The following is a 144,179-nucleotide window of genomic DNA, read 5'->3' as shown; positions in this document are numbered from 1 at the left end:
AATGCCATTCAAGTGTTGACAATAGTTTAAGTAAAAGCTGGAAGTTGTTCCAAAAAACGTATCTACTTTACTATATGTATTTCTTTTTTTACTGCTAGAAATATATATATATATATATATACACACACACACACACATACATAAACGTATCTACTTTACTATATGTATTTCTTTTTTTACTGCTAGAAATATATATATATATATATATATATATACACACACACACACATACATAAATAGAGAGATGAACAGATAAATAACTTCTATTGCCGTCAGAGATTCTTATTCCTACGAGGTTCATTTGACTAAAGTGTCTATAACATTGATGAAACTGTAAATCTGTTAATGACAGCATTGATTCAGTGGAATATCCAGATTTGTTTCCTCCTGTCATCAGGAAAGTTCTTGGAGAAAAAGACTTATGATACATTTGCTGATGGCACACTGTCTCTCTTGCCCAGGATTTGTGGTCTGTTTAATGCATGCCACAGATACAGGCTGACGTCCGCAAAGCATGCCAATTCGAAATTGTTTACGACTCTTTCCCAAATGTCCTCTGCATTCCACCAGCTAGCATCACTCACTTTAACAGTCCTGCTGCGTCAGTAGCCTCTGCATGTTAAGTGGACAGATCGCCACCTTCCACCATTGCTCCTTTCTGGAAGTCTCTTAAATAACTGCTGCCCAAGCTCCCCTAGTGATAAGAATGACCTGGAATGCTTGTTAAAATAGAAATTCCTGGGCTCTCCCCTAGAGCTTCTCATTTGACAGATATAGGAGGCAGGGGTTCCAGCATCCCTATCAAGTATTGAGGGTAAGTTTGATCATCAAAAACAGTCTAGGTCACGTTGCCCAAAAGAACTGACAGAAGGCAGATTCATATGAGGAAAATGACCTACAACATTTATTTAACATGCATAAGCACAGAAGCCACACACAAAATATGAGATTTGAAGAGGGGCCAGTGAGGCTTAAATACTCTCTTCATAGGGAAGATAGGTATGGACCTGGGAGGCCAACATCATTTCGTAAATGATTCTCTTTGGAAGCTGGATGGGAAAATGAGTGTGGGACTGCGCTGGAATAAAGGTTGTCTTATGCAGATCGAGTCCTCCAGGTAATCCCTCAGAGCTGCCCTCAGGAGAACAGATGAAAAGTCTTTCTGGCCATGGCGATTACTCCCAGTTGTTTCTCTGTGGCTGATCTTTCCTGGTTATTTGATGAGATTCCTAGGGAGAGGGTCTTAAGACAATTGCATTTCTTTTGGGAAGAAGCTGTCTTCTTAGACAAGGACTTTCTCTAAGTCTCTCCCAGTGGTTCAGGAAAGAGAATCGGAGAGACAGGGAGGCAGGGGAAGGTCAGAAAGAAAAAGTTTGATACTGAAGCTTGCTTTTGTGGCCTTTCCATTTTCAAAGCTCTCAGCATGTCGAAGTGCCATATTCCAGGGAATTGTCTTCAATGCCCTCAAATTAGACCCATCCAATCTGCTCTATGCATTTTGATTTCTACTGCAGTGCTGCTACTTACACAACTCCTCTTGTTGGAAGCCTTCTCCTTTTGGGTGTTTTTGTTGTTTATTTGTTTGTTTTCTTTTGAATCTTTACCTACCCAAATCCTCAGTACCAGAAAAAGAGTCTTCCATTCAGCCTTCTGATTCTTCTAGGCATCACCAAGTTCCTTCCTTTTGGAATATCTAATTCTCTATAATCTCCATTACACAATTTCACATTTCATTACTTATTATTTGTATCATTAAATATTATTTCAAATGTAAATTTCCGGTGGGTCTATAAACACTATGAATTCCATTTTGAGATTCCTTTAGCCAAATTCTGTTATAGTTAATATGCTTTTCAAGCGTCAATCTGATGTCCCTAACTAGATTGTAAATTAGTACATCAGTCAGCAAAGACCTGCTGGTTACTAACCATGATCTGGGGAAAACTCATTAGCAAGGTAGATTTATTTTTACTCTCATCATCCCCATAGTTTTCCAGTTTCTTCCAATTAGAAACTAAATGTATGTCCTCAAAGACAATTGCAAATGCTAAAATCTTATATTATTGTTGCTAAGACAATTGCATATGCTAAAATCTTATATTATTATTGCTAAGACAATTACATATGCTAAAATCATATATGATTATTGCTAAGACACCTTCAAAACAAGATAAAGGGCTTAATAGATACAAGATGCAAAATACACATCTAAAATTTGGCTATGTGCCTATGGTCAGTTTTAAAGAGGTAGTAAGCTGAGATAATAACAACAATATTTACTATCTGTCAGGCACTTTCTATGAGTCAGGTGATCTATAAGCCCTTCATATGTGTTACCAGAGGGGTCCTGACCCAGACCGCAAGAGAGGTTTTCTAGATCTTACACAAGGAGGAATCCAAGGCTAATCTATAAAGTGAAAGCAAGTTTATTAAGAAAGTAAAAGAATAATAGAATGGCTACCACTCCATAAGCAGAACAGCCCTGAGGGATGCTAGCTGGATATTTCTATGGTTATTTCTTGATTATATGCTAAACAAGGGATGGATTACTCATCAGTTTTCTGGGAAAGGGGTGGGCAGTTCCTGGAACTGCAGGTTCCTTCCCCTTTTAGACCATATAGGGCAATGTCCTGACATTGCCATGGTGTATATAAACTGACATGGAGCTGGTGGAAGTATCTTTTGGCATGCTACTATATTATAATTAGCATATAATGAGAAGTGAGGTTGACCAGAGGTGACTTTTGTTGCCATTTTTGTTTTGGCGGGATTTGGCCAGCTTCTTTGCCACCTGCTGTTTTATCAGCCAGGTCTTTCTGACCTGTATCTTGCGCACACCTTCTATCTCATCTTGTTACTAAGAATGCCTTTGCTTCTGGGAAATGCAGCCCAGTAGGTCTCAGCTTTATTTTACCCAGGCTCTATTCAAGATGGAGTCACTCTGGTTTGAATGCCTCTGACATATGTATTAGCTCATGTATGGCTCACAATAATTCACTTGTAATAATATATTATGATGCTAATACTACTATTATCCCTGTGTTTCAGATAAGGAGAAACTGAAGATAGGAGAGATAAGTAACTTGTCCAAGGCAGCTGATAGGTGGTGGAGTCAGATTCAAACCCAGGTTGTTCAACTACAGAACTTATGCTCTTCACTGCTATGACCCTGGCTTACATCCTAATTCTCAGGTTAACTGTGTAGTCTCTGGAGTACTGGGGACAGTATCTGGCCGTAGTAACTGTTAAAAACTGCTAGCAATCAATAGCAAATTGTGCAATTTGGCTTTATCTTTGTCCAAGTATTCATTACACAAGTAATACTTTAGTTTCTTACTATGATTTTGCCATATTTTTTAGATCGTAGTTTTCTTGTCTTATTGCATTGTAGTCAGAATTTATTTTTGATGAAATTTATGCTATTTAAATTTTTTAAATTTAAATATATGTATATATAATATTCTCAAATTTATTTTTTGAATCAATTTAAACTATTTTGCTTCATTAAATTAGTATGAACTTTTATTCTAAGATGTAACAGGTATATTTGGTTTGATTTCAATAATTTTCATTTATTGTTTTTGTTTCTCATGCTTCCCTTCCATTTCTTTGTTTTCTGTACCACTATATTTTTTGGAAATTTTAGACGTGTATGTGTTAATTTGGGAGACAGTCTGTCTGCTTGAAGTTCTGCTTATAGTTGTATAATGTCTTTCATAATGAATAGCATCTTTTAAACTCATAATTGTTAAATCTTGAAATGATAAAAATGAAATTATAATTGGTGAGTTTCCTCAATGAAGCATGAATTCAGTTTACTTTTGAAATGCTTTTTCAGTATTTTAAAATTAAATCATGTTTTTTTTAACTTTTCACATTTGTCTTAATAATTGTAAAAAGTAATTTATTTAGTACACTATTTGCATTTATGGTTTTAGATAGAGTTTTTACTTCCTACTTAGGGAGTCTTTACTTTTGAATTTTTAGTTGGCTAAATTGTGCCTTCAACCAGTTTTTCAGAAAGAATACATGGGTAACTTTGTTACTGAGCCCTTTTAGTATCTGTGAAAGTCATTCTATCATCTTTATTTGAGAATGACAAGTCGGCAGGATAGAGAATTCTACTGTGTTTTTGCTAACGTTTCTGAGGATGCTTTAGATATAAATGATAGCGATATAGGAGTCAAAAGAAATTATTTAGGCAGATAGCAAGAGGAAGCCTTTAGTAAGGTTTTCCTTTTAATAAAAAGCAGCTCCCAAGTCATTTTCTGACAAAGAGCATCCTGTAATATCAAGCTGCACACACAGACAAGAGTGCTGGAAGCTTGAATGGGTGAGGCACCTGTGCCAACAGGAAAACGCTACCTGGCGGGTAGGCATGTCCAGCATGGCGGTTCCATCTTCTGCTTTCCTTGTCAACCACGTGCACAGTAGGGAGCAGGCAACATGGCCCGCCCAAGTAAAGACTTCATTTGCCTAATGAAAGATTAGGGTGGGGTGGCTAGCCTCCTCCTGGGCTATGTAAATGTCACACCTGGTCCAACCAATCTTTTGGGCTTTATATAAATCAGACACCGCCTCCCCAAGCCTATCTATAAAACTGTGCACTCCAGTGTGAGCCAGAAGTTCCCCAGGGGCACCTGTCTCTCTCGAAAGAGAGAGCGCTGTTCTCTTTTCTCTCTTTTGCGTATTAAATGTCTGCTCTTAACCTCACTCCACCTGTGTCCATGTCCCTAGTTTCCTTGGCATGAGGAAATGAAACCTTGAATAATTACCCTAGACAATCGCGCCGCTTCAATAGTCCTAAAAGTTTATTAAAACCGGTTTGGAATTTTATTGGTTTCAGCTTTTTCTTTTTCTCTTTTTTTAAATCAAGGATAATTATAGAATTTACCGACACTGTATTTCACATTCTACTGTATTTTTAACTTGTTATAATTTCATATCTGATCTCCCCATGTAAATTTAACTCTCTCCATATAGAAATTTATTATTTTTAAAACTTTCAATCTTCAGTAACGGCCATTTAAAAAAACATTTCTGCTTCTTCTCCATTTCTACTTCAAATGCATTTTTTCAATAAACATTATGAAAGTAAATAATTCAAACTTAAAACTGTTGAAACTTTAAATTAGTTTTTGAGCCTTGAGATGAATGGGACTATCTGTCCTGAGCCACCTAACATGCAGCTGTAACTCCTACTTTTTCTTGCAAATGATAAGAAAGCCTTTATGGGATCAGAGATAAGACCTCCTCAGATCATCCTCCTCACAGAATGTTAAAGCAATACTTCTTGAAATGTAGCAAGCTGTAATCAAATTACCACAACGTAGGTACTGACTTTGGAAAACATTCCAACCCCTGTTACCTGCCTATATAGATGGAACTATAACTTACCACTTTGAAATGCTGACTCATTTTTTGGAGTCTGTGTTGCCCAAGCAGTTATCCTCAAGCTTTGCACTTGAATAAACTATATATATTAGTAATATTTTCAAAATCTAATCATTTAAGTCTGAATCTAATTATTTAAGGCTGACAATATAAATATTTAATACTTTCTGGATTTCTGAATATATACATACATATCTATGTACATATAATCATTACATTACCTTTCTGTGAGGAAAAGAGTTGTAACGGGTATATAATACTTTACTTAAGATAGTTTTCCTTGAAAACTTTGCACTCATTGTACCATTGCGTTAAGAGCATTTAGAGTTGTAAGTAGTTGATTTTTGATCATCTTTAGATAGCCTTTTCTTTCTGCCTGATTTTCTCAGGTGCCCTCTTTTTGTCATTTTTTATTACTCCTTTTAATCTGAGGGTTTGCTTTGTTTATTTTGCTTTGTTCTGCTCAAGAAAATTCGTGTGTGTGTGTGTGTGTGTGTGTGTGTGTGTGTGTGTGTTTGAGATGGAGTCTCACTCTGTCTCCAGACTGGAGTGCAGTGGCACGATCTTGGCTCACTGCAACCTCCGCCTCCTGGGTTCAATTGATTCCTGCCTCAGCCTCCCGAGTGGCTGGGATTAGAGATGTGCACCACCACACCCAGCTAATTCTTGTATTTTAAGTAGAGACAGGGTTTCACCATGTTGGCCAGGATGGTCTCGATCTCTTGAGCCCATGATCCGGCCACCTCGGCCTCCCAAAGTGCTGGGACTACGGGCGTGAGCCACCATGCCCGGCCTCTCTGTTTTAAATGGATTCTTGTTTTGCTTGCATTTGTTCTGGAGAACACCTCAAGAACACTAAAGATTTACGTATTCAATATTAGTTCTTTGTTCTCCACGTCTATCATCTTTCTCATGTTTTTAATTATTTTTCTTGTTTCTGTCATCCTGGAATAACTTCTCCAGTTTACTCTCCATTTTCTCATTCTATCTTTTTGAGGATAAATTTTGTTTTTCCTGCTTCTAAGAACTTTTGTTTATGTCATCTTTTTAGTATATTAATAGTATCAAGCTTCTTCTTTCTGTTTTGTTCTACAGTCTCCCTTTTCTTCTCAGTTTATCTAGTCATCTCATTCTTAGCTCTCATTTCAGTGAGCCGATATGTTATTTTACTTTATTGAGAGCCAAGCAAATGTACTCTAAAATGTACCAGTCAATATCTTCCTGAAAATGTCATTTTTCCCAGTGTGTATACAGTGTCATTAAATATATATATCCTTTTACTCATGCATGCCTGATGAGGCTTCTGCCTAGGAATTATATTTGATTTCTAGTAGATTGAGTCGGTTCTTCTTGATTTCCTTTGAACTTTACCTATATCCTTGATTGCAGTCTCATTGACACATCATCCTCATAATCAATAAATATGGAGAGAATAAAAAAATTCCGTAACGTAAGGAGAAACAACGTACACAAAACAAGTTTAAACTTACTTTTCTTATCTCCTTAAAGGAGATAATAACACTTAGGTCACATGAAATGTTGCAAGATTAAAGGCCTAAGATATTTGACATACTACCTGAGAAAGATTTAACAAACATAGCTTTTGTAATTACATCAGTGGAGAATCTAGTTATTATCCAGAATATTAAATTGGTATGGAAAAGCATCTGGTTATTGAAACTTTGGATATGTAAAAATAGCATTCATGAATAGAATCCCATTTCTTTTCATTTTATTTCATTTTTATTATACTTTAAGTTCTGGGGTACATGTGCAGAGTGGGTAGGTTTGTTACATAGGTATACATGTGCCATAGTGGTTTGCTGCAGCCATCACCCCATCATCTACATTAGATATTTCTCCTAATGCTATTCCTCCCCAATCCCCCCTCCACTACCTTCCCCTAGCCCACCACCCCCAAACAGGCCCTGTGTGTGATATTCCCCTCCCTGTGTCCATGTGTTCTCATTGTTCACCACCCACTTATCGGTGAGAACATGCAGTGTTTGGTTTTCTGTTCTTGTGTCAGTTTGCTGAGAGTGATAGTTTCCAGCTTTATCCATGCCCCTGCAAAGGACATGAATTCATCCTTTTTCGTGGCTGCATAGTATTGTGTATATGTGCCATTATTTTCTTTATCCAGTCTATCATTGATGAGCATTTGGGTTGGTTCCAAGTCTTTGCTATTGTGAACAATGCTGCAATAAATATACAGTGCATGTGTCTTTATAACAGGATGATTTCTATTCCTTTGGATATATACCCAGTGATGGGATTGCTAGGTCAAATGGTATTTCTATTCCTAGATCCTTGAGGAACTACCACACTGTCTTCCACAATGGTTGAAGTAATTTATACTCCCACCAACAGTGTAAAAGTGGGATAGAACCCCATTTCTTATTACCTCATTGCAAAATTATAAAGAGCCTAGGAGTCTTTCATGTTTATTCTTCACCTTGAGAAGCATGTGAACAATCTAACTACCAATATCTTCCTTCATGTAACTCCTTAACTCCCTTTAAACATTATACTTCTGGGCAGGAATTGTGTTGATTCAACCAAATGTTGGCAAGTCTAGCAAGTCTGTGGTTACAACCAGGCTAAGTTAAAACATCTAGGTTGTTTGAGGATACCAGGTGGCTGTCTCTATCTTTCTCTAAGTAGACTAGGCTCATCAGTTATTTTCATCATTTGCCTTGTCTGAACCCCAGTTATATCCATAGATTATTTTTCCATATCGAAATCATTTTACTTAAAAAGACTATATTTTATTGCTTTCTAAGTTTTCAACATTTCAAAAATGTTTTTAAAAGTCCTATTTCAAAAAACTGTACATATAGACACATCAGTATTTTTTCCTCTCACTTTCTCTCTTAATTAATATTTTAGAACTTCGTAGCTTTGATAGGCTTTCTGGATATAACTTCCTCTTCATATTTTTCTCACCATAAGAATTGGCTCGTACTCTTTTTTTTCAATGGGCACAGTGTATTGATTTACAAATATTTTTTCCCTTCAAATAAATATAGAAAATGTCCCTGCAAAGGGCATAAAGAGGTCTAAATTTTAGAGGCTATTTAAATGACCTTTTCAGTTTAGCAGCATCACAATTACTTCTTATTTCTTCCCTTCCTTGTTTGAAGAGTGGCACAAACAACGTAGTCTAAAGTGTATGTCAGGAAAGAGAAGAAAAAGGAAGATAGAGTAAAAGGCTAACCAAGCTGGGCTATTCTGACATTAATAGTTACTTCCACTTTGCAGGCTTGTACAAAGTGGTGTAGAATTCTGTCGTGCTTAGGGGAATTCAAGGTTCAAATAGGTATAGAATTATGTAGCGCTTAGGGGTATTCAGGGTCCAAATCCCGACCACCCACTATATCATTTAATCTCCTTGTGCCTTAGGTCCTCATCTTAAAATGAGACTGATTATCATTTTGCAGGGCTGTTAATGAAGATCAAAAGGTTGGCATGTGAAAAGAAACTAAAATGGCACTATGTAAATCTTAGTTTCTCTTTTATTTATGTTAGTTTAGATCTGATATATCCAAGTTTATTTCTCCAATGGCATATGATCAGAATTTCCTCTGTGTAAAAGTGCAAGGATTTTTTTAAGTGGTAACTTAATTAAGAGTTCTACCCTTAGTGATTGAGTATTAGATTATGACTCAACCAGGATTCAAATGTACATGAAGCTATAATTTATAGCGATTTCCTTCTGTCTGTGATCCTTCCTTATGTCAGCGTGGTGATGTAAATTTAAAAGGTTAGAGTTGATACAGAGAAAGCATCCAGCACACAGCTAATACCTATGACATTAAGTGGTAGTAGTGTGGGGTAAAATGCTTGTGTGATAGTGGATAATAATGAGTAACAGCACAAGGCAGGAATCAGGGAGACTTGGTCTTTCCAGTTATCCAGCCTTAGATAGAGATTCAGCAGTGCCCTTTTCTATTTTTCTAGGTGGGTGATTTTTTTTTTTTTTTTTTTTTGAGATGGAGTTTCACTCTTGTTGCACAGAGTGGAGTGCAATGGTCCAGTCTTGGCTCACTGTAAGCTCCACCTCCCGGATTCAAATGATTCTCCTGTCTCAGCCTCCCAAGTAGCTGGGATTACAGACACCTGCCACCACACCCGGCTAATTTTTGTATTTTTAGTAGAGATGGGGTTTGACCATGTTGACCAGGCTGATCTCAAATTCCTGACCTCAGGTGATCCACCCACCTCGGCCTCCCAAAGTGCTGAGATTACAGGCTTGAGCCACTATGCCCGGCCAGGTGGGTGACTTTGAAAAGGTTAATTTAAATCTCTAACCTTCAGTCTTATCTCCTGCAAATTGGGAATAATACTTGGAGAAGCTGTGGCAGAAAAAATATGAGAAACATTATGTGTAGTGTGACTAGCTGAATGTGTAACATGGTAAATGCTCAGTAAAGAAGATGGCCTTCCCTGGCAATAGGTTTTATATCACCTCTTTATCTCTATCCCCTGCATATATATGGGGTGTGCTGAACTCCTACTAACCTTAATAGGAGAGGCATCTGGTTCAAGAGGCCAAAGAAGAGACCTAGAGCCAGCAAATGAGACATGGTGTATTATTAGGGGTTTACGTACAGGATACAGTATCCAGTGGGTTGAACAAGATATCTACCTTACCTACAGTCTAGTGGTGGCAGGCTAGGCAGCAACACCACACCCCTTGCAAACAGCATGCAGTTTATATGACATATCCACTTAATAACCTCCCCTTAATTATTTCATCCTGGTAACCTTCATTCAACCCAAAACTCAGGGGCTCCATCCCTTCTATGGCCCATGGGTGCTCAGATGTTCCTCATAGACAAGGAACATCTTGTCCACGCCGGTTGGCCATGCCCAGTTTCCATAGCACGGAACACATATTCAGATGACCCACACGGGGTCAATCTAACGGTATGCCTAAATTACTATTATCAGGTGTGTTTGCCCTACAAGTTCATTAATTTTCTTCATAGGATTCCTCATTCAATATTTGAACTTTATATCTTTTTTCAGACCACATTTTTGCTGACAGCAAGAATTATTCCTCTTGTTCTTAACTCTATTCTTAGTATGTTGCACATGTAAGTCACATAATAAATGCTGGATCGTTATTATTACTATTGTTGTTACTGATTTGGATACCTGAGACTAAATAAGCCTTTTCAAGCTTTTTGTATGTTTTAATTTTTTTATTATTAAAATAATTTTCAACATTTCCACTAGGATTCTTTTTTCTGTTTAGATGGAGTCTCACTTTCTTGCCTGAGATGGAGTCTCACTCTGTTGCCCAAGCTGGAGTACAGTTGTGTCATCTTGGCTCACTGCAACCTTCCCTACTGGGTTCAAGTAATTCTTCTGCCTCAGGCTCCCAAGTAGCTGAGATTACATGTGCCTGCCACCACGCCTGGCTAATTTTTGCATTTTCTTTTTTTTTAGTAGAGACAGGGTTTCACCATGTTGGCCAGGCTGATCTCAAATTCCTGACCTCAAGTGATCTGCTCACCTCCATCTCCTCCAAGTGCCAGGATTACAAACATGAGTCACAGCGCCAGCATCCACTAGGATTCTTGTACTAGCAAAATATTTACATGCCCTTTTGCCTGTAGTTCAATAATTCATAATACATGTATTATGCCATATATAGGTCTTATTAATATAAAATAGGTCTTGACCTTTATATACATCTGTACTTGGGTAACAATGATCTGCATTTAATGACTGTGAATTGATGTAAAAGGGATTTGGGCAGGTGGAGTTAATTATGGTGATAGGTAGATTTTGGGACACATAGAAAAACCTAGCATTGTTTTCAAGATATTATTGGTCCAGTCATCATAGGTGTCAAGAAATCTAACTGAAAGGCTTCCTGAAAGTCTCCAGATCTCATTATATCTGCCAGGAGGGAACAAGGACTAGGGGTAGGAGAAAGGGAAGATGGGACAGTAATGGAAGAGATTCCAATTTCAAATTTGTTTCCTGAGAAACAAAATAAAACTGCTCATTGACAGTTTGGTCTTTTTGTCTCTTTTCTGTTATATCATGCACTAGATTTTTATGATATCACATTAAATTCAATGATTTGTGGCCATATTTTAAGTTTATAATGAAAGTCATAGCTAACAGGCTCTGCTTAGAGTGTGTTATGTAAATTATCTAACCCTGCCACAAAATTATGTTATTATTAACATCACGTCCATCTTAGAGATGAAGAAGCTTAGAGTAATGTGCCCAAGATGTCATAGGTACTAGATAATTGTATGGTGATTTGAACACAGGTGAGCCCACAGGTATAACCACTGCTACAGAGGTTCACAAGCTGTGACCCAGCAACCCTAGCTTAAACTTGCTAGGAATGCACATTTTCTGCCTCACCTTAGACTTACTGTTGGAAACAGATGCTTGGCATCGCATAGAAAAATCAGCACTGAGACAAAGGATCTCTCAGCTAGACAATATTACTTTCTGCAGAAAGGATGCTGTTCTCAGCTATCTTACCAGAGAAACACAATGAACAAAGGAAAGGCAGGCATACTTATTCCTTATGCATTGTGTCCTTACTGTGGTGTCCAATCTCTGTTGGTTGGAGCTAGACTTCACAATCTAAGTTAAACCTGATTGGCTAACAACTTAAAGCTTTCCTAAATAGGTAGAGGCAATGGAGAACAAAGGAAATGAGGAAGTTGCTTGCAAAAGGACTTAGAAAAGTAGTAACATTCCCAAATAAGGAAGGGGCATAGGCTGAGAGCTGGGACACACCTGTGAGCACATTCAGCACAAATATCTTGGTTTAAGTACAAGGACATAGAACACACTTATTCCCTTGTATCTAACAGCTACATAGGATAGGACTTAACAAAGAGTTACTAGCAAAAAGTAAGAAGTCTCTGAAGGAAGTTAGTCTTTAAAAATAAACTATCATTTCTAACATTTTTTATTCTTTAACAAGAAGGGAGACTTTGAAAAGAAACATTTCTATTTTCCACACTTACTAAGGTAGAAATTCTGTGGGCAGGGGCCAGAAATCTGTATTTTTTGTGACACGTAAGGGAGACTGATGATTGAAAACTACTTCTATGCTGTCTTCTCCTTTGGACAGATGTAATTAAAATGTATATTTGCTAATTCTTCACCAATAACTTGAATTACTTTACTATCTTCTCAATTCAGTGTCCTCATTTGAATTAAACTCAGCCCAGTATATGTAAATTACTGCATTAATATCTTTGTCGTGTTAAAAAAATAAAGCATTCAAGTATCAATTACAAACATACATAAAGAAAAGTAGTATATCCCCTCATTAAAGGCAATTAGCCCCTCTTAATAGAATTCATAGAATTCTATTTAAATTGCAGATCTCAGGCAAATATTTAATTGTGATACTGGAAAGTGGGAGATTAAATTTTCGTTTATGTATGAAAATAGGCAAAGATGCAATTACACAGATTCTAACCCTGGCTTACACAGTCTAGGCAAAAGGCCAGTTTATTTGTGTATTGATTTTTCTTCAGAGGCCATGGCATGTCAATCTGTCTGAAACTGAAAATATGTGAGTTAAAAAGAAACCATAATCTAGGTATTTACCAAGAGACATGAAAGCATATGTCTCCGCAAAGTCTTATACAGCAATGCCTGTAGCAACATACCTGCCCCAAACTGGGAACAACCCAGGTTCAGAACTGGTGAGTGAACAAACTGTGGATTATCCAGAAAATAGACTACAACTCAGCAATAAAAAGAAAGCAATTGATGCACACAACAACATAGATGAATCTCAAGTTAATTGTGCTGAAAAAGTCAGTCTGTAGAGATCACATAATGTATTATTTGTTTCGTATAAAATTCTAGATAAGGCAAAGCAATGTGTAGAGACAGAAAACAGATCATACTTTCTGGGAAGTAGGTTGGTGATGGAGCAGGTAGGTGTAGAAAGGGGGTACTGATACTTTGAGTATCTTGACCATGAATATGGGTCCATAAACTGTGAATAGTTATATATGTCAAAAGCTATTGCCCGTACATCTTATTTATTGTATATCAGTTCTACCTCAATAAAGCTTTTAAAAAACTAAATTTAAATAGTTACATGTGGATAATGGCTACAGCCTGGGTAGAAAAAGTATAATGACTCATCACCAGTTGTGGTGTCTTCAGCACCCACAAAGTTGACTCACCCCAATCCTGGTTTCTCTGTTATTTGTCCTTCTCACTTCCACCAACTCCTTCCCTCACTCCACTTCTGCTACCTACTGCTATAGTCATACCTAAGACCAGCACTTTACAAACCATAACCCAACAATACGTCTAAAATATAGTAGGTTGCAATCTGCATTGTTTAATGAAATAGAATAGACTGGAAATACCAGAGTATTTCTGGTATCCTCTTAGCATGTCACAGTAGTAAGAATCAGTAGTGTTTTGTGAAAATATAACATATAACATACATCTTACAAAAAATCTCCCCAACCTTCACCTCCAGTTTCCAGTCTTTTTCTCTGCTCTTTCTTGTTTGCCAAACTTTTCTCCGAGGTTACCCAGAATGCTCTTCCTCTCAAGTAGAGCATTTCCATCAGGAAACACATATGCTACACATATATCTTCTCCATCAAAAAAAAAGACGAATTTTTTCCTAGATCTTGCTATAACAATTTAATGGCACCATTATTGCCAAGCTCAGGAATAAACTGCATCTTGCTAAACTCTATTCCTCACATCTAATTCTACTTGGTTAATAGCACCATTGGACCCAGTTGACACAGCTGATCCTTCTGGAAACTAGTCTTCCCCCATCTCATTTCCTCTAACCCCACTGACTGGTTCTTCTGTTTCTTTTCTGGCTCCATTCTACGGTTTGAGTGTGTCCCTGCTAAAATTCAGGTACTGCCAATATGATTGTGTTCAAAGGTGAGGCCTTTAAGAGGTGATCAGGCCATGAGATCTCCTGCCTTGCAAATGGGGTTAAGGCCCTTATGAAAGAGAATTCCCACAGAATGTGGCCTTTGCTTTCGCTTCTCTCACTTTTTGCCATGTGAGGACACAGTGCTCCTCCCCTCTGGAGGCTGTAGCATTAAAGGTGGTGCTGCCTTGGAAACAGACCAGACCCTCCCCAGACCCACCTTGTTCTTGGACTTTCCAGGCTCCAGAACCTGAAAAAATAAAGTTGTCTTCATCATAAAATAACCAGTCTTGGGTATTTTCTTAGAGCAGCGTGAATGGACTAAGACACTCTTCTTTCTTTTCTTAATTTCATGTGGGAATATTCCAGGTCTCAGACCTTGGTCATCTTCACTCTTCTACTTACACTGTTTTATGCTCTCTTCTCAGGACAAAATTAAAGTCATTTCCACGGTGTTAAATGCAATCAGGGCTGGGTGCGGTGGCTCACGCCTGTAATCCCAGTACTTTGGGAGGCTGAGGTAGGTGGATCATTTGAGGCCAGGAGTTTGAGACCAGCCTGGTCAACATAGGCTTCTTCCTCTTTTAGCAGAGAAGCCCCATCTCTGCTAAAAATACCAAAATTAGCCGAGTGTGGTAGCACATGCTTGTATTCACAGCTATTTGGAAAGGCTGAGGCAGGTGAATCGCTTGAACTCGGGAGGCGGAGGTTGCAATGAGCTGAGATTATACTACTGTACTCCAGCCTAGGGGACAGAGGGAGACTCCATCTCAAAATAAAAATAAATAAATAAATAAATTCAATTAGTAAGCTGGTGGATCCCTCATTTAAATCTCTAATCTGAGTTCTTATTCTAAGTTCCAGATTTACATTTATTTGACATCTCCGCATAGATATCCAATAAGCATCTCAAACTTAGTATGACCAAATCTCTATTTTTTTACTCTTGCTCCTGAGCCATTCCACCCTGAGCCATTCATTAGCCATTCTGTACTATCTGTGTTTCTCTAAATATTTATCTAAATGGCACAATCATTCTCTGAGTTGCTCAGGCCAAAGACCTAGAAGCTGTCTTTGATATTTCCCTTTCTCTTATACCCCACATTGCATCTGTCAGCAGATTCATTTGCTGTACCACCAAAATATATGTCAAATATCCTCTCTTATCAGTGTCTTCATCAATAACACTGTAGTTTCTCTCCCAGAAAACGATAGGCTCTTCACTGATATTCTTGCTCTTTCTCTTGTGCCTTTATAGTTGATTCTGTATGCATCGCTAGAGTACTCTTTTCAATAAGTAAATCATATATTACTCCTATTCAAATTCCCTTATGTGGTCAGGCATGAGCCACATTTCCCAAAACATATGGACTAAGAATGGGGGTGTGTTGCCTACCCAAAGACTCGCTTCCCTTCTCTCACATGTAAAATGGGACAAGAGAGTTCCTTCTTCTTAGAACTGTTACGATGATGAAATGGGATGTTATATATAAGTTTCACTGCACAGTGCCTGGCACCATGGCAAGTAATCTGTTAGTGTTAGTTAGATACAAACAACAAACAGAAAACCTTTGGGATATGGGCAACGTTCCATTCACGTAAAAACTTATAATCCCAAACACTTCCATCACCAAACAAGAAAAAATCAAAATAAATAAAATATGATCTTTGTTCCTGCTCAGGATTCTAAAACAGCTCAACAAGATGCGTCTAAGAAAAAAAGAAAGCAAACAACAAAGTTACAAGTCAAAAAAATCAATGCATTGGAAAACAGGAAATGATATATTTGTTAGCTGCTTTGTGAACAAAATAAATAAGTATGTGTAACTCTGGCAACCTTGGTAATAAAGCTGAAAAGCAATTTATTAAGTGATAATTAAAATAATGACATAAATAGATATGATATTTTTAAAAATTAAAATTGGGTACATACACTATTTGATGAATATAAAAATTTTAGCATTATTTTTAATGTTTATTAAGTAACGATTATGTTAATAAATCATTGTTATTATAGAAAGAAAACAAGTTTAGCAAAATAAGAATGCCCTTTTCCCCATAGTCTTTCCCTTTTACTCTCCTTCTTAAAGATGACCACTGTCAAGGGTTGAGTGTTCTTTTTCCCCACTGAAACACTTTTTCCATGTCAGATGGGAAAAATCTACATCTGAGATTATGCTGTCTGTACTGCTCTGGAACTTGCTTTTTCATTTAAACAAATTTGTTGATGAAAAACCCAGTTAATGACATATGGGTTTAACTCATCCAATTTGACACCCTCAGAGTGTTTTCCAGGAAGGTTGCCTTTTAATTTATTTAACCACCCCTCTATCGATGGATATTTAGGATACCATCAATTTTGCTGTTACAAACAACATGGAAATTGAGCATCTTTGTATAAACATCTTTGAACACAAGTCCAAGTATTTATTTAGCATAAATTTCTGGAGGTATTTATCATTTCTATTTCTATAGAGGGTGGCAAATTGCCTTCCTGGAAGTCAACACAAATGTTCTTTTCCCATAACTCTTTTGGATTTTCTATTTTCTGCTTGTCTTTGAAAACATTTTCTATCACCCATGTTTTCACTCTGCCGGTATGTGGGGCCACCTAGTAACAAACTCATTTCATGCATTTCACCACTCCTCAGCAGCAATTTCTACAACTCATTGGTCAGCAGAATAAAAAATAAAGATGGTCTCTCTGTTTTTATCTCTCTAGGCTTGAGAATGTTAGTAAAAATGGTCAGGATTCTATCGAGTTTCCAGAAGGCATAGAAGCAGAATTAAGCCTTGTTTCCCAGCTCTGTTCTATTAAATTAGATTCCTCTCCTTTCTTTTTATTTTAATGCATGGATTTTAAAATGGAATCAAGGTAAATTCTTCCTTTTTTTTTTAAAGACAGGATTTTACTGTGTTGGCCAGGATAGCCTTGATCTCTTGACCTGCCCATCTCCACCTCCCAAAGTGCTGGGATTACAGGTGTGAGCCACTGGGCCCAGCTGTAAATTCTTTCTTCATGTACACTCTCATTCCTTTATTGGGAAAGAGATTTTCTGTGTAGAAATTTCAGTCTTAAGGTGGATGACTACCTCTTTCTAGGAGCACAATAATCTCTTGATCTTCTCTGATAATAATTTTACTTATTGTAAGTGTTTTGGCTTCTGTTTCCTCTGTTAGCTGTTTCATCTCCAGGTGTTTCTTCTTTTAATCCAATTAAGTGTTGACTTTTCCCATTGGTTCAAATTAGGTGGAACCAAATGCCATTACCGATGTCTAACCGTTTTGTAATCTACAAAAATGGCCACTTCACTTTTTCAGCCTAACATTTGGCAGGTCTTGTAAGAGTCCTTGTTTTCATGCCTCTCTTTCTCTGTGCAGTTTGGTCACTGTGATAAGGGTTGGAGCTCTGGCCAGCATTGCCTGTGTGGACCAGAATGTCTAAGGGTCTTTCCACTTCCAGGCCACACGATCACACACTGCAGGTGAGAGGGTAGGGGAGAAGGTGGCATCACCCTGAAGAATGGCCCCTCTGTGTTTTGAACCCACCCCTTGATTGCAGCATTGTAATTACATGGGATCGCTCTCATTTCTGTAATGGCTTTCTCCTGTATTATTTGGACAGACAGTTGGCTCCATATACCTTATCTATGCACCATCTTGCTTTCATGCATTCCACAACATTTCTAGTCTACTCGTTACTATTTTTCTTCCCCCCACACACATAAACTAACAGATCCACTTCGAGGGGGTGAGAACATGAAGGAGTGTGCTCGGTTCACAATCTTGTTCTGAAGTCTTATGAGTGCTTTTAAGGAATAAATTACTCATTCAAGAAATGGAAGAAAATCTTAATAAAATAGCCATGAAAAATAACCCAGACATGAATTGATTTTTGAATAATTTTTGTATTACCCTCAAGAAATATATAATCCACAAGTAATTTATATTCTTCTTGGAAAAACAGAAAAAATGTAAACACAACAACAAAATTAAGTTTTTATGGCATTTTAGAAATTTGGCTTAATCATTAAAATATACCTGGCAAAAATTGGATACAAAAAAAGCCCAGCCTTTTGAATGAATATAGATGCAAATGCCCCAAATACTATCCTAGCAAAGCACACAGAATAGCAAAACACATACAATAGCAAAATGATAATAATAATCGTACCACATTACCAAGTATGGGGATGTACTATGATACGATTATTATCACCACTTTAACATTAAACCAAATTGATGTAATATAATGTTACTAGATCACAGAAAACAAAAAAGTGAATATCCCAATAGTTATAAAAGGCATTAAATCTAACCACTATTTGTAAAATACATACTTTTAATATTACTCATAAACTTAGCTAATCCTTAATTGAATGAAGAATGTGTGGGAGAAAAAGAACAAATGTTATTCCTAAAGATCCAACTATGGAAACATCCTCATTATCAATATAAACATAAGAAGGATACTTGCTATTTTATTGTCATTTTATACTCTTCTTATACTTGTAACCAATGAAACATGATCTAAAAAGGAAATGAATGAGTTAGAGCTTTTGGAAAGAAGATTTAAAATTATCATCATCTATAGATTAGATAATTGTCTACAGGAAACCATTGAAACAAATAGAAGGGCCTGGTAAAGTTGGAAGTTATTGAATACATATGTGAAAAAATTAATAGTTTATTTATATAAAAGTGAAACATTATAAAAATATTATAGAGAAAAGATTTATTCACAAAACAATTGTATACCTAAATGACTTACAAATAACCATAATGAATGATGCAGAAATTTTATGAAGCTGTAGAAAAATTTTTCCTGTGTGATGAAATAGGGTAATTGAATGAGGCAAAAAAGATATACCATGTTCTTGGAAGGAATTACATTATGAATATGTGAATCCCTTTAAGCAATATATAAATGTAATAAAAGTTAATGTAATAAATGTATAAATGTAATAAAAGTTTAGTAAAAATGTAAGTATGAGGGGGTGATCTTATAAATCTAAAATTTCTAGGAAAATACATAAAGATAGCTGAGACATTTTGGAATGCCAGTGTCTCAGTTGGAGCTTAAACAACTAACATTTATTTTTCACAGATCCAGAAGCTGGAAGGTAACATGGTTGGGTTCTGATTAGAGCTGTCTTCCTTGTTTCTTGCTGTGTCTTCTGGTGGAGGCAAAAATCATCTTTCTTATGTTTCTTGTAATAAGGGCATTAATCTCATTCACGAGGGCTCTAACCTCAGGACCTCTCAAGGGCCCCATCTCCAAATACCAGCACATTAGAGATTAGAGCTTTAACATAGGAACTTGAGGGAGATACATTTAGTCCATAGATGGTAGTTTAGGGTTTGGAGTCATAAGATGATATTGTATAATACCATAATAATATATGGTTCTGATTATAATGACAGATTAATGGAACAAAATGAAATGTCTCAGGATTCAGGCATGTGTCAAATGAAACATAAGATAAATGCATCATTTCAAGTCAGCAAGGAAAGACTAGGTATCAGGAAAATTAGTTCATTATTTGCGGGGAAAAAAAAGTGAGGGGGAGTGATGAGATTGCTACCTTACAACAAACAGAGAAATGGATTAGGTAAAAAATTTTACTCAGAATTGCTTTCTCAGTAAGTCTCCCTAATCTTGCTTTTTTCCTTAGATTATTTAATTCATTAGCTTGAATTTATCTGCCTATTCACAAAGAGATCTAATCATATGCAAGCAAAATAGGGACTATGTAACCATGTCTAAAAAATGCATTTTGCCCTTTGTAAATTGGGTTTTGTGACTTTTTCTTTTTTGAGACAGGATCTTGCTTTGTCAACCAGCCTAGGGTGCAAGGCACAATTACAGTTCATTGGAATCCTAAAAAAAGAAAAATTGGTAGAGTCAGGGTCTCACTATGTTGCCCAAACTGTTTTCAAACTCCTGGGTCCACGTGATCTTCCTGGGTCCACGTGATCTTCCTGGGTCCACGTGATCTTCCTGTCTTGGCCTTCCAAAGTACTGGAATTACAAGCATGAGACACAGAACACTGTCCTAAATGAGTCTTTAAAAGTTGTATTCTTAGATAGTCTGGGATTTTATTCTAAGTTCTTTAAAAGACTGTGGCTTGTGTCAGAGGTCAAGCTGTAAAAAGCTTAAAGGTGAGTGTGAGCTTTTAGTGTTTAATTAGTAAAGTTAAGTATTATCTTCATAGCCCCAGGTAATATAATTCCAACAGTTAAAGCACCGGGTGTTAAAGAGATGAGGCTATAAAATGCTCCCTTTTTTGGATAGCAAATAAAAGATACCTTCAGAGTAGTAACACTGGCAAAATCAATCTCTCTCTCCAGGAATTATCAAAGTGGTCAAGTTTGCAAGAAAATCAACTATAGGTCTGTTCTAGGAAATGACAAACGTTGGAATGAGCAGAAGCTCTGGGAGAAGAAAACTTTGGGGAGTTTCAACATTTTGAGAATGTTTCTATTAGTCCTAAAAGTGTGACTGAGACAGAACAAGGAACTGCAGAAAAGTGTGTTTTAGTCTGAGATGAAATAAGAGTCCCTTACCCTCCCCGACGCTCTTGTTGCCCAGGCTGGAGTGCAATGGCACCATCTTGGCTCACCACAAACTCCTCCTCCTGGATTCAAGCGATTCTCCTGCCTCAGCCTCCTGAGTAGCTTGGATGACAGGCATGTGCCATCACACCTGGCTAGTTTCCTATTTTTAGTAGAGACCGGGGTTCTCCATGTTGGCTGGTCTCAAACTCCCAACCTCAGGTTATCCATCTGCCTCGGCCTCCTCGGCCTCCCAAAGTGCTGGGATTATAAGGCATGAGCCACTATGCCTGGCCCAATAAGAGTACCTTTTAAGGGTAAGTTGTGAAAGTGACCTAAGCATTGATATTTGCACTGGAGTCAGGCAGAGGTGCAACGAGTTGATCATGCCACTTACCAGCTGCGAAACTTCTGGCATGTTTGCTCATCCTCTTTGGACCTCAATTTCCCCAGCTGTCAAATGGGGCTAATACAACTTACACTCAAGGGGGCCCTGGGAAGACTAAGTGAGACAGTGGTTACAAGACCCTTGACACAGTGCCTGACACATAGTAAAACCTAGAAAATATTAGCTATTATTATTAATTATAGTGACTTTATAATTTATAATTAATTATTATTAATTATAGTCACTTTATAATTATAGTGACTAATTATTGCATTGTTAATTAACTATTATTTTTAATTGCATAGATGTGTATGATGTGGCTTGAATTGGGTCCTCCCAAAAGACACATTCAAGTCCCGGCCCTTAGTACCTGTGAATGTGACTTTATTTGGAAAGAGTCTTTGCAAATTCAGATTTAAATCAAGAAGAGGTCATATTGGATTAGGGTGGGCCTTAAAGCCAATCACCAGTATTCTTAATAGAAGAGGCAGATACAGATACAGATAGATACACAAAACGGGAAGATGGTCATATGCAAAAATTGAAGTAATGCATCTCCAAGCCAGAGACACCAAGGGATGCCAGCAGGCACTAGAAGCTAGGAAGCAAGGAACAGGCAAGGAAATTTCCTTCGCTGGACGTTTCAGAGGGAGCATGCCCTGTCAGCACCTTGATTTTGGGCTTTTAGTCTGCAGAGTTAAGAGAAAATCAATTTCTATTGTTTTAACCAACCTATTTTTTGGTAATTTGTCACAGCAGTTCTAGGAAGTGAATACAGTACTTAATCTTCCACTTTTAGTTGCTTAGCAATATGCCTGGAAAAGCTGTATTATTGTATAGAAAATGATAACCAAAAATGTGCATTTATTTGACTGTTGTTCTAGATGTGCTTTCATTTAAAAACAATAAATCGATGCTATCATTCTGTCCCAGAAGTTTCAGCCAACTTAAAAGAACTATTAGCCTAGGCAAGAGAGGAGATGGACATTGGTGATTTGGGGTTGACATCCTTTGGATTTTTGTCTCCAATGGCAAAAATGCCATGGAGGAGGCAGCAGTAAAGGGAAGCGTGTTGCAAATAGTACTGTAAGAGCCTGAGCCCATATCTGACCTGGAATGGAAACCTCACAGGACACAAGATGTTAACTTTCTCCTCTTGATAGCCATTGTCTGCGTCCTTTTCAGTTACCCAACTGTGCACCAAGCCTTTTTGCAATTTTGCAGATAATGCAATGTTTTCCATCATCTCTAAAATTTCATTCATTTTCTACCATCTCCAGGGGTTTTATGTGCTTTATGAACTAACTTGCTCAAGGTGAAATTCACTTAAGTGGAATATTAAATAACCTGAAGCACACCTGCAATGATTATTCTAATTCTAGGTACTATTCAGGCTCAGCTGTATTCATCATTTTTTTTCTACTTAAAAATAATCAGTTACTAGTAGGGGAAATGAGATGGGTCCTAAGAGAATAATCAATTCAAACTTCTTGTGGTAAATAAAAAACTATTCGTGTTAATGTGTGTCTGTATACTTGTGTATGATGTGTGCCAGTCTTTGCTAGGTATTCCAGAAAGCAATAAGGAGGAGATTATTTTGGCAATGAGGGTAGAAGATATCCCTGACTTGAAAGTATATCAATTCTTAAAAGCACCTTAAACATTTATTAACTTGAATAAATAAGAGCTGCTTAGACTATAGGAGATTGAACCATCCACACTTTATAAAACTGTACTTAATTCCGATTAAGTAAATATGTGTAAAAACTACCAGTAATTAATTTTTCACTTTGAGTGCTTAATCATATGACTCAAAAATCTGTATGTGTAGAAAATAATTAGAAGTAAAGGAAAGACAAAAAATCATTTGTTGAAAAAGGTGGTGTGGATGGATTTTTTTAAGGTATGCCTTGCAGGTTCCCATTAGCAAACTTATTTAGTAAACTCCTTCAGTGACTGCTGCAGACACAAAATATTGAGCAGGGCAATCAAGTATATAAAAATTAACTTCCTTGTGCTTTTTAAAAATTGAACTGAATTTCCATTTTCAGGACCCATTTTTCTTGGTCCATTCTGTGTAATCTCAGGGTCTCTCCCCCATCCCTACCTCACAGCTTATCAGTTCCTCTGATCTTGCTCCCAAGTCTCCTGTATGGTCTGAGAGAATGCCAAGACATTATAGGGAATCTGGCTTTGGCTGCCATTATCCATACATGGCCATCTGGCCCTTGGTCACCACTCTATAGCAATCACAGCTGTACGGCTCCAGAGACCCTGGCTTCTCCAGACCTGGCTACTTTTTAGTTGTTTCTATGCCTTTTCCATTTTGGAGCTTTCAGAAGTGCCTGGAGAGTTGCTGGAGGTGCTACATCACAGGCGTTCTCCTTTTCTGCCCTCATGCCTCTTTGGAGCTCTTTGAGACTCACCACTTCCCTGGGCCCTCCCTCAGGGCCCTCCCTAGACCCTCCCACAGGCCTCCTTTGCCTTCAGATTCCCTCAGGCTATCTTGGGACCTGTGTCATTCCTCCAGCTTCTGCTGGACTTGTGGCTTTATGGTTCTTACTTAGGAACCAGCAACATTTCACTCTCACTTTCCCCTAACTTACCTCCCTCTCCTGCAACACAAGGAATGCTTTTAAGTCTCCACTAGAGATGGGGAACCAAGAAACTAACTCAAATTCCTCTTACTTTTCAGGTCCAGTATATATGCCCATCTCCTCCTAAAGATCACCTAAAGCTTAGTTTTTAATCTACTGTGAAAAACATATGATGCCTTTAAAATAAAGGAGTACAAATATTATAACAAAACAAACAAAGTGTGGTCCTCTACTTTCAGAGAATATATTGAGAAGCGAACAAATGGAATAATTATGTCACCTCATTGAATCAACTTTTAGCAATATGTTACTTATTTCAACAAGTCTCATTTTCCAACTATGAGTTCATCTTTCTTCTGATGCTTTGTTTTATTGCACCCGATTTTGAAAACCTGGATGCTCTACTCAAACTTGTCTCTTGGCCTTTTTGCACACTAATTTATTTTTTAATGAGGTATATTTCAAAACCTGTACCCATTTCTTGTGTATATCACAGAATATGAAAGAATTGACTCAGGGTACAAGCAAAAAGCATGAGATGATATCTATGTAATTATAAACCTTTTCAATTATTTTTGGCCAAATCAATAAGTCATGAAAATTGCCATTTGTCAGGACCTTAGTTAAACCCCTATCCCTTGGGGAAAGTGGGTCCTCTGAGAAATAACAGAACAAAGAAAATTCCAGATATTTGGTGAAATATCCCCCCACCTGGTCTCAAAGTAAACCAGGTTCTCACTATAAGCAGCTGAGGCCCCAGTATGTTCACAAAACATTCATCCTCAGAGGTTCCTGATAATAGCAATCCCTATAAAGCTTAGGATTGTGTTTGCTGATGTGTATTCCTCGGAACAATGAATGTTACCAGATAGGGCATGAACAAAGAGAGCCCATGGTCCTAATAGCCTGGAAAGCATTGAATTTAGCAGAATTTAAGTAGTATCTTCTCTGCAACCTCATCGCAGAGACTATAATATGCTAATGTTTATCAGGAACGTTCAAGAGGTGATATGGTCTCCCGAATTTATTTCATCACAGCATAGTATTTTCATGGAACATTTTCAGGGTGAAGATTATACCTGGGGAAATGCTAGCCTCTTTCAATACAGGAAATGACAAGAAAAAAACCTGAGCATCCACTCAGAGAAAGTCCTGCTAGGAAAACCCTGGTGCTGAGTACAATGCCCAACCTTCAGCGAAGATCAGCCTTTGTTTCATTTCCCTTCCGCAACATCCCTCTGGTCTAAACTACAAAGAGCTTTGCTCACTAACATTTATAAGAGCTATTCTTACCATTGGTAGTAATTTTCATTTGTTTTGTTTCTCAATCTGGGACACCCACGTTGCTCATATTCATCTGCAGAAATCTTACTCCTACGTGGCTCTATTTAAATTTCACTTATTTGGAAATTCTTGGTGATCTCTCCTTTTATTTTAACACACTCTCAATAATAACTCACAGTTGAGCAATTGACAGATTTTTAATTATCATCTCACCTGAGACTGAGAAAGCAATTTTTCCCCCAACATGAGATTAGGAAGAATTGTATGTGATTTAGACTGCAATGGAAATAGTCACTGTGACCTCACTTCAGGCCTTCTTTGTCCTGCGGTGAGAGTCGACTTGTGACCAAAGCTGTACTTGCAATTCTAAAAGTAACTTGACCCAGCCTCTGTCCCTGCTTGCTCTCTTGTCTGTTGCCTACTCAGGGCTACCTCTCCTGGCTCATGCCCAAGTCAGTTTAGAGCAGGGCATAGGCATGCCTGACTGCAAAGACAGGCAGCAAAGCCAGCCAGTGAATAAACATAAGGCCAAGTGTGAAGGAGCCATTCAATGGCAATACTTGCAGTGGCTTTTGATTTTTGCTTTTCTTTCACCTGCTTTACCTACTCCATCCCAGAGTTTTCTGCTTCCTTCTTTGTAAACTATTTTAGATGTTTCTATTTGTACCCTCTGCTGACAGCATAGGGCTGATATGATTTCATGACTGGCACCTAACGATAGCTTCTCTACTGGGTTATCTACTTCAGGATTTTCGAAGCCATTCAGAACACAGCCTTCAAAGCAGTTTTCTAAATTGCTGACTTCATTATTCCTGGGATTGAGAACGAGGAATCAAGCACTGGAATTTGAGGGCACAGATCCTGAGGTCCTGTTTTTATTTTTATTTTCTGTTTGCTTACTTCTTTATTTTTATGTGCCTTGACTCTAAATAAATCCAATATTTTGGGACCAGGTAGCTTTCTAACCCAAGCAAGTCTGAATCAGCCTTTTTTTCTCCTAATATTGATGTGATTAAAATAAGTTCAGAGAAGCAAATGGTTTTCATTCATGAACAATAAAGCTTTTGAAAATGATATTGGAAGGATTTGCACATAAAATCCAAAGTAACAGGTATATTTGTTATATAAGAATAATCAATTAGACTTCAAAAGTGAACACTCCTGTTTTATAGTCAATAATCTAGCAAATGTGTTAAACCCTTATTAGAGTAAATAAAAATGGCTGTTTAAAATGTCAGAAATAGTTAAATCCATCTGAGCAGGCTCTCTGGAGTCAGGCTAGCTGGCCTCAGTTCAGGCCTGGCTGGTGTTTTGGAGACAGGAGAACAGGTGCCGTCATATAGGTGAGAGCAGGTGAGTCCTGGTAGATTTCAGCTGGTGGGCATAGAGCAGCACAGGCTGGGGTAATTAAAAATATCACTGGTGAAAATTTCTGGCCAGGCAGGCAAGGAAGCGTGTAGGGTAGAATAGAAAACCGAATTTGGGCTGGGCATGGTGGCTCATGCCTGTGATCCCAGCACTTTGGGAAGCCAAGGTGAGTGGATTGCTTGAGTCCAGGAGTTTGACAGCAGCCTGGGCAACATGGTTAAGCACCATCTCTGCAAAAGTACAAAAATTTGCCAGGCCTGGTGGCACATACCTGCAGTCCCAGCTACTCAGGAGGCTGAGGCAGGAGGTTTGCTTCAGCCCAGAAGACAGAGCCTGCAGTGAGATGAGATGGCACCACTGCACTGCAGTCAGGGCAACAGACTGAGAACCTGTCTCAAGAAAAAAAAATGAGAAAACCACATCTGATGAAATCGAGAGAGACCTGATACTCAAGCATCCCAGTGAATCTTGAAAACAACAACAACAGTGGATGTAACTACAAGCTCCAGGGTAGAGATGAACCCAGCACCTCAGTTGATGTTTCCTGGAATCTCTCTCTCCCTTGCTTGCCTCTGCATTCCTGTGTTGACTGCATGAGAGAGGAAAACATGGTAACCAGCAGCTCAGGCTTATACCCTGCCAGACCAGCAGCCCGGGGAGAAGAGCACATCTTTTTTTGTTTGTTTTTTGAGATAGAGTCTCACTGTCACCCAGGCTGAAATGCAGTGACCTGATCTTGGCTCACTGCAACCTCTGCCTCCCCAGTTTAAGCAATTCTTCTGCCTCAACCTCCTTTGTAGCTGGGGCTGTAGTGGCTAGATCTTGGCTCACTGCAACCTCCGCCTCCCGGGTTTAAGTGACTCTTTTGCCTCAGCCTCCCGAGTAGCTGGGACTACAGGTGCGCACCACCAAGCCCGGCTAATTTTTTGTATTTTTAGTAGAGCTGGGGTTTCACCATACTGGCCAGACTGGTCTCAAACTTCTGACCTTGTGATCTGCTTGACTCGGCCTCCCAAAGTGCTGGGATTACAGGCGTGAGCCACTGCACCCGGCCCAGCATATCTTTTTCGGTAGATGCAGCCAAGTCCCAGAGTTGAACCTCTGAACCCGGCTTGATTTACTTGCATTTTTAAAACCAAATGCTCTGGAAAGGAAGGTGGGCTACTTAGACACCTAAAACCAAGGGCTGAGGCTGGCTTTATTGGGATTTTGTGATATGAGTTCAGGGAAGAGTGTTTGTCCTGAGGAAAATCTGGATGCTATTACTAGAAGATGGGGAGAGAAAAATTAGAGCTGTTCACTGCCATGGCTTCCCAACTCTCATCTGCCTCTCAACACACATAGCAGAAAGCACTCTTCCCCGGGCCTAGCACACGTCTGGGGCAAATTTTGTCGGGAGAGCGCTAGAATCTACGCGAGTCCACTTGACTCGCAGTGCAAATTAGATCAAGGTACTCTTCGTCAAAAACATTTTATTTGCATTATAAATTACAAATCTGCAATGACTACCATGTGGATGACATCCTGGAATGTGATTAAGATAATTTCAGAGAAGCAAATGGTTTCCATTCATGAATAATAAAAAATAAAATAAAATATATAAAAATGGGAGGCTGAGGTGGGTGAATCACGAGGTGAAGAGATCGAGACCATCCTGGTCAACATGGTGAAACCCCGTCTCTACTAAAAATACGAAAAAATTAGCTGGGCACGGTGGCACGTGCCTGTAATCCCAGCTACTCAGGAGGCTGAGGCAAGAGAGTTGTCTGAACCCAGGAGGTGGAGGTTGCAGTGAGCTGAGACTGCGCCATTGCACTCCAGCCTGGGTAACAAGAGCGAAACTGCGTCTCAATATATATATATATATAAAATATATACCTTAACGTGGGTATAATAGGTACATCCTAACTATGGCCCTCCACTTGGTTTTTCTTTGTTTGTTACATTCCTTTTGAGGTGAACAAGGGCAATTTTGCAAGGCTCTTTAGTAATTTATTGACTTCATTCTTTCTTTTCTCTTTTTTTTCTTGGGCTTCAAAGTGGTTTCTGGCAGTAAAATCCTGATATAATTCTTGAGAGAGAGAAATGACGGAGGCGAAAATACTCGGTGACAATGCTATGAAAAAGAGAACATTATGGCCAGGTGCGCTGGCTCATGCCTGTAATCCCAGCACTTCGGGAGACTGAAGTGGGTGGATCATGAGGTCAGGAGATCGAGACTATCCTGGCTAACACAGTGAAACCCTGTCTCTACTAAAAATATGAAAAATTAGCTGGGCGTGGTGGCACGCACCTGTAGTCCCAGCTACTTGGGAAGCTGAGGGAAGAGAATTGCTTGAACTGGAGAGCAGAGGTTGCAGTGAGCCAAGATCGTGCCACTGTACTCCAGCCTGGGCGACAGGGCAAGACTCCACCTCAAAAAACAAGAACATGACTTCTTATTTGGTAACTTCATTCTCAGGAATTGGGCGTAACCCACAGGAAACATACGGAGTGGGTAGGTAAGAAAATAGAGGCTACAATGTAGAAGCCTAAGAGAAGTCCGAGTACAATAACAGGTGTATTATTATTGATATGTGAGACAAGCCCCAGAGGCTGCAAAAATCAAATGTCTGCTTCTAGGAAGCTTTCTTAAGTTAATGGATAGAAGCACTTTCTTTTCTTTCTCCCTATCAGTGCACACACATTGACTGAATTTTTTTTAAAACCACTGCATACACCCTATAGAATAGATTTAACTAACCTCCATTGATGGGTATCTAAGCCATCTATTTTTTTTAACATATTAAAAGGAAAGACACTTTCTTAACACTAAAGTAGGGATAAATGAAGATTTGGTTGTAGTTAATCATTCAACAAATATTGATTGACTGCCTCCTGAATGGTGCTTATCCCTTGTGACTCAGTGTCCCCTCCTGCCTCCCCAGTTCCTCAAAACCCAGTTTGAAATCTACCACCTCCACCAAATCTCCCTCTAATTTCTAGCTAATAATTGATTGTCATGTTTGCTCTCTTCTAATAGAAATTGGTCACTCAACTGGAATCCTGCTGTCCTTACTTGACACTATCTATGTAGGAGAGCTTTCTAGAAATGCAAAGTTGCCTTGTCAGTCTCCACAGATATCCCGCAAGTATAGCCTGTCAAGAAAATTGTACAGATCCTCAGGATCTGCTCTTGACTGCTGCTCTAGCCTTGTTTTCCTGCACATGTGTCACCACTAAACTTGCTGCCACTCTCAAGGGCCTCTTCTATGGACTTTTTCCCTCTAGGTCTTGGTAGCCCTTCCTTTCCCTCATTCTTTCAGGCATAAGAATAGTGACAGCGCCAGTGCTACTAGCTGAGGGTTGCTGACTTTTCTAGTCCTTTATAAACAGATCTTTTGTAAATAAACCATCCATGCATTATCCTAATTTGAATGTGCTGTCTGATTCCTGTTGAGACCCTGACAGATTCACCCCTCCCACCAAAACAGCATCCCCATTTGTGCTGTTTACTAGGGTGGTCAGTAGCCTACCCGCTAATGGGGGTACTGAGCATTTGAAATGTCGCTGCTCCCAATTGAGACTTGTGGGAAGTGTAAGTTGGATTCCAAAGAACTTGGTATGAAAAGAATGAACCTATATGACTTAAATCACTTTTATATTGACTATATGTTACAGTCACAGTTTTGGATGCATGAGATATATTATGAAGAGATAACTTTGTCTGCTTCTATTTTTCTTTTTGAGATGGAGTCTTGCTCTATTACCTGGGCTGGAGTGCAGTAGCGAGATCTCAGCTTACTGCAATCTCCACCTCCCAGGTTCAAGCAATTCTCCTGCCTCAGCTTCTTGAGTAGCTGGGATTACAGGCATGAGCCACTACGCCCAGCTAATTTTTGTATATTTAGTAGAGATGGGGTTTCACCATGTTAGTCAGACTGGTCTCAAACTCCTGACCTTGTGATCCGCCCACCTTGGCCTCTCAAAGTGCTGGGATTACAGGCATGAGCCACCACACCCAGCCCCCTTTTTAAGGTACTAAAATTTACTAGAAATTAGCCTGGGCAACATGGCAAAATGACGTCTCTACAAAAAAAAAACAACAATAATAAAAATAGCTAGGTGTGGTGGCACACCCCTGTGGTCCTAGCTACTCAGAAGGCTAAGGTGGGAAGATCACTTGAGCCCCAGGGTGCAGAGGTTCAGTGAGCCAAAATTGTGCCACTGCACTCCAGCCTAGATGACAGTGAGACCCCATTTCAAAAAAAAAAATACTAGAAATTAACAATGTCTCATACAGCTTGCATTTGTGGCTCACAGTTTGCTTCTAATGGGCAGAGCTGTCCTATATATCATGCGAGTGATGGTGAGAACCGTGTCTCCTACATTGAGCAAATCTTTAATACTCACATAAAGGAAACACCTGTGCTCAGAAAGTGAAAGACCAAACACATACTGTGATGTCATGTTGGAGGTAGAAGGGAACTTGGAGCCCAGCATTTTCCAGTTGAGGAAACTGGAGCATGTTTATAAGTATTCACAGGATTGCATGCCTTCACAACATCTTTAAAATGGTCTTTATTTTGTTGTCTTTCTTCTGCAAATCTGACTGAAATACTTGGGGAACAGTTTTAAAGTATAGGAAAGTTTAAGTTAACATTAGATCTCAACTGGTTTGTCAATATCTAATTTTAGAACACAAAAGGACATTAAAGTTTTGCAGGGCTTGTTCATCCTCGTAAACACCCAGTGCTTTATGGCATCAGAATCGCAAAAGCTCTTCACTGGTTATAGAATCAGTTGGGATTGGTAGTTCATAAACATAAAACCATATCCAGCAGTGAGTACTTATTTAGCAAGCCCAGAGTTAGAACCACTAGGTCCCTCTTGGAAGCTGAAAAAGTGAAACTGACTTCCACTTCCACGGTCAAATAGAGCACCCGAAGGCTGCAAAGTTCCTGCATGGAGACGCAGAAATGCCTGGTGAGTTTCCTGCACCGTGGACCTTGAGCCTATGGTGGGCCTTGTTGGCACCTTCGGTGGTCCCAGAAAGCTGCCTTCACAGGTTGCAGGGGCTGGTAGGAAGCTGCCACGCTGTCGTCCATATAGTGAGGCATCTCGTGGAGGCGAGGAAGCCAAGAAATAAGGAACAAATAGGATTGCAAAAAAAAAAAAAAAAACGACCTCATGCAGGTTCCACGGGCCACCTCCCTCCATTAGACAGCAAGACGGTTAGTATCCCTTCCTGACCTGCTCTCCGGGGAGCGCACAAAGAGGATATAGGGTCAGGGGAGGCAAGGGAAGTAGGAAACCGCAGTTTATGAAAGGATATTTAACCCTTTTGCCAGCGTGCGCGCGCGCACACACGCACACATCCACACACACACAAGTACAAGCATTAAGAAAATAGACTTTACATTAAAAATTGGGCATAGGGACTTGAAATCGGAGCTGAATTTTTTTTAATTTTAATTTTGCCATCGATTTATGCACTAACTTTTTCCCTGAGAGGTTGTTCCTTTCTAGGCCCTGGAGGCCTGGATAATCTCATACAAATCCAAGGGAAAACAATCGAAAGAAGAAAAGCAAGCAAACAAACAAACCAAAAAAGTGATGGGAGAAAAAGCTCTGCTCAAAGGCCGGCAGCAGACAGTTGAGTAGATAGAAGTGGAAACTGCTGCAGAGAATTCGGTTTGCTCCAGACAAACGGGGGCGTGGCGTGCAGCGCAGTACTGGGAACTGCTGCAAACAAAACTTCCAAGGGGACGGGGAATAGGTTCCAGGCGACGGAAAGGGGTGGGATGGGGAAGCATAGGGCAACAGTGCCGAGGGAGGAGCAGAGCGCGGGGAACCTGGAGAGGGTCAGGGCTGCGGAGGGCTGAGCCGCGGTGGAGAGCTCTGGAGGCCCTCCCCAAGCCAGTGGCTTCTGGAGTGGAAGTCAGGCCCCAGGGATCCGGCCGGCCTTAGCTGTCACTCAGGCAACCCCGGAGCCGCCGCAGCCCGGGGCTCCACTGGAAAGGGGCACCTTGGGGAAGGGGCGTCGCCCCTGTCGTCCCCGCCCGCTCCAGTGCCATTGGGCGGCCGTTGCGGAGCCCGCGCCACCTTTTCTCCATCCCACTCCGCCCGTCTGGCCCCTCCGGGCCGCGGGTCCGCACCCCGCCGCTCTCGTCCGGGGGCTGGTCCGGCCCGGGCCGTTGACGTCACCGGCAAGTTTGCTGCCCTCGGCGTCCCACGTGTGGCGGCGGCGGCGGCGGCGTCCCGGGAGGGAGTCGGTGAGCTCCTGCGAGCACAGTGGCGAGGACCGCTGACAGGTCCCGCGCAGCCCAGCCCAGCCACGCGGCTCACAGGTGGGGTCCGAGAGCAGTTTGGAGCAGCCCGGCGCGCAGGGAGAGGGGCGGACGGCTTGGTACGGGCCTCTGGCTCCCTCTCGGGCAGAGGGACTCGGGGGGAACCTCGCTCCGTGGCCGAGAGAACCGCAGCTCGGGCGGAGAGAACGCGCCCAGGCGGGCAAGGGGGCCAGAGGAAGCCGGGGCTGGAGGGCACTGTCGCTCGCCGCTGTCTGGGGCGCACGGAGCACACAGGCCCCGCTGCCGCGCGTCCCCTACACGGGACCGAGCAAAGGATGCAGCATCACTGAGCGGAGATCCGCACCGAGAGGCCGCTCGGGACCGGTCTGAGACGCACGCCTTCGCCACCGCCGTCAAGACCCCGATTCTGGCGACTCTTGGGGGAACCCCGGCGCAGAGCGCTTCCCCAAGCTCAGGACTTGGGCGCGTCTAAGACGATGGTTTCCTAAGCACCGCACCGCGCTCCCCTTCCCGTCCCCTCTGTGGAGACAGGGATCCTGCTCGGGGCCCCCGGGGCTCCGTTTCCCCGCGGAGCCCCGGCCGCCGCCTCCGGGGGCAGTTAGCACGGCCGCAGGGGCGCACGACGATGTGGCCTCCGTCCAGCGCACGGGCCGGCTGGGGGGATGCTCTGGCACCTGGCGGGGCCCCGGCCTAGCATGGCCCGCGCTTTGCCCGACGTCGCCTCCGGCTAGGATGGCCCCTCCTGGCCCGGCCGGCGCCCTCCCCACCTCTGCAGAGCCGCTGTCCCGCAGCATCTTCCGGAAGTTCTTGCTGATGCTCTGCTCCCTGCTCACGTCCCTGTACGTCTTCTACTGCCTGGCCGAGCGCTGCCAGACCCTGTCCGGCCCAGTCGTAGGGCTGTCCGGCGGCGGCGAGGAGGCGGGGGCCCCGGGTCGCGGCGTTCTGGCCGGAGGCCCGCGAGAGCTGGCGGTGTGGCAGGCGGCGGCACAGAGAAAGCGCCTCCTGCAACTGCAGCAGTGGCGGAGGCGCCGGCCTCCCGCGTCGCGCGGCGACGGCGAGGAGGCGGCCTGGGAAGAGGAGTCCCCTGGCCTGGCCGGGGGTCCCGGCGGCTCCGGGGCGGGAAGCAGCGTGGCGGAGGCCCCGCCGGGGACCCTGGCGCTGCTCCTGGACGAAGGCAGCAAGCAGCTGCCGCAGGCCATCATTATCGGCGTGAAGAAGGGCGGCACACGGGCGCTGCTGGAGTTCCTGCGCGTGCACCCCGACGTGCGCGCCGTGGGCGCCGAGCCCCACTTCTTCGACCGCAGCTACGACAAGGGCCTCGCCTGGTACCGGTGAGCGGGGCGGGCCCAGGCGGGGGCTGAAGGATCGCGGGGGTACTGGGCTGGGAAAGTCGTGGGAGAGCCCTCAGTGACCCCCCAGTTCGCCCTCCTTCTCACTTCCTGCAGAAGGCGAAGGGTCATCAGTAGTTGTCCTTAAATTGAGGGGGTCTTTCGTCTCTCTCCGCCTTCTCCTTCCTGAGAAGTGGATGTTGAGGGAGGGAGTGGGAGGGAAATTCTGGCCTTCATGATTTTCATCCTTGGGAATCTCTTGCCAAGTCTGGTCTCTTTCTCTTGTTCTGCGAAAAGTATCCGTGTAGTTAGCTAAAGGTGAAAAAGGAAAGGAAAAAAAAGTCTCTCCTAAATTAGAAACCTATTCAGCAGTTAATAGATTTCCTCTCTCTTTCCAAGGAAGCCCGTTTTCATTCTTTACCTTTTGGGCAGTTCTCTGTGGTTAACGCAGCCTTTAGCATCAGGTATTTATTTACCTTGACCTTTTGCCAGATAGTTGTCCTAGGTGGGAAGTAATATTGAGACTTAGTAAAAGTGTCAAGAACCAGAGAATCTGGGTAGTTCAGAAAATATATGTCTGTCTGAGCAAGGAAAAGCAACCAGGCACTGTATTTTAAAGGATGCTTGGCAATAACTTTTGTTTGAGGGCAAGGAATGAATTTTGGAAAGTGCTTTTGATATTGGTAGGGAAAAGTAACTTTTGTCTCTGGACTGACAGAAACTTTTCTAAAGATCTTCAGACGATTCTCTTTACAAGTAAGGAAGCCAATTAAAAGAAGAAGAAGACAAAAGAGAGAAAAATACATTGGCGCAACTTTGCCACTTTGCCAATACAGTTCAGGAAATAAGTCTTGCTTAGATCTTAATCTTAAATTCTCCAGTCTCTTCCAATTCAGACCACCTTTAATAATAAAATCGGCCAAATTCTAATAAATCTAGTGTCGCCTGGATTTTGTTTGCCATAATATATTGGCTCTTTTTTCTTTCTTCAAAGTACCAGTAAAAATTTTGTTGCTAGAACTTTCCATTTTATAAAGTTTATCTTGTTCATAAAATATGTGTTTTCTTTGTTATTTTAACTGAAACAATGTTGCAAAAATTACAACACCATTTAGGTAGATTTCAAAAAGCCCATTAAATTAACCATTAATCCACAACACGGAAATGGACATGATTTGACAAGTTTATTTACTTGAGGGGCCAATTGCACTTTCAGATTGATTTCAAGAGCCGAATTTACAGTAAATCCACTCATAGAGAAACAATTTGGCCCTAAAAATTGAATTTAAACATTAAACACTTTTAAAACAGTAACTTTCCATTCTGTTGGAAAGAAAAAAACAAACAACCTCCCCTTAATATAGATTATGTATCACTTAAAATCATCAGCCACTTAAAATATCCCCTTGTGTTTCTCTCATTTATGTTGTATCCTCTGGGAAGTTCTTATAAAAATGACCTGTTGAATCTGGAAACAACAGGTCCTTCTTTTTAGCACAAAGGCAGCTCTGTGTTTTCCATCAAGGACACAAGAAAGAAGTGATTAAAGACCCCTAAAACTCTTATCTATAGCAGTTTGCATTGAATTCGGCCTCGAACCATGCTATAAGTGAACACATTTCAAACTGACTGTCTGAAACATCTAACACTACATTGGGCTCTGAGGTGCCATTAAATATGGTGAAATATTTAGCACTAAAACCCTTTATTTTCCTTTTGCCATATAAACTTTATTTCCACAAAGTAGGATTGTTTCTTCTCATTCCAGAAATGAGTATTTGAGGGCCCAGTCTATATGCAGACCTGGATCTTATTTTCTGTGGTCCTTTCTGAGCTCCTGTAAGAGGGGAGGATTTCAAGGTAACGAGAAACACAAGTATTTAAAAACTTTTTTTGAAGAAAGAAAGAAAAAAGTCATAAACTTTTCGGCCAATCTCTCCTTTGGAAATTAGATGCATGCTGTAAAGTAAATCTCGCCCTGGATTGTTTACTCCAGCAGAAGAGTTCTATAAAGCAGTTTATGGTGGTTACAGAAATAGCTGCACAGTAGACTTCATGGTTTGGTGAATTTAATTTTCTAAGTGTTGGAGCAATGTCTTTGTTTTACCATTTGCAGTGGTTTTTTTTTATTGGATGCATAAATTTACGTTTAACTCAATTACATAGGAAACTTATTTTTTAAAAAATCCAACCTATGGAGCCTGGATTATGTGATGATTTAATGAAATTTCCCCACAGTTCTCTTTCATCTCGGCTCTGAACTTGGAGTTTGATGTTTGCGAGCAAGACTGAAGGCTCAACTATTTAAAAAAAAAATTCTCCCACCCAGAATGCCACTTAACTATTAAGTGCATTTTAGCTACTTCTATTCAGCTAATAGTTTAGAGCAGGGGATTCAGTTAGACCTTCATGAGTCAGCCCACACTTTACAATACAGGATTTGTACCACACACTTATGACCACATTAATACACAAACACACGGACAGAAATAAATTCCAGATAATTGCACCCAGAAGTGAATTATGGAAGATTAGAACCTATTTAATTATTTTTAGGTGTACATTGGCATGGGGGAATCCTAAAATGTCTAGCCTTTTTCTGCCCAGCGAAATCGCTAAGCTAGCCATGATAGCTTGTGGTGGCAGTGCCCCCTACTGTCCTCACAAAGGGACAAATCTGCTGCTATTAGCAAGTTCAAAGGAAAATGAGTTTGTGAGTTAGAAATGCCTGTTACTGAACTTGTTCAGTAAATTACTGTCACTGGGAAGAAAATAAAATACTTTATAAACTTTCTTCCAAGAGTGAAGTCATAAATCCTCCCTTTATTTGAACACATTTGTAGTAAAGGCAAAGAAAACGAATTTGTTATTCAAAATCTCTAGAAAGAAAATTATTCTTACTAATTTAAAATGTCCTAATAGACCTCCTCTAAAATAAATAAAACAAAGCCAAATTTTTATATGCTGGGAAACTCGACCCTGATGGAGTTTTTTTAAAAAAAACATTCCTCGTGACTTAATTTAGCAGACATGTTATCAGTACAACAGATATCTGTGGCTTGCATGACACTGGAAAGCAGTCCTTTGCAATGAATAGTGTTTATTTCTCGTGTATGTATTGTGGCTTCATAAAGAAAAGGAAAAAGTTTCCTTAGCTTCAAAACACTGATCTTTACTGGAAGTCAGGACTGAATGCCTCTGCTGTAGTTCAAGAGCAGATGAGCTTAGAATTTAATAAGGCTCTCTTCTGCTTGTTTCTATCTGCACCAACTAAAAGATATATCTTTTTTCTTGTAAGCTAAAAATATCTATTAATAGAGTATTTAAATAATGTGTCTATATGTGTGTACACATACACATACATCTGTATGTATGTGAATGTTTGGATTCGATAACATTTCAGTCTATTATTTTGGTACAAGATAGGAAGTATTTATTATCCAGTCTCTTACACTAGCATGTTTATTTCTTATATTTCAATTTCTTTTCTTTAGTGAGTCTGGACAATTTCAGCAGAGAAGGATATCACTAGAATCATTATATTCTAGCGCCTACAGGAAGATCAAATATTGTCCAACTTGGAGTTTAGGAGTTCGTGCTCCCCTGACTTCATCAGAATTTGAAATTTTCTGGCCTCTGATGATCCTGGCCCTGTTTTTAAAGTCCGTTAGAGAGGCATACTGAACAGAGGCCCTTTCGGTTCCTATGAGGAGAAATTGGCATTTTGTAGCAGCTGGGAGCAGCTGCAAAGTACCTCCATGTGCAGTTTCTCCTCCTCCTGTACTGTGCAAGCCCTTTCTGTGTGAAGAGTTTGAAATGAAATCTGAGCCAAGGAAGCTGCAGTCTGACCACCCATGCAAGGACATATGGACTGAAGGCCAAGGGCCCTCTATCCTTAGGGCAAAGGAAAGAACATTGGGGAAGAGATGAGGGCTAGGAGGAGAGTGAGATGTTGCTTCGGACTCTGAGTCTACAGTACTTGTCTATAGAAGCTCTCAGTACCTGGGCATTCCCCACCCAGTCACAGGTTGAGGATCCAAAATGCTGTCATCCAGTTTGCTGAATGTCTGAACTCTGGGCTCATCCCCAATAGATGGAACCAGAAATGCTCTATTAATAGATATTTTCAGCCTAGTTCCTGTATGTGTGTGTGTGTATGTGTGTGTCTGTGTTGCTCTCACACATGAATGTGCATGTGGGAGCAGACACCCAGAAGACAAGGACGATGAAAGGATTTATGAGAGGAAAGTTATTAACTAGTTGGGAAACTTCTGAGCAATATTGGACATCCTAAGGAGGGAACAGTTTGGGGGCACATTGAGATCATAGTCCAGGCATTAAACAACAACAAGAACACTTGGTAGAGCCTGGACTGGAATGACTTGTGTGAGTGAATATTCCTTTAGAGGGATGAGATTCATAATATGCTCCCATACTTTATGTGAAATGCACAGACTTCTATGAAAATCCACCATGACATTATAATCTCCTGCCCTCTCTTTAAAAAGAAAACATCCTGGCCAAAATACTTGTCTCTTGTAAATAAGTCTGTGGATTGGCCAGGAAAGAATAAGTGCCAAATCTGTATTTTGGCAGGGTCATGGGAATGAAATAAACCTGTGCAATTAATGACAACAGGGGCTAACCTCACGTAGACCAGACACTCACTTCATCAGAAGAGTTGCAAAGCAAACAAAACTTCCCGATATGAACAACAACAACAAAAAGGGCCTCATATCTCTCCAGGACACAGTTGAACAATTGCAAATTGCAATTACCATCAGTCAAATTGCTGGGCCCAGTCGGGAACTTGATATTCTTAGTTCTTTTCCTTAGGGGGAAATCTTCCTCTACCAAGTTGATAGTAACTTGGCTGAAAAAGAGCATCGTTTCTTGGTATAGATTTCCTAATGATATTAAATCCCAAGCTTTTAGAAAATTTGTTTCTGTTTAAGTGATGAGTTGCAATTGTGAACATAAGGTTTCTTATTAAATATGTGCCTCTAATATGTAATCAGAGGAAATTGCACTCCCTCGTCTTTGCATTTTATAAGGATGTCTTAAAAATGCTTGTCAGCACTTTAAAACCTTTGCTAATTTAATACAGTTTAAAAATCTCTGTGGGGGGTATTTATATAGTGAATAAATAAGCTGTCATGAAGCCAAAACTTAGAAATTGAATTTATGAGAAGAAAGTTATTAAGTCGTTGGGGAACGTCTGAGCAATATTGGGCATCCTGAATAGGGAACAATTTGGGAACACTGTTGAAATCATAGTCCAGGCAATGCTGAGTTCAATGAATGGAAGCATTTCCCCAATTTCTTGCCTTCAGTGATTCAATGCTTGAATTTTGGCATGACTCTTCATGCCCCTAAAAACATACATTTATCCTAAGATTGCCTGACTGTGTTACAGAAATTCAGAACTGGCCTGTTTCAGAAGTTGTCTGATGACAATAAATGTGAAACTAAACTGGGGAAGTGTTTATTAACAATGAAGTTTAGTCTTGCCCTTAGGAATTCGAGAGACATTCTTGCAAAGGCTTCAAGACGAAGTATGCACCGGCTGTCAATAGCCCTCTTTGAATGTGATGTGTAGCGCCACCTAGTGGGAGGAGGAGTCAGCAAGAAACCCCTAAAGGGAGAACTTTGAAAACCTCATCACGATAAGAGCATATTTGCAGTCTCAATTTAAAAAAGAAACTTCAGCAACAACAAATACTTGTGTTTAGGTAGCCCTTATAGCAAGATGATGAGCTGCACTTAGCCTTTTTTCAGGCAAGAATAATTCACTCCTTTTAGGCAGGGAGTTTATTCTTTGGAGAGAAATAAGAGATTTGGCTTCACAATAAAATGAAAACCAAGATATAAATGATTAGGGGATTTATATTAAAAATGCCTATGACTGAAAGGAATACCATATGTCCCAGATTACTCTTGTTAGTGTGTTTTGCCTCTGTTTCTGAAAGCCAGCTTCAAATGAAAATACTTCCAGATGATTTTATTTCAACAGCAGTAATGCAGTCCTGTTCCTTCCCCTGTGTGGTACAGGCTCTTGAGGAGGGTCCTCTGATTCTAAACGGAAGCCTGTTTAACCCTTAAGGCCTCTGAGATGCCCTATTGAGAATCCTGCCCACCACATACGGGACAGCTTCACAGGAAAGCGCTTTGAGAGTATCTACAGGATAGGTGTTTCTGAGCCTGCCGTCCAGGGCCTGGAAGAGCAGGTTGGGGAGCAGGGTGGTGGACAGGTTAAAGGAAGGCAGGATGAAAGGGACGAATAGGAACATTCGAGTGGAGAAATGGACAGACACCACCTAAACCAAGTGACCAGGGTTAGCATTCCCTTGTGTTGAGATCATGTTCCCTGATATAATGCAATTAGGATGGCACTTCACCTGTGTGGTAATCCTTCCCCAAATTCATAACCCCCGTATAGCCATGAGGAAAACATTAGATGAACCCCGATTGAGGGACATTTTACAAAATACTTGACCGGTACTCTTCAAAAAGTGTCAGGATCATGCAAAATGATGGAAGATGTCTAAGCTATCCCAGATGGCAAGAGATAAAGGTGAGTCATTGCCAACCAGTAAACAGGAGGACGCCCTTAAATGGATCCTGGGTCTGAACTAAGGCATCTGTGGGAGAACTGGGGAATTGTGAGTGATACATGCATTTTAGTTAATAACATTATACCAACGTCAGTTTCTTGGTTTTGACATTGTACTGTACCAGGGTTATGATACACTCTAAGATGATCATCTGGGGGAGTCCGGATGAAAGAAGTATGTGAATTCTCTGTACTATTTTTCACAATTTTTGTATCTAAAATAATTCTAAAATCAAAGGTGAAAACAGCCAAAGAAGGCAGAAGCTTAACAGGCATTGGAGGATGAAGGCTCAGACTGAAATAGTGTCTGTGCCGATTCCCTTGTATTCCGTGTTTCTTCTTTCCTTTCCTTTAGAAGGCCCCCAGTATGGGCCCGCCAGCTTCCCCTCCCTGCCCGCACCTGTTACTTCCAGACATGCTGATTTTTCCCTCAGCTGATTTCATAATCATATTGGCTCACGGCTCCCATCCTGCTCTCTTGTTCCCAACCCAAGCACAGAGACAGTTTCATTTTCCTTTCTTTCTGTCCTCCATGGCTGGTAAATGTAAAGTGAAGAAGATGTGAAAGGTTCCCCAAAGCTTTTTATCATAGAGAAGAAAATCTCTGCTGTAAATGACAGGTCTCTGAGGGCACAAAGAACTAAAATAAGGGTCAGAGGAAAATCAGACTTGGGCGTATGGCTTTTTTTTTTTTTTTTTTTTGGCTACAAACATAGAAGGAACAGGTGTCAGTAGTGGAAAGCTGGTTACAGGGTAAAGAGATAGGGCCAGAGCTGTGGACGCACCTAATGGCAAAGATGAAAACCCAGTCCAGAATTTCCAGGCTAGCTTAAGAATTTTATCTGCCTACTTCACTTGTTTTCACCTTTGCTGTGGATACCATGGGGTATAAAAGTTTCTATAGGAGCAAAATAGACCTAGAGCAATTAATGCATTCAAGGAAGAGGCAGGAAGAGAGAAAGTCCAACCTCCACAACTCTGGAGGACCAGTATCCTTTCAGCTTCTAATTATGGGGGTTTATTCCACTGGAACTGCTCAGCCAGACCGCTGGCATTATCAGACTCAAAGTTCCTATCTAGGTGGTGCGCTGTCGTTTCTGCTTCTGTTTTTAAACACACAGTTGTTTACCTGGGCTTCTGGTTGAATAGGGTAATGAAAATCTCCCTCAAAACATTTCCTCTGATATTTTTAACAACTGTAAGAATAGTTTTATCCACTTTACATCTTTACTTAAGCAAAACAAAATAACACCCACTCCATCTAGAGATTCCAAGAAACTAACAGTATTTTCTTTCAGTCGTTCATTCACTTATCTTTATTGGATCCGTTTTATCAACCGCTTTAGTGCAAAAGATAGACTGCAAATGCTCATGGAGTTAAAAATAATTTCTGTGATTTAATACCATTGTCTACTTGTTAGGCATTTTTCCATTTTAGTGGGTATGCACTTTTCATGCCTTTTAACCTTTTTTAAAATAGCAAAATAATTGGACCCTGCACTGTATCTTTGATGAAATCTATCATTTGAGAGGTGAGGTGATATTAACTACAGTTGTTGAGGCCACACTGTGTGCTGGATGATGCAGAATGTTCTGCCGCTCATAATCTGATGTTATTTAAGCAGATCCTATCATTTTCTATATTTTATAGATAAGAAAACAGGCTGAGAAAGGTGAAGTAACTTGTCCAAGGTCACAGAACTAAGTACATCTTAGAATTGCTGCCAAACCCAGGTTCACCCACCTCCAGCATGCCAGTCCTTCATCACCGGGGTGAATGGTCTCTGTGATGTTCTCTGGAAGAATTGCCCACAGGTAGTTCCTGCTTGCATAGCAAGCCATCAGTGTCCCAAAGATGCAGGGGATTGAAAGGCTGCCCCATGTGGGAGAGTGACTTGGACATTCTGATCGTAGACCTTTAGTTGGAAAATTGGACAACACATTAGGACTAGGTGTGGTGGCTCATGCCTGGAATCCCAGCACTTTGGGAGACTGAGGCAGGTAGATCACTTGAGGACAGGAGTTCGAGACCAGCCTGGCCAACATGGAGAAATCCCTTCTCTACTAAATTAACTGAATATGGGGGTGGGCACCCTGTAATCCCAGCTACTCGGGAAGCAGAGGCACAAGAATCGCTTAAGCCCGGGAGGCAGAGGCTGCAGTAAGCCAAGGTTGCTCCACTGCACTCCAGCGTGGGCAACAGAGTGAGACTCTGTCTCCAAAAAAAAAAAAAAAGTAAAGAAAAAGAAAATTAGGCAACACATTAAAATGTGGTTATTAAAGTGAATTTCTTGGTCAATTGGCCTATATAATGGAATGACTAAAAACCACATTCAGTTTTGTCAACTTTTCTCCCTTTTTCTCTAAAGAAGTCTCATCATGGAACTTACCTTGTTCAGCATATTGGAAATCTGTTATTCAATGGATTTTTTCCCTTTTATTACAAAGTAACAATAACCACTGAAAACACTCTCAAAACTGCTATGTGAGGAAGCCAATATGTTGTCAGAAACATAATTGCAGCTGGGTGTGGTGGCTCACACCTGTAATCCCAGAACTTTTGGAGGCTGAGGTGGATATATCACTTGTGGTCAAGAGTTTGAGACCAGCCTGAGCAACATGGTGAAACCCTGTCTCTACCCAAAATACAAAAGATCAGCCGGGTGTGGTGGCCATGGCTGAAATCCCAGGTACTCAGGAGGCTGAAGTGAGAGGATGGCTGGAGCTTGGGATGTGGAGGTAGCAGTGAGCTGAGATAGTGCCACTGCACTTCAGCCTGGGTGACAGAGTAAAACTCTGTCTCAAAAAAAAAAAAAAAAAAAAAAGGAAAGAGAGAGAGAGAGAGAGAAAGAAAGAAAGAAAAGAAATGTAATCAGAAGGTTGCTTGCTGCTCCTGGAGTTGGGGCAAGGAGAGCTGAGGCCTGTGTGACCTGGCTACTGTCATCCAGCCACCCTGGGGTCCCTTTTGCACTGTAGGGATCTCCCACTCCGGTGCCCTCCTGGAAACTGGCTAAGCCACTGCCGGTCTGTCTTTTTCACTATTCCATATTTTCACCTTCGGATTGATGCTTTTTAAAAATTCTTCAGATATGTTAATAACCCCAATGAGAGCACAGTCTGTTTGGTACCCCAAGTACTATTCTATCTTCATTATTATTGCTATTAATAACGTTTGTCTAATGGATTTACTGTCAGCTGGTCATTATTAGCTTCCAGCCTTTACTGGAGTGGTCAGGCCATTAGTCAGATAAGACGTGACTGTTGATTTGAACTTCCTTTAGTTCCAATAAGCTAGAATCATAAATAGAGAGGATGTTGGCGGTATCTGAAAGACAAAAGATTGTCTTCTGAATAGGAGGAAACAGAAGTGCCTTGCTCAAGGTTAAGCTGAAAGACAAGAGCTCAATACTTCCAATTCCAAGGGCATAATTCCTCAGTGCTGTTGGGAAACAGTTGCATACCTCCAAATATACACGTTTAGTTTTGGCAGATTTGCAGCAATGATAAAAATAGTTTTTGGCTAGAAACAGTAGTCACATTATTTTTTTTTCCTCCCAGAGCGATTAAATTAAAGCATTGAATTGAATTGAATCAGTGGTTAATTCATCTTTAAATTTCTGTTTTTCATCTCAGATATTTTCCATAATATTTTGATTCTTATAGGTATGGGAACCCAGCGAGTGCGATTGGTCTTTGGATCCTTGAAAGTAATTTGTGTTTTATGGCCATTGTCTGCTTGTGAAAGATTAGCAGGAGAAATCTGAGTATAGACAGGAAAAAGTTTGCTTTTTCTCTCTTGAGTGTTCAAAGTAGGAAGTAATCCATCAAATTATGGGAATAAAATTTCTTTCCCCTTTTTCAGAGTCCTTACTTGGATTGGATCTCTCCTTTCACGAGGAAATATCAAAGTAGCCAGGCTGGTTTGAACGACAAAGTCAAAAATGATGTGTTTGTTACGGTCATAAATTTCTGCGGATTCTCATTAAGTTCAGGTATTCAACAAAAGGGAACTGTATTAAGCTGCAGCTAAAGTTACATTCTTGGAGCTGACTGCTTATCATATCACCTTTCTAAACGGAAGTCATGTTTGCCCTAACTCCATGTTTTGCAAAGACGCTGCAGTGATGCAATGATTTCATTTCACAAACAAAGCTTTTCACAAAGTAAACAAAAACTTGCATCTGTGTATGTTGTGTGTGTGTGTGTTTAATTTTCCGGTGAACGCTAATTGTTCTTGGGGCTTCTTTTGTTGAATGCTGTGTGTTTACTTTTTTGTTTGTTTTAAGAAAGAAAGGCCACTTTTTTCTTTGTGACGAGTCCTTACTCTTACTGCTTGGGTAGGAGGCTTTTGGATTATAACATTATTTGTTCCAAAAGGCTTTTCCCAAAGCTGGAGGTTCTACAAGAATGCCCTGCTAGGATTTAATGATGGAAAGAGAACAGATTGGATCTGTTTTATATTTATATGGGGAGAGGTCATAGGGAGCTAAAGCTTGTGATGAAAATTCTTGGGATTTTTAGGTGCATTTGCCCTATTGGAGAAGGCTGGTAAATTGGAGAGCAAGCCTTAGAGAAACTACTCAGCTTCCACTGATTGTTACGAAGTAGAAAGGAGGACTCTTAGTGCCATGTCCTCTGACTTTTCAAAGAAAGTTGGAATATTGACTTTTAAAAAATATGTTGGAAAAGAATTTACATATTGAAAACCAAAAGCCAGGCCGGGCATGGTGGCTGACGCCTATAATCCCAGCACTTTGGGAGGCCGAGGCAGGTGGATCACGAGGTCAGGAGATCGAGACCATCCTGGTCAACATGGTGAAACCCCGTCTCTACTAAAAATACAAAAAAAAAAAAACAAAAATAGCTGGGCATGGTGGCACGTGCCTGTAGTCCCAGCTACTCAGGAGGCTGAGGCAGGAGAATTACTTGAACCCAGGTGGTGAAGGTTGCAGTGAGCTGAGATCGCGCCATTGCACACTCCAGCCTGGGTAACAAGAGCAAAACTCCATCTCAAAAAAAAAAAAAGAAAAGAAAAAGAAAACCAAAAGCCACACTAAAACCAAACAAACATCTGTGTGGATGAAGCAAATCAATCTCCACTGAAGCGAATGGCTGCTAGTTTACAGCCTGTGATGTGTGGTGAAGGTCAGAGTTAGACAATCCACAGCTGGAGTAGACCCATGAGTTTTTCAGACTGAATCACAAGACATTAACATCTGATAGAATCAATCATGCTTTCAAAATGGAACTACATATAAAATGGACTATATGAAGATAATATAAGAGAGTGAATCCCATGTAGGAAGAAAGACAAACATTGTCTTGACAAACTTGGTTCCATTTGTTGTTACTTACATAGCTATGTGTGTGCTGAAAGGGTTGGGTGTAAAATGCATTTGTTGTAGCGGATCCCAATAGAAAAGAAAAGCTTGAAAACACTGACTAGTGTGCATGAAAGTCATGTTTGAAAAGACTAAAATGAATGTGCTTCAAGGCCCCTTGAGAAACAAAGTGTGAACACTCTATGCTCTGGATTCTAAACTTCAGTCTTTTTAACGTTTTATGCCCAAGGCTTGGAACTGTACCACAAATAGAATCACTATGAGTTTAATGAAAAAAAATTGATAACCCCTTAGGCCAGGTGTCAGCAATATTTATTTATTTATTTATTCTGGAAAGGGCCAGATATTAAATACTTCAGGTTTAGTGGGTGATATGGTCTTTATCACAACCACTCAACTCTGCTTTTGTGGCATGGAAGCAGCCACAGACAATATGTAAATGATTATGTGTGGCTGTGTTCCACTAAAACTTTATTGACCCAGACTATAAAACCACTGGCTATAGTTTACAGACTTCTGGGCTAAGCCAGAGGCTTCAAATATCTCATATGTGCTTCCTTTATTTATGTGTTACTCTCAGCTGAGCACCCACAGCTAATCATGGCAACGTTAGGAAGGCAGAATGTAGGTGATGAACTTCCAGTTCAAGACCCAATGCAGAAATCACAGAACTCCCTGTGGCTGGGGGGGGGGGGGGGGATTGGGATTAGGTCACGCACCCTGGAACTGCATGCTCATGACATGTATTTTTGAAATACACCAAGTTGTTTGGGAGGATGTCATTTTCTAGAATATGATTATATGTTCAACTACAAATATTCTATTTTGAAATAGACATAAACACCAATCAAAGTAGTGGTAGGTCTTTTATTTTTCAAGGTTAATAATCTGTTTTGCTGCTTTCTTGACTTTGTACTTGAGTGTGTTTAGTTTATAAATCATCCTCGATCTCTTTTTTCCCTTTAGATGCCTGGGCACCATATGAATCACTAATTAGGGTTAGTAGAGGTACAGTGAGGTCACTTAAATTGTCGCCTGACTTCTGCACTAAAACTTCGTTTCATTCACCACTCTATCTGTGCAGGTGAGGAGTGAGACATCAAGTTGGGAACAAAAGTTGGGAAAGATTTTCAAAGATTATTATTATTTTTGAGTGGTAGTCTCGCTTTGTCACCAGACTGGAGTGCAGTGGTGCGATCTTGGCTCACTGCAACCTCCGCCTCCCGGGTTCAAGCAATTCTCCTGCCTCAGCCTCCCAAGTAGCTGGGACTACAGGCGTGTGCCACCATGCCCAGATAATTTTTGTATTTTTTGCAGAGACAGGGTTTCACCATATTGGCCAGGATGGTCTCGATCCTCTAACCTTGTGATCTGCCTGCCTCGGCCTCCCAAATGGTTGGGATTACAGGCGTGAGCCACTGCGCCTGGCCTCAAAGATTATTAAGTGGTATGTTTAAGGAGTTTGGACTTTACTTAAAGCCAGCACTGTTCAGTGGAAATGTAATGAGAACCTTATATGTAATTTCAACTTTCTAGTAGCCACCTTAAAAAGGTAAAAATAAAGAGGTGAAATTAATTTTAATACTGTTTAAACTTAAGCCAGTATGTCTAAAGTATTATCATTTCAAACATGAAATCAAAATAAAACATCATTAATATGAAATCTTGCAGTTTTTTATACTAAGTCTTCAAAATCCAGTATGCATTTCACACTTGCAGCACATCTCAATTTGGGTTAACTACATTTCAAGAGCTTAGTAGCCCCATGAGGCCATTGGGTATCCTAACTGGCTACTCAAGGTACTGGAGGCAGAGTCAAGGGATGGGCACTGAAGGCTTGCAGTTGAGGACTGATTTCACAAACCTCCTCTGGTTCTGCTTTGGAATCTAGTTCTTCATGGCATATGGAAGTACACTAGGGTAGGGGGCTGTTGGGGAATCTAGAGGACAGACGATGGAGACTTGAACAAGAGCAGTGCATTGTGCATGGGAAGTGAGGGAAAGATTTGGTAGATGTTTCAGAAGTGGGAATTGTAACACTGTTGAATACTAGCGATGGGAAAAGGAGGAGGCAAGGGAGAATATTTCAATATTTATTAGTAACTGTAACTGTGAGAAGGAACACAGAGGAAGGAAGAACAAGCATCAAGGGGACCAAACAACATTGATTTATGTATATAAAGTGAAAAGTGCTCTGGGTTAAGCTGGAGTGCAGGAATAAGGTCAGATTTGGGAGCCATGATCACTAAGGTTGTATCAGTGGGCAGCACAGCTAATGTGAACGTTTATGGAGGAGGATGACTTGGTCTTCCTAGTCCGGCTTGTATTTGTTTATATTCTAGACCCAAAGAGAGAATTTCTGTAGCCTGTGTCATGCATGCAGAAGTGTTTAGTGTAAACTGATGTCCACAGTTTACTTTGAAATTATTTTAAAAAATGAATTCTGCCAGGCACAGTGGCTCATGCCTGTAATCCCAGCACTTTGGGAGGCTGAGGACGGTGTATCACCTGAGGTCAGGAGTTTGAGACCACCCTCAACATGGTGAAAAATCTGTCTCCACTAAAAATACAGAAATTAGCTCCATGTGGTGGTACATGCCTATAGTTCCACCTACTTGGGAGGCTGAGGGAAGAGAATTGCTTGAACCTGGAAGCAGAGGTTGCAGTGAACCAAGATTGCGCCACTGCACTCCAGCCTGGGTGGCAGAGCAAGACTCCATCTCAAAAAAAAAAAATAATGCACAGAAAAAGGAGTATTTAGATTGTAATTGGTGGCTAAATGGGTGTTTGTGGTATAATTCTTACAAATTTTTGCTATATTTTTATGTTTCCACAATAAATGGTGGGAATGTGGGAGGGTGGTATCAGGGTCAGTGGTATCAAATATTACAGAAAGATTGAATTCAGGTTTGAGTGTTTGCCTTTTGAGTTAAGAAGTCATTGGTGACCTTGAGGCCAGGTGGGCTTTTGTGGTGTGACAGAAGCCACATGGCGTGGGGTGATGAGTACATGGAACTGTGTCAGAAGAGACAGGAGTGTGATGAACTTCGCCAGCGTGTCTGTGTAATCTTTGCCACCTTCCCTATCTTTCCTGGACTTGAGTCACCCAGTGGGGTCCTCATACTTGCTTCATGATAGTTATGACGAGTCATCCAAGTGCATAAAACTTTTTGAGATGAAAAGAGGATTTAGAATGTGCTTACTATATTTTTTCCTGGTGACTGCACTTACATACCCTGGTTTCTGTGCTTATGTGGTTATTTATGTATAGTGACTTGATAATTAGTTTTTTTATCAGAGAGTTTTAACCAAATCCATCCGTCCATCCTTCCTTCCTCCCTCCTTTCTTTCCTCCCTCCTTTCCCCCTGCCTTCCTTCCCTCCCTCCTTCCCTCCTTTCTTTCTTCCTCCCTCTCTCTCCCTCCCTCCCTCCCTCCCTCCTTCCCTCCTTCCCTCCTTCCCTCCTTCCCTCCTTCCCTCCTTCCCTCCTTCCCTCCTTCCTTCCTTCCTTCCTTCCTTCCTTCCTTCCTTCCTTCCTTCCTTTCTTCCTCTCTCTCTGTCTTCCTTTTTTTTTGCTTTTGGAAATTGCAGGTTGTGCTCTTTGAGTGAATGCTTATGGTTTCCAGCATTAATTATTAAGCACAGGTAGCCACGTGAAATGCCTGTTTAATTTTTGTGAACTTCTTGGTAAAAGCATAGTGCTTCTTCTTCAAGGCAGCACTTGTGCCAATCTATTCTAAACTCCATTGCAACCATGAAAATAAAGACAAACTTGTTTTACGAATCTCCATTTTTTGAATACTTACTTGAGAGTTTCATCAGAGAATGAAGAAATTTAAATACCTTATGGTTTTTCCTCACCAACATCAAAGGCTTTTAAAAAAGTTTTAACCATTGGCTGTTCTTTCATCAGTGACATATTTTTTTTTTTTTTGCTTTGTCCTAACAAAGCAAGTTAGTTTGCCCTAGGACTGTCGTCTTATTTATTTATTTTTTGTCTCTGATAAAATAGACTTTTTTTGTTATTGCATTTTAGGTTTTGGGATACATGTGAAGAACATGCAAGATAGTTGCATAGGTACACACGTGGCAGTGTGATTTGCTGCCTTCCTCCCCTTCACCCACATCTGGCATTTCTCCCCATGCTATCCTTCCCCAACTCCCCCCCCCCACCGCTGTCCCTCCCCTATTCCCCCCAAAAGACCCCAGTGTGTAGTGCTCCCCTCCCTGTGTCCATGTGTTCTCATTGTTCATCACCCGCCTATGAGTGAGAATATGAAAGGCTACAGTAATCAAAACAGCATGGTACTGGTACCAAAACAGAGATATAGACCAATGGATCAGTGGCATATTTTTATGTCTTCACAATGAATACCAGATAGCAGATAAAATCCAGATACTCTTTGCCTTGCATTCAATACTTTCCTTTCTCTTCTCTGGAAATCATGGTAATGGTGAGGACCCATCAAAGAAGAGGCACAACAATTTCCCCACCACAGTGAGAAAAGCCAATTTATTGCTTTATTGTCTGACTCACAAATGTATTGCTCATGGCAAAACCAAAGAAACCAAACACCATTGTAGTGTTCAATTTCTCATTTAGTTGACAGTGAATATTTCTATCCGACTGATAGAGGTTTGTAGAAAAAAGAATTAGAGACATTTTCAAGCTAGATTGTTTAAAATAAGGCCGGACCCGGTGGCTCAAGCCTGTAATCCCAGCACTTTGGGAGGCTGAGGCGGGCAGATCACGGGGTCAAGAGATCAAGACCAGATTGGCCAACATGGTGAAACCCCGTCTCTACTAAAAATACACACAAAAAATTAGCTGGGCATGGTGGCATGCGCCTGTGGTCCCAGCTACCCGGGAGGCTGAGGCAGGAGAATTCTGTGAACCCGGGAGGCAGAGGTTGCAGTGAGCTGAGATCATGCCACTGCACTCCAGCCTGGTGCCTGGTGACAGAGTGAGAGTCTGGCTCAAAAAATAAATAAATAAGTAAGTGGAGTTACTATACGTAAAGTTCAGCAACTATGTTCATGCTATCTCTTTAAATTTAATTTTGGGATATTACAAATAATTAATGTATTTCACCATGAGTTTCTTTTCCGGTTCTATCAAAAATCTAAGGGTAGGCCTTCAGCAGCATGGTGATGTGTTAAGGGGGATTTTTCTGGAGGAGATGAAGAAGGGAAATTGAGAGAGTATGTGGAGGCCAGGAACACTGAAGAATTTAAAAGCTGGTGACTTAAGTTTAAACAAATAAGTGCCTGAAATCTTCACTTTTCTAATATCCTGATTAAAATAAAGGCAGACTCCTTGTGACTTTCTGCATAGGTGCAACAAAACTTTAGAATGTTTCATTTCATTGCCTGACCAGAAATTCCACACAACTGCAGCAGAGGAGAAAGTATGAGAACGTGATTTTTCGGATTTTCATAGTGGGCAAGCCAGATATTTTCAAGGAATAACTCTGAAGACTTGCGTGAGTCCTAATATTCACAGATGCGGGAATGTTTGTACCCTCCCGACATCTCCCGTGTTTCATGCCTTTCTATGGCTGTGGGTTTCCAGTGAATTTCCTCATACCTATGATTTATCACCTTTTCAGTTACTGCTATAATATTGTTCACAAAGAAGCATTTTCTTCTCCTATCTGGAGAATGAACAGCTGTAACATCTTCACAGACATTTAGACAATGTGCCTCTACAAAATTAACAAATGACTGAGTCACAGGAGCTGTGTAGGCTACTTACACGTGATCAAAGAGCAAAAGTGAATCTTTGCCTGCCAGAGGTTACTTTGTATTACATACAGCATTATCTAAAAAATAAGGCACTCGAACAGACACGGCAGTATTTCAAATATGATTTCTGATAGACTGATTGATTTCTCAAGGAAAGGGAGCATGAAAATCCTTAAATAGGCCGGGCGCGGTAGCTCAAGCCTGTAATCCCAGCACTTTGGGAGGCCGAGGCGGGTGGATCACGAGGTCAAGAGATAGAGACCATCCTGGTCAACATGGTGAAACCCTGTCTCTACTAAAAATACAAAAAAATTAGCTGGGCATGGTGGCACGTGCCTGTAATCCCAGCTACTCAGGAAGCTGAGGCAGGAGAATTACCTGAACCCAGGAGGCTGAGGTTGCGGTGAGCCGAGATCGTACCATTGCACTCCAGCTTGGGTAACAACAGCGAAACTCCGTCTCAAAAAGAAAAAAAAAAAAAGAAAGAAAGAAAATCCTTAAATAATATAATGGATGAGAAAGTAGTGGTATGCAAGTGAAAAGGTGATTATTTTGAAATCTTAGAAATACATTGGGCATTAAATGTTTCATTTCATATGCAACTCCTTGATTGTTTAGCAAATCACAACAGTGCACAGATTATATTTTGGCTGTATTCATGCAAGCATGTTTTTCCTTCATTTATAAAAAAGCAAATAATCATAGTTCATTTAAATAGCTACATGAGTATATTGATTTGGACATCTGACTTATGTATTCCTGTTATCATAGTATGCTGGCACAATTGTAACCATTTGGGCAAACTTATGGCCCTTCTAAACAGGAAGTTCTTAAAAACCAAATCATAACTGGATATTTAAGCAACGTCAATATATTGATTTGGACCTGTGACTTTTATGTATGCCTATTATCAGGATTGTGTAGAATATGCTAGCTCAGTTTTAAATGCTCAGGCAAAATCATTTTCCTTGAAAACAGAAAGTTCTTTTTCTTCCTCCCCAAGGCCGCTAAAAATTTGAACTATTGAACTCAGATTTGAGTGATGATGTACTATACTTTGCCAAATGAGTCGTTTCCCCTTTTATAACATCCATCAGGAAAAAAAAAAGTAAGGAGGAACACTTCCTTTCATTTGTTCATTGGTCGAACTGTTTGCCAGGAAAGCCTTTTTTGTGTGTGTCTGTTTGTTTAAGTGAAGGTAATTTTAAAATAGGAAGAAAATTTTACACTGTTATCAGGTGGCATTTAGGCAGTTAGAAAGTATGAGTCTCTGTGTTAACGTTCTATTGGCACAGAAATTCCCAGACGGTAGTTAAAGGGTGACCCTCTCGGAACTGAGCTTATTTATTCTTATCTAAATATAAAGTACCTTATTATTAAGAAAAAAGTACACTATCACAAAATCTCCTTATTAGCATCGGAAATGACCTTGGGGTCATTTAGCCCAAAACTTATCTGATAGACCAAAGTTTATTAAAACAGTTCTGTAGCTATTCTAGTCATTAAATAATTTTTTTAAGATAAGGTCTCAAAACATTGATATAACGTAACTTATTTGGATAGTAAAATATGTATTCAGTTCGTTGCTTCCCTTGCCTGCTCGTTGACAAGCAGATTCATATCTATGTATTCTGTATTTGTGTGACTAGTTGTTCTGAGACAGTGTTGCGTGTGTAGACAACTTTAGAAATATTTTATTAGCTCATGTTAAAGTTTATTTATTAGGAAGTCTCTACTTTTTTTTTTTTTTTTGAGACAAAGATTCACTTCATCACGCAGGCTGGAGTGCAGTTGCTCCACCTCAACTCACTGCAACCTCTGTCTCCCAGGTTCAAGTGATTCTCATGCCTCAGCCTTCTGAGTAGCTGGGACAACAGGTGCACGCCACCACGCCCAGCTAATTTTTGGTTTTTTAGTAGAGACAGGGTTTCGCCATGTTGGCCATGCTGGTCTTGAACTCCTGACCTCAGGTGATCTACCCACCGCAGGAGCTTCTACTTTTATGTGTATTTAACGCATATATAAATGTATATGATATACATATAAGTTAAGTCAGTTTTGCTACAATGCTTGTATTGAAATGCAAATTTGTTCCAATGGAATTAATATATTAATGTTAATATCTCTGAACATGCTGTTTGAACATAATGTGAGTTTTGCATTTGCTTATGTGCATTTTCATTCACAAGAAATGCCAGGTGAATACAGAAAAGTTAAAGCTGCACCCAGCCTCACAGGAATACATAAGCACACACACAGGTGCATGCCTCAACCACCTACCAGAGACCTCAATTCACTATGTGTATTCTGAGTCTCATGCATCTGTGTTTGATATCTGGCTTTAGGCTGGATTTTACTTTACTACTTTTAAGTTATTATTTTTATTAACTTGTTTTTAATTGACAAATACTAATTGTGTGTATAAATGTATAAACAGGGTACAGTGTTTACAGGTAAAACAAAACAGATCAGATATTTTGCTGATCTGGTTTTAGATAACCTTCCATTTACCACTTCACAATAAATCACAAGCTACAGCTTCTCCAATTTCCCACTTCCGTTTCACTCTTGTTGCCCAGGCTGTATTCACCTGGCATTTTTACCATATTGGCCAGGCTGGTCTCGAACTCCTGAGTGCAAGTGATCTGCCTAACCTCAGCCTCCCAAAGTGCTGGGATTACAGGGGTGAGTCACTAGGCCCGGCCTAAATCCTTTTTTAAGATTATCTCATAGCAATCATTACCTCTTTAGGTACTTTTAAATTTGAGACTATTATAAGGGATACTTTTGATGGAAATCGTTGTTTGTAATGTTATTTCTAATACTGAATAAGAGTTGTTAAAGCTATGAACATTCGATACATGCTGCCAAATCAATGTCCAAAATGGTTGTATGAATTTCTGCTCCCAGCCGTGTTATACCAATAGAACAGTGTAGTTTCCACACCTTTATGATGCTGAAACAACAAAGATGAAAAATTTCATTAAAATGAAAGAATGTGTCCAGTTATGTGCATGGAGTCCTTTTTTAAAAAAAATACGGCAGGGCACAGTGGCTCATGCATGTAATCCCAGCATTTTGGGAGGCCAAGGTGGGCGGATCACAAGGTCAAGAGATCGATACCATCCTGGCCAACATGGTGAATCCCCGTCTCTACAAAAAAATATAAAAATTAGCTGGGCATGGTGGCACACACCTGTAGTCCCAGCTACTCAGGAAGCTGAGGCAGGAGAATTGCTTGAACCCGGGAGGCGGAGGTTGAAGTGAGCCAGGATTGTACCACTGCACTCCAGCCTGATGCCTGGTGACAGAGCAAGACTCTGTCTCAAAATAATAATAATAATAATAAAATACACACTGCTAGGCATCTGGGAATTTAAAAATACATAATTTTGTGATATGGTCAAGAGAATGTTCAGCCTATGTAATAATAAATGTTAGGTAGCTACATATTGCTTGCATATTTTGTATAATAAAAATGACAAATTTAGATATCTTTAATAATGAAAAATCAACATCTATTTTGAATGCATGAAGTAATTCAATATTAAATAGACATACTTGCAAATAATCGCTTATATTGACATGACTTCTGTAATTCCTCTTACTCAGGTAAGACTTTGCTATTAGGGTATGCCTGGTGTTATGCCCAAAATCTAATTAACGTTCATTCATTTGGTTCATTCATTCAGTATTACCAAGTCTCTTTCTTGTGGCAAGCACTGTACTGAATACTGGATATGCCTAGGAGCGACTAGGCCCAGGCTTCAGATTAGATTGGATAACTTTTCGAATACCACTGTGGAAATTCTGACTTATATTTATTTTTTATTTTTTTATTGCATTTTAGGTTTTGGGGTACATGTGCAGAACATGCAAGACATTTGCATAGGTACACACATGGCAGTGTGTTTTGTTGCCTTCCTCCCCTTCACCCACATTTGGCATTTCTCTGACCTAGCAATCCCATTACTGGGTATATATCCAAAGGACTATAAATCGTTCTACTATAAGGACACATGTACATGAATGTTCATTGCAGCACTGTTTACAATAGCAAAGACCTGGAACCAACTCAGATGCCCATCGATGATAGACTGGATTGGGAAATTCTGACTTTTAAAAAGATTTTAAAGATTTTTTTGTTTGGCTTTTGAGACAGAGTCTTGCTCTGTAGCCCAGGCTGGAGTGCAGTGGTGAGATCTCGGCTCACTGCAACCTCCGCCTCCCAGGGCCAAGTGATTCTCCTCCCTCAGCCTCCTGAGTAGCTGGGACTACAGGCATGCACCACCATGCCCAGCTAACTTTTGTATTTTTAGTAAAGACAGGGTTTCACCATGTTAGCCAGGATGGTCTTGAACTCCTGGCCTCATGATCTGCCTGCCTCTGCCTCCCAAAATGCTGGGATTACAGGCGTGAGCCACCACATCTGGTCGATTTTAAAGATTTTTTTAAAAGATTGCACGGATTCTGTTGTCTGGATGTGCCATAAGTCACTTAGGCAATCCTTATTGTTCAATGTTTGACTTGATTCCAATATTTCACTATGAAAAATAAAACTACCACGGTCACCTTGTAACTAAATCTTTAATGCTCACCTGTGAATATTTTCTTAAGATAACTTCTAGGAAGAAAAATGGCTAAGTAAAGTGACAGATACATTTTTTTAATCTTTTTACTGCTATTACAAAATCGCTCTTTGGAAAAGTTATATCAAATACTGTCTCTGATAGTATGAAGAGGCCCATTTTGATTGGGTTCTAGATTAACAGCTATTCTAAGAACTCTTCACACACACACACACACACACACACACAAGCTGCTACCAATGGTTCTTGGCTTCCTTATCATAGTCATTAGACATAAAAGCTGGGGCCTGAACTTGATGCAAATGGTAGTCATATTGACTACGATAATAAAGCACTCTCTAGAGGTTATCTAGCCCTGGCTTTGCCATCAATTAGTTGGTGAACTTGAGCAAGGTACTTGTGTTTTATCTGGACTGAGTTTTTTTCATCTTCTAAATAAAAATGTCAGATTTGGTGATTTCTGTTAGTTTCCTCCAAGCCTACAGTTGTATTATTTTATATGTATTCTGTCCTGGGCCATGTACATTTTGACCAAGGAAAGCTTGTGGGCATGACTGTTGTCATGCATGTTCTCAAGCTCTCATTATTCCTCTGTCCCAGGGACGAGCAGTTAGCTTTACTGGTTTCCTTGCTGTAGGGTGTTATGGTTCGGCTGTGTCCCCACCCAAATGTCATCTTGAATTATAGCTCCCAAAATTTCTGTGTGTCATGCAAGGGACCTGGTAGGAGGTAATTGAATCATGGGGGTGGGCCTTTCCTGTGCTGTTCTCACAATAAAGTCTCACGAGATCTGAAGGTTTTATAAAGGGGAGTTCCTCTGCACACATCCTCTTGCCTGCCACCATATAAGGCATGCTTTTACTCTTCTTTCGCCTTCTGCCATGATTGCAAGGCCTCCCCAGCCATGTGTGAGTCCATTAAATCTCTTTCCTTTGTAAATTACCCAGTCTCAGATATGTCTTTATTAGCAGCATGAGAATATACTAATGCAGTAGGCCATCTTACCAAGCAAATGTCTGTTCTACCATCCAGTGCTAGACATGAAAATTGTGACAAACTGCACCATCCAGTTTCTTGGTTTAAAAAATCTTTAGAATTATTGATTGCTCTAGAAATAGTGAACTAAGTTTTAGGATGTCCCTTGATCTCTCCTGCTTGGGAGGCATTAGTTAAAATGGGATGCCTCTGATGTTAGGTGTTATTAAAGGTTTTTGGACACCCTTAGCGCTCCTGTGGTGATCTTCAAGATATGTCCACAAAGTCATATACTCTTGATACTCTTTTCTTTAAGAATTGAGGCTTAATCCTCCTCTTGGATGTGGGGTACACCTAGTCATTCACTCGCAAAGAAAAGAATGTGAGAGAAGTGATGAGACGTATCTTCCAGGCTTGGCTTGTTAAAAGATTGTGCTTTCTGACTTGATTGTGCTCTCTGGAGTGACTTGAAATTAGCTGCCATGTTTTGTGAGCAGCCCCCATGGAGCGGCCCACATAGCAAGATTCTGAAGTCTTCCAACAGCCACATGAGTGAGCTTGGAATGACTCTTCCACCTTGGTCAAGCATCCATATATCTGCAGCTCCAGCTGATGACTGTGATCCCCAGTGTCTCTGGGGATCCCCAGTGTCACTGAGCTGGAACCACCCACTTAAGCAGCTCAAGCATTCCTGACCCTAGGCAACTGTGTTAGATAATCAATGTTTATTATTTCAAGCTATTAAGGTCTAGTGTCCCTTGCTGTACAGCAATTGTTGATGCAACCACCACCACCATTGGCTAAGGCAGTACTTTTTAAACCTAAGTATGTATCAGAATCACCTCAAGAGCTCATTAAAACTCAAGTTCCGGCTGGGCACGGTGGCTCAAGCCTGTAATCCCAGAACTTGGGGAGGGCGAGGTGGGCGGATCATGAGGTCAAGAGATCGAGACCATCCTGGCCAACATGGTGAAACCCCATCTTCACTAAAAATTCAAAAAAAAAAATTAGCTGGGCATGGTGGCATGCACCTGTAGTCCCAACTATCCGGAGGCTGAGGCAGGAGAATTGCTTGAACCTGGGAGGCAGAGGTTTCAGGAACTCCGTCTCAAAAAAAAAAAAAACAAAACTGAAGTTCCTGGGCCTCAGTCCCAGAAATACTGATGCTTGACGTGAGGCCTGAGCATTTGCATTTCTAACAAGCTTCCAAGTAATGCTGATGCTACTAGGGTGGAGATCATCCTTTGAGCAACAAGGCCTTTATCTGTTTTCCAGAAAGACTTGCTGTGAATATGCTGTCCACAGCAGGGTAGAGCTTTTCCATGGCACTTTCCTGGGAAATGTTTCTAGCTTTCCCAATCTCACTGAAGCCTCTGCTTCCCAGCATTGATGGGAATGAATGTTAATACTTACAATGGTAATTTCTGAGGCTTTTAAACCTGTTGGGCTTTTGGTAGACATTCCAGCCAGTAGTCCATCATCAGCTCCCTTCTTAGCGTCTACTGGCAGACTCCTTGCTAACCTCTGGTATGATCTTGTGCTATCTGGGAATCTCAGATAAAGGAAGAAGGAGCCAAAATCTTTGAGTTACCCTTAGAATAAGCTGTGAGCTGAAAGGAGTTTTCTATTCTTTTCCTAACACAAGTCACCACAATTAGAAGTGAAAGAACAAAAACTCCCTGATTGGAACTAGGAATCAACGAAGTATAGAGTCATGCTCTGTGGTTTCTTCTTCAAAGCATGCCCTTGCCTTTGTCTTACCAGTATGTTTCATTTGCAATGCCTTATGAATTTGGAAAATTATAAAATCAAAATTGAGGCTAGGAATTTCATGTCTTTCTGACCTCACCCATTATCCATTTTTTCAAACCTAAAAGATGCTTTTCCCCACTTAGTGCAGGAGTTTGCAGTTTGATGGAGGAATCAGAAAAGAGTCTCATCATGGGCAGTATGTGCAATGCCAGGCAAAGGGTATAGGTAATAATTATCAGAGAATTTCACAACTGAGAGAGGAAGCAAGAGTGGTCTTGGTATGCTAGAGCATTTGGGGGAAAGCATCCTGAAGGAAATGGGATTATTAAAAAATGGATAGGAATTAGATCAACAGAGAGACATTGAGAAAAAATTCCAGGTAGGGGCAACTGTGAAGTGGAAGAGAGAAGTGTATGTAGATGCATTACAGGATGGTGGTGAGAGGATTAATTTGACTAAAGGGATATTTTGTCTTCAAGCAGTATTTCAAGGTGAGATGGGAAAGAAAAAGTAGACCCTCCTCGTGGGGGACCCTGGACATCAGTTTTGGTGTTTTAGAATTATCATCTATTGATATAGGGAACGTTTTTGAGCAGGGCGATGATGAGACATGCCTTTCACTGTTTTGAGAGTGATTTGGCAATGGGTAGATACTGAAAATTGAGCACAAAGAGAGTACTGGAGATGAGAATTGCATTCAGGGAATGGTCTTAGTTTATCTACTATAACAAAATACCACTGACTTAAACAAGGAACACTGATTTCTCACATCTATGGAGGTTGGGAAGTCCAAGACCAAAGTACTGGAATATCCATTGTCCAATAAGAGCTCTTTCTGGTTTGCAGACTGCTATCTTCTTGTGTATTCTATGAATTGCAGAGAGCAGAGAAAAGGAGGCAAGCTCCCCTGTGTCCTTAACCCCACCATGGAGGCTCCATCCTCATGCTTTCATCTACATCCAATCACCTTGCAAAGGCCCCCACCCTCTATTACCATCACATTGGAGATTAGAGTTTCAACATATGAATTTGGTGGGGAGGACAGACATTCAGCCCACAGCACTTGGTCACATGTTGAATGTGAAGATAGAGGGCTCTGGAGGTGGGAGCCCTCAAGAACCCAGAGGTAGGAACTCTGCCAGGAAGACAGCTGCTGTCTTTTGGGCTGATGACAATGAAGACCTGGACCAGGAAAGACTGGTGAGGAAGAATCATCAGATTTCGATCTCTGCTTGGTTTGGGAGACTAAAAAGGAATCTGGAATGACTCTTCCCACCTTTGCAGCTTGGTGATGGGGAAATGGGTAGAACTGAGGGACTATGGATAAGGGCGCGTGGTTGTGGAGGGACAGAGAAGTTACGTGGGGACTATGGATAAAGGCGCGTGGTTGTGGAGGGACAGATAAGTCACGTGGGGACTATGGATAAGGGTGAGTGGTTGCGGATGGACAGAGAAGTCACGTGGAGTCTATGGATAAGGGCACCTGGTTGCAGAGGGACAGAGAAGTCACGTGGGGACTATGGATAAGGGCGCGTGGTTGCAGAGGGACAGAGAAGTCACGTGGGGACTATGGATAAGGGCGAGTGGTTGCGGATGGACAGAGAAGTCACGTGGGGACTATGGCTAAGGGCAAGTGGTTGCAGAGGGACAGAGAAGTCACGTGGGGACTATGGATAAGGGCGAGTGGTTGCGGATGGACAGAGAAGTCACGTGGGGACTATGGATAAGGGCACGTGGTTGCAGAGGGACAGAGAAGTCACGTGGGGACTATGGATAAGGGCGTGGTTGCGGAGGGACAGAGAAGTCACGTGGGGACTATGGATAAGGGCGCGTGGTTGCAGAGGGACAGAGAAGTCACGTGGGGACTATGGATAAGGGCGAGTGGTTGCGGATGGACAGAGAAGTCACGTGGGGACTATGGATAAGGGCACGTGGTTGCAGAGGGACAGAGAAGTCACGTGGGGACTATGGATAAGGGCGTGGTTGCGGAGGGACAGAGAAGTCACGTGGGGAGCTTCAAGTTCTAGGTAGAACCTTTCATGAGACAGAGGTAACACTAACATGGAGGCTTGGAATGATCTGCTTAGAAGTAAGAGGACAAAACATGGATGGATTGAGTGTTTAAGAGATGGAAGGAGGAGGAGGTCTTCGAAGAATACTTGCTGTAGGCATTGGGCTAATAAGAGATATTCTAAAATACATTCAGAGAGGATGGCTGAGATCCAGGGTCACTGTAATGCCCTAGAGGTCAGGGGAATGGTCATTTTAAAAGCAGACAGGAAGGAGGCTAAGGAGAGCCAAGAGCACTGAAAATCTAATGACTTTGTTAACTAAGAGGTCAGGGTGAGGAATCTCATGGAGTTCAGTATTTTGACTGAAATCCAGCCATCAGTGGAAAAACTTCAGTGGAGTTGGTTATAATCTTTCTTTCAGGACCTCCTGAACTCCAGGACTCCACATAAAAATCCTTTTCTGCCCATTGGGATCAGGCTGTTAAATAATTAGGGTCATGTGGTGGAAAAAGGTCATCTGCTTTCCCTGATTTAATATATAGAATCATAACTTATTATTTTCATGCCTCCCGTATCTCTAACAGGACAGCTAGTTCCTTGAGTCTGTGCTTTGCTCAATTTTTTATTTTCCTGTGGTTTCTGGCACAGTGCCTTGCACACAGTAAAAACTCAGAAAATAGCTGTTGAATTCCCCATCTACTTAATCCTGTAAAAGAAAAGCATGGGTCTGAAGATCAGGCAGGTGAAATGAACTTAGCAAATTAAAACACAGCCTGGACCTCTCCTCTAGGGATCCCAACCTCTATGAACAGAAGCCAGAAGCTTAATTACAACCCACTCAATTGTGAGCCCTCTATCAACCTCAGGATCAAGTCCCTGTAGCAGCTTTTACATCCGCTCTGCTGGACCCCTTGATGTCCTTTTTGTCATAGGTATTTCTTAGCACCCCAACTTTTTCTAAATCTCCATTCACAATTTCCAAATGCACTGGTTTCCTAGACCTTCCAGGTAAGGTCCTACAGGAAAGAGGTCCAAACAGTCACCCCCTAGGAAGGAAAAGATCCTGGGACATCGGGACCTGGGAGATTGGAGCCCAACCTTTGCTCCTGTACCTGCCATCTGATGACTTGATTTGGGTAAATCAGTTCCCTTCTTTAGGACTCGGTATTTTCCTCTCAAAAAATACATTTGATTCATTGTTTTCTGAGCCTATTCATTCATCTTTAGAGAAATATCCCTAAATAATTCATAGAGGTAAAAAGGACATGGTAAGGAAAGAGATGAAGAGTGATGGAAAACATATATCTATCCAGCAACATTTTGTTACTCTGAAGAGCATTTTCCTGTGGAGTCTCTCTGTTTTTTAAAAACGTTATTGGCTGTGTGTGGTGACTCACGACTGTAATCCTGGCACTTTGAGAGGCTGAGGCAAGTGGATCACCTGAGGTCAGGAGTTGAGACCAACATGGATAGCATGGCAAAACCCCGTCTCTAGTAAAAATACAAAAATTAGCCAAGTCTGGTGGTGCATACCTGTAGTTCCAGCTACTCAGGAGGCTGAGGCAGGAGAATCCCTTGAATCTCCGAGGTGGAGGCTGCAGTGGGCCAAGATCACTCCACTGCCCTCCAACCTGGGAGACAGAGCAAGACTCCATCTCAAAACAACAACAACAACAAAATATTATTATGAAAATTTCAGTATATAGCAACACTAAAATAATTGTATAGTGAAAACCCACCTGCCCATTGTCTAGACTCTATTCTTTACATTTTACTCTATTTGTTTTTATCACATATATTTTCATCTATCTATCCTCTCTCCAGCACTAATTCTCTTTTGATTTCCTGATCTCTCTGGGCATATGCCTTTCCCGAGACATCACATGCTTGCAGGAAAGTTAGGGAAAGTTGTCAATTAGGAGAAGTCATTGAGGAGAAGTGAGGTTGGCCAGTTGGTAACCTCTGCCATCTAGGTTGCCCTCAGAGAGTGATTTTCTTCCTGCAGTCTTCAAAGAGTAGGGCACTTGCTAAAATAATGCACCAACCGAATGATATAAAATATTAAAATAGGAAGCCTGAGTTTTTTTGAAAACAAACACACGTAATTTGTAGATCTAAATAAGTGGTTGCCATCAAAGCAGTCTCCAGCAGAGATTATGGACTTACTCTAGTATTGCCATCACTCAGAGTATTTTGGGGGTTCTTTTATCTGGAATTCCCTCTAGAACTCTATGTGTCATAGGGAAACTGGCTTTATTGTTTCTAGACAGGTCATACACACTGATTAGATTCATAATCACAGCTTCACAAAGCCCCCTTCCCTTCTCTTTTCTCCTTTTAATTCCAGTTTGGCTCTAATTCTCACTACCCATGAGTTTCTATGGGCTGACGGAGCAAATGTGAACTCCCTGAGTTTACAGACACTTAAGAAGAGAGCATTGGTAACAGCGGATTTCTCCTAGATCTGTAATGCTGAGATCTCATTGCCAAATGCCTGCGTCTCAGTTCTCTTATCTATCAAATATGGTCAAGCACTTTTACCTTGCTCTAGTGAGAGGGTTGTTGTGATTAAAAAAAAAAAAAAAAAAAAAAAAGCTGACATGTGCAGGAATCTAAAACTCCTATAAATGTGTGAAAAATACACGGGCATTTTGATTTTAACTATGTTTAAATAAGTTGTAGGCTGGCACAGTGGCTCACCACTGTAATTCCAGCACTTTGGGTGGCTGAGGTGGGCCAGTTGTCCAAGATTTGGAGACCAGCCTGGGCAACATGATGAAATCCCCTCTACAAAAAATACAAAACTTAGCTAGGGCTGGTGGCGTGTGCCTGTATCCCACCTACTCAGGAGGCTGAGGTGGGAGGATCACGTGAGCCCAGGAGATTGAGGCTACATTGAGCTGTCTCAAAAAACAAACAAACAAAATGGAAATATCTTAGAATGCTAGCAATGTTGGAATGATGGATGAGGGATTATCTTTCTTTTTCAAAATGGTTTACAAGGTGATATTATCACCTTTATCAGGAAAAAGCATATTAGAACTAACCATCCAATATTCTTTTCATTTTTAGGACAAACATCAAGGAATGACTTTTGTAGTAGTTAGTTCAAGAAGAAAAAAACAGTCATTTGAGAGAGAGATTGAAATAGCTGGAGAAGGTCCTTCTTTGTCTGCTAGTGGCATTGACTGCAATTTACGCCTTCCGTGTCCTAAGACCATTGGTTTACTTTGCATCCCTGAGTAACAGCTGGAGTCTCTCAAATGTGGTGAGAATATTCATATGTCAATAATTCTAGATTTTTCTTCTACCAGTTTTGAGCTATAAGTGGATGTTGAGAGGTTAGAATAACTGTTTGTTAACTGGCTAACTCCCATCTTTTGCACAGTGCCACTCTCCAAGAGGGATTAATGGCGACTCCCAGAATAGAATTTCCAGCCTACACATCTAGGACATGGCTTATGTGAGCAGGAAGGTGGGAGGAGTGTGGAGTGCTTAAAGAGCCATTTTAGATGAAGACAAACAGAGAATCTGAAAACCAGGAGGTAACAGCTAGAGCTGATGCTAAGTCAGCTCCGAAGGGGAGGTAGCACTGAGGTTCTTTAGACGTGCTTTTCAGTTCTGTTTTACTTTTTGTTTCACTACGTTTCCCAAGGGATTGGATTTACATCTGAATTTTACTCCCAGTTGAGGTCTCTTGCATTGGAGTTTCAGAAGTTGAACATTGCAAAAAATGAATACCATAAAAATCGCTACTGGTTGTATAGAGAGATAGAAATGGAAGGGGCTGGCAGGGCATGGCTGGGGGACACCAGCAACGAATCATCTAATTCACGCAGGCTTTGTGTACTTGCTGGCAGACCGAGGCAGTCTCTGGTGGAGGCCTGGTGGACTGCTGGTGGAGGCCTGGAATCTCTGGTGGACTGCTATGTGTATCTGCCATGCCTCGCAGCAATGCATGTGAAGGTTGGATGCCTTGACTCTCTGCTCACATAATGTGGTGCCAATCAAGCATCATCATTAAAATCTTTAATTATCACAGAAACATTTCTAGCAATGTGAAGGACTGAGCTGAGGAAAGATGCGATCTACTTTTCTCCTCTTTCCACTCCCAATAAGCACAAAAGAATACTGCATAATATGTAACAGCTACCACAATAAAAAGAAGTATATCTAGCCAAAGTACAAAGAAAGGAAATCCTGCCAGGGCGGTAAGCGGGGGCTGAGGCTGCTGCAGCCCACAGAGGATGAACAGGAGAAAGGACCTGGGTTAAAAGCTGGAATACGGGAATTTGGCCACCGCCTGCATTTGCCACTAGAGACGAAACCATGCCTATACATAAAGCCAAGCATCTTGACACACTCCATGCTCCTTGACCTCATAGATTAGAATACCCAGCTTCCCAGGCTCAGCTAAAGTGCCAGGAAGCTGGCCCTTTCTGTAGATTTTTGGGACAAAAAAAAAAGTCACTAGTAAGGAATTCAAACTACAGTTCTGAGCTGTATGTTTGCATGTGGCCTGAGCTTATGCCTCCTGTGAAGTAGAGTGAGAACCACAAGCTGAGAAATCAACATAAGAACTGGTCTTAGGACCATTAAAACCTTTGGCAAAAGGAAAACTGAAGCTATTCCGGATGACTTTTTACAACTTAATTCCCAAGAGACTTCCCCAGAATGAATGACCACAATTGAGGAAATTGAGGACAGGAAACACAATTAGAAATTTCAATTACTCGAAGAAAGAAACCTACCTACTGTGTGGAAGAGGCAGTAGAATCAGCAAACCCCAAAACTGACCTCAAAAACATAATACTCTGACATGCTTGTTTCAAATTTATTAAATAAAATATTAAAATTATAATAACAAATCTGGACAGCATGAAAATATTTGACAAAGAGCCAAATAGAATGTGAAATGAAAAATCTGAAATGTTAAAGTTAAAAACTCAATAGGAAGGATAGACTGCCCATTAAAATAGCAAAAAAAAAAAAAAAAAAAACACAAAAAAAACATAGTTCAGGCATACCTCAGAGATCCTACAGGTTCTGCTCCAGACCACTGTAGTAAACCAGATATCACAACCAAGCAAATATCACAATAAAGTGAGCTGCACACGCTATTTGATTTCCCAGTGCACATAAAAGTTATGTTTGTGCTATACTGTAATCTAGTAACTGTGCTATGTAATTACGTCTAAAAAAGTACCTACCTTAATTTAAGAATACTTTATTGCTAAAAATGTGGTAATGATCACCTGAGTCTTCAGTGAGTTGTAATCTTTCTGCTGAGAAAGGGTCTTGCCTCAGTGTCGATGGCTGCTGACTGACTAATCAGAATGGTGGTTGCTGAAGATTGGGGTGGCTGTGGGAATTTCTTAAAATAAGGCAACAGTGAAGTTTGCCTTGTTGATCCACTCTTCCTTTTGTGAAAGCTTTCTCAGCACATGCGATGCTGCCGTTTGATAACATTTTACCTACAGTGGAATTTCCTTTAAAATTGGAGTCAATCCTCTGCTGCTGTTTCATCTACTAAGTTTATGTAACATTCTAAATCCTTGGTTGTCATTTTCAACAATGCTCACAGCATCTTTACCAGGAGGAGATTCCATCTCAAGAAACTATTTTCTTCGTTCATCCATTAGAAGCAACTCCTTATCAGTACAAGGTTTTTTGTGAGATTGCAGCAATTCAGTCACATCATCAGGCTCCACTTTTAATTCTAGTCCTCAGGCTATTTCCACATTTGGAGTTACTTTCTTCTCTGAAGTCCAGAACGTCTCGAAGTCATCCATGAGGGTTGTTATCAACTTCTTCAAAACTCCTGTTTGTGTTGATATTTTAGCCTCTTCCCATGAATTAACAAATGTTCTTCATGGCATCTAGAATGGTGAATTCTTTCCAGAAGGTTTTCAGTTTACTTTGCCAAGGTCTATCAGAGGAATCATTATTCATGGCAGCTATAGTCTTACAAAGTATATTTCTTAATAATGAGACTTGAAAGTCAAAATGATTCCTTTGACCCATGGGCTACAGAATGGATATTGTATTAGCAGTTGTAAAAAACAAAATTCATCTTGTCCATTTCCATCAGAGATCTTAGGTAACCAGATGCATTGTCAATAATTAGTAATATTTAGACAGGTATCTTTTCTTCTGAGCAGTAGGTCTCAACAGGGGGCTTAAAATATTTAGTAAACCATGTGTAAACAGATGTGCTATCACACAGGCTTTGTTGTTTCATTTGTCCAGCACAGGCAGAATAGATTTAGCATAAATCGTAAGGGTCCTAGAACTTTTGAAATGGTAAATAAGAATTGACTTCAGCTTAAACTCACCAGCTGCATTAACCCCTAACAAAAGGGTCAGCCTTGTCCTTGAAACTTTGAAGCCAGGTGTTAATTTCTCTGTAGCTATGAAATTCCTAGATGGCATCTTCTTCTAGTATAGTCCAAGGCTATGTTTTCTACATGGAAAATAGGTTGTTTGGTGTAGCCACCTTCATCAATAATTTTATGTAGATATTCTGGATGACTTTTTGCAACTTCTGTATCAGTACTTGCTGCTTCATCTTACACTTTTATGTTATGGAGATGGCTTCTTTTTTAAACCCCATGAATTAGCCTCTGCTAACTTCACACTTTTTTTTCTATAACTTCCTCACCTTCTCAGCCTTCATAAAATATAAGAGAGTTAGGGTCTTGCTCTGGGTTAGGCTTTGGCTTAAGGGGATGATGTGGCTGGTTTGATCTTCTGTCCAGATCAGCAATAAGGCTGTTCACTTTCTTATCATTTGTGTGTTCACTGGAGTCGCACTTTTCGTCTCCTTAAAGAACTTTTCCTCTGCATTCACAGCTTGGCTAACTGCTGCGGGAGGCCTAGCTTTCAGCCTGTCTCAGCTTTCAACATGCCTTCCTCGCTAAGTTTAATCGTTTCTGACTTTTGATTTAACATGAGGGATGTGCAACTCTTCCTTTCCCTTGAACACTTAGAATGCTATAGGGATATTAAATGACCTAATTCCAATATTGTTGTGTCTCAGGTAATAGGGAGGCCTGAGGAGGAGAAAGACAGGGGACAGCTGGTCTGTGGAGCAGTCAGAACACACACATTTATCGATAAAATTCCCTTTCTTGTATGGGCGTGGTTCGAGGCACCTCAAAATAATTACAACAGTAACGTAAAGATCACTGATCACAGATCACCATAACAGATACAATAATCAAGAAAAAGTGAAATATTGAGAAAAATACCAGAATGTGGCACAGAGACACAGCATGTGAGCATGCTCTTGGAAAAATGGCACCAACAGACTTGCTTGATGTGGGGTTGCCACAAACCTTCAATTTTTAGGAAATGCAATATCTGCAATGCACAATAAACCTGAGCTCAATAAAGCAAGGTATGCCTGGAATAGCCAAAAGATAAATGACAAACTTACCAAACGTCAGAGGAAAACAGCTGAAAAACGTTAATAATAAAAAGATTCGAGAAACTGCTTAAAGAGAGAAAAAGGTGGGGCTATCAAAGGGTGGTTTACAGATTCAGAGTATAGAGAAACTGCATCCAAAATGCATTTAATAAGACTTCCAGAGGACAGAACATGGAGAACTTTCAGATAAACAAAGAGGGAAGTAACTACACAAAACCTTTACTGAAACTACTAAGCGACATGCAAGAAAGATTGAATCCAGAAGGAAAGCAAGAAGTGCTGAAAGCAGGGGTGAGCCGAGAAGATGGTAAACACACTCATCCATCCAAATGAGCCGTGACTATAAAATTAATAAAAGTAATATGTTGTTTAGATTAACAGCAGTTTTACCAGTGGCAAAATTAGAATGAGAGAAAGGTGAAGTGAAGGGCGGTGTTAAGGCATTTTATTTTTCATTTTATTTGACTTATTTATTTATTTTTTGAGACAGGGTCTCACTCTGTAGCCAGGTTGGGGTGCACGATCACAGCTCACTGCAGCCTTGACCTCCCAGGCTCAAGTGATCCTCCTGCCTTGGCCTCTGGAGTAGCTGGGACTACAGGTGCAAGCCACCATGCCCAGCTAATTTTTGTATTTTTTGTAGCAATGGGGATTCACCATGTTGCCCAAGCTGGTCTCGAACTCCTGGGCTCCAGCAATCGGCCTGCCTCAGCCTCCCAAAGTACCGGGATTACAGGCAGGAGGCACTGAGCCTGGCCTAAAGCTTTTTAAACCCTTGCATTGATAGAGAAGGATTGCAATATTAATACAAGATTTTCTTGAATTAATTACCATGCAAAAATTGAAATGTAACCACTGAAATAATAATTTCTGAACTGGAACGGGATTCAATAAAATAAACTTGACTGCTCCAATAAAAGGAAAGAAAAAACAAACAGCCGTAGTAAATGGAAGGCTTCAAATAAGATGATAGAAAACAAGTCCAAATTTCAGCCAGGCACGACGGCTCGTGTCTGTAATCCCAGCGCTTTGGGAGGGCGCATCACATGGGGTCAGGAGTTTGAGACCAGCCTGGCCAACATGGCAGAACGCTGTCTCTACTAAAAATACAAAAATTAGTTGGACATGGTGGCGCATATCTGTAATCCCAGCCACTTGAGAGACTGAGGCATAAGAATTGCTTAAACCCAGGAGGTGGAGGCTGCAGTGAGCCGAGATCACACCACTGCACTCCAGCCTGGGTGACAGAGTGAGACTCTGTGTCTTTTTTAAAAAATTAAATAAATAGATAAAAGAAACAAATCCAAATTTCTAAGCATAGGGGACACTCCATATCTGTGGGTTCTACATTCAAGGATTCAATTTCTCCCCCCAGCACACACACAAAACAATAAAAAATAATATAAATTCTACAAAATGCAGTCTAATAGCTATTTACATAACATTTCCATTGTGTTAGGTATTATAAGTAATCTAGAGATGATATAAGTGTATACAGGAGGATGTATGTAGATTATATGCAAATGCTATGCCATTTTATATAAGGAACTTGAGTATCCATGGATTTTTGGTATCCTTAGGGGGTCCTGGAACCAATCCTTTGTGGATACCAAAGGACAACCGTAATCAAAATAAATTTAAACGGATTAAAACCAAATACTAAAGAAGTCTCAGATTGGATAATTTACTCAGAAAAAATAAATCTCTGCCAGAAAACATCTGAACCTTTTGAGAAAATCCCTGCTGCCTTTAATCCTCCTCAAGACATTTCACTTCTGTTATTTTCTGCACCAAGGGGTAAAAATGCATGTTGCTGATTACTGGCAGAAGGAAGTTCAGGGTACAGAAAAAATATCATTAATACATGTCGTGGGGTGCCACTGATGCAGGCAGAATTACTTTCCTGGATTAACAGTAAAAACTTCCTAAAACCCATCTAATCTCTTTAGCTTCCTGAAAAGCAATGGTAATTCAGCTTTGTGGTCCATGAGATGAGTCCAGATGTTTTATTGTGCACCTGTAGGTTAGCCCATTTATTCACCAATAATTAATAAGAAATTAATTTTTCTTAATATTAAGAAAAACAGTGCCTGACACCGGTTCTCATAGTTGCAATTTTGTGATCTTTAAGTTGTCCTTTCACAGTTAATTAAGAGCATTTACAAAGTGCAGAAACGTATATTCGGGAAAAGAAGGAGCTGTAGCCGCATACTCCAGGAACAAATACCCATGGCCAGAAACAGGGAGACAGCAGCCTTCAGTTCAGTGTTGGGGACTCATGCACGTCCTTTGAAAAGATTATTTCCTGAGGCTTAGTGATTCCCAGAATTAGAGAGTGTCAGAGCTGAAAGAACCTCTGGATTGTCAACCGTCAAGCTGCTCTAGAGATGAGGACAATCTGAATGTGCCCTCCCTGCCCCCCACCCCGGGGGACAACACTTTAGAGTTGCTGGATGTCTCTGACATTTCCTTAGTTTGCCTACATTCCCACAAAATGCCTGCATACATCCTGCTCCAGTTCCCGTGGCCCCAGCCGGCATAGGTCCTCTTGCATCATGATTTGAGTGAAATGTAACATTGGTACCGAACAACACACAGACCCTTCAGGTAACTGAAAGAGGTCAGAATGTGTCGTCCCCATCTGCAGCGGGAAGCTCCCTCCTAAATCCCTTCATTCCCCTTGTATCCCAGCTTCAATTTCTTTCCATATCCTGACCATCCTGAACAGATGATGTGGCTCTACCCTTCCCTGGGGTTCTACTCTTCACTGTGGTTCTGGTGAGCATTTCAGAGGCTCATCACTGTCCTTTTGTTCCCTCCCTGGAGGAAGCAGGGCTTGGGAGGTTACATAAAATGATTCCCTTCTCCCTGCTTATTTGTAGCATACAAGATAACAGGTACGTATATTTCCCACTTATTGTGGACCTCCAAGAATCTGTGGAATCTTGCTTAGGGTCCCTTTAGGTCTGACTCAATTTCTTTACTCCAATGAAATGAGCAAGCAACAGCTGGCTGACTTAGCTTTTGAGGCTCTGTATCGGTTCTTGACACACAATCCCCTTGTAAAAGAAACTAGGACCTTCCAGGCAACAAAAGTTAGGCAGAAAAATCATCTTTTTATGAACTCAAATACTGACCTGTCATAGTAAATATCAGACGGTTTACGGTCACGGGGCATATGGAGTGGCTTCATAAACCTGGCTCCTGGAGCTCAGCTGGGTGCCTTGATATTTGACTCTGGATGGAGTTTGGCCCAGTGGAAACATTTGCCAGTGATTTCCATCAGTGTAGAAAAACAGGACTTCTAGCTCATAAATTCTCTGCCTGGCCAGGGGTGGGGATGGGGGTTCTATTGTCGGGTCTGGGGGAAGGGCCCGAAGCCAGAGGGTGGAAGATGTTAAAGGACTTCCATCAGGATAATGTTTCTCCGGTTTTTGAATCTGTCTTTCACGGTGGACATTTTTATAGGGCCATTCAATCCCAGGATGTAATGGAGATCAGAGTGGGTGTGAGGGGGTCTGTGATGTCAGGAATCAGATAGGGTTACGCTCCCCCCCACCCGCTGTCCCTCGTGTGAGCCGGGGCAGCCACACTGCTGACAGGACGTGAAATGTTCGCAGAATGGACGAGGCTATCTGTCCCTGGCACACAGGTCTGTCCCTGCCCCTTGCAGAATGAGCTGTCCTGGACTGCTCCAGACTATGACTGTCTGACTCATCTCCTGGCACGTGATGGGAGCTCAGTCAACTCTTGTAGGCTTTGGCTCTGTTTTGCTAGAGACAGAGCCAAAGTTACTGCTCGCCTATTCCAGAAAGACAGGGTGGTCATGGCGGTGGGATAGAAGGGAAAGAAGAGGTGGAGTTTATCAATTGTTAATACCTAACAATACCCGACAACTGTACTCAAAGTCTGACACTATCTGACAATTGTCAGGTATTGTGAGCTGTCACAAACGCTGGTCTTTGCTTGAGAATTCAACTGTTTATAAGAGGCATGGGCGGCGTGACTTTGTCAGCTGTAGGTTTCTCTCCCAGCTAAGCTCCTGGGCCCAGTGACAGCCCATGCCACTGAGAATGTCATCTGAGGAAGCCGCCTTCAGCACCACACACACACCACCATCCTACACCCTCTTTCTGCCATTTGTCTCTCCTCTTTGTAGCCTGGGATCTGGACGTTAGCACTGGCACAATTCACAGCTCTGTCTTTCTGCTGCTTGTGTGAGTGAAATGCCTGCTGTTGGGTGTGGCATTCAGCTCCTGCTGGAATTCCCCGGTGTCGGCGTCTCCAGCCTGGTGTGAGGTCAGAGGCAATGTGGCCAGTGCGTTTAGGAATGGTCTGGTATCCCAGGGTGAGTGCACATAAGAAAATCAGTGGCAGAGGGAAAGAAAAATGCTGCGCAGTATCACTTCCAAGGACAAGAATACACAGCCATACTCAAAGTCTGAACTTCCTTTCCTCTAGGGCAGTGTGTCTCAACGCTGGCTGCTTGTTAGAATTGCCTGGGGAGCTTGTAAATACCAGTATCCTTGTTCTGTCCCCAGCGATTTCTACTATTATCGATCTGAGGTGGGCTCCGAGGCAACTCTGCATCTTTTAAAAGCTCCTGAGATGATTCTAACCTCCATCAAGGATTGGAGACCTCTGGCTGAGATGTGTTCCAAACAGAAATGAGGGAGGTGGAATCAATGTGTTTCTGATCTCTTCGTGGATCACCTACGCCCACCTCTCCCATAAGCTATGTGGTTTCAGGATTTGCTCTACGGTATTGCTGGGACTTAAGTTTGAAATATACCAACATTCCTTCTGTAAACTCGAGGAATGTCACTTTAATTTCCCACACACTGGTTCCCCTGTCTTTTACAAGAAGAAACATTTTAATACATTTTCCTGAAGTACTCAGTACTTCAGTTCCAAACCAGAGTCTCTACTAGATCAAAATGGAATTGTAATAATTAATTATTTAGAAATATTTGCCCATGATATTTAGTAACGGAGCTATATTGTTTTTCCCTGAAAAAGGCCAGTAAGCTCACTTTGTCATAGGCATAATCAGCAGGGTATCCAGACTAAAAGAAACTCTATATTCCAAACCAAAAATCCAGACACATTCAATAAAAAAAATTTGTTTTCCTCAACGTTAAATATCCTGAGTATGATGATTATATGAGGATTACTTAGGAGAGTGTTTTTGTTCTCAGGTAATACACGTGGAAGTATTTAGAGGTAAGGGGTCAGGATTTCCAACTTTATTATGGTTCAGCAAAAAAATACATAGAGTTAAACACATACAGAGGGAAAGCTGGCAGGAAAAAAGAAGTTGGTGACCCTAGTTGAAGACTATGTGGGTAATATACTCTTACTACTCTACCTTTTCTATACCTTTGAAAATTTGCAAAATATAAATTTATAGGATTAAAGAATTGTTAAAAAAAAAGATGGGCCTACTGCAAAAAAAAAAAAAAACTAAACTAAAGAAAAATAAATATAATTGTACAACCTAAGCAAACAATAAAATAAAAATGTGTATTTCCTCATTGCTCCTCAGTCTCCTCAGTTACCTTAGGGATAGCCTGTGCTTCCATTCTGTACCTGGAATGTGAAGATGACCAGGCGTGGTGGCTCACCCCTGTAATCCAAGCACTTTGGAGGCCAAGGCGGGCAGCTCACCTGAGGTCAGGAGTTCAAGACTAGCCTGACCAACATGGTGAAACCTCGTCTTAAAAATAAATAAATAAATAAGTAGAAACTTTTGGGCCGGGCACGGTGGCTCACGCCTGAAATCCCAGCACTTTGGGAGGCCGAGGTGGGTGGATCACGAGGTCAAGAGATCCAGACCATCCTGGTCAACATGGTGAAACCCCATCTCTACTAAAAATACAAAAAATTAGCTGGGCATGGTGGCGTGTGCCTGTAATCTCAGCTACTCAGGAGGCTGAGGCAGGAGAATTGCCTGAACCCAGGAGGCAGAGGTTGTGGTGAGCCGAGATCACGCCATTGCACTCCAGCCTGGGTAACAAGAGAGAAACTCTGTCTCAAAAAAAAGAAAAGAAAATGTTGTTCACTGAATTTGGTAGTAAAGTGTTCATTTCCCTTTCTGGAGTTTTATAAGGGGAGGATACTTTAAAGATAATACATTGCCTAAGACCTTAATAATAAATAAATTAGATAATAACAAATTAAACATATATGGTCAAAGATCAAACTTTTTTTTTTTTTGAGACAGAGCTGGAGTGTAGTGGCGCTATCTCAACTCACTGCAACCTTCTTCTTCTGGGTTCCATCGATTCTCCTGCCTTAGCCTCCTGAGTAGCTGAGACTACAGGCACGTGCCACCACACCCAGCCAATTTTTGTATATTTAGTAGAGATGGGTTTTCACCATGTTGGCCAGGCTGGTCTTGAACTCCTGACCTCATGATCCGCCCACCTTGGCCTCCCAAAGTGCTGGGATTACAGGCGTGAGCCACTGCACCCAGCCAAGATCAAATTTTTATAATATATTATATAAATAAAATGATATCATAAAATATAAACATATCTAAGAATATATGTAATTAATGTAATTATGTTGTATAATTACATTTTTTGGAAATATTAAAATATATGTATATAATTGAATATATATTCACATGTGATCATATATTTTCAAAAATGTTTTTACTTTTAGGTGTAAGAATAGTGTAGAAGCAGAGTTTGGATGCATAAATGACCGAATTTCTAGATATTTGAAGAGGTGTCATCCATTAACACAAAATTACCTGTTTCAGATTTGCCCTGGTGGTGGCCCCCAGCAGAGAGGCCCAGAGATTGGAGCAAAAGCAAGCATCTCCACCCAGTCTCTTTTTTTTGTTGTAATAATAATGCTAATAGTTATTATTAATTGAATACTCATATGTTGCCAGGCTGCAGGCTGATTTGCATTCGTTGTTTTACGTAATTGTGTTCCAGATTTGTATTCCTTGTTCTACATCATTGTTACAAATTCCCCGTGAGGTAGGTATCTTTATGAGCCTTTGTACAAGGGCATAGCTGAGATTCGGACAGGCATTGTAACTTACTTAAGGTCATGACACTGCTAAGTGATAGAGTCAGAATTGAGCACAGAGCAGAATTATTCCTGAGCTCAAGCATTAAACCATTGTCATCTACCATCGGGCCCATTATTGTTACTTTTCAGTAGCATTGTGGTTTTTTTCTTCAAGGGCTGTTTTTTACATTGGCATTTTGTAAACATTTTTGTGACAGTTTTTTAGACTTTCGTATTTAGCTTTTTTGGTGATGCAGCTCGTCACTCTCTAATCTCTTCATTATTCAGTTCTTTTAAAAAGCATGTACAACATATTAAGCCTGAAAATGATACAGATAACTTCTCACGTGTCAGATTTGATATTTTGCCATGTTTGTTTGTTTCAGACGTAGCTACAGGTAGAGATCGTTTTAAAAGAAATAAACTGGTACAGTTACAGGCAGACCTGCTCATGTCAGATTCCACCTTCTTCCTTCCTCCCCTTGAGATAAGCATCTTCTTTAACTTTTTTATCATTTGCTTTCTTACTTTGAATTTTTTATTACTTACATATAGCATAAATCACTACTGTTTTGGTTTTTAAATGGTATAATTTTAAAAATTTTTATTTTATCTATGTATTATTGAAGTACATAGTACTTTATATTTCCTTCCTTTCTCCCTCCCTCCCTCTCTCCCTCTTTCTCTCTCTCTCTCTCCCTTTCTTTCTTTCTTTCCTTCCTTCTTTCTTTCTTTCTTTCTTTCTTTCTTTCTTTCTTTCTTTCTTTCTTTCTTTCTTTCTTTCTTTCTCTTTCTCTCTTTCTCTCTTTTTCTGAGACAGTCTCTGTCACCAGGTTGGAGTGCAGTGGCGTGATCTTGGCTCACTGAAACCACCAGAGGTCTTCCTGGGTTCAAGCGATTCTCCTCCCTCAGCCTCTCAAGTAGCTGGGACTACAGGCATGCGCCATCGTGCCCAGCTAATTTTTGTATTTTTAGTAGAGATGGGTTTTCAACATGTTGGCCAGGATGATCTCGATCTCTTGACCTCGTGATCCACCTGCCTCAGCCTCCCAAAGTACTGGGATTACAGGCATGAGCCACCGTGACTGTCCCAGTACTTTATATATATTATATATAATACCATAGGTATATAGTATAAGGTAATATTTTCAACACTTACAATTTTTTGCACATCCAACTTTTGTTTGTTTGTTTTAGAGACAGTGTCTCACCATGTTGTCCAGTCTGTCATGCAATGGTTACTCACAGGCACTACTGTCTCAAACTCCTGGGTTCAAGGGATTCTCCTGTCTCAGCCTCCTTGGCAGCAAGGAACTACAGGCTCAAGCTGCTATGCCCGGCTTTCTACTTTTCCTTAAATCTTCTCTTATAAATGAAATCTTGGTGGACTATGACCCTCCTGAGTCATAGATATTTTCCCTCAAATTTCTGCAAAATCTGATCTCAAGTCTTATGATATTTAATGTTGTTAAGTAAAGGCCTTCGACCACTTCTTTTATCTTGCTTTTAGGTAACTTGCAGTATTCTGTCTTTATTCTCAAAATTTAAACGTTTATCAGGACAGCAGATGCTTGTCCCTTTTCAGTAATTTTGCTAATGGTGGACATTTTTTTGTCTGCAGATTCTGGGTCTTGAGATCTCTTTCCAAGACACTGAATGACCTGCATTGTGGCGCTTCATTCTCTCATCTCAACCTGTCTGCTTCTCTTCCCATTCCCATCTCTGAATAGCTTTTCTCTGCAGCCTAAGAGATGGCTTCAAGCTTGGCCTCCACAATGATATTTAACCTTTCTGTGTTTGTACTTTTAGTTTCTTTGAATGATTTCACCTGTCCTTTTTTCATTTTTGCTCATCTCTCAAGCAGTTGCTTCTTACCCTGTCTCTATGCTTACTGGTTCCAATTTCACCTCTGTTTGTTGAAGTCCATATCTAGGTTTAGTGAGAGTATTGGACAGGTATCACTTATTTCTTACCTTGGGTTCTTTCTTTTGTTACAAATCTTTGTTTTCTTCCCTCTGAAAGGTTTCTTTGTTGTCTCTTCCTCTTTAGAGCTGTCTTTTTCTTTTAATTTTGTAACTTCTCTTTCCAATGTTGGTTGTTATCTGTTGACTCATGCTTAAATGTTCAAGGGTTTTTACTCAGGCCTTTAATTCACTCAAAAAGTAGAGTGTGTGATTCACCTCAGATAAACAGGAGGTCTAGCTCATGCAAAATCCATTCTTATTAAGTGATTCAGCAGCAGTGAAGAGGGAAAAAGAGGTGGCATCGCAGGGCATCCATGAAGGAAACATTTTTGGGCTTTTCTCCGACCCGCGCTCGTGTTTATGAATCTGCTGGGCTAGATGTTTGCTTTGTATGTGTCCTTCTGTTTGTTGGAAATTTGTTGCTTTCGTTTGTTTTAATTTGGGTGAACCAAGGTGTCTCTGTGGTTATACGGCTTGACTGTGTCGAACCTGTTGCCTATTCTGCTACCTGCTCTTTCAGGGAACATCTTTGCTGACCTGAAGATTTTCTGCTGGGTGCAAGCATATGTAAGCATGGCTGCCATTGAGTTTCTGAGTGCATTTCCGTTTATGTCGATTTCACCTTGCTTTCTAATCCTCCTGAAATCTAGGGAGACTGAAGTCCTTCTGGTGTAGCCCCTCATCACACCACATACTATTTTTTGTTGTTGTTTTTTGTTTTTCGTTAATTTTTGAGATGGAGTCTTGCTGTGTCACCCAGGCTGGAGTGCAGTGAGTGGCTCGATCTCAGCTCACTGCAACCTCCACCTCCCAGGTTCAAGCGACTCTCATGCCTCAGCCTCCCGAGTAGCTGGGATTACAGGCACACACCACCATGCCCGGCTCATTTTTGTATTTTTAGTAGAGACAGAGTGGTCAGGCTGGTCTCAAACTCCTGACCTCATGATTTGCCTGCTTCAGCCTCCCAAAGTGCTGGATTACAGGCGGAAACCACCAGTGACCGGCCACTACATACTGTTTTAGGGAAGGTCTTATACCTGGACAGTGTGGCCGTAGGTATCATCCTTTAATTTGATTCCCCAAAGCTGAATGTGGATGCCACCCTTCTCCAGGGCTTAGTACTGAAGAAGGGCTTCCCAGATTTTTCTTCTTCCTTGGTCATTTTGCATAAGACAAAAGAAGGAAGGAATTTAATAAAATCAAAGGTATCTTTTATTTCATAATTTGTGCCTTTACTTTTATGCTCAGAAAACTTATTCAAAAATGACTGCATATTCGTCTGTTTTCAAGTTTTTATGTATAATATAATATATTCGCAGACATGTTTAACTCTTGACACATCTAGGGCTGACTTTTGCAGGTGGTTTGAGGTGATGCTGGAGCTTTATTTCTGTTTTTTATTATTATACTTTACATTTTGCAGTACCTGTGCAGATCATGCAGGACTGTTACATAGGTACACACTTACCATGGTGTTTTGCTGCATCCATCCCCCTGTCATCTACATTAGGTATTTCTCCTAATGTTATCCCTCCCAAATGTCCCCACCCCCTGCTATCTTTCCTCTACCCTTACACTCACCAACAGGCCCCAGTGTGTGATGTTCTCCTCCCTATGTCCATGTATTCTCATTGTTCAACACCCACTTATGAGTGAGAACATGTTGTGTTTGGTTTTCTGTTCTTGTGTCAGTTTGCTGAGAATTAGGGTTTCCAGCTTCAGTTATGTCCCTGCAAAGGACATGAACTAATCCTTTTTTATGGCTGCATAGTATTCCATTGTGTATATGTGCCATATTTTCTTTATCCAGTCTACCATTGATGGGCATTTGGGTTGATTCCAAGTCTTTGCTATTGTAAACATTGCCACAGTGAATATATGTGTGCATGTGTCCTTATAATAGAACAATTTGTAATCCTTTGGGTATATACCCAGTAGTGGGATTGCTGGGCCAAATGGTATTTCTATTTCTAGATCCTTGAGGAATTGCCACACTGTCTTCCACAATGGTTGAACTAATTTGCTCTCCCACAACAGTGTTGAATTGAGCTTTATTTCTTAACGCAAGTAGTTAAATGATTGTCCCAGCACTTTCTGTTAAATATAAATATCTTTTTCATTTTTGTTATTTTATGAAAAAATGATATAATTATGTATATAGGGGTATTATGTTTTGATTGAGTCTTATGTCCCAAACTCCACATGTAAGCAAGTTCTTAAAATAGTCTCACATCGACTTGAGAAATGCCTTAATCAAGTCTAGGATGGGTTTGAGGCAAGCTGCTTTTACTCTAAGGGGCCCTAAAGATGTGGGAACCTTGGAGGAGACAGGTGAGTTTCAGCCCCATTTCCATTTTCTAGGACACAGGCTCCTAGTTGAACACCAGGCTGAATTGCCTGCGCCATTTCAATTGTGCTGTGTCTCTCCATTGCCAAGTTGAATCTGTGTAAGTGAAATGGGTTTAATGTTGAATATGACACCCCTTTATACAAGAGTAGATTACACGTCTTCCTCTCCCTGTTTTCATTCCCATACTGCTTGAACCCTGGTAGGTTTATAAGAACAAGGGTTTGGAAAAGACTTCCTGGAGTGGAATGGAGGGAGGATGAACTCCAGGGAGAAAAAGCCCACCCAGCAGGAGGCCTAAGGGTTTAATCTGTGCTCAGGAAGCCATAGGTGTTTTTGATCAGCAGAAATGGGGGTCACAGCTGGGCAGTAGTGGGTGATAACACTGAAGAGGTAGGTAGCATGGGACCTCATTAGCGAAAATGGTGAATTCTAGACTGAAATGTCTGGGAGCTATCTGAGTGCCACTGAATGAGGTTAAGTGACATTATTTTCAGGAGGGTTGAGGAATACTTTGGCACACAGGGTGGAATAGAGTTAGGAGGCAGCCTGCCTTTGGGGAGATAATTTAAGGGGATATTGCCATCATTTAGTTTCAAGATAATAAGGTACTAGAGTTGTTGGGGTGGAGGAATAGTGGAGAAAGGTGGCCTTTGTTAAATCCTCAGGGATGACATCTTATCCCAACCCTGCAGGTTTTAAAAATCTGGATGAACATTTCCTCTTCATGCTTGAAAGACAAAATCTTTGCCTTATCTCTTTTTCAAAAGGAGGCTGAGCATGCTTCGAACTAGATTGCCTTGGTAGGTCTGGGGACTTGACAGTTGCGAAGTCAGCACCCCTCAACAAGAAAGGCAGTAATCAGCTGTGCACCCTCAGGGGTTCGCACTGAGCTGCCTTGAGCACACAGCCGGCAAGGCATCACAGCGATATCAGCACCACACAGGGCCTGGCGGCTGTCAGATGTCAACTCTGGTAATGACTGTATCTTGTACAACTTCGTGAATTTCCCATTCCCCTTGTGAGCACTTTTATTTCTCATTTATATTTTTTAATAAGCTTGATACATTATACATTGCTCATTTGCTACTAAAATTGGAACCAGTAGAGCAATAACTGGCAATTACCTCCTGGGCGCGTGAATTTTCCTGCTACTTTTCTGGAATCCATGGAAGGCTCAGAGCTACTCAAACCACCAGGCTTCAGCCTTGGGCTTTGCAACTGGACCAGTAGGCTTGCCAAGCCTCTGTCCTGCCTAAAACACAGAACAGCCACTCAGTAGGAAAGCTCAGAAAAAAAAAGTACAATAGAATGTCTTGGTTATGAAGCAGGAAGTTTTCAAAAATGTTCTTTTTCCTTCTGAATCTGTGATTTTTTTTGAGTCTCTGGCCCTCATGCATCCCGGTGATGATATCCATGGCATCACTCCCGAATCTTTGCGACTAATTTTCCTTGCAGACTCCTGTCCAGAGTTTTTATAGGACAACTATTAGATCGTTATTGCTCTACAGTCCCTACCTATGAGCAGTATCAATGGAATAAAATTCCTCCTGAATGTTATTTTAAGGGAAGTTTGATTAAGATGTGGATAATTACCAGTTTCAAAGGAAGTACCTGAGGGGGAGAATGTGTGAGAGATGGGGATTAGGGATGATGAGTTTTTAAAAAGTTATTTTGGCTGGTCATGGTGGCTCATGCTTGTAATCGCAGCACTTTGGGAGGCCAAGGCGGGCAGATCACCCGAGGTTGGGAGGTCAAGACCAGCCTGACCAACACAGAGAAACCCTGTCTCCACTAAAAATACAAAAGTAGCTGGGCATGGTGGTGCATGTCTGTAATCCCAGCTACTCGGGGGGGCTGAGACAGGAGATACGCTTGAACCTGGGAGGCAGAGGTTGCAGTGAGCCAAGATTGCACCATTGCACTCCAACCTGGGTAACAAGAGTGAAATTTCATCTCAAAAAAAAAAAGTTATCTTGATAAATTAGTATTATTTCACATGTCTAGGAAGAACTCTAGGAGCTGTCACCCAAGAGTAAGTTAGCTGGCTAGGGGCACCTCAGAAGAAAAGACTTTACAGCAAGGGATGAGGTGGGCAGGTCTTTGATTGGTAAGGAATCACATCAAAGACATTTAGGAGATTTGAACTGCTGTTCAGAATCTGGGATGTGGGCTTTTTATTTAGAATGTGATCTAATCTGAACAGGTGTTGAGGACCCCACAAAATCAAGGGTAGAGAAGATGTTAGTTGTTTCCTAAGAAAGAAGGTACAGTATCCTCATCAAAGCGATCTGTAACGATGCTGTCACTTAAAGCTGCCAGTGCAATGATGGCCTCTGGCTTAAACCATTGGTGAGCGCAGCCACAAGGTCCACTTCTTTCTCCAAGCAGCTTCTCTTACACCAAGTATGTCATGGGGGTCTTCGTGGCCAACCCCATTGCTGTACCTGCTGGGGCATCAGCGTTTCCTGTCCTGTGAACTTATACAATGCCTCTCCCCAACCCAGCACCGCCATTGCTGAAGGGAGGATGACTCCAGCTCTCTACTCAGCCATACAGACACAGTGGAATTACTTATTACTGGGACTCTGTATTTTGTTTGCGTCCTTTAGCCAAGCAGTTCTTGCTTATTGTGTAGACTCTGCCCCATGAAAAACAAAAGAAACTTTGACAAACATGGTTGTACAAAGACCAGGAAGCCTTAGACCCAGGGGGACTAGAATTCGAAGTGGCACTATAGGCAACTTTTCTAGGGAAGAAGTTCTTGACTATTTATTCAAGGCTCAAATAATTTGCATTCAATGGAAAATGTGAAAAGCGGGAAACACTTCACACAGTATACCACATTCATTTCCACTTCTCAAGCACAAGGGCAGCTGATCATGCTGAATTGGGAAAGGGTTTAGTTGTGCCTCTTTTTTTTGTCTTAATTTACATTTGAAAAATGTTCTCCGGACCTGCCTAAAATAGTTAATCGTTTTAGGTTTAGCACTGTTCCTTGAACCGGTAGGCAGAGTTCTGGAGAAAGACACATTTCAGTATACACGGGGATTCTCTTTATAAGTAAATTGAGAAATGAGGTGACAGAGCCAAAGCCAGACACCTACAATGAGGCAGAACAACCTCCTCTGAGTCGGCCTTTGACGTTCACCTTGAGAATGCTTCCATGAGGGGAGTTGTATTGATCAATGCTGCAATCGTATTTTGTCCTGCCATGCCTGGTACTTAGATTATCAGTGTTGTGGTCAGTCAAGGGAAAATTAAAGGTTCGAAACCAAATGCAGCAATTGCCAGTCACGCAGCAATAAAATCAGGTCTAAACCAAATCAGTAGGTGCCCATCAGTGGTGTCCTCTGCAAGTGAGAATAGAAAGAGGATTAACAGTGTTCTTATTTTTACAAAGCACGCAGCTTAGTTAGATGGAATAGACCCAGCTCTGAAGTGTTAGCTATAATCCTTAAGTTAAATTATAAAAGAAGAAAACATAACCGAGGAAAAGGAAATGCCACAAGGAAATACCAAACGCATGGAAAATAAATTGCTATGGCCAACTTGCATAAAGGAGGTCATTGGACCTTAACTAACAAGGATTTGGTATGACCAGGAAGGTGATCACGAACAAAATTCTAGGAATGGGAAGCTGTCTGAGCACAAGCGTGAAGAAATAAGTGAGTACAGTTTATTCAAAAGAACACAAAATACCACTTTTTTTTTCAGGGAATAAAATTTAAGCAGGGAAAATCATTTAGAACCAAAAGTGAAGAGCTTTGACTGGGCAGTTTTGAGATGTCTAGTAGCCCCTTCTGAACAGGCGGGGATATGACCTCAATGGTGGGACTGTTTATCTATTTATCAGTTGCTGTGCGAGTGTTGGAAACCTCTGTCAGTTGGGTATGGCTGCTGCAACATGTAAATAGTGATCCTGTATTTATTTAAAAGATTGGTATTTATTCATTAGAGATTTTTTGCATTGTCTCTTTTTAATCTTTATATCCATTTTTTTTTTTTTTTGGTGCTCTCCTTCAATTTTGCACCTAAGGCAAGTAAGTACCTCATTTGTCTTATCCTAGTGTTGGTCCTGAATATATCTCCTCAAATTCGAGTGTCTACGTAACAGAGTTTATTTTTCACTCAGAAAACTGACAACACCTACCTTCTTGGTCAGGTGACTCTCCTTCAAGTGGTGATTTAGGGACCCAGGCTTCTCACATAGCACATGCCTCTAAGATTGCTCAGGGGCCCAGCTTCATTCCAGCAGCCAGAAGCAGAAGAGAGCATGCGGACATGTGTGGAGGGAAGGTTTCCAAAAACCAGATTAAGAAGCATAATTGGCCGGGCGCGGTGGCTCACGCCTGTAATTCCAGCACTTTGGGAGGCAGAGGCAGGTGGATCACGAGCTCAAGAGATCGAGACCATCCTGATCAACATGGTGAAACCCCGTCTCTACTAAAAATACAAAAAATTAGCTGGGCACGGTGGTGCGTGCCTGTAATCCCAGCTACTCAGGAGGCTGAGGCAGGAGAATTGCCTGAGCCCAGGAGGCAGAGGTTGCGGTGAGCCGAGATTGCGCCATTGCCCTCCAGCCTGGGTAACAAGAGCGAAACTCTGTCTCAAAAAGAAAAAAAAAAAAGTAGAAGAAGCATAATTTCCTTGGCCACAGGTCATTCACACCCTATGCCATACTAAAAGGGAGGCCAGCCAGTGAGGTGTAGTTGTGTTCTCAGGAAGAAGAAAGAGTAGGCTGGGTGAACAGCCAGTGAACCTCTGTCGTGAGTCCTGTAAGGAAAATTTAAACTAAAGTCATTCAAAATTCAGTCCATGTGCTCTAAAAAATTTAAGCAAAACAAAATGATTACTATTAACAATAAATAGATTCAGTTATCACATAAACTTGTATATGCTGTATGGTGTTGCATACACATTAGTAGATTCACAATGCATGCTAGTGTTTTAACTCTCTGAGAAAAAATGAAACTACTTTACTTTAATGTAGCCCTATATCCCCCCAGTATCTACATGACCATGGAAGCTTCTTTTCATAGAATATTCATGAGCATCCTGTCGGCACTCTGGGATATAGTGGGTCTACAGTACAATGACTAATTCAGTTATGTGAGTTGGCATTTATGGTGAACTAAAATGAGTTTTGTGACTTTTCCCGATAATTTTCCTAGATGCTAAAGGGAAAAAAGTGTATGGCTGAAGAGGTTCATGTGTGACAGCTGGCACAGCAACAGGTAAAAATGCATATGGGGTTTTGGGGGCTTGGCTAGGTGGTGTTGAATAGTTCAGTGCTGGAGCCCAGTAGAGTGGGGAGCAATCACCATCAGAAACAGATGAATAGACTCTGTGCTCTGGAAGTGATCAGTGCTCAGGAAATTTCCCTGAGGTCAGTGGATTGTTCAACAGTGGTGGAACAAAGGAATGTGGCAAGTGAAAATTTTTACACCAAAGGCAGGGAGAGAGCTCAGAGGCTGAGTGGAGCATGCAATCACAACTGTGTGCCTTTGTTGGTAGGTGACATGTGGAGTGGAGACTGCCGGTGAAGTCTAGGAAAAGGGTAGACGGAAGGTGAAGATTAGAGATGGTTTGTTAATCTGAACACTCTCCAGGATGTTAAGACACATGGTGGACTGAATGTCTTCCCACAAAATTCATACATTTGAAATCCTTATCTTCCATGTGATGGTATTGGTAGGTAGCGCCTTCAGTAGATAATTAGGCTTAGGCGGATGATGAGATTAGAGGTCCTACAATGGGATTAGTGCCCTAATAAAGAGTAGAGACCGGGGGGTTCTCTGACTCCTCCATGTGAGAATGCCATAGAATTTACAAAGCAGGGAGAGAGCCCTCACTAGATACTGAATCTGCCTACACCTTGGTCTTGGGCCTCCCAGCCTCCAGAGCTGGGATAAATATATATTTGTTGTTTAATCCATCTTGTCTGTGGCATTTTGTTATAATGACCGAAAGTAACTGTAGCAATTTAGAAAATACAGATACAGGCCAGGCACGGTGGCTCATGGCTATAATCCCAGCATTTGGGAAGCCAAAGCAGGTGGATCACGAAGTCAGGAGATGAAAACCATCCTGGCCAACATGGTGAAACCCTGTCTCTACTAAATATACAAAACTTTGCTGGATGTGGTGGTGCGCACCTGTAATCCCAGGTACTTGGGAGGCTGAGGCAGGAGAATTGCTTGAAAACGGGAAGTAGAGATTGCAGTGAGCCAAGATGGTACCACTGCATTCCAGCCTGGCCACAGAGCAAGACTCCGTCTCAAAAAAAGAAAATACAGATACAAGTTTACAAAGTCATCAGACAATTAAAATGGCTGCTGGAAACTATGAGAGTATGAAAGTGAGAATTTAGTCTTGATTAGTATATATAAATAATCGGGATACCTGTGCTGTGTTTAATAACACCACACGTGACACCCAACGTGTGGGTTTTTTTTTTGCTCACACCAACCATTTCTCTAACTCTCCAGACGCCAAGTGTAGGTGTCCAGCCACTTAATTCAATTCTGACACTGTCTACATGGAGTTAAAGACCCAGTCCCTCCATGGGGTCTGGGGGACTGCCACAAGACTGCCCCACATCAGATGCTAATCCCAAGTCCCAGGCCTCCTATGCTTCTGACTGACAGGCTATACATCGAGGGTTCTCATAACCCCTTTCTTGGATTCAATAATTTGCCAGAACAATTCACAGAACTCAAAAAAGACTGCACTTATTATAACCAGCTTATTATAAAGTATACAACTCAGGAACGACCAAATGGAAGAGATGCTTAGGACAGATGTGGAGGAAGGGCATGGATCTTCCCATCCCTCTCCAGGTGCACGGCCTCCCAGTACCTGCATAAGCTCCCTGAACCCTGGTTGTTTACAGGCTTTTATGGACGTTCCATTACATACACATGATTAACTAAATCACTGGCCATTGTATATTAGCTTTGATTCCAGCCCCCTCTCCCCTCCATGGAGGTTGTAGGGTGAGGCTAAAAGTTCCAACTCTCTAATGGTGCCTTGGTTTTTCTGACTACCAGTTTCCCTAAAGCTATCTAAGGCTTCCCCCACCCCAACCATCAGTCATTGCATTTACTTGCAAAAGGCAGTTATTACTTCCCAAATTCCAAGGGCTTTAGGAGCTGTGTGCCAGGAACTGGTGACAAAGACCTTTTTTTTGTTTGTTTTTTTTTTAAATGATCACAGTTCTTTAAAAGTATAGACTTGGTGTTAGATGCTTTGGGGAGGGATGAAGTTGAAGACTTCTTTTCTTCCCTTGAGATAAATAGGAGTGATGGGTGGGTCTCTGGGTAAGAGACATGGTCATAGAATTTAATAGCCAAAGGAAATTTGGTAATCATTAAGTCTAATGTGTGTTCTGTGAGAGCTTCCTAGGCAACTGCAAAACATGAAATTCCATGGTTAAATACATTTGCTGAAAGTTACATACCATATGAAGTTTCATACGCTTAGTAGCCCATTGGAAGGTCAGAAAAGTTTTAGAGTAAAAGTTGAACACATTTTTCTCAGCTCTCCCTCAATTTATCTCCAGAATCCCTTTTAGCATGACACACGTCTTTTCATTCATTCAACAAATATCTATTGAACATCTGCTGCCTGACACTGTCCTATGAAAAGTTGGTATTCTAGAGAACACAGTTTGAGAAATGATGATCCCCCCGCCCCAAAAAAAAGAAAGAACACAAAAGAAAGAAATGATGATCTTGTCCAACTTCTGTATTTTTCAGGTGAGCAAATTAAGTCTATGCATAATCAGATTTTAGTCAAATGAGGCAGTTAAAAAGAGAGGCTGAAAAGGCGGGTGCTATTTCCACAGAGAAATCATCAGGAAAAATCTCCTGTAAGATAATGGCAATTAAGAAGCATGGTATGAGCTGAGCATGGTGGCTCACGTCTGTAATCCCAGCACTTTGAGAGGCTGAGGCAGGTGAATCATGAGGTTAGGAGACTGAGACCATCCTGGCCAACATGGTGAAACCCTATCTCTACTAAAAATACAAAAATTAGCTGGGCATGGTAGCAGGCATCTGTAATCCTAGCTACTCAGGAGGCCGAGGCAGGAGAATCTGTTGAACCTGGGAGGCAGAGATTACAGTGAGCCAAGATTGCACCACTGAACTCCAGTCTGGCAACAGAGTGAAACTCTTGTCTAAAAAGGAAAAGAAAAAAAAGAGACATGATATGGACTGGTAGAAATGGTTTGGGAGGCAGATTCGTTTTTTTCTGAAGGTGGCATATAAAGATAAAGGACTAGATAAGATGAAAGTGCTTGCATCTTAGTGGTGCGAAGTAGGTCCAAAGGTAGACAGTCAATTTTATGTCAGAGCGAGAGGGCAGGTGGTAACGCAGAGAAATGCACATACACATTCCCTTTCTCAAGTGACCCCCAAAGCTGGCAAGAGGCTGGAGATCAGATTCACCTGATACTTTTTTTTTTTTTTTTTTGAGATGGAGACTCGCTTCGTCACCCAGGCTGGAGTGCAGTGGCTCACACTTGGCTCACTGCAGCCCCTGCCTCCCGGGATCAAGCGATTCTCCTGCCTCAGTCTCTTAAGTAGCTGGGACTGTAAGTGTATACCAACATGCTGGGCTAATTTTTGTATTTTTAGTAGAGAAAGTTTCACCATGTTGGCTTGGCTGCTTTCAAACTCCTGACCTCAAGTGATCCACCCGTCTTGGCCTTCCAAAATGCTGAGATTACCACCTGATACTTTTTAGTATTACGATGGGTGTTCTGAGTGACGCAGACATGAGCAACAGAGGTTTCTCCCGTGACTCCGTGGAAGACATGATGTGGTGTTGGCTCCGGGACCAGCAAACATTGGTATCCCAAGCATAGTGGGGTTATTTCAGAGGTCACAAGACCAAGATCTCTGTGGCCCAGTGGAGTGTGACAAAAGATATACAAAACCTCTTCCATGCAGAGAGATGCATAGCTCTCCGGTATAGCTAGGGAGAAAGAAGGAAAGATTTCTCAGATGGTGAAGGCAGGCCAATGGAAGAGAAAAGGCCAGAAATAAGTCTACCACAATGAGAAGCAACCTCTGTAAGGAGTGACTGGGGGAAGACTCCCCTGTGGAAGAAGCACTGATGTCTCCATTCATTGTGCAGGCCCCTCTCACACTGCTTTCATTACTTGAACACTATCTGGTGTCATTAAGATATCAATTTTAGTTAGGTATATCTGCATTGGCAGTTTAATTATGTCTGGGTAAGGCTCGGTATTTATTCATGGGTGATCTTGGTAGTTGTCAGACACCAGCCTAAAGATAAAGGCGCCCGTGCCTGAGGAATGCTAATGCTCCCCAGCCTGCCATTTGACAAGCGCACATGCCAGTTACCACCAAACTGATTACTTCAATCATTAATAACACATGCCTCAGCCTCCTTCACCCGAGATTGCCACATGCATTCATCTTTTCATAAACAATTATCTGACAGAGGTGCTGAGAATTGATGTCCTGGGGGGAATTGCCCAACTTGGCTTAGTCACGGATGCAGCAAGCTGAATGCCCTGGTTAGCATCATCATTTCATTAATCAGATTAGCACAATGCCCGATCGAGTGAGCCCCATGGTCATAAACAGCCTCCGATCAGGGTTCCTTTCCGTTGTCCATGCTGGTAGCTGAACTTTTTAAAATTTTTTCCTGGAAGATGTGGCTTTTCAGATCCCCTTGAAACACCTGGATCTTTGCTTATCCCACCACCCACCCCATTTATAATAATTAGTTTTGTTCCAAGGAGCAGGGTGTCCGGAGAGCTCTGGGTTTGTGGAGGTGCCATCTGCTCTTTATTGCTCACCTGAGTCAGAGCCTCCGGACATCACTTCGCAGTGATGAGAGCCAAACAACCACACAGAGGTAGGGGCTGTGCCAGACGGCGCAGGGCCTGAAAAGTGATGAATGAAAGAAATGTGAAACAGCAAAACTGCTCCCAGACAGCGAGCCCTTCCTTCAAAGGGTGACTCATAGAAAAGGCAGTTTTGCCTTAGTTAGAAAGGTCGTCCCAGACTCTTATAGCCAAAGGGACTAGCATTTGTTTCTCCATACACACAGCTTGTTCAGATCGCATCTCACCCATGGGGGAAAAAAGAACACTCTGTTCAATTTCACTCAGGCTTTTGTTGCTCTTCTTCTTACAATGTAAGGCAAACTTCCAGGGTGTGGGTTTTTAATGGTTTTATAGGATGGACTTTTCATGAGACACACAGTTATATTTATATATTCGAAGGAAGCCCAAAGTAAGAAAACAATATTTATATATTTTTATTATATGAATGGAAATCATTGTATATTTTTTCTTCTTGGAATATTTTCATTTGGTGAAAACAAATGGCAAGATGATAATAATATTTTCTATTTATTTGATGCTTTACTAATATATTCTTTTCAATTTTCCCAAAAACTATACTTCCTTTTAAAAAAGATTTTGGAAACTGAGATTACAGGACTTTCAGCAGCTTGCCCAAGATAATGAGATGCTTAGTGGTAACCCTTGATGAGAGGGTTTGAAAATCCTACTTTTACCACTTAAAAGTCATCATAGAGTCCTGGTAGTCCAACATTTTTTGCGATGCTTCAGAATCCAGACCGTTACTTATGTGATGGGATCTTACCCACTTTTGTTATACATCTCATTCTCATTTTTCTTTTGAATAGCTTTAACAGTTAAAAATTCTTTTTTTATAATTGTGCCTTTTTTTTTTTTTTTTTTTTTGAGACGGAGTTTCGCTCTTGTAACCCAAGCTGGAGTGCAATGGCAGGATCTCGGCTCACCGCAACCTCCGCCTCCTGGGTTCAGGTAATTCTCCTGCCTCGGCCTCCTGAGTAGCTGGGATTACAGGCACGCGCCACCATGCCCAGCTAATTTTTTGTATTTTTAGTAGAGACTTGTGAACCACCCGCCTCTGCCTCCCAAAGTGCTAGGATTACAGGCTTGAGCCACCACTCCCGGCCTTTATTTTATTTTATTTTTTAAAACATTTCCAACCAGCTGTAAATTTCCTTCTAGATTCACAGAGAACAAATCTGATTCTCCATGTATTAGGATGGTGCAAAAGTAATCACGGTTTTTGGCATTGAAAGTAATAGCAAAAACTGCAACTACCTTTGCACCAATCTGTAAGTAGTCACTGTCTTCAGGTATTTATAAACAGCCATAATGTCTCCCAGAAACTTCTCTTCTTCAGGCTAATTCCAAATGTTGAAGTTATGTGGCACTGTGTAAGTCTGCTTGGGCTGTGTTGGAGAAGAAGAAAAAATATATATTTTTTCTCTACTTCCACACATTGCTCAACATGACACTTTTGGCACTACATTCTCTAGCACACATCATCTGGGTGTCTTATTCAGTTCAGCTCTGACACCGTCAACGTGTAGATAGCATCAGATATCAGAGCTTAAGGGCTCAGTCCCACAAGACTACCCCCCACTTTAAATGCCGGTTGCAAATAGTAGGCTGTGACCTATATCTCTGATTGTCTGGCTGTAAGTTGGGGGTTTCCATGGACCCTGATTAGATCTGTTTAATTTGCTAGAGTGGCTCACAGAACTCACGGAAACACTTATGTTGGCCCATTTATTATAAAGGATATTACAAAGGATACAGATGAACAGCCAGATAGAAGAAATGCGTAGGGCGAGGTATGTAGGAAGAGGCTCGGAGCTCCCATGCCCTTCCTGGGTGCATCACCCTCCAGGAACCTCTGCATGTTCAGATCTCTGGAATCTCTCAGAACCCAGTCTTGGGTTCTTGTAGACGCCTTATTACATAGGCATGATTGATTAAACCATTGGCCATGGGTGATGAACTCAATCTTCAGCTCCTCTCCCCACCCCAGAGGGGTGTGTGTGGTGGTAGTGGGGTAGCCGAAAGTTTCAACCCTCTAATTATAACATTGCCCTGCAACCAACCCCCATCCTGAGGCTGTCCAATGACCCCCAGCCACCAGTCCTCTCATTAGCATTCAAAAAGATATTTATTGCTCTAAAGTCCAAGGGTTTTAGGAACTGTGAACCAGGAAACAGGAAGACCAAATACATATTTCAAAATATCACAGACTACCATAACAAAGCCACAGGCTGGAGGACATAAACAACAGAAGCTTATTTTCTCACAATTCTGGAGGCTGGAAGTCTGAGATTGAGGATGGGAAGGGTCGTTCTCTCCTGTGGCCTCTCTCCCTGGCTTGCGGATGGCCACCTTCTCTGTGTGTCTTTACACAACCTTTTCCTCTGTGCAGACATGCTCCTGGTATCTCTTCCTCTTCCTTTCAGGACACCAGTGCTGTTGGTCAGGGCTCCACCCTTACAACCTCATTTAACTTTTATTTTTGGAGACGGAGTCTTGCTCTGTCAGGCAGGTTAGAGTGCAGGGGCACAATCTGGGCTCACTGCAACCTCCACCCCCTGTGTTCAAGTGATTTTCACCCTCAGCCTCCCAAGTAGCTGGGACTACAAGTGCACAGCACCACACCCAGCTCATTTTTGTAATTTTAGTAGGGATGGAGTTTTGCCATGTTGGCCAGGCTGGTCTCAAACTCCTGACCTCAAATGATCCACCTCCTTTGCCTCCCAAAGTGCTGGAATTACAGTCATGAGCCATTGTGCCCGACCCCTCGTTTAACTTTAATTACCTCCTTTAATGCTCTTTAATCTTCAAATACAGTCATATTGAGAGTGAAGGCTTCAATGTACCAATTTTGAGGGGACATAATTCAGTCCATTCCAGGTACCAGTGAAATCAAGCCATCCACTTCCTCAACATGCTTTACTACATGTACAGAAACCACGGCGTGCCAGGACCGTTCCCAGTTGAAAAAGGTTTCTGGAGGTATGTGAGCCATCAGAACTTCACCCTCTTTCTTTAAGTAGGCTTCAGGATTTGTGTCCACTGAATGAATACTATGGAAACTGCCAACAGATGAGCATGTGGTCAAGATGTTCAAAGTCTCAGCCTAAACAACATTGAAAATGATCAAAACTAAGGCAAAGGTTGAGATTCTACTAAAGAAAGGGAGTTCATAAGGAACAAGAGTTTCTAGGAACTGACAGTTCGGCAGCACTGGATGTAAAATTGGAATAGCCACCCTTTCAAATCTCAAAGAAACTGAACCTAGGGCTTCTTTTCTTAGAATGTGTTTGGGAAGATGGACAGGGTGATTATATCAACTGGCCCTTCCATTCCCAATATGTGTACCAAGAGCGAGTGAGACAGTGATGAATTACCCAGGACGAGGTTAGAATAATTTAATAAAAAGAGGTGGAAATGGGGTCTTTAATTTCTAACCTTTTGAGCTGTGGCTAAAATCCATTAATAGAACATGGATTAAGAGTCCAAAGTAAGATTACTCAGCATCACCCGCCAGTGAATCACTCTGGCATTTTGGGTCAGGATTAATATCTGAGAATTCTTTGAAACTTTATGGCTGGAATTTTTCTTTCCCCCTAGCTTGGCTTCTTTTGTAGTCCTAGCCTCTTTAGAAGAGGAGATAGGAAATCTCTGGCATCCATTCAAAAACTCATTCAAACCACAGAGTAGAACCTTAAAGGAGGCCTTTGGGGATATGTGGGGTCAGTTGGAAGAGTTTATATCATAGCTTTCAGTTTAAAGAATTTTTTACAGCATCAGTAGGGAGAATTACATCACAATACATAAACAGATTTAGCAGGATTTACAAATCCACATGTGTTCCCTTAAGCAGTAGTTCTCAAATATTTGATGACCTTAGAACTCCTAGTTCAAATGAAATTTTACACTGGAGTGAAAATGAACGAAACTGATAAAAGGGGAGTTTCTCTGCTTAAATGAGGATGTGAAATCCCAGAGATCCCCTCCGCCTTTCCCTTTTGCTCTTCTGGGTAGCCCTAAGGCAAATGAATGCCAAGATCTTCCAGGAAGATAAATTGAATGCTTTTTCTCTAGGAGACTCTTGTTCTTCAGTGAGGTTCTCTCAATAAACCATGGAAATGTATGAGCAAAAGCTGATCATTAAGTAGTAAGTCACACCTCTCCTTAAGTTTTGAAAAATATTTTGAAAATGATATCTGGTCTTCCAACATAAATGCAGAGATGAAAGGAAACAGACTTTTCTTTCTCCACAGCAGAAGCACTCAAAAGTCTTTGACTATTTAAAGCAAACTGCTGGAAAGAGCTATATCTTATCAATTGAGCATGCATTTTTAATCCATCAAATCATACAATGTTGAAGATGGAAGGAACCCTAGGAATGGAAATCAGATGAGGTAATTATACAAAACGCTTTGGAACCTGTGAAACGTTCTGCAAGAGTAAATGTTGATGATGCTATTTAACCCCTTCCACTAACTAGAGTTTTAATGAGCCTTTATTGTTTAACCCTGAACCCCTTGGCAAGGACTCAGAAAGGGGAAAACCAGCCTTACCGGTGTCAAGCTGCTGGTCAGTGACACAGATAACACTAGAACATTATAGATTGTTGCTTGAAGACATTGTGATCAGTCATAATAAAAGCCTGGGAATCAAAGGTCAATCAGAAGTTAGAAAGAAATCATTTGCTTTCTGTTGCACAAAAATATGTTTTATTTATACCTAAGGTGGATCCCAAGGGACTACTTTCTGTTGGAACATAAAAGATAAATCTATCAGGCTTGATCTGCAAATCTAAAACATGTTTTAGATAGGAGATTTAGGCTTATTTACTAACTAAGCCCAAACTGGGGTATACAGGCGCACCCTCTCTTTGTAGCTCTGCAATGACACATTTGGAGCATATGGGTGGAATCCTATCTTACATGGTTGGTGGTGAGCTTCTAAAATGAGTAAAGAAGTAAAAGATCATACAAAATCAGATTTTTTTCTGAGAATCCTTCAGACTCTTAGAGCTCAATGACAAATCATATGTTAATATTCTTGTCTATAGAAATTTCACTGACATGTTCCTTTTCCTGTGACATTGGAAGCTAGAGTCTCTTTTCAATTGAGGAAGGCTGCATACGTAAGGTGTGTTTTGTCTTCTTTGTGCTTGACTGGTTGAATAGGAACCATGTGATCTGATTCCTAAACAAGTTACCTGTTTTTCTTACAAATTGACCTATGGTGATAGAACTGACTTGAAGCTCAAGTTAATTTAAAACGAGGATCTAATAACAAACATGCAGTGATGCTTAAGGAAAAAGATGTTCTTTGCCAATGTCTCTACCTATGAAGTGAAATTATGGAGAGTGACCACTAACTCCCTGAGCTGACCGTTAGTACCCTCATCCATGCTAAGGTTGAGAAAAACAATGGGAGCTAGTATGGTTGACTGTCTCCATAGATATGCCAATTATTCCTCCTACCCATATTTAGGCATTCCATCTACCCCACCCAGATATGGAATCATGGAATCTAATTATGTCCACTCCCCTTGGATTGGAGCTGGCCTTGTGATTTGTGTCGGCTACTTGAATGTGGCAGCAGCAATGTTGTGCCAACTTCAGGCTTAGCCACTTAGAAGCCTGACAGCTTCTGCTGTGGCTCACTTGGAGCCCTGAGCCACCATGTAAGGAATTCAACAACCCTGCTGGAGAGAGGCCCAGCCAGCCCCCAGCTCTTCAGCCACCACAGCTGAGGACCCAGATATGTGAGTGAATACATTGGGATATCATTCTAGCCTCAGGTGACCTCCTGGTCAACTAAAGCTAAATGAGTGACTCTAGCTGATATCACATGGAGCAGATGAATCACTTAGCTGAGCCCTTCCTAAATTTCAGAATTATGAGCAAATAAATGTTTTGTATTGTAAGCATTAAGTTTAAGGATGCTTTGTTAAACAGCAATACATGACAGTTAGTTGGCCAAGAGACTGCTGATAGATTTTGTTTTGTAGACTCTTCCCTGACCCTCTTCCTTCTCCACATAGGCTCTTCTGCTTCAGTGTCCCCTAACGTTATCCTGAATCTTGATGAAAAAAAAAACAAAATACCTGGGACTTACCCACTGGTATACCGTGCACAGTCTTCCCTTCCTTCCAGGCAGATGATGTAGTTGGGAGATCTGGCCTGAGTCTTTTTTTTTTTTTTGAGAGGAATTCACTTTGTCATCCAGGCTGGAGTGCAATGGCGCAATGTTGGCTCACTGAAACCTCCGCCTCCCAGGTTCAAGCAATTCTCCTGCCTCAGCCTCCTGAGTAGCTGGGATTACAGACACACACCACCACGCCTGGCTAATTTTTGTATTTTTAGTAGAGATGGGGTTTCACCATGTTGGCCAGGCTGTTCTTGAACTCCTGACTTCATGATCCACCCACCTCAGCCTCCCAAAGTGCTGGGATTACAGGCATGAGCCACCACACCCAGCCCTGCATCTCTTAATGTTCTCACCTTGCAGGAGTGGGCAGAAATGAGTGTCATAGGATCATACATTTCAAATTCCCTGTTATGCTAACCTTTGACTTTCAGTTCCTGTTACAGAGGAAGACATGGACAGGTGGCCCACAATTACTTTCTAAAGAATTCAAAAGCCCAGAGAGAAGGGATTAGTAATAAGCATCAGAAATGAAAAATTAGACAATTGTTGGGTAACCGCGGTAAGCAGAATGAATTTCTAAGTATTTCTAAGTGCTACTGTAAAAATAGCAACAGATAACCTCAATGACTTGCAAAATGGTCAGTCCACTTCTGTGGTTAATCAGGATGGCTTGGAGTCAGTCAGTAATTAAGCCATTTCAGTCAGTTCCAAAATAAATTTGCCTGCAAAAAAAGAGTAGAATAACCATCTATAAATACAAAGGGTTTATCCCAGTATCCAGTATCATGGTGAATTTCATGCTGTAAAATGTAGTTGTTAGATGTTTGAGCATTAAGTAGGAAGACACATTATTTCTGTTGTATGGAAAAATGCTATAGAGATGATATGTCATTTAAAATACACAAATCTAGCCCTGATGACCAAATAGATGTTTCTCAGGACAAGCACTTTTTAAAACCCTGGCACAGCAAAGTGATCGCTAAAGAATGTGAATTGTATTAGTTGAACAACTCCATTAAATTCAATGACGTAGTCACCTAAGAAAACACTAAAGTGAGATTTTAACCTTCCAGAAATATTGATGGCATAAAGTGGAGGCTGATGAAATAAAGATTTCTTATTACTTTTACAACCTTGGAATAACCTTCTATCTGTGAACTGTAGGAAAATGCTTTGCCAGTGCCACCTCCTGCCCTCCAAGGTAGCTCTACCCTCAGTTGACAAGTGTTTGTAGACATTTTATAGGAGTTTTCAGAGAGGCATCAGTTGTCTTTGATACTTGAAAGAAAATTGAATGGAAGGATTCAATTACTCATGTGAAAAATGAATCTTCTACCCAAGGTTTGGCCACTGCCGGTATGCTTATTTTAAAACTGAATTATAGGGGCAATACATTTGCCAGAGACACAGGCATTAATTTTTCTCAAGCCATTCAAGATTGGGAGGACAGAATATGAGGGAGGAGAGAGAAAATAAGATAATAAGAGCTTCACGTTGATTTATTCACCTTTGTGCAAAGTAATGGGGACAAGAGGGAGGTGGCCCCGGGAGCCTGGAAGAGAGATGGAGGGGCTGTGGAGGGAAGGATTGCAGGGCAGCCTGCCAAATAGAAAGTCAGATTGTTGTTCTTAGATGATATAAGATTGCTTTATTTCTCTAGCTGCTTTATAAAAATACATATGCATAAAATATGCCACATGATGCAGCTGGAGTGAATGAAGGCCACTCTATTTATCCAGGAGAGGACTTTATTCCTAACCTGCCTGTCTGTTACCTCATTCTTTTAATAAAGATAAACTGAGCCTCTACCTAGCAGAGCTCAGGCTATGATTCCAATGTGTTTGATTCTAGGAGTGCATGAGAGATCGGCTGACGATCTGCCATGGGCAGATGGATGGATGGATTCTCTGCAGCACAAAGTTGACATCATACAGGGGTCTGTGTATGTAAGCTCTCCCAGTTGCGGAGGAGGTTCTGTCCTTCGCAGACCTGACGTTAGGTCACTTAGCATAAGTGGGAGAAGCACTCGACAAGGAGTCTATGCAATCCTCCCTCAGCTACTAACTGCCTCCATGCAGGACCAGAATCATAATTTTAAGGGCCCACTACAATAAGAAAATGGAGGATTCCTTGTTAAAAAAAAAAAAGAGAAGGAATTTTAAAACTGCAGTGTCAGAGAATTAAACCAAAGGCAGAACTCTTCTAAGTATGGTGATCTTTTGAGTGTAGACTCTGAAGGACTGTGTGGATTACATGCCCAGAAAGCCCAACCTGGCTGCATGATTTTGTGACAAGAAGTTTCTCATTTGGGGCCAGGAGCAGTGGCTCCCAGCACTTCGGGAGGCTGAGGCAGGTGGATCACCTGAGGTCAGGAGTTCAAGACCAACCTGAGTTCAAGACCAACATGGTGAAACCCCATCTCTACTAAAAATACGAAAATTTGCTGGGTACAGTGGTGTGTGCCTGTAATTCCAGCTACTCAGGAGGCTGAAGCAGGAGACTCACTTGAACCTGGGAGGCGGAGGTTGCAGTAGGTCGAGATTGTGCCATTGCAATCCAGCCTCAGTGACTGAGCGAGACTCCATCTCAAAAAAAAAAAAAAATTCTGATTTGGGACTCTCAGTTTCCTTGTGTTAAGAAAAGTCCATTGGAAGTGATCAATAGCTTTGACCTTAGGGGTGTTAAACGTGGGCATGATCAGTTAGCAACATTATTGGTGAAGTTGGATTTTCTATGTATTATGGAATCTGAATCTTGATTCCAAAAAAATACCTCTCCCCTTCCTGTTTTTGGAACCATGTGACAGCGCAGAGGGGAATACCTACTCTCCTGGGTAACCAGGCAATGGGGAGTAGAAAGCTTGTGTCCGTTGTTTCTTGGAGCAAAAGAAAACTTACATTAATAAAGAGTATATCCTTTCATATCTATAAAAGAAAACCAAGTCCATTCAGTGTATTAAAAATTAGCTTTTGCCTTTATTCTAAAATAATTTAAATCTTTTTTTTGTCCCCAAACAGAAATTTTAAAAGATAGTGTAAGCTCATTTATCTTAGAAGTGACATTGCAGGCAAAGTTGGCGGATTTATCTGTTTGAAAAGAGACCTTGAAACCTAAATGCCTTCTTGAAAGCTTGGGCTCTGAAGTTGAACCTCTGGGAGCTGACAAATGAGAATGGGATGACATGCAACTTTTCTTACTTTAACCATAAAAGTATCCCTAAACCCAGGCATATTACTTGACTTATAAGTTCTGAGAAATAGAACTCTGTGTCCAGCAGGTGTAAAATCAGTAACTGTGGTTCTCTAGGTCATTTAGGGAAGGTCTGGAGTCACCAGAACCTTGCTGATATTTCAGTTTCTCATCTTAATGAAAGAATCTAGTATAGTTCTGTGGATTTGCTATTTTTTCCCTATTCATGCCCCAGAGGGTAGCCAGTGGGGTCAGTAAAACCTTAGAGACCATTTATTAGCATTGGAAAAGCTATTTAATACCAACTTGTTATTTGCACTGAACAGGCATGTTTCTGACTTATAAATATTTTTACTTTTTTAAAAAAAGAATTTTTTTTAAGAAGGAGAAAGCTGATTTGGAAGAACAGACATCCCAAAATCTGGCCTATTTTCACAGGTTTTTAATTTCTGTTGTTTTATACATCCATTTAACAAATGCCGTTGATCCTCACTATTCATGGATTTGTGTTTGCAAATTTGTCTACTTGCTAAATTTATGTGTAACTTCAGAATCAAGACTTGCAGTACTTTCACGATCATTTGTGGGCATACTCTGAGCTGCTAAAAATTCAAGCTGCTTGAGGTTTGCAGTTGAGGTTGAATGAAACAGCACTCTGCCTTCTTGTTTAAGCTCTCATGCTGTAAGCTGGCTTTGTTTTGCATGTATTTGGTGACATGCTTTTTGCACTTTTATGCTTTTTGTTGATTTCACTGTTTAAAATGGGCCCCAAGTGTAGTGCCAAATTGCTGTCTAATATTCCTAAGCACAAGAAGGGTGTGATGCACCTTGTAGGGAAAATATGCATGTCAATAAGCTCCCTTCAGGCATCAGGTATAGCACTATTGGCCATGAGTTCAGTGTTAATGCATCAACTATATATTAAATAATGTGTCTTTAAACAGAAACACATAAAACGAGATTATACATTGAGCAGTTGACAAAATGTGACCAGAAGCTCACAGGAACCTAGCCCTATGTTTCCTCTAGGAGCAGTGGTTCAGTATTCACTAATTAATGTTTGCAGCAATTTTATTTTTTATTTTATTTGTTTATTTTTTTGAAACAGGGTGTTACTCTTTTGTCCAGGCTGGAGTACAGTGTTGCCATCACTGCTCACTGCAACCTTGATTTCCCTGGGCTCAAGCAATCCTCCAACCTCATTCTCCCAGTTGCTGGAACTACAGGTGCATGCCACCATGCCCAGCTATTTTTTTTTCTTTTTTTTGTACTTTGTAGAGATGAGGTTTTGCCATGTTACCCCAGGCTGGTCTGAAACTCCTGGGCTCAAGCAATCCACCTGCCTCCACCTCCCAAAGTGCTGGTGTTACTGGTGTAAGCCACCACACCTGGCCCGCAGCAACTTTATAGAATGTTACTTAGAATAACAAGAACCCTTACTATGTGTGTTGAGAGTCTTCTCTGTTCAAATGCCCTGAAGGATGCAAAGTACAATAAAATGTATCTTATCTTCAAGGAGTGCGTTTAATAGCAATCTTTTCCATTTTGAGGTACTTATTCCAAGCATCTTAAATATTGTATCTGCTTTAATTCCCTCAGCAGCACTATAAGTTAGACATTGACCCTATTTATAGAAACAAAGACTCAAGTTATAACAGGTTCTACTTAGTAGCACAAGCAGGATATGAACTCTCTATGTCATGCATTCATCCTCCCACATTCTTCTACCTATCTAGTCAAGGGGAAGAAAACTTGCAGGCTGTGGTTTCCTAACAAGACTCTAATGCTTGTGCTTGCTTTGGGATCCGTGAAATTGAGACAAAAGAAAGTACCCACAGCTGGGCGCAGTGGCTCATGCATGTAATCGTAGCACTGTTAGAGGCCAAGGCAGGTGGAACAAAAGGTCAGGAGTTTGAGACCAGCCTGGCCAACATGGTGAAACCCCATCTATACTAAAAACACAAAAGTTAGCAGAGCGTGGTGGTGGGCACCTATAATCTTAGCTACTTGGGAGGCTGAGGCACGAGAATTGCTTGAACCCAGGAGTGGAGATTGCACCACTGCACTTTAGCCTGGGTGACAGAGCGAGACTTTGTCTCAAAAAAAAGAAAGTACCCACATAGCTATTTCTGGTTAGTTTTCCCAAAAACACTACATTTATCCTAATTTCTTTCTCTGAGACATCTGTGAAAATGCTCTCAGAAGCTCTTCTGGGATTTACAGTACTTCATATATTAAGTTCTTTCTCTTTTGATTTGTTGCATTAAATATAAGGCAGTAATTTCATACAAGGAAGAAAAGAACTTTATACTCGAGTCTATGATCTTTGACGACAATAAATATAATTTAACATTTTGTTTTTTTTTTTTTTTCTTTTTTGGTTTATTGCTGCCCTATTTGATCAACTTACAGACCCTATTCAAAGATTTAGGAAGTTGTTTCCATGAAAGTAACATCTTCCTATCTTGAAGCAATCAGATTTTTTCTGTTTTTTTGTTATTTTGATTTAAATTCTTGCAACAAATGTAACCAAACTCAAATGACAGATACACAGTTGCCGAACAAATTCACAACTTCAGATTATAAGAACTGGTTGTGTATATTCATTCTTATTTTTATCTCCCTTTTGAAGATCTGGGAACTCACTGAAAACAGTCTCTGTTCCAGACTTTACTCCTTCCGAAAGGAATTCGTATGATGACACTTCCCTTTTCTGTTTCTTCAAGGTTGCTGTAAGGATAAAGTGAGATCACCTACAAAAGTCACCTTAAGCAGTGTGTGGATATAGCAGATATTTATTAAATATCAGTTTCTTTCCTGTTTCTCTTATTAAGCAGTTTGATTTCTATTTAGCAGTCGGTGCCATTTACAAGGCTAGTATGCAAATGAGAAAGCCTGACTTGACTATATATATATTAACTTACACATGTAGATATTCTACACTTCACACATTTCCCCCTCCTCCACAATCTTGACGTATTCTATTCTTAGAGCAACACTATAAAAATAATGGAGCAGGTGCTGTTGTCCTTTTTTGATAAGATGATGGAACTGAGGTCTAGAGTAGATGAGATTATTCAGGGTGAGATCCAGATGTCACTGAAAATAACCTATTATATTTCCTCCATTTTCATCATCAGTCAAAGCATAGTGTGTGTGTGTGTGTGTGTGTGTGTGTGTGTGTATGTGTAACCATACTATTTACTAGTTGCAAATATGTCTTGGAAATATTCAGCAAAGATGATAAAAACCACCAGAACCTGAATCCTGCATGCTGCTCTCCGAGGCCTCCATCTTCTGCTGCCTGGATGTCCTGAATGTCAGACTTTTGTCTCATAGGACTATGGAAAATGACTGTCTCCCCCTTTTCAGTATTCCATCAGCAGATACTTAAGAGCGACTCTCTGGTAAACTCCTAATGCCCAGACATCTTGCTTGTGCCGATCTATACTTTGTTCCCCTTTCATTCTGACCCACCTCGGGTCCTGGACTCTGTCTTGGAAAACTCATTTCCTCACGATATTGCCTCCATCTCCTTGTTGCTAGGTGTTCAGCTAGCTCCTGAAGCACTAGGCTTTGCTTCTTAATTTCTGAAAGTTGTTGCTTCTGACCCCTGACAGGTTTAGGACCCTGTTTCCTAGTTTAAACTCAGCATTCTCCTGGTCAGCCCCTGGTCTTCCTAGCACCATCGCTAATTAGAATTGCTCTCCCTATGCCCCCACCCTGTGTTACCTGATGACAATCAGATTCTTTGCAAATACAATTGCAAAGGAATACAAGTGCAGCCAGCACTGGGGATGGCATGGGAGATCTATGTGTGGAAGATCCTGTGGTCGGCAGCCTGTCTTCTTCCAAACCAGAATTGCCAGAGAAGTCACTGGTGAACCAAGTCTGCGGCTTCTCCCCTTAAAGCTGTTTCAACTCATCTGGCTGATTGTGCTTGCAAAGAGCCTTGATTTTGAGCTCTAATTACCAGCCACTAATTCAAGCCTGGCCTCTGATCATTCATCTTTTAAGTGTTCAGCTTCTGAATCCCATTTGGTTCCCCGTCCCCTCCACCTCCCCTTGATGTGGCCAGAATAGTTAACTCAGACAATTAGTAAATGCTGAATCATTGAGTCAGTGAATGAGGCAAGTGTCTGTGTGAGGTATACAACTTCCTGAGTGGGTTTAATGGAAGCCTAAAGAGATTTTTCACAGATTCATGGGTTTTCAAAGGAGAAATTTGCATATTAATAAGAAGCTGTTCAGACTGATTCGCTTAATGTGTTTGGAGTAAGTATAATTAAATGTCAAGGGAGATATATCATGAAGTAATGAAGCTGAAGCCAATTTATCAAAAATAAGGTCTGGAGAGAGACATTTCAAATAATAAACAGTTCTCTAACCTTCCTTTTTAAGGTGATTTGCTTAGTCTGGGCCAAGATTTACATGTTTTTTGAGACTTGGTTCAAACAAAGCTGCTGGGAACTGGGTGGGGGTGGGGAAGGAGAATGGACATTTTTTCCTATTCAAGTTTATAACATTCAAGGAGGTCTTTCCCATCTGAAACACTTTTAAAGGGGACCAAACCTATTTAGTTTTCCTCGCTAAGATATTAGTATTGAATAGGCTCAGCACCCCATTCGAACCCCACAATTACAGCTGCCATTTGAAAACTCCTGTTCTGATTAAAGGGAAGGTGATAGGCAAGGGTGACTCCTTCATCAGGAATTGTGTGAAAAGTTGATGAAAATACAGCCCAGAGTTCTTGATTTTGAAGAGTGAGCTATTTACTAATGAACATGTTTTAAGAGTTGGTCATTGTTTGAACAAACTCAATCCATGCTTTGCTTTGAATTCACTTAGGAGAAATATCATGGTAAAATTGCATAGTCGGCAGGGCATGGTGGCTCACACCTGTAATCCCAGTACTTTGCAAGGCCGAGGCGGGCGGATAATGAAGTCAAGAGATCGAGACCGCTCAAGCCTGTAATCCCAGCACTTTGGGAGGCTGCGGCAGGTGGATCACGAGGTCAAGAGATCGAGATCATCCTGGTCAACATGGTGAAACCCCGTCTCTACTAAAAATACAAAAAATTAGCTGGGCATGGTGGCGCATGCCTGTAATCCCAGCTAGTCGGGAGGCTGAGGCAGGAGAATTGCCTGAACCCAGGGGACGGAGGTTGTGGTGAGCCAAGATCACGCCATTGCACTCCAGCCTGGGTAACAAGAGCGAAACTCTGTCGCAAAAAAAAAAAGGAGATTGAGACCACCATCCTGGCCAACATGGTGAAACCCCATCTCTACTAAGAATACAAAAAAATTAGCTGGATGTGGTGGTAGGTGCCTGTAGTTCCAGCTGCTTGAGAGGCTGAGGCAGGAGAATCACATGAACCCGGGAGGCAGAGGTTGCAGTGAGCCGAGAGGTGTCCAGCCTGGTGACAGAGTGAGACTCTGTCTCAAAAAAAGAAAAACATTGCACAGTCATCTTTTTATGCTTATTCTCTAAATGTTGGATTAAATTTAGAAGTTTAGGCTCATGCAATACATGGATTCTCTTGAGTTCAAATGGCACTGAAGTGACCTCAGGAACAGTTGCCTGACCCAATCAAATGGAAACACTCAATAGCATCTGATTCTGTTTATCAGAATGTGAAAGTCATCGGGCTCATTTCTAGCCAGAGTAGAGGGATCAGGACCCTCACTGGCCCACCTCAAAGAGGTCTCAGGGGAAGAGAGGAAGGACTTGAGTCAATACTGTAAAACCACCTGGTGGAAGAAAGAAAATGCCTGCCTTGTATTCATTTGTCACACTACAAAAGTGAAGAGCCACACACAGAAAACTGAGAAATGGAGCAGCTTACACCTGTATTGACTCTGAGTTGTGCTGACTGTGGCCATGGGGAGTAAAGCACAGACAAGCCGTAATCCATTTACATTTGGGGTGGTGGCAGACCCCCAAGTCTTACAAGGGAGCTAACTTTGAGACATATTGATAATCTATTTTTTTCATGTCTCAACATTAGATTGTCTATATATGATTTTTTTTTTTTTTTGATATGGAGTCTTGCTCTGTCACCCAGGCTGGAGTGCAGTGGTGTGATCTAGGCTCACTGCAACCTCCGTCTCCTGGGTTCGCATCATTCTTCTGCCTCAGCCTCCCCGGGAACTGGGACTACAGGTGCCTGCCACCACGCCCAGCTAGTCTTTTGTATTTTAAATATATAGTAGAGATGGAGTTTCACTGTGTTAGCCAGAATGGTCTCTGTCTCCTGACCTCATAATTCGTCCACCTCGGCCTCTCTAGGTGTTGGGATTACAGGCATGAGCCACTGCACCCGGCCTATATATGATTTTTAAAAGTTAGTGTGACTCACTGCCTTTGTGACAGGACCACCTTTGAAATCTGCCTGCCTTGGGTTCAAGGTCTCTCCACACCTCTTTATCATCTGGCTTTGTACAAGTTACTGAAGCTCTCTACACTTTAGTCATTTGGAAAGTGGGGATAATAGTGTCCACCTTGCTTGACTTTGATCGGGATTAGAGATGATGTATGTAAACTGCCTTGTTGATATTATTATTGTGATTTTCATTTGACCTATAACTTCTTGTAACCATCTTTTCTGGATATCATTTGTAGACATCGTTGATACCTCAAAGGATTAGTGATAATGAGCCTTGCAATTTCCTCTTAACTTCATTCAAAGCTAAAAATAAGAACTGTGTTTTAGGTGGGATTGTATATGTCTGAGCAGGAATGCCCCTTGGAAACGCTGTGTTGCATCTATTCAAAGGGATGAAAAGGGGGGCATTTCTTCCTCTGAGATCAGGCCCCTGGTCATTCTCCTTTTCCTAATGGTCGATATATGCCTCTGTGTGTGTGTGTGTGGTTAGATTGATTGATTACTGCTGTGGTTTCAAATGTTTGCAGCACTAGAACTCATTCTTTTTCTTTAAAAAGTATGTTACAAATTCTTAATACATAATATAATCCATGATGATTGAATTAGGGTGGGGGGCTCTAGAACCCACCTGCTTAGCCGCCCTCTCATTTCATGGGGTGACCCTAAAACATTTACAAGGAAACTTTAGGGTTGTGTTCTGCGAGTTTTGATATGAAATGCTTTTGAATTCCTCAAAATCAACCCACAAAATATTTTCCTTATAGTGTGACTTCCATATTGTTCATGGGAGTTATGAAGATAGGAGGATTTTGTGATCAAATATGAATGGAAAATGAATTCACCCAACCTAAATAGATTTTTTTTACAGTAGACTTTTAAAGTCTGTGGACCTTCTAAGATTCACTGTGAAAAATCAAATGGGATTTGTCATATACAGTGTTTCCCATATTACGATGACAGTGGGAAGCATTTTAATAAAAAACTCAAGGGACTCTGTGTTTCTTGGAATGCAGTTTGGGAAATTTTTTTTAATTAAAGCAAATTATGATTTATAAAATAGCTTCTTTAGGATGGATGGTCTTCCTTGTTAGAATTTGGTAATGGGCTTAAGGAAGTTATTTTAGAACCACATAAGCATGTCTTTTTCTCCTCTTGCATAAGTAGTCAGAAATAGGGATATTAACTACCATTTTCTTTCTTCAAAACGTGGGCCTAGAGAATTAATTTTACGTGATAGATTGGTGTTACAATATGATTGATTTTACTGTACCATGGGACAAGCAATTCATTCTCTCCCTAACAAATAACAGGTGCTATTTTTTCAAGGAAACCACCTACATAGAAGTAAAATATCTTTTTTACGGCTGTCAAAAATACTGTGCTATGGAATTCTCCATATTTTATTGCTGTGTGCAGCTCATTCTTTTCCCAGGGCTACCACTTCCCTTTATCAGAGTCTACCAACCAATAGAAGTATATACATAGGGTGTTTGTGACAGCTATTTATCTTGGATCCCGTATTTCCCAGCTTTATCTCCCTGCGTCACTCCCTGCCCCCACCACTGCACACGCCTACATGGTTCCATGCATTACCCGTGCTCCCACATCCTGCTCTTTATATCATGCCTTTCTGCATGTGTCCATCCCGCTGCTTGAAATGCCTTTTTCCTTTCCTAGTCATTCAACTCCTATTCATCTTCAAAGTCAACTCAAATGCCCTTTCCTCCATGACTTTGCCTTCCTCAGTTCTCCCAGTGGTTGGATCCATCACATCCTCTTCTGTGTTGTTGCACGATACTTTGCAGTTAGTTCATCCTCTGTCACCATGGTCGTTCTCCAGGAAGCAGATCCTGAGGTGGAGATAGAAGTACAAAAGGTATCTTAGAGAGGGAAATCTGGAAAAGAAAAAGGAGGAAAGCTGGATTGGGCCAACCTCCATGCAGACCTGACAGTCTCTGCCAGACCAATGGGGAGCAGTGGAGCAAAGATGACTAAGCAAAAATGTCCCTGGGCTAAGCTTTGTGCCATCACCTTGTTCCACTATTGACCAAGATCTGCTCTGAGCAAATATGAGCTCGCTAGTGAGATGGACTCTAAAGGCTCTAACAGATGGAACCTATCAGCTGCCCACATATCACACAGCCGGATGGCAAGCAAGTCCTTTCCTGAATGGTGATCTGAGTAGCAAATCTCTGTGCCTGTCACATTTCCCATCCTTTTTTTTGCCTGCCAGAGTTTTTATTCCTTGACGCACATATCCAGAATGTTAGCAGTAGATGGGACTTTGGAGTCCATGCAGTGCAGCCTTCACATTTCACATATTAGGAATGGAGACTTGTGTTACTCATATAGCATATGACTTCCCTGACTGTATGATCCATACTGAATTGGATCCCAAATCAGAAGCTAGTAGATCTCCTTCTACATTCAATAACGTGGATCAGTATACATGTATCTGGCCACCCCAGGAGGCACTGCCTATTTCTGGGGGCTAAGAAGAATGACTATTGATAACTGCAAAAAAAAAAAAATAAGGAGAATATTAGGCTGGGCGTGGTGTCTCACACCTGTAATCCCAGCACTTTGGGAGGCTGGGAGGGCAGATCACGAGGTCAGGAGTTCGAGACCAGCCTGGCCAACATAGTGAAATCCCATCTCTACTAAAAATACAAAAAAGAATTAGCTGGGCATGGTGGCAGTTACCTGTAATTCCAGCTACTCGGGATGCTGAGGCAGGAGAATCACTTGAACCCGGGAGATGGAGGTTGCAATGAGCTGAGATCGAATCTTTGCACTCCATCCTGGGGGACAAGAGTGAAACTTCTCAAAACACACACACACACACATACACTATTAGTGATATTGTGGTATATGCAGTAGGTCATTGTACTTCAATTATACATTTCCCAAAAAAGCAAACAGCAACCAAGAGCATTGACACTTTAAACATTAGCCTTTTGTGACTTGAAGTCCCCACACAATTATAGATAATAAAGGGGAGCAAGAATCCACAAAGCTGGATCTGCTGCAGCCATAGTTGGAAGCCTACAAACAAATGTTTGTGAAAGGAAGAAAATCAATGAGCAGAATGGGAATACATCGCAGCAGTTTGCTTCCCTTTCTGCTGATCAATCGGCCTTCCTAGAAGCTGCTGGGCTGTGAGGTTATCTTAGATGCATTTCCAAAGACCCTGGGCCCTTGGCACTTTGTGGTGTGCGATCTTTGTGCTGCGGGGAGCAGGGCGTGGCGGGGGGGGGGCTTCACTCTCCCACCAGGGTTCACTCTGCTCCCAGGGTGACAGATAATGCCTTAATTACCAAACCCAGAGCAGGTGATGTCTGTCTTCTTGGTCCTCAGGGCTCTTGATTACTTAACTCCCTCCCTAAAAGGAAACACTTTCCACATCAATAATTAAACAGAGCAATTAGGGGAATTTAAAAAGTGTAATTAGACAGAATCAACTCTGTGTCCCTTGGGTATTCTATCTCTTTTTTTTTTCATGCTCCATGCCCTCCATCCCCTTTTACTAAAGAATCATTTTGTGGACATAGCAGAGAGGACGGTAGTTCAGTGTCTTTAAAGCCCAGGCAGGAGAGAAAAAAGAAAATCAGTTTAAAGGAATGAATGAGAGGAGTGGAAGGTAAGCGCAGACGCAGACTGTTTGTGTTCCGTTCCTGGGACCTGCTGTTTCCCACACACAGCCAGCCTCAGCTCTTGTGGCTTGAGGAAGCCAACGCAGGTAGATTGTTTGGGGCTGGCACAGGTTGTGCAGGAAGTTTCTGAAAACGGGGTTCTCAATCCCCAAAAGAGTGCCCAGCCAGCCGCAAGGTGTGTGGCAGCCCCCATAGAAAATGACCACTGTGAGTGGCTTTCATGTCACTCTAACTTGTCTAGTACCCTCAGGTGAGGAGAATTTTTTTTTTCCTTGAGACAGAGTCTTGCTCTGCTGCCAGGTTGGAGTGTAGTGATGCTACCCCTCTGCCTCCCAAGTTCCAGTGATTCTCTTGTCTCAGCCTCCCAAGTAGCTGAGTCTACAGGCATGCACCACCACACTCAGCTAATTTTTGTGTTTTTAGTAGAGACAGGGTTTCACCATGTTGGCCAAGATGGTCTCGAATTCCTGACCTCGTGATTCACAAGGTGATAACGTTGGGAGAAGCCGGGTGAAGGGAACACAGGAACTTTCTGCAAAATGTATTTACATTCCTACAAATCTATAATTATGTCCAAATAAAAGTAAAAGTAAATAAATAACCTGTAATCTCAGCACCTTGGGAGGCCGAGGCGGGTAGATCATGAGGTCAGGAGTTCAAGAGCAGCTTGGCCAACATGGAGAACCCTGTGCTGATACAGAATCCCAAAGTGCTGGGATTACAGGCATGAGCCTCTGTGCCTGGCCATATATTTTTTAACCTTGAGGAAATGACAATTAATCACAGGCCAACCCAATAATATAAAAAAAAGAAAATTAGAGTTGCATCCTAGTTCAATGTGGTAATATAAACTTTTGCTTGTAAGTCTTTCCTTCCCCCAAAATTCCCAGTGACATGGCCAAAGAAATAGTAGCAATAAGGAAAAAGCACTGTCAGTAATGGAAAAAGAATAATCACCATCTACTTAGCAAAGAGTTCATACATTCTCTAAGATACAATGCAGGGAAGTTGGATTGAGGCAACAGCAACGGGGAAATTGGGACGGGACTCACTGAAGGAAAGCGTGTTCTTGGAAGGAAGCAGAAGGGACCATCAGCAAACCCCCGAGCTCAGACACCAGGCCCCAGGAAGGGCACACTGCAATGCAGTGACAGAGGGCAGATTCTAAGATTGTCCTGGAGAGACGCCAAGGGTCAGGATTGAACAAGCAGGATTCAGGCTTGCATATGGCCAGGTTGGGTCCTGGAGCACTGATCTCTCACTCTCCTAGGATATCATGTCAGGTACAGCTGGGGGCTAATGGAGTCAGCATCAGGTCTCAGCCTTGGATATACTAGTTCCCGTGCTCTCTCCCTGCCTCCTCCTCTTGGGATATTTATTTAACTTCTAATTTGATAAAGTAAATCACTGGAAAAAAAAAAAAAGGTAACGTTTCTCTTCCTCCTTCCTCTAGCCTTGACAGATTTCAACAGGCGCTCAGAAAAACAGAAGCCATTTCAGTCCGAAATATGAACAAATAGAGATTCACCTCTGGCGCCCTGTAAGGTCAGCAGGAAGGAACATGATCAAACATAAAACTCAGTCGTTTAGAAGAACACAGTCAATTGGAGGAATCAGAATGAATGTCTTCCTTTCCTGAGCCTCTATGATATAGAGTTTCAGTATGAAATGGGAGAAAACCTGAGAAAATCTCTAATTTGTTTTCTCTGGATTTCAGTCTGTAATTTGAAAAGGTTAACAGAGTATCATGCAAAAGTAATGAAAGTGGCCTAAATGTACCCTGATTCTAAAGAGAAAAGTTTAATCAAGGGATGAAGGGAAAACAACAACCTCAACAAACAAAAACCTTACAATTATCTAGATGACAAAAACAGTTTGCAGAAGAAAAAAAATAATGCTGGCATTAGATGTCTTCATCAAAATATTACATGTCAGGAAGCATTAGCCTAATATTACAGTTTTAAGGAAAAAAAATTATGATAATAATTTTTAACTGTCCAAATTAGCTGATATGGTTAAGGTATAAAGTTAAGGCATAACAATAAAAATGAATGAACTAAAATTATATCATAATCAGAGGAATAACAATCTGGGATAGTTATTTCTTATTTGTGACAGACACACTAAAACAATATGAAAATAAGCTTAAAAATGTAGGATGGTAAAAGTTGACTCGCCAGACTTGTGAGTGTGCAGACACACCCACACATACACACTCCAAGACAGGAAAGAAAGAAAGTAAAAGAAAGCAAGCTGGGGTAACGACATCAGCGTCAGGCAAAGTAAAATAAGGTAAAGACGTGGACTGAAACAAAGATGTCTGTTGTTAATAATCAAGGGTACAATTTGCAGCTTATATTTATGAACCTTCATGTAGTAGATGGCATAACCACTAACATCAAAACATAGGATGTGAAACCTGTTAGAAATGCAAGCCGTGACTGTATTTATTTATTTATCTATGTATTTATTTTAATGTTGTTGTTGCTTGAGACAGAGTTTCACTCTTATTGCCCAGGCTCACTGCAACCTTCGCCTCCTGGGTTCAAGCAATTCTCCTGTCTTAGCCTCCCAAGTAGGGATTACAGACAGCCGCCACCACACCTGGCTAATTTTTGTATTTTTAGTAGAGACGGGGTTCACCATGTTGGCCAAGCTGGTCTCGAACTCCTGACCTCGTGATCCGTCTGCCTTGACCTCCCAAGGTGCTGAGATTTGGTGTGATTTATTTACTTTTACTTTTATTTGGAAACAATTACAGATTTGTAGGAATGTAAATACATTTCGCAGAAAGTTCCTGTGTACCCTTCACCCAGTCTCTCCCAATGTTATCCAATGTTATCACCTTGTATAACTACAGCACCATATCAAAATCAGGAAACTGACTTTGATACAATCCATAGAACATGTAGAAATTTTTTTTTTAAATACCACAGCACTGATACAGAATATTCCACAGTACTGGAATATTTTAATACACTGATTTGAACTTTTGCCAGAGCAATTGGAAAAACGAGAATAAATTTAGAAATATCAAAAATATGCTTAAGCTGGGCTTGGTGGCACACACCTGTAATCCCAACATTTTGGGAGGCTGAGGTGGGCAGATCACCAGAGTCCCCAGCTCGGACAACATGGTGAAACCCCATCTCTATAAAACATACAAAAATTAGCCAGGTGTGGTAGTGTGTGCCTATAGTCCCAACTACTTAGGAGACTGACACAGGAGGATCCCTTGAGCCCTAGAGCTCAAGGCTGTAGTGAGCTGAGATTGTGTCACTGCACCCTGGTCTGGGTGACAGAATGAGGCCCTCTCTCAAATATGGATGCTTAATTTTGATCTGATAAATAGGTATCAGATGGCTACTTATCTACAAACAGAAAATAATCTTTTCAAAAGTCTGTGAAATATTTGTACAATGTTTGTATTTTGGCCATAAACTCACACTCTATGAGTGAAAAGTAATAACAAAGGTAAAATAAAATTAATAAAATCAATATAAGGTTAAAAATTATTTTTTTAACTTTAAAAAGGAAATCAAACATGCAGTTAAAGACCATTTAGTAAGATCCAAATGATAGCACTATATACCTATCATATTTCAACAGTCAGTGATGTAAGTAGAATGAATTCACATTTTTACATATTTTAATATTAAGATAGAAAGAAAGAAAATGGGTAAACAAACATTTATGCCCAAAAACTTGAAAAAGAACAAAAAGTAATAAAACAATGAGACTAGATATGGCCAAAGATAACAAAGAAACTATAAAACATACATGATATAACTCTACAATAATGAATTTTAAATATATCTGAAATAAATTCTCTACAGAAAGATGCAAATTACTAAAACTCTCTGTGGGAGACAAAGGAGGCATCCGTTATTGAAATGCAATTCAAATTAAAAACAACCAACTGAAAAAGGCAAAAATGTACTGAGATAAAACTATTGGAGATTTCTCTGTGTAAAACTAACTCTTACCTGTAGCACCCAGAAAACCTTTCTTAACGTGGAGGGCACAAATTCCAGGGAAACTTCTTTCCGGGGGGACAACAGCAGTCCACCATTGCCAGATCTATTTCTCAGCATCTTTGCAACATTTGATATTCAACACTGCAGATCATAGGCACATTTTAAAATGATTTCTGGCACCCCTTTTGTTTCCTCTTCTGTATGACACCACCCACTGTCTTCCTAATTTTACCCCAAGTGTGGGCTCTCAAATATCCAGGCTTTGTCTTACTCATTGTTACATTATTCGTTTGAGGTAACTGATCCAGTTTCCTGCTCAAGAAATTAACTAGACCGGCTATGTTCTTCTTCTTTTCCTTCTTGTTTCACCCACTTTCCACACAACTGCATGGCCATATCTTCAAATGCAGATTGGGATTTTTTTTTCTAGAAAGGAAATATTTAAGAATAAAATAGACAAAGCTTCACTTGGTCTTTGGTTTGATTCTAGAGTCTCAGATGCTGAACTCTTGAGACGTAGTTCATCTTCTCTCTTCTGTGAACCTCCTAACTTGTATAACTTCGTGCTTTGTACCTCCTGTTCGTTCTTATCTTGACCCATTTCCACTTTAAGTATTCAGCATTTCTCACTCACCCTAGCTGTCTATTTTAGCTTGAATATGTGCTTTTCCACTCTCGATAAAACTCCACTTCTGTGTTCTGTGGTTACCACAAACTTAAGGCCAAAACTGAAAAGGTTATCTTTCATAGTTGCTTTTCTGTTTTGCTTTTTTGTCTATGAAGCTTGACTTGACTTGAAACAGCATTGGTGTCATTAAATATTATTTTGCTGTTCTGTACTGTTTGAGTTTTTATGTGTTCATACCTGTGTCCCCAACTGACAGCAAATGCCATTTCCTTGTGTAATTTGAGTTGGTATTAACCATCGAACCTGTGTCATGTGTCTATAAAGTGAGATTGAAATACACATTGCTTAATCATTGTCTCCTGAAATAGTAAGCCCAAAGATGGCAAGACTTGGCAGCTTTACACATATTTTGCTATTGCTCTCAACATAAAGACTCCCTAATCTCCTGGATGACCCATGATATTTTGTTTTGATAATTTTATGTTATCTAAAGTAGACAGAAATCCTACACTTGTCTCAATAAGGTAGAAAACAAAGTGCCCATTACTTGTTGAAAGAAAATCATATTAAATTAAAAACAACCAAACAAAAGCATATAATACAATATTGAAGAGAAATAGAGATTTCTAAATGGGAGACTATAACCCATCTCTTAGTAAGAGCATAGATAAATAATAGGCTTTCTGAGGGTCAAGATACTCTTAGCATTGTTAACCTTTTTTTTTTACCATAATCCACATTATTTATATGCATATCCATACAAACAAACAAATGAGTATATGCATACATGTTAATGAAACAATACTGTCTCTTATGCTATGTTGTCAGATATTTTTTATTGGATCCTATTTTACCACATTTCACTTTTTAAATTAAAGATTGGTGGCAATTTTCTAAAGCAGTTGTTTTCATCAGAGGGCAAATTTTTCCCCCAGGAGACATTTGGCCACGTCTGGAGACCCTAGTGGTTGTTTTCACACCCTGGAGGGGGAGTGGAGGGAAGGGAGGTTGCTATTGGTATCTATCTATTAAGTCCAGAGATGCTGCCCAAATTCTGCAATGCATAGAACAGCCCCCAAACAAAGAATTACTGGAATGTCAATAGTGTTGGGGTTGTGAAACCCATATCTAAAGAATTGTATCCACAGATCTAAAAACACTTCCCTCAATCTTAGGGTTACCAAGAAGAGAGGAATATTACCTGTAACAATATGATAAAGTTCTTCTAAGAGGGATAGTTAGAGAGATTTTTGTCTATATGAGGACCCCACAATGTAGGCCCATGTTTCCTGTTATAGCGCTTGGTGTACTCTTTCTTCAAGTTCATATCAACTTGTAAGACCTATGTCTTGAAGGCCATGCAGGGCACTTTGAGGTTAAACGTTAACAAATGCCTCTCTACGTGTCCATGAAAGCGATTCATCACTCAGGGTGCTTAGCAATGTTGGGTTAGAACTAATGAGCTTTGAGTGCCAGTAGTTGCTATGTGAGCTTAGTGGGGCATTGAAACTCAAGAGCACTCAACTTCTTTCTGACCTGCCTGGCCCTCTGTTACTTCAAAACCCAGTAGTGAGAAAATTGCTGAAACAGCAGTTTATTTCCCATCAGGCTAATTACTTCTTTTCCCAAGATCAAGACTACATTTTAGAAGGGCTGAGACATCTGAAAGTACAGAACATCCTGCCTACTGGGGCAGGGAAGCTCAGGCAGTTTTTGTGCCCCTCAAAACAAAGGAGCAATTTGCAAAGAATCTGAAAGTGGAACACAAAGCAGAGGGACTTCTAATGGAGTCTGCAGATCAACCCGGCCAAGAGGCAAATGGTGGCTGAAACTCAGAAGCCAGAGTTTGGGAGTTCTGCCACCACAGAACTACATGGCTGCTGCCATGTAGAAGGAAGGATGTCTGGGATTGGGGAAGCCCAACAGAATGCTTATAAACCATAGAGAATTTGGAAAGAAGCACATGAAGTTGCTTTTGGTTGGAAGGTTTGAGGTTTTCAGAACCAACTCGCACCAAACTCAACATACGGGGATATTGTTCTAGTTTTCCAATGAATAAATACTTAAAAATATAAATGATCCCAGCACTTTGGGAGGCAGGAGGATCTCCTGAGGTCAGGAGTTAGAAAACAGCCTGGCCAACATGGGGAAACCCCATCTCTACTAAAAATACAAAAATTAGCCAGGCCTGGTGGTGCATGCCTGTAATCCCAGCTATTTGGGAGGCTGGGGCAGGAGAATCGCTTGAACCCAGAAGGTGGAGGTTGCAGTGGTCTGAGATTGTGCCACTGCATTCCAGCCTGGGTGACAGAGCCAGACTCCATCTCAAAAAAAAAAACAAAACTCTAAATGAACATATTTGCGTATTCCTCAGCATTGTTAGCTCATTATGGACTGGTTCTATAGACGTAGATGGTTTGGGAAATATTTTAGAGGTTGCTATGGCCTGGAGGATAGGGTCCTAGATTTTTGTTCCTATTCTGTTGATATAACATTGAGCAAGTGACCTTATGTCCTCTGACCAGGGTCTTATAATATTCAAATGTGCAGTAGGACGGATACAATTTTCAGAGGCTTGTTTCCCCTCAAACATACTATAGATTTAAGAGGATTGGATGATAATGGAACTATCCCAAAGTGTATCAGATTTTGTTTCATATCACTGCTTAAGCAGACATTAGAAAGTAATGGCATACAGGGGAAAGGGAAATGAATGAGTCAAAGCAATAGCATAAGAGACATGAAGAGTGTCAATAGCAATAGCATATCCATTCTTTATTGATCCTTTACCAGCCATTTTATTAAGTAGAGGGTAGATGTGTGGAGGTGGTGGCAAGTGTCTGAATTTAATTTCTATAACATGAATTTCTATTCATTCTTTCTATTCAATGAGGAATAGAAAGATGAGGAAACTAGGACACAGAAATTAAGAAACTTAGGGACACATCATTATTAGGAGATGGAACCAGGTACTTTTAACCCTCAACCCTGACATATTTTCATACTATTTTCCCATCCTACTACCTCTAATAAGTTCTGTGTTTCACACAGAAGACCCTCTGACCTTTTGGATGTCTACAGTTATTTTAAACGTCTTGCCATTGGTTCCAGCTATTGGTTGAAGCTTAATGTGGGGTGAGCAACCAAACCACATCAATAACTTGTGATTATTTTTTTTTCTAGACTTGCTAAAGATTAAAACAAGAATTAAGTTTTCTCCCAGAGAGTTGGCATGAATGAATGAAATAACTATACATCAGTATCCACTTATTTATAAAATAACTCAGCTATTTTAATCCTCTAAAAGGCCAAATTAAGTCAATCTCAAGAAGATTGATAGATCATATGGCAGCTGGCTCTTAGTGTGGCTTAAAATTAACAAATTATCATCATCATCATCATCATTGCTATTCTAAGCACTTTCAACTTATAACACATTTATAAAGAACATTGAGTACTTTTAACAGTTTCTTACATGGCTGTTTCTATTTATGACAGACATAATCATTATCTCAGTGATCTCACCCCCAGCTGAGCCGTTTGCAGCTTTATAAATAAGGAAAAATGGCTAAAATAGTGGTTAAGTGTCTCATTCACTGATGTTCAGCCTATTAGCCTGGTAGAGAAGAACAAAAGCCAACTATTCTTAAATTTCTGAGAATGTTAGTTCTGCAATCATTTAGGCTTAATCTTAAGGCCCTAGGCAGCCACCAGGATCAAGACCTATTTTATCTATTTTTGGTGTTTTAAGAACACATTAAGGGGAGAAAATGGATCAAAGCAGAAACAGCAATTCAGTTTCTTAGAGAGGACATCAATACTTTTCATGTGTGGAATTACAATGTTAACCAACCATTCCATTCCCTAGAGGTAACCACTGTTAATAATTTGTTATGTATCTGTCCAGATTTTTGGTAAGAACATATTGTGTACAAATATAGCCTATCAGTTATTTATGGCTAAAATAATGCTTCATAACATTACCACAAAACCTCAGAGACATACAATAATGGTTATTTATTTGTAAGTCTGCAGTGTTTAGCTGATCCAGGCTAACTTGGGATCTCAGCTGGCCTTGCTTATATGTCTGTGGTCAGCTGTGGGTCGACCAGATGGCTCTGCTGATCTTGGCTGAGCCTGTGCACAAGGAATTAGCTGGCTGAAGGCTGACCTAGGGAAGGCTTTCCTGGGATAACTGAGGTGACTTGACTCTGTTCCATCTGTCTTTCATCCTTCAGAAGGCTAGTCCAGACATGTCCTCACAGTGGTGATGATTTTTCAAGTCTCTACTTATATCACAAGTGCTAATGTTCCATTGGCCAAAGCAAGTCACATGGATAAACTAAGTATCATGAAACAGGAAAACCACTCCAGATGAAAAAACCAGAAAGTCCATGGAAAATGGCAGGGATAAAGAGAGGAATGAAGAATTGGAGCCGTCAACATACTCAGCCTAATACTAAAACACATTCTAAGTCAAAACATTTTTTTATTGGCTGTTTTTACAAACATGAGATAGTATCTTATTGTTTTATGACTTGTTTTGTAACCTAATACTATTGTGGGCATCTTTCTAAGTCATTGGAAACAGCTGTAACTCACTCTATTTAACATTGGGAAATCATACATTACATGAATAAATCAGAGATTTTTCAGCAGTCCCATAATGATGGATTAAGTTAATAATGATTATTTCCTGTTTTGAGAACTTTTTAACAGTGCTACACTAGACACCATCTTACATAAATATTTGTGTATTTCCACTGCAATTTCTGTCAATTAAATACGTGTAAGTCAAACTGCAGGATCCCTCTTACTTCACCCTCCAGCAAGGCAGAACCACTTATAATTCTCTGAATATGCCACAATCTCTTAGGCCTCCATTTTTTTCAAGCACTTTTCTTCTAGAATTCTTTCTTTCCCAGTTGACCCTGATAAATTATAATAAAACTGTACTGGAATAAATTTACAGCCAGGCATGGTGGCTCACACCTGTAATCCCAGCACTTTGAAAGGCAGAGGCAGGCAGCTCACCTGGGGCCAGGAGTTCGAGATCAGCCTGGCCAACATGGTGAAACCCTGTCTCTACTAAAAATACAAAAATTAGCCAGGCAGGTGCTTGTAATCCCAGCTACTCAGGAGGCTGAGGCAGGAGAATCGCTTGAACCTGGGAGGTGGAGGTTGCAGGGAGCTGAGATCGCGCCACTGCACTCCAGTCTGGGCAACAGGGTGACACTCGTCTCAAAAAAAAAAAAATGATTGCAATTTTATATGTCTCAAATCCAATGTGAAATTTCCTATTCTACTCTTGAATATTTTTTGAATGTATTTCCTTCCAAAAGCATTGAAGAATTATACAATATTTTAATTAAATCCCCTTTCCCTCCTCATTTCCATTTGAATTGGCATTTCATAAAATGTAAGGACTAGTTTAGGAAGACATGACTTTTTACTACATTCAGTTCATTAATCTGGGTAAATTATATGGCTTTTATTTGTATAAATTTTATGTTCCTCAGTATAATTTTTGTTTTATATTTAAATTAATATTTAGTAAAATTGACATTTCTGGAGTACAACTCTGTGAAATCCAGTGTGTACTGATTGGCATAACCAACACCACCATTTGAATATCAAACAGTTTCATCGCTTCAGTCTCATGCTACCACTTTGTAGTCCTACCCTTTCCTGACCACTGGCAATGTTTCCTCAGAAGGAAATACCATGCCTATAAACGCCTGACCTCAAGTGATCCCCCCTCCTTGGCCTCCCAAAGTGCTGGGATTACAGGCATGAGCCTTCGAGCCTGGGCAAATTGCAGTAATTAAAAGAGAGCCCTACTAATGCCAAGATAAACATAGACCAGTATAAAAACTTTAAACACAAAATGAAGGATACATAGCAACTCAGTATATGATGTAGGTGGCAGATCAATACTGGATAAAAGGACAGGTACTTGTTCCTAATTTTAAAATCTATGTATTTCGAATTTGACTTTAACCATTATTTAAAGTGAATTCAAAAATAAATAAAATGCAGATAAAAGATGGATATTTATTTATGTAATATTAAGGTTAGAAAGACCTTTCTTAGGAAACATCATAAAGGAAAAGCAAAACTTATAAAGAAAAACATAGATAGATTTAAAAATATTTTAAAAATCAAAACACCATAAACAAAAAAGAAACAAGAAAGGATAATCTGGAATGTTTGCTACATAAAAGACAAGGTATAAATATCATTAATATAAAGAAAATGTTTGAAATCTAAGGAAAAAATCCCCCAAAAAATCTAAGAAAAAAATAATAGACAAAACATACATAACCAGAAAATGTCTTTGAAAATCATATTCTTGATAAACATCTGGGAAATGCTCTAATTTAAAACGTAAGTATTAAAGTATTAAAAAATCATTTCCTTATGTGTACTGGATCCAATTTAAATATCATAATACAAAATGTTAATGAGTTATATGAGAAAATATATACTTTAATATATTGAAATAGAACCAAAATATTTAAAATAATATATTAAGAATCAAAGACAAAATATAAAGACCTTGATAGAAGTTTTGTAGTATGGCTCAAAGCCTTTATTTCTACTTCAAGGAAATAATTCAACATGTGAATAAAAATGTTTGACTTTAGAAACAACCTAAGTATCCAATAGTAAGGGTTTCACCAAACACTTTATGGCATTTCATAAGATAGGATACCGCATAACAATTTGAAATGAAGTAGATGTGTAATTAATGACAAGAATGGTGTTGCTATTTATTCCAAAGTGCAAAAGGCAGTTTGGAATAGTGCGTGCACAATATAATTTAATGTTACAAATAAGTGATTAACATAATGCTCTGCGTAGAATGAGATCTGCATGGATGTATTTTTCAATGCCATATCTGAGCAGTGGATGAGTAATTTTACTTTCTAGAATTTTGTGCTTCTCTGGATTTTCTAAGTTTTCTATAATGAACCTTCTTCACGTGCATAATTTTTTAGATTTTTGCTTAAGTTTAATTTTTTTAGAAGTCCATTTGGAAAGCAGCTATTTTCCAAATGGGCTGCTCCCCCAGAGCCTACCATGTTTTGTTTTCCTGTGCTGAAAGAAGAGAGATTTTTGTTCGATCACACAGATGTGAGCAGTCTGCATTTCTGCTGTGGTGGAGCCACCTAGCCCACATGAAGTGCCTCATCTGGAAAGTTCAGCTCCTGACAGCCCCAGGCTTTTTTGGAATGGACGGCCTGTCTGCCGACCTTGTTTTTCTTCACCATGACTTAGCTGTAAGTCCCGGTGTGTCAGGCCCACCCTTTACATTTCAGGTCTCTGGACAAAAGCACAAATGAAGGCCCACATACCATATGTCTGAACATTTAAAAAGTTATAAATCAAGCTAATAAACTGCTAAATGAAATACAGTCTATTCTCCTATTTTGACAAATATTCCTTCCTAACAACAAAACAGAAAAATAGATTTAGATCTATTATTTTTCTATGTCTGAAAGTTGGCAAGTTCCCAAAAATGACTAAATTTAATTATTATTGCTCATTTGGGCATTCTGTTGATGGGCCAGCGATGTTGGGATGAGCAATAAAACAGATATATACAGATTGGGAACTACTATGTACTTACACAGTACAACTTATTTTTTATTCCTTAATTTCAGCAAAATACTAATTATGCTACAATCAAGATTTTTAATATTATTTGTATTATGCTGACAATAACGTTCTAAAGCAGAAGCTGAAAGATATTTTATGAAAAGGTCCAGATAATGACTCTTCTGCAGGCCGCATGATCTCTATCACAAATACCCAGTCCCGTGTTTGTGGTTCAAAAGCAGCCAGAGAGGATACATTTCATAAATATACGTGGCTATGTTTCAATAAAACTTTATCGACAAAAATAGCTGACCACCAGTACTATAAATTCCAGAGCACTTTAATCTCCTCAAAAGGAAACACCATGTCTATTGAGCAATTACTTCCATTCCCCACTCCCCTCAGCCCTTGGCAACAACTAATCTGCTTTCTGTCACTTCAGATTTGCTTATTCTGAATGTGTCATATAAATGGGATTATGCATTTGAAAACACTAGCTGGGATTGGCCTGTGGGCCATAGTTTGATGACCCCTGATCTAAAGGATTTTTGTGCAAGTATACAAATTTGAGTATATTTTGACCAAAAATATGAATTAAATATAAAATTTAAGAAATGAAAGTTATTTCCATGCATACTTAAAAGTTGTCTTTATTTCTAAAATATTCCAAGTTATCTATCAAAATTCAAAGACAAACTATAGATTATAATTAATAAATATAAAATATTGAAGTAAAAGTTATTTTAAATTGACTGCTTAAGTTTTAAGTTGTAATTAAATCTCAAGCATATTTACAAAATTAGAAATGTTCTCCATTCTAGCTTTCAACATCCAACTAGTTGCCAGTAGAAAGAATCAGTATCATGCTTCAGCTGTTTCATCTAGGCATACATATTTATACATGTCAGAGATGGCATCATCTGCTTCATAATAAAGTATGCCCCTCCACCTCCATGTGCAAATGTTGTAAGTACCTCCATAATGTGTTAATATCTTCAGAACCATGAACTGGATTAGGAGGAGAAGCAGAAAAATGAACACTCAGTAATACCAGGAAATGAAACTCTGACTTCAAGCAGCTATTTCATTCTCTCTGATAGGCAGCACTGGTGGATAAGTCACTTAATTTGCATCTTTTCTCTTAGCTAACTACTTCCCTCACCCAAATCCCTCCCCAAACTGGAAGCAGTGTCTATCTGCTGCAGCACAACCCCTGTATGTTCCCAGCATTTGGACCTTTTGTTTTGAAGACATAAGACAAGAGGTTTGCAGCAGCATTTCCCTGAGATTGAAACATGAGAGGGTATTCAGGGTTTCTGGTTGCTCTAGGCTGATGCTGGAGTGATGGTGTCTATAATAAATTTGTGTATGTATGCGATTTATGGGAACTTCCAAAATGTGGGACTTAAAGCCAGAGCCCTTCTTGTCTGTGTCCCTGTTGGGTGGATGGTTTTACTTCTTTGCAGTGGTACATGGTACAGCTACACCGATGAGCTGTGTAAAATGCACACTCGGGGATGGCTTTCCTAGTTTGTTTTGTCTGCATGCCTCATTTCATAATGACATCATTATTTTGGAGGTTTTATGGCATAAAAGTGATTAATAAGAGACTATTTGGGAAGTTTGTTTTGATCTGTAAGAGACAAAATGTTTCTCTTTTTCTGCTGTTCAAAATCAAGGAAACTGAGATATTCAAACCGGGTGAGGATGGCAAGTTTTAGAAAGAATCCAGCAGTCCAAGACCCTAGACCTCTGCCAAAATCACAGCTACAAGTCACTTTTCCTGGTTCACACTTAAAAGACATATTGATTTAGCACTGACTCTGTGTCCAGAACCTAACTAGCAGAATAAAAGAAACCAACAGAAAAATGAAGAATGAACAAACAAAAAAAGCCACTGTTGCCAAAATGTAACAAAGAGCCTTTCTAAAATTTTAGATTTATCCTCATCATGTTCCTCTCTCAGCGTCCCCACTCTCCTTATATTGTTGATTTCCAAGCAAGGAAAGCACATATTCCCCGCTTATCTCCAGCCGCACATATGCAAAGACCCGATAATTCCAGGCTGATGAGAGCTCTGTTCCGAAGCAGCCGCCCGCAGTTGCACAAAAGCCGATAGCACAGCTCTCAAACTAATCATTTATAAAACTCCTGTCAAGAGCCCAGATCAGCCTAGATGTGGTGTTTGCTGTGGCAGCCACCACAGAGCCAGGAGAGGGGCCTGCCCTTGGCCCAGGCTCTTCCCACTTCGAATAAGAATTCCATTCTCCTCTTCTAGATGCTAACCTTATACTGTGGTTACGAGAATCAGGTAGGCTGAAGAAAAGCCAATTCTCCCTTTAATCGGGACTCAACATTTAATACAACTTTCACAGTTCAGAAGCACTACGAGGGAATTCCACCCTCTCAAGATGAATTTTGTTTTTCAGGTGATCAAGCTCTGGGCACATTATATTTCCAGAATTAAGGCAGAATGATATAACATAAAAAGAACCGTGAGCCAAGCTTCAGAAGATGCAGAATCTAAGGCTGGCTTTGTGTTCTTTTGGCTGAATGACTTAGGACAAGCTCCTTCTCAAACCTTTCAACATCTGCGAAATGAAGCTGCTGGATTAGGGGATTTCTAAGGTTTTTGTCCAGTTCTAATTTTTAGCGGTGCTGCTTGGAAGAATACAGTCTTTGCACTTTCCTATCTCTGACAGATTCTAGATTCTTCTCTTTTTTCTCCTATCCTCCTGGTCTTTTCCCTGTCTCCTTATAACCAATCAATCTCTGTCTGTCTCTCTGTCTGTCTGTCTCTCTCTCTTGCACACAAATACACACGGACTTCTGAGGGATTGGAAATACTGATCCGACTTTAAATCCTAACTTAATTACATTTTAATTTTGCTATGTGTTTGTCATCATTTTTATGGATATGTTAAGAATAATTCTCTAAGACATTTCCATTTTGACTGATTTTAGGTGGCCCTCATTTTACTGAAATACACTAACTTTTTCATTCTTGTGCTTTTAATTTATCTCTATCTATTGTTCGGTTGAAATGAGCATTCAAGTTTGTTTGTTTCCCAGAGTTACAAGGGTGTTAAGTGTTTTGAACCATTGCATATCTGAAAATGTCGTTTTGATATGTCAGCAAATGAAATAAAATTTAGCTGAGCATAAAGATCTTTTCTTCCTTTAAGCTCTCCTCCACTTTGGATGCTTGAGACTGAAGGTTAAGGCCAGACTCCCCGTCACCTCCTTCATTTGTCAGTAGCCTAGGTGTTGCCTTACTTGTTTCTCTTTCTGTTTAAATGCCAGGAAGTACTTCCTTATTCTCAAACTCTAAAAATTTGCTAGCATTTTCAAAGTGTGGATCTCTGCCAGGGCCAGGGACAGGATCAGGGTAAGGCAAGAGTGGTAAATGCTTAAAAAAAAAAAAAGATTAAAGAGATGCTTATTCTCAAAGTAGGAAATGTTACTTTTAGCTTGGTGCACAAAGGCTGTCGGAAGTCCAGAGACGGCTGCACTGTGGGGAAGTACGACATATCTCTACCTTTCCAGGTGGTTTCTTAGGTTCTGATCATCTTACAGATTCTGACATAATTAGGTTATTTGCGAACTTTAGTTTTGAATGTCATCAGTTTATTTTATTTGATACTTGGATAAGACACTGATAGAAGCACACCAGCTCCTAGCAGACAGAGATCACTTTAAAACAGAATTTGGAACAATGCATACTGAGTTAGAAATGATATCTTACATCTTATGGATACATGGGCTCCCCCAATGAAATTAACATAGAAGGGGAGATTAGAGGGTGAAGCAAAGAGCCTTGTAAAATACTGGTTTATTTTTACTGTTTCTATGAGTCAATGAAAGAGAAAATGTGTGGAATTTCTTGGGAAACTCTAAGAATCCATAAAGGATTCTTACTTGAATTTATGAGCCCAAGACACTCTTACCCCTTGTATTCCACGAAGACTCTTTGATCTGACCTGACTACAGATGGGTTTGTTATCTTTCCATGAAGCTCCCCAAAACTAATGATTAGGAATCCTTGACTTCTCTCTCCTCCCCTAGAGTTCAGGGAACCTTGTGTTGTTTTCTTGAAGTAAGCGTTGGTACATATTGTGTCATAAAGACTCGTCAGAATAAAAGCTTCTTTTTTGTTCTCTTTCTTCTTTACCTGATCATTAAAAGTTTTAGAAGGAGTCTGCTGTCAGTGGCATTGGTCAGTGTCCCAGCCTCTAACTTTGAGGTTTAACTTATCTTGATGATGGTTTGGTCCTTAGAATTGCATACCCAGATTCGGTTAGTGTGGGAGCTGGTTCAAAAACATAAGTCTTCCTCTCCCACAGAAGCCAATTCAAACAACAAGTAAAGGGAGTTTTCTTTCCAGCCTTGTAAGTCACGTTTTCGGTGGGGTTCCACATAACAACAGCAGGAAAAGAAATATGGATGTGAGTGGGGCTCGGCCCTAGGGACGGCAAGCTGACAGCACAGAGAGTTTGCAGCAGTTTCCCGTGCTCCCAGACACACACCATTGAGGACCCACAGGAACTACCTTCTCGCTGTGGCCATGAAAAGAGCATGTTTTTCTAGTATGTTAGGCTGCCGGAGGCTTCCAAAAACAGACACACAGTTCTGTTTGGTTGTATAGACTTAAAAAAAAGTACATGTACATGGGCCAGATTTATTTATTCCTCAAGGTATATTACCTTTCCATTACAACTCAGGGATTTCCCTTTGCAGGATGTTCTTCCCTTGCAGAAGATAGCCTTTGAAATACATGTGATATATATTACCTGTTCGTAAGAGTTCAGGGAGGGTGACTTGCATTCAGATATGGATAGGTAAAGAATGCATTTAACACTCATATGTTTTGGCAGAATGTCAAAGACAGCCAGGAACATCAACCAAAAGAATCACTCTGATGTTTCCTGGCTGTTTGGGAAGGTTGAGAGCTGGATGGACCTGGGTTTTCATTCTAGCCCTATTAGCAACTGTGTGTGTTGGATAAGTCACATTATCTTTCTGAGCCTGTTTCTCCATCTGTGACACTAGGGGAATCGTTTTAGCTTTTCATTGTTGTTGTGAGACCCAAGAAATGACAATCAGACCTTGTTCTATGGTAAATGCTCAGTAAGTGTTCATTTTCTTCTATCTTCATCATACTCTTCCTAAGGACCCTGAACTTGGATTTCCGGGTGCCCTGGATCTATTATTTTTAATATAGTCCTGTCCACAAACTTCATCTTCTGACTTTGACATCTTATTTCAAGGTGTCAGGCACAGAGGAAACATAGTATAGACATGGGTCTCCTTCATCGCATGCTTGCCTTTTGGAATATAGTGAGACCTCTCCGCTCATGGATTTCCTGGTCTTTCTGCTGTCCCCAAGCCTTAGGGATATGTCAAGTTAGCCTTCCTTTGAACTAACCTCAGTGCTTTCTCTCGGCATCAGTTATTTGAACTGCATTCTTTCAGACCTCATTGATTTTGAAATCAATTATGTTGATACAGAATTGCCCTGCGTAATTGTTTATAAGAATCTCTTGATGTGATTGGTGGAGCCATACTTCAGAACACAGCAGCGTGATGCTGTGCAGAGCTTTAAATACGACAAGTGAAAAACGAATTACAGTCCCACTTCCTACATGGAATCTTAGAGGTGGAAGGTCCTACAGGCATTGAGGACAATACACTTTTTTTGTTTACGAAGAAATTGAGGCCAAGAGAACAAAAGTGATTTGTCCAAGATCATACAGCTTATCAATAGCAAAATTGAGGCTGAAATCCTTATTCCTAGTCCTGATTTTGAGTTTCCTATAAAATGATGTTGTCTTCATGGAGATACATGATCCATCTGTGTGATAGTTTAGAATAAAACTATTGCTCATTTATCTCCTCATGCAGAAATCCGAACTTGAAAAAAAGTAACTCCAACTCTACTGAAACAGAAACCCAAATTTCCCTTTTTAAGGGTGACGAGGGACTATGTCCTTCTTCAAATAATTGTTCATTTTAATTAAAACTTTTATTCGTTCCCACCCTTTTTTTGGAAAATGTCTACATTGTTTCGGTCACAAATCAGCTGTCTAACCTCATCGATTGTACTCTAAATATTTCTTTTGTCCTCAGCCACCCTGTATTTCCCACTTTCACCACCCTAATCCAAGCCTTTAACTCCTCAAGCTTGGATTCTGTTGGAAGAGCCCCTAAAGTATTTAACCACCTGCGGTCTGTTTCTGCTGCAGACTTGCACACTGCTTCGGATTTAATATATCACAGACATTAATCAAATCATCATCTTTTTGGCCTAATTTCATACAGCTCCCCAATTCAAGCAGACACATTTCTTCATCTCATCTGTATTCAATTGAGGATTTAGTTCTTTCGGGATCTTCACAGCTACCTTCTGGATAACTCTCGCAGGGTCCCATGTTTTTCATCTGTTGAATTCATTCCATCGGAGCCATCCTCTGTATATTATTTTCGTGATCCCCTTTGGCTGCTGACTTTCTCTTATCTGCTGCAATAGAAAGAGCCTTGTACTAGGCATTTGAGGACCATCCACCAGCCTCCATACACTGACTGTGAAGACTTCAGCATACAGCTCAGTCTCATTGTTAGAATCCCAGCTTCGTTGTTAGAAAAATTAGGGAATGTCATTACCTACCTTATCTTTTTTTTTGGCTGCGTAGGGATTAGGTGAAAATGTTTTGCAAATATAACCTATTCTTCAGTTCTCTCTTTTCTGAGTTCACACTCTTGAACATTCTCCAGGATACACTGCACATCACTGTGCTCACAGTAGCCCATCTGAGGGCAGCTGCTGTCTTGTCCTTTATATGGGGTGAGGGAGAAGTGGTCCTGGGGAGGACGCCTGACTCCTGGGTATGTGAGCGTCACTCCTCTTCCTTTGTGATCTGAATTTACACAAATTGGAGATATAGTGGGCTTCGCAAATACCCTTTTTTAAAAAAAAAATCATGCATTTCTTGAAGCATTATGGGATTTTGGCCTGTTTGTTTTTTATAAGCATAGTAAAATCTTTATTCAAGTACAACATAAATATGAAAAAGGACACAAATCATGAGATACAGCTCAATACATTTTCACAAAGTTGATACGATTGTGTGACCAGCACCCAGGTCATGAACTGGGACTTTTCCTTGAGCCTGGAAGTCCCTCTCATGCCCTCTTCTAGACACCAGTTCCCCTAAGGGTAACCATTATTTTGACATTGAATGGGATAGATGAATTCTGCCTGTTTAAGAACATATTTAATAAAGGAAATCGTACAGTGTTTACTCTTTTGTGACTGTTTGTTGACATTGTGATGTTCACCCACAGGTTTTTGTTGTTGTTTGTTTGTTTTTGGAGATAGAATCTCGCTCTGTCACCCAGGCTGGAGTGCAATGCCACAATCTTGGCTTATTGCAACCCCTGCCCCCCGGGCTCAAGCGATTCTCCTGCCTCAGCCTCCTGAGTAGCTGTGATTACAGGTGCACCCACCACACCCTGCTAATTTGTGTAGTTTTAGTAGAGATAGGGTTTCACTATATTGGTCAGGCTGGTCTCGAACTCCTGACATCATGATCCACCAGCCTCGGACTCCCTGGGATTACAGGCATGAGCCACAGCGGCCGGCCTACCCCCAGGTTTTATGTCATTCATGCTGTGTACTGTTTAGGGTCTAACTGTGCATCTACGTGTGTCTGTTTTGGGGAACATTTGGAGAGCTTAAACTGGGGACTGTTAGGATTGTCTGTGAATATTTGTGAACATGTCTCTTGGTGAACTTGTGTGTGATTTCCATTGAGTATAGCCCTGGCCAGGAACTGGCTGGGTCACGGTGAATGCGCTTGTTTGGTAGATAGTACCAAACTGGTTTCTGAAGTCACTGTGCCAGTTTACTCTTTAACCACCAAGGTGCCAGTTCCACATTCTCACTGAAACTCAGAATTCTCTGTCGTTTTCGTTCTAGATGACCAGTAGGTGTGTTATAGTATCGTATTGTGTTTTAATTTACATTTTCCTGATGACTGATGAGGTTCAGTGCCTTTTCGTGTGTTTATTGATTGTTTAGATACTTTTTATTTATTTATTTTCCATTTTATTTTTAGTTGGTATCTAATAATTGTATATATTTATGGGACACAGAGTGTTATTTCAATACTTATAAGCAATGCAATAATCAAATCAGGGTAGTTAGCATATCCCTCACCTCAAACATTGATTACTTGGTAGTGTTGTGAGCCTTCAAAACTCTTCTTTTCTAGCCTGTTGAAAATATACATGAAATTGTTGTTAACCATATTCGCCCTAAGTGCTACAGAACACTAAAACTTATTCTTCAAATCTAGCTGTAATTTTGTGGATGCTGTCTTTTGTTTAAAGTGCTTATTCTAGTTTTTTGCCTATTTTTCTTCTACGCTGTCAAGTTACTTTTACTTATTGATTTATAGGAGCTCTTTATATATTATGGATATGACTCTTTTGTTGACATACATGTATTTTAAGTGTTTTTTTAATAATTCAGAGGCTTGGCTTTTTCTAACTTAGTGGTATCATTTGATGAACAAAAGTCCCTATTTTAATATAGCACAAGATTTTTTTTTCTTTCTAAAATTTACTTCCCACACTACACTGCTGTAGGTCTTTTTTTTTTTTTTATTATAGTTCTTCCTTTAAGAAATTAACAAAACTTTACCTCCTTCAAAATCATCAAGATATTCTAGGTTTCCTTCCAAAAGTTTACTGTTTCACTACTTATATTTATATCTTCAGGCAATCTGGAATTAATTTTTCCTAAATAGCTGCAAATGCCAAGATTTTTTTTCCATATAAATAGAAAGTTGACCAAACAACATTGATTAAAAATAAAATGAGGAAGGGTAACAGGATAATTGTTTTTATGGAAGAAGTACTTCCAGACAAGGCAGGAAGCAGTTCCAGAGGGTGGGTGAAGAAGCCAAAAGACAACATGAGGACCATGGAAATTCAGGGCAAATGGCCCGAATTGGTAGGAAGAGTGAGGCACACAAGGGAAATTCTTTTTATTCTTTCTCGCATGGATGCACCATGCGTCTGCGTTGTGGAATGTCATGGAAGGCTGTTCCCTGATCATAGAGGTGGCAGTGATGCAGCCCGTGCTAGAGTGCTAGCCTTGCCTCCTGGACCATCATTGAGACATAGCTGGGGAGGCGGGTTTGTCCCCTCACTGTCCCCACTGTGGCACTGGGAAAGTCCTCTGGGTCATTTTAGTACTCCCGCTATTAACTACTGACTTGGTTGAGAACTTAGGTAGAAAACAAAAGACAACTTAGCGTGTCTGTCATGCTTCCTGCTTGGCCATAACATTTCTGTCACCACAGACAGACAGCAGCTGTAACAACCCTAGACCCCGAGAGCCTTACCAGTGTGACAGATCAGATCCCAGCACAGTGGAGGAGGGCATGATGCTTGGACCAGATAAAAGTATTGCCAAGCAGTTTCCTACCTGGCACAACTGCTCCTATGTCGTGGAAGGAAATGAAATCCCCTTAAAAACTGAGCCCATCTCTCTCACACGATATAAGATAATAAACCAGGCTGTGTCCTTCCAAATAATGTAGCCAGCTCATGGTTTTCAAACTAGGCATCTTCACAGTCTGAATGAAAAATGGGCAGGTGTGTCAGGAACACAACAAAGAGCTGTAACTCTCTGGACCCTTTGTTAGCTGGACTAAGTGGGGCTCTCCTAGAAGTTGGGAGTTAAGAACACTAGGTGTCACATTCTTAAAGAGTGCTTCCATGTACTCTCTGTAGTAATAACGACCGTGTTGGCACTTATGAGGTTTGCCTAAAGACAGAACAGGTGAGAAGGGATATGAGAAATTCAACTTCTTGATGGGAGGCGTAGGTCCTAGGAGAACTTACTTTCCAAGCTAAGTCTTGTAGACCATTCCAACCTCCTCTTTAAACAGTGAACAAGAATTGGAGAACCTTTGAACCTTGGCTTGATATTTCTGGTAAGGTGAATAAACTGAGCATAAAGATGTTAAATTACTAGCTAGTGATCATGCAGCAGGCACTAGGCATGGACCACAAACCTCATTTTTTGATTTGAGATCAGCTGCACAAAAATCTCATAAATTCTTGTATTTCCCTTTTAGCAAAACCACAGCCTCCTTCAGTAGTACCTTGTTCTAATGTTTAATTAGCCACAAAGCAAAAATACTCTTTTGTCTAATTTCTATCAATGCCACTAAAATGTTTGTCCTCTCTTGAGCTCTTTTTTAAAAACTTGTAGTAAAATACACATAACATAAAATTTACCATTTTAGCCATTGTTAGGTCCAGCAGTGTTAAGTACATACACGTTGTTACACAATCAATCTCCAGAACTCTCACAACGTTAAAACTTCATACCTACCGAACAATAACTCTCTATTCCTCTTGCCCACAACCCCTGGAAACCACCATTCTACTTTCTGTCTCAATGAATTTGAGTACCCTAGATACATAAGTGGACTCATAGAGTATTTGTCTTTTTGCGACTGGATGATGTCACTTGGCATAATGTCCTCAAGGTTCACCCATGTTGCAGTGTGTGTCAGAATTTCAGAATAGTATTCCATTGTATGCATAAACCACGTTTTGTTTATCCATTCATCTGTCAATAGACCTTTGGATTGCTTCCACCTTCTGGTTATTGTGAATTCTCTTTGAGTTCTATGGAGAGAAGAGCAACTGTGTATAATCTACCTTATAATATAATTCTTAATTTGCTTGTGAAATTTCTTCTTATCTTTGCTTCTCTCAGGACAAAACAAATACACTTCTCCAATTTTTCCTTATAGTGTTGGTCTCTACCCATTTCCTCGTCCTCATACCTACTATACATGTCTCCAAATCCTGTTCATGATTTAAAGGGGTGGTTGGAATGGTCTACACGATTTAGCTTGGAAAGTAAGTTCTCCTAGGACCTACGCCTCTCATCGTCCCGTTGAATTTCTCATATCCCTTCTCACCGGTTCTGTCTTCAGACAAACCTCATGGGATTAATCACTGCACACACCTTTGCACTCCTGTAACCTGCCCTGTATTTCTACAGACCTGTAATACTGGAATAGAGCTTTCACTACCCATCCCAGGCCCCATCTTTTACACAAAGCACAGTCACAGTATTAGGTTGGTGCAAAAGTAATTGCAGTTTTGTCAATAATTGCAGAAGCCACAATTACTTTTGCACCAACATAATATGTACCTTACTCAGATAAAGAAGAATAATTCTCAAGTTCTAGACACTTTGAAATGCAGTATACCAACATACACATGGCTTTTGTTTTATGTGATAATGTGGTGCTTTGTTGAACATTAAAATCCAGTAAGATTTGCAGTAAGAAAATGTATGAAAAATGTTTTATCCCCTTCATTGATTTTTTTGACAAACTAAAATTTAAAGATTGCAATTTAAAGAATTCTGTTGTGAATCCTGTGACAAAGCAACCATTTTTTTGCAAGGTGTGGTTTTATTCAGACTCTCGTTTCTTTCTTTTTGCAGAAAGAAGCTTGCAGGTAGCTTTTAGTTAAGCCCAACTCCTGACTCCCACCCCATACTAAATCAGTCAGTTTTCCTGATCCTGCAGATGACAGTAATGAATGTGTTTTTCTTTTGCAATTCTATTTTAGCTGTTTCCTCCTCAAACTCCTTTTATGTTGGATAGCCCTTTTCCCTAATCTATTGAGATTATTTAAAATATGTTTTCTTTTTTTACTGGTTTTAGCAGTGTTTCCTCTGGTCCAGCGCAATGTATAGTCTCAATATCTGTGAAAGTCTCCGGCAACAATTCCCCACCCCAGCCCCACCCACAACCCCCCTTTTCCCACAGGCCAATCAGAAGCTCCTGAGTGAAGTATTTATCATGCTATCTCTATTTTACTGGTCAAAATTGGAAATAACATAGTTGAAAGTGAAAGATATAAAGAAAAAAAAAAGACAGCAATGCTGGCTTTAAAAAAATAAATAAATAAAATAAATAGATAATCTTTTTTATTACTTCAGTGTAGTTGATGATTGCTTTTCAAGCCCAAAACTTTTCCACACATCGGATTAAATTTCCTTCACTGAGAAATTTCAACAATTTGTGGGTAGATCTCCGGGCTCATCTTGGCTTTTATGTTAGGCTGGTCTAGACAACTTTGTGTTCCATAGAAGGAGTCACAAAGGAATGAGTTCTGTGCATTCATGTCACACAGTGGAATCTGTGTCACATAGGTGGTTATAGTAATGTGTATATCTACTTTGTGTCAACAACAAACTCTCTGGTCTTCACCTACTCTTCCCCAGAACTTAAGGTCTATCTAAGAGGTGGGAAATTAGGTATATTAAAAGTTATTTTGAAAAATGAAGTTCACATTTATTTTAACAATTAGAAAAAACTCAGAGGCTGGGCGTGGTGGCTCACGCCTGTAATCCCAGCATTTTAAGAGGCCGAGGTGGGTGGATCATGAGGTCAAGAGATCGAGACCATCCTGGCCAACATAGTGAAACCCCATCTCTACTAAAATATAAAAATTAGCTGGGCATGGTGGCACACGTCTGTACTCCCAGCTACTCAGGAGGCTGAGGCAGGAGAATTGCTTGAACCCAAGAGGTGGAGGTTGCAGTGAGGCAAGATCGCACCACTGTACTCCAGCCTGGCACCTGGTGACAGAGCAAGACTCTGCCTCAAAAAAAAAACAAAAAACAGCTCAGAAACAGAAAGCAAATGTCTAATGTCTAAAAAAAGTCCAGATAACCTGACTGAAATGACAAAAAAAAAAAAAAAAACTGACCAAAAAAAAAAAAAAAAGAACAAAAATGGGAGGAAACCTGCGTATAAGCTAAGGGAGAACTTCCCCTTCAACTCTTGAAGGCTTGCTGAAAAATCACTGATGAGAGGCAGATTCATAGGAGAAAAGGCATCCACATTACTCTGTATGCAGGAGCCTTCAGAGTGAAGACGCAGATATACAGGGGAAATTCTCCATTTTTATGCTTAGGCTTAACTAAATAAGGACAGTTGTATAGAAATAGGATTGGACAGAAAGGGTATGACATAGCGATAATAGGCTCAGTGGGGGAACCCTGCAAGGCCTGCCTGTCTAGATTCTTCTTGGCCTCTCTGAGCGAGCCTTCCTTCCTTCTGGATGTGGGACAGGACCCTCTGTCCTGTGGGAGGCTCTGTCCAGTGAGGAGGCTCACTGCAACCTCCACCTCTTGGGTTCAAGCAATTCTCCTGCCTCAGCCTCCTGAGTAGCTGGGAGTACAGACGTGTGCCACTATGCCCAGCTAATTTTTATATTTTAGTAGAGACGGGGTTTCACTATGTTGGCCAGGATGGTCTCGATCTCTTGACCTCGTGATCCGCCCACCTCGGCCTCTTAAAATGCAGTCAAACAGAATAAGTCATATAATTTCTTTTTTCTTTTCTTTTCTTTCTTTTTTTAGAGATAAAGTTTTGCTCTTGTTGCCCAGGCAGTGGCTCAATCTTGGCTCACAGCAACCTCCATCTCCTGGGTTCAAGCAATTCTCCTGCCTCAGCCTCCCAAGTAGCTGGGACTACAGGCATGAGCCACCATGCCTGGCTAATTTTGTATTTATTTAATTTTTTTAGTAGAGACGGGGTTTCTCCATGTTGGTTAGGCTGGTCTTAAACTCAGGTGATCTGCCCACCTCAGCCCAGATAATATCTTTATGGCCAGTGTTTGTACAGAGAGGTGGAAGGAAAGTTAGAGTAATGTTTTTAGGTTTTATGCTTAGCTTTGGGGAAAAGGAGTTGTGGTTTCTATGACCCACCTTGGGGGAGAAGGATTTTAGTTTCTAAGTCTAGTCTTGGGTAAGAATGAGTCTGAAAGACAGAAGGGCAGAAGTTCAGAGAAAAACGTCTGCTTCCGAGGCTGCTTTGGGGGCCTTCATTTTGGGGTATCGTTTTCTGAGTCCCAGAACCTGCATCATTAAAACTAAGGGAGTATCAGGGCTATCAGATTGCCCCAGAGATTGAGGAATTGTGCCAGAAATAATGCAAATAGGAGCAGGAATACTTTCTAATCCACTGATACGATGTTTGTGAATGACTTTAAAATAATCCAACTGGCATGGGGCAGTAGGAACAAGGGGATTTATAAATAAAATCGGTTGTTATGAATTTTTGAAGCTGGATTTAAGGTACATGAGATTGATTTGACAATTTTCTCTGCTTTTGTGTATGTTTAACATGTTTCACAAAAAGATATAGTTAGCAGATAGTGTTGGTGGGACAAAATCATAGGCAATTAATAATTGCAAGCTCCCATAATACAAAGTGCATCCTTTCCTTGCAGGTGCAAAGTATAAACTAATTACCAATTCCATGAACAAAAGTAACAAATCTATCATCAGAATTAAACATTTAATACAATCCTAGATAATGCCTACATTAAGAGAGAACTCAAGACTACGAAATGAAATAACTAAAAATCTGTCTCTATGTGTCTATCCATCTGTCTATATCTATCTCAACAAATAGGACATTTAATTGCAGTATACTTAAGTTGGAAGAACAAATAGATTTTATTTCTCCTGTTCATATGTTTTGACTGGCCCTGAGGCCCATCCTTCTCAGTAGAAAGCTTGTTTGAACAGAGAAGCAATATCCGCTCTATCAAGACTCCAATGGCATTTTTGTTTTTAATGTGACAAAGTGATTTCTCATTTGTCAGGAGGAAAAAGAGACAAGAATCATCAAGGACATCTTGAACAACAGAGTCAGAATTTACTTTGGTGTCCATGAAAATATGCTAACACGTGATAATAGCATAATTGGGCCAATGTAGAAAGGAATCAACATATTTAGCATATGATAATGATGGCATTTCAAATCGTTAGGCAAAAGATAGATTCTTTAATAAGTCTTGTTTGTTGCAGGAAACCTCGGGAATTACAAACATAAGTATTTTGTGTAATATGCTATGTTATATTGAATATAATTGCTTTGTTTGTAAGAAAACCACAGGAAGGGCTCAGGGTATTTTAATACTATCTCATAGCCCTATAATTGTGTTTACGACAACATTCTAATTCACCTGAAGATTTTGACCAAGGTTATTTTCTTACAGCATTGCAGATAAACAATAATAAAACACAGAAACGTAACATGGCATTTATTAGGAGCCAGGCGCTTTTCTAAGCTGTTGAGGTATATTAACTCATTTAATCATCACAAAACTGCGAAGGGTGATATTCTCTGTTCAATACACGAGGAATCTGCGGTGCAGGGCTGCTAGTGAGACTTCACCATCAGAAACCCAGCAAGTAGGGGAGCGGGAATGGCAGTCTGGCTCCTGAGTGTACATCACAGCCTTTCCTGGGACTGAGCTCTCTGTGCACATTTCTGACATGCCCTTTTGCTTTTCTCAGGGACCTGATGCCCAGAACCCTGGATGGGCAGATCACCATGGAGAAGACGCCCAGCTACTTCGTCACGCGGGAGGCGCCTGCACGCATCTCGGCCATGTCCAAGGACACCAAGCTCATCGTGGTGGTGCGGGACCCGGTGACCAGGGCCATCTCGGACTACACGCAGACGCTGTCCAAACGGCCCGACATTCCCACCTTCGAGAACTTGACGTTCAAAAACAGAACGACGGGCCTTATAGACACATCGTGGAGCGCCATCCAGATCGGCATCTATGCCAAGCACCTGGAGCACTGGCTACACCACTTCCCAATCCGCCAGATGCTCTTTGTGAGCGGAGAACGGCTCATCAGCGACCCGGCCGGCGAGCTGGGCCGCGTGCAGGACTTCCTGGGCCTCAAGAGGATCATCACGGACAAGCACTTCTACTTCAACAAGACCAAGGGCTTCCCCTGCCTGAAGAAGGCGGAGGGCAGCAGCCGGCCCCACTGCCTGGGCAAGACCAAGGGCAGGACCCACCCTGAGATTGACCGCGAGGTGGTGTGCAGGCTGCGCGAGTTCTACCGGCCTTTCAACCTCAAGTTCTACCAGATGACCGGGCACGACTTCGGCTGGGATGGATAACCATATAATTTAAAAAGAAAAAAAAAAAATCAAAATATAATATATTTTTTTACCAATCGGTAGAGAAGAAGAGGCAGTTTAATATTTGTGCTGAAAATATGTTTCAGTATTTTTTTTCAATGAATGTTAAGAGATTGTTCTTACCCCCACCCCATCTTAATGTATAACCAACACCAAACATTTGGATCAACAAAAGGAAAACTTCACTGTCTAAATGCTTTCAATTTTCAGTTTTTATTTTATGTCCTATATATCCATAAAGTATAAGTGACAGTCATCATTAAAAGTTTTCGGAAAATCCTGAGGGTAAACATCTCTCTCTCTCTCTCTTCTTTTAATACAAGACCCTGATAAAATTGATATCTAACCTTATATTTTTCTGTCCGCTTTCCTGTGCCACTTTTTCTTAAATTATTTCCCAGTTAGTATTATATGTTTGTACTCCACAGTTTTCATAGTACTTTCCAATACACCTTTTTGATAGCTTAAAAAAAAAAAAATACTGCTCTGTTATATAAGAGCACAGTAAGTGGAGATTATTATACCCTTTTTACAGAAAGGAAAACTGAGTCTCTGGGAGGTGGAATGATGTATCTAAAGGCTAAATGGTGGGCCCTGGACAAAATTCCATCTTCCATTTGTTCCCGATTTCAGGCCACTTTTTCCAGGGAAAATGGGAAAGAAAACATCTGTACCTTTAGAAATGGTTAGCTAGTTTTCAGATGATCTGAAAATGGACAGAGAGGGTGTTCCCTTGTTTTCTAAGTCCCAGGCTACCCCAAGTCTCATTACAAAGCTGTGTTCAAGAAAACCACTCAGACCTGGACACAACCTCTCCTAAGAGCCAATCTTGCTTCTTGACTTCTTAAAGTACCCTGAGATATGGAAATCTTGACTGATGGGTGCTTGATTTAATTGGAGAGGAATTGCTGGATTCATGCATTGAGGACAAGGTGGCCAGCCACACTAGGGGTAGCACAAGATGTGCCAGGAACATAACTTACCCATTCGTTGACTTAACTGACTTTTTTAAGAAAGAAAAGCAGACTTCAATTAGTGCTTGCAAGTATAAATCTCATTCATTTTTAAATTTACCTCTTTTTAAAGAAAGAAAACCTGCCTTTTGCAATATCTCACTTCTAATTGCTAGTACTCTAAAATAATTAGCCATTCATTTACAATGCTTTTATTTTTCATGGATGGAGGACTATCACTTTGTCACTTTACTCTGCCCCCACTTCCTATTTATACCATTTATTAACCTAATGTTCATTAATATTTGGAAAAATATTCTAGAAAATGCATTTGTGGGCAAAATAGTGGCTTTTCCTCTTCTCTCATCTGTTTCTGCCCATCCCCCATTTAAATCACTCAAATAAATCAATAGTTTATTAAGAGTATTCCTTTCCTCTCTGAGTGGGCATTAACAAGATTAGCATTAATGGGAATTAAATTGGTTTAGAGAGGAACACATATGCATGAAATATATAAAACATTTATAATTAGTCTGTCAGCGACATTTTATTAGAAGTTTAAAACCAAAAGGAAAAATGTCTTCTATTTCATGGAAGTTTTCTTTAACTGTCAAAATTCAAAGGAGCAGACACTCTAAAATAATATTCTTGTTCTTCTCTAATGTTGTCAATCAAAAGAAACTAAAATTGTTTTAAAATATGCAGTACAATCGTGCATTTACCATAGATGCTGCACCAAGTGATGTAAATATTTCTTGAGAAGCTTAACATAGGATTAAAATGAAGAAAAACATCTTTCAAGTGTTAGATATTTTGTCATTTCTCCAAATCTTTTGATTTATCTGTTAATATCCCATTTACAGGAGTTAAGTAAACCCAAAATCCGGGTCACCTTTTTTCAGTTGATTTCCTTCATGTTTATGCCCTCAATTTCTCAATGCCACAGACTGTTTTTATTCTACTTGAATCACTGGCTGCAACAAGATACTCATTTTAAACGCTTATCATCATTTCTCTTAGCTCATGTTGTTTGTACAACTGATTCTTTTGTGTTTGCTTGGCATTATGCAAAAGTGGCTTGCACAAAGAAACAATTGCATTCTGTGACCTTCACTTTTTTAATGTGAAAGAAATAATAAAAGAACAAAATTGAATGCAAAAGATCTCTTTTTGAACACAGATATTTTTGTTCATATTATTTTAAAAATTAATGAATACAGAAAACTCCAGGAAATCCTTCAAAATTCTAGGACTTCCTAAGAGTGTTAGAAGTAATAGGCCCTAGCAAAATGTATAAAGATTAAGAGTCAGTATTCTCTAGCAGGAATATCCATTCATTTCTGTCTCTAAGGTACTCATCCCTGCTGTGCATAAATTTACCTTCACATTTATTCTGTCTGTTTAGCTACACCAAATAGTGGGCTTTGATCTTGATTGGAACATCTGAGTGTCCATTCTCGAGCTGTCTGCTCCAAAGCCATGCCTCCCAATACCCTTCCCTTTTCTTAGAGGTAATGTGTTGTCTTTCAAGAAGAATGTCTAGAAAGTATCTACAGCTTCATTTTGAGCAGTTTGCTTTCAAGAGCACATCTACAGTGTATCCATTCTCTAGAGAACTTAGTCATTTCTAGGGCAATTAATTTTATTTCAGTAAATGGAGATTAATATGCTTCTAGAGAAGGGATGTTGATTATTCTAGAAATATTAATCCCACTCTAATTTTCTTATTTTTGAAGGATCTTCAAAGCTGAAATCAACCTCAGTGGTCGTTTGGATCAAATTCCTGTATCCTTTTGTTAACTTGTTATACAGGAGTTTAAAACATTGATGCGTCTGTAAATTCTTAACTCTTGATATTACAGTTGAAAAGGGGATACATTTCTCCTAAACAGTCTCATCATATTCTGCCAGCTGAGACGTGCTGAGTCCCCTGCTCCCCATAAAGATACCTTAAATTCAATATGTGAATAAATTCATCTGTCTATAAAATAATAATGCCTTATATTTATATTGCAGACTGCCCTTTCAAATGCATTATTTTACCTTATACCAACAACAGCAGCTCTCTGCACTCATTAGTTTCATTTTATAGATGTTTCACTCAGTTTCACTAAGGCTTAAGACAATACTTCTCAACAAAAGGTGATTTTGCACCCCAGGGCAAAGCATGGAGATATTTTTGGTTGTCTCAAGCGTGGAGGAGTGCTACTAGCATCCTGGGTAGAGGCCAGGGGTGCTGCTAAACATTCTGATATGCACAGGAAAGTCTCTATAACCAAAAATGATCTCAACAAAAATGTCAGTCATGCTGCAGTTCCTGGCTTAAGAAGTGTATCCGTCACAACTAGTGTGTGCCTCAGGTCTAAAAGCCAGATTCTAATTAATGCTGGACTGATAATTCTTTCAGTCACCATACTAGTTTTTCTCTTGAAAATGTTTCTTTTTTCTCTTCTTGTCTATTATTTTCTACTCTCTTCTTTTCTTTCTCCCTTCCTTCCTTCTCTTTCTTTCCCTCCTCCCCTTCCTTCCTTCCTTCCTTCCTTCCTTCCTTCCTTCCTTCCTTCCTTTCTTTCTTTCTTTCTTTCTTTCTTTCTTTCTTTCTTTCTTTCTTTCTTTCTTTCTTTTTCTTTCTTTCTTTCCTTCCAATAAGCAGATTAATGTTTACTGTTGTGCTTTGCTGGAAAAACTGCTAAAGGGAACCAAACTGGGTTTTTATAATAAAGATACAGGAGCAGCTTGTAACAAATGGATAATTGCAATTGTAAGAAATGGAATCAGTCAGCTTCAGGTGGAAAATAACATTCCAATAAAATATTTCTAAATGCTCTTTCAAGTTCAAGTCTTGCAGTTTCTAGTTGCTTCCACCACTGTATTTCTTGTCACCTGACAAAACCAAAGTGCCTAGAGAGAGAAGTAAATGTCTCCATTTCTGTTAAACAGCTAAATTCAGATGGATGTGCTATGATTACAGATAGCCTCGAGTTGCTGAATAATAGCAAAGGAAAGCAAATTCCCATTGCCTCATATCCTAGAATCCCCAGAACTTTGTGCATAATTTCGATAGAATCAGAGAACTGAAGAACATAGGCTTTTCAAACACAGGAAAAGTGTTGCTGCGATTCATTCCAATATAAGCCTTTGTATAGGGAAAAAAAGGCCCGACTTATGTTCCTACTGTATCCTGTCATCATTGAAGAAGGGTGGAATTTTAAAAACCCAAACCTCAAGCCCTGCTGATGAAACATCAATTTTCTTGCAGAATTTGTGGCCCTTGAAATATCTTCATCAACATGCAAGCAGATTTGCACTGAGATTCAATTTTACAGAAGAAGAAGATAGATAGGAAATTTATAAATTTGTTTATTACATAATGAAATGTTGAAATGGCAGGCCTTCCTTTAAAAGCTTGAAAAAGGATGAATTTGGGGAAATTATGAGGCAGTGCAATATCACACACAAAGTCATAAAATAATAAATTTTAGTTATGCTGGGAGAAAATAAAACCGAAAATAGAAATTGCTTCTAATATATGGTTCCATTGTGGGATATTAGAAAATGTTAGTATGTTTCAGGCTATAGCCCAAATTTTTTAGTTTAATTTCCAACTGTTGGTTGTGTTCTTTTAATGGCAGTATGTGCAACAACTTACTCTTTTCTAGTTTTACTGTGAAAATAAAAGGCAACACTAAATGTGGAACACACATGCTGTTCTGAGTTCTTTTCACTCTAAAGTATCTGGGTATGAGCCAGGCAGGGTGACTCGTGTCTGTAATCCCAGCACTTTGGGAGGCCGAGGCGAGAAGATCATGAGGTCAAGAGATCGAGACCATCCTGGCCAACATGGTGAAACCCCCATCTCTACTAAAAACACAAAAATTAGCCAGGTGTGGTGGCACACACCTGTAGTCCCAGCTACTCAGGAGGCTGAAGCAGGAGAATCACTTGAACCCTGGAGGCAGAGGTTGCAGTGAGCTGAGATCACGCCACCATACTCCAGCCTGGGCAACAGAGTGAGACTCTGACTCAAAAAAAAAAAAAAGTCTGAGTATGATATTTTAATTACCTTTGAAGGATCAGATAGGATGAGATCTGGTGTCCTTCATTAGCTCTACCTGGATGATACATAACTAGGCTAGATTTTGAACTTGGTGCTAACTTTGATTATTCCTAAGAGGGCTTCTGTATAATTAATTGTCTGGTCTGTATGTTGACCATTGGGTCTCTCCCAAAGTAATTTTATAGTAAACCTAGAGCGTTTCCGCCCCACTAGGGGAGCTGCTTTCATTGCAGATAGGAGTAATGAGTCTTTCCCCCTCCTGTCTTCCATCTCCATGCTTCCCTCAGTTGTCACAGGCAGGTGACTTCTGCCACATCCTGCCTGTTACAACTGATCTTCAACAACTGATTCTTCCCTTTCTTCAGATGTGGTGTACCTGAGAATGTCCATTTCCTACCTCAGATTCTTGGGAAAAAAACCTGCAGGCCACCTAGGGCAATTGCTCTCAGCTTCAGCTCTAGGAAGAACAGTCTGAATGTCTGATATAGACACCTAGAGAGATGAAAGTCACACAGGCTTTCCCCAAGAGGATTTGCATTAGGAAAAAAGTGGGGGCAGGGTGTGAAGGAGGATGGATGGGACTAAATATGAAAGGCTGGAGGCAGGTTTGACATAGGAGATGGGGGTGTTGTTGAAAGGATGCGTACCTGGCTTCCAGTACCCCAACCCTCACTGCGGACCTGAAGAATCAGGAGCAGCAGTGTGTGGCCTTCCACTCCTGAAAGGTTATCTGCCTCTCTCTGGGCAGTCTCATTCTTCTCCCACCTGTTTTCCCAGAGAAAGCCTTATCTAAGCTCAGATTTCTTTATTTCAGTCCTGCAACAGCTGGTCAACCAGGGAACTGCAGGAAGCAAGGAAACTTTATAGTCATTTCACTGCAATTTTTCAGAGGCAACAAGAGTTTTTGATTAAGTGCTATCAACTGATACCTTTATAGTCAAACCTAATTTTTATTTCAGACTACTTGATCTTACTCTGAAATCCCAGATCAGTTGTTCTTCATTATAAAAAGTCCAACTAAATATCCTGTAATGGTAATACCTTACCTTTATATAGAATGATTCAAAGCATGTTTATATCAAAGAGGGTATAGACTTTAGACTTGAATCATTTTTGTCTTTTCTTTTTCCTTTCTTTCTAGATTAAAAAAAAAAGTTTATATGGTCCATTGTAGTTCATCCGCACCTTGGAGAAACCGCACATTTCTCCTTAGCTGAATTCGTTACGAGAGTCTTTTCACCATCTTTCTTTCTACCCTTCTTGATTTTATTTTGCTCCTCATCTGAGTAAACTTTTACTCTTCAATACTTTCCTGTGTCAAAATCTTTATTGCAAAAATTATTTTACATATTTTTTATTCCTCCTTTCTTTTCCTCCGGACCCCTAATTGTGTTTTTTATGTCCCCCTTTTGTAACTAACTGTCCTCAAAATTATAAATTACTTTTCTTTCTTTTTTTCTTTTCTTTTCTTTCTTTCTTTTTTTTTTTTTTTTTTTTTTTTTTTGAGACAGAGTCTTGCACTGTTGCCAGGGCTGGAGTACAATGGCACAATCTCAGCTCACTGCAACCTCCACCTCCTGGGTTCAAGCCATTCTCCTGCCTAAGTCTCCCAAGTAGCTGGGATTACAAGCACCCGCCACCATGCCCAGCTGATTTTTTGTATTTTTAGTAGAGATGGGGTTTCACCATGTTGGCCAGGCTTGTCTTGAACTCCTAACCTTGTGATCCACCTGCCTCAGCCTCCCAAAG

At 40.6% G+C, this 144,179-nt stretch overlaps 1 protein-coding gene and 1 long non-coding RNA gene across 2 annotated transcripts; one reads left to right on the top strand and one right to left on the bottom strand.

Annotated features, from left to right (window-relative positions):
• The first annotated feature begins 32,723 nt into the window (after window positions 1-32,723).
• Window positions 32,724-137,543, top strand: HS3ST3A1 (heparan sulfate-glucosamine 3-sulfotransferase 3A1). Its single transcript, XM_002747892.6, has 2 exons — window positions 32,724-34,119; window positions 136,778-137,543. The coding sequence occupies exons 1-2, from the start codon at window positions 33,521-33,523 to the stop codon at window positions 137,397-137,399; spliced, it is 1,221 nt and encodes a 406-aa protein (XP_002747938.2). The 5' UTR covers window positions 32,724-33,520; the 3' UTR covers window positions 137,400-137,543.
• On the bottom strand, window positions 105,435-113,272 carry LOC128932101 (uncharacterized). The gene is made up of 3 exons (XR_008481502.2): window positions 113,145-113,272; window positions 108,209-108,306; window positions 105,435-107,355 (listed from the first exon to the last, which is right to left on the bottom strand). It is a non-coding gene; the product is annotated as an uncharacterized LOC128932101 (long non-coding RNA).
• Window positions 137,544-144,179: the final 6,636 nt, after the last annotated feature.

This window comes from Callithrix jacchus, chromosome 5 (genome assembly GCF_049354715.1).
Source record: "Callithrix jacchus isolate 240 chromosome 5, calJac240_pri, whole genome shotgun sequence".
Classification (NCBI taxonomy): Eukaryota; Metazoa; Chordata; class Mammalia; order Primates; family Cebidae; genus Callithrix; species Callithrix jacchus.
This window is presented reverse-complemented; position numbering and strand designations above follow the sequence as displayed.

What these genes read in the sequence shown, in the direction of transcription:
- HS3ST3A1 (XM_002747892.6), top strand. Translation starts at nt 33,521, where the DNA reads ATGGCCCCTCCTGGCCCGGCCGGCGCCCTCCCCACCTCTGCAGAGCCG. An exon ending in AAGGGCCTCGCCTGGTACCG is followed by an intron (nt 34,120 to 136,777) that starts GTGAGCGGGGCG and finishes TGCTTTTCTCAG; the next exon opens with GGACCTGATGCCCAGAACCC.